This window comes from Atractosteus spatula, chromosome 7, assembly GCF_055471065.1.
Source record: "Atractosteus spatula isolate fAtrSpa1 chromosome 7, fAtrSpa1.hap1, whole genome shotgun sequence".
Taxonomy (NCBI): Eukaryota; Metazoa; Chordata; class Actinopteri; order Semionotiformes; family Lepisosteidae; genus Atractosteus; species Atractosteus spatula.
The window spans coordinates 34,056,662-34,180,515 of NC_142712.1; the positions used below are offsets into that span (position 1 = coordinate 34,056,662).

A 123,854-nucleotide genomic window follows, 5' to 3' on the forward strand; every position below is an offset into this window, starting at 1 on the left:
TAAGGGCTAAAGGGTATTCTAATTTCCATCCCAAATGATCCCTAAATTACTTAACAAATCACAATTTTTAAATTACCGTAATTAACTCCGCGTTTTTAGAAATTGATGATATAATGGTTACCAATAAAATGTCTTGGACTGGGATTTTCCAGGTCTGGTTAGGGCTGGAGTCCCCTCTTCTAAGAATGCTCTCTTCTTTTCCTTTCCGCCAGCGACCTCCAGTGGTAAACACCTATCGTCCAGTGAAAATGCTGTACCTGCACATGGGGCTAAACCAAGAAAGGATCGGAAATCATATTTTGATTTATGGTCATCGTGTATTTTCATTTCTCCTAATAATATTAGTTCATCCGAAACAGAAATTCCACAACCTCTGGTATCATAAACTTTCTTAAAACCAGCTTGTGCAAAAAATTCAGATGCTCTCCAATAACCGTATACGCAAAGACTTAATTTCCATAATGTTAGCCTATTTATCCCAACAGATAAACGATTTGTTTGCCGTTTTGCCGGCAAAAATTAAAATCTTCTTAAAAACCAAAAGATTGTGTTGAGAGATATACAGGGAGTCGCATCTTGATCTTAATTTTCTTTGACACAACAGTGATGCCTCTTATCTAAACACCACTGTCCAAAAACGAATTTGGCGTTTTTTAGGAAGAAAGTATTGGTAAAACTTCATCTTTTGATCGGATAGTTTGGAGATACGAAATAGGTGCAAACGCTTCAAAGGAATGCAAAAGAACTTTGTTAAAAAAAACTTTTACTTGTTAGTTTGGCATTATGAAAGTTGAAGCAAATGTTTCACTGGAGCAAAACGATGCCTTGTAATTGGGGGTAATTAAATGAAGATCAAATTAGAATAAAATGCATGATAAACTCACTACCACAGCGTAAAGGACGATAATCAAATGCGAGTACTGTAGCAGTTTCTCTTGCTAGGCTGTTAGCCAATCAGTTTGTCCACGGTTTGCGGTTAAATCCTTGGGGGATTGGCGTTTGTGGCGATCACTGATGCCCGAAGTTCAGAATCTCTTTGCAACATGCAGATTCATGTAGGCAATGTGTCGTAGGACTAGAATTTGTCATATCAGTGTCATTAGCTGCATTGACGGCACTCAAACCTGTTTGTTTTAATTTAGAAAATATGGCCCAGAGTTCCAACATCACGTCGACGAGACAGCACTGTAACGCGCTCGAAAGTTTCGTTTGTTTCTGGAAATGTTCATGGTGAAATAGCCCCTTTTACGCCACACTGTAAGTAAACTTCGGTTACAGGTAATCAAACATCTACAGCAAACACTGAACCCAATTTTAGCCCTAAAAAAACTACTCAGTTGCTTAACCGAAAACTCTGAGATCATCTTGTTTTTTTTGGTTGATTTATTAACCAAACGGTTTCAACGTTTTTTCTTTCCACTGAAAAAAAACAAATGTGGTATGTAGCCTTGTATATATTGTGATGTGATAAAGAAAGTACACCCCCCCCCCCCCCCCTTATGATTCTCTGGTTTTACATATTAAGTCATGTCTGACCTTCATCTAATGCTCACAAGTCCTAACTGTAGATATACAGTACTGTATCTAAAATGGTCTGACAAATTTTACTTTGACATTATGAAACAAAAGAAATCAACCAACATTCTTACTGTGATTCAGTAACGTGTGGAACCCCCTTCAGTAGCAATAACTTGAAGTAAACATTTCCTGTAAGAGTCTCTCACATCCCCTGGGAGGAATTCTGGCCCACTCCTCCCTACAAAACTGCTTCAGCTGTGTGATGTTTGAGGGCCTGCATTAATGCACAACTCTCTTCAGGTCCCACCACAGCATCAATGGGATTGGGGACAGGACTTGGACTTGTAAATTCCGAAATTCTGATTCTTTTCTCTTACTGCCATTCAGTTGTAGATTTACTGGGTTGTTTCGCTTCGTTGTCCTGTTCCATGATCCACTTTCAGTGATGCTTTAGCTCTTGGACAGATGGTCTCACAATTTCCTCTAGAGTGAACTGGTATAGAGGGGAATGTATGGTGTGCTTAATGGTCGTGTGGCATCCAGGTTCTGTGGCTGTAAAACAGGCCCAAGTCATCACCCTCCTCCATTCATTCAGGAGGTGTTTTGCAAACCTAAGCCATGCAGCAGTGTTCTTTTTGGAGAGAAAGAGTTTTCTCCTGGCCACCCTTCCACAAAAGCCATTCTCGTTCAGTCTTTTCCTAATAGAAGAAGCATGAACTCTAATGTTTACCGTATTAGCAAAGGCCTCTAGATCCCTGGATGTAGCTTTGGGGCTCTTTGCAATCTCTAGGAGCATCATCTTGAGGTGAATTTTCTGGAATGATCACTCTTGGGTAGGTTGGCAACTGCCTTGTACTTTCTCCATCTGAAAATTCTCTTTCTCACTGTGAAATTGTGGACTTTATATTGTTTGGAAATGGCTTTATAACCTTTCCCAGATTGAAGAGCAGCAACAATTCTTTCTCTGAGACCACCACAGATATCTTTCAACCTAGGCATGATATGTTACCACAAACCTGAATACTCTAGACCAAGCTGCCAAAGTTTCTGATTTTATACACAAGTGGAAGGACTTCCTAAAGATCAACTAATCATGTGCTCTTGTTTAGCAACAGCTGATTCTGATTACCTTCCTGATAAGGAAGCAGTAAGGGTACACTTACTTTTTCACACAAGGCTTCTGCTTGTTGGCTGATTTTATTTTGTTAAATAAAAAATGACAAAGTAAACGTGTGTGTTATTTGTCAAATGTGTTTAGATCTATCTATTGTTAGGACTTGGTGAGGATGAGGTGAGGGTCAGATATGTCTTAATATGCAACACCATAGAATCTTAAGAGGGTGCAATTTCTTTACACACCACTGTATCCATAATTCGCCTCTTTATTTTAAATAACTTGTGTAGGTGTGAGGGAGGGAGATAGACTGAAGTTTTTTGTTGTTTTCCACTAGCAGTCTATCTGTTCCTTTTCTTTTAAATAAGTCTCCATTCAATGGGAATATCAAAACCCAAGAATTTAGTGTATTGGGAATAAGAGTGTTTTAGTCACAGTAAACTGTGTCTTCACCCGTTTGACTGAGGGCCAATCTCCTGGCCAGAGGACGAGGAGGCTGGGACCCCCAAGCAGAGTGAGGAGAGACCAAGGAGCAGCTGCACAAGACAAAATGGGGGTGGAGGAGGAATTTGAAAGACAAATGTGAAAAAGAGAAGGGGCTGAGGCACTGTATTTAAATGTTATAAAGAGAGACGTCAAGAATGGTTATGATTTAGGGCAGCTGAGACTGACTGAACTTGGCTCTTGTCATCCCACCCGGACTTTTGTTGTCAGCTCCATTAGCCGAGACTCCTATACCGTCCCCTTCAAATCAAACCGGTGTTCACCTTAAGAACTGCAGTGGGGCTGCTAGTGCAGAATACCTCACTTCACCCAAGTGGCATTGCGCGTCAGCGAAAATAAAGTGGATCCCTACAACTTTCCATGTTCTAAAGTCAGTGTTTCTGCTGAACCAATAGTACAGAATTGGGTCTAAAATAGATTTTTTTAGAAAGTCTCCTACGTGACGAGTAAAGGCAGAGACATTTCCGGTGGGATGCACACAAGTCCACAGGACAGATAGAGTTGCATTCAGTCTGGGACTAAGAAATCAGAAGTACCGAAGCCTGATGGCAACGATGCTTCACAGACAGCACCCCTTCTCGATCTCTTCATGCATATCAATGAGTGCACTGGGCTTCTGTCTCGTATTCAAACCGTCTCTTATTGAACTGATACATCAAAAACAACAGCAACAATAAGAGCCCTGATTCCTTTGTCAGGAGGATTTCTCAAGTCCCGTAGTCTTGCTCAAACCCCGGTTTCTGTTAATTTGTCTGTATGGATTGCAGCAGCATGAATAATTCACGTATGGTTGACAGATAAGAGACAAATGCATTCTCTAAAGCAATAAACGTTCATAAATATTGATGTTACATATCCGCGAGCAAAACTTTACTTCTGAACGAACGCAGGTGTAAACACGACAGCCGAGCTCAACGCATAATAGGAACGGCGCGGGGCTCTCCAAACAGCCCTGTCAACTTCTAACAAAGCTGCGGAATAAAATTGCATTTTCCGAAAACACATCTGCAGTCCACTGATACCGATCCCCTCTCGTTTTAAAAAGACTCGTTTGGCCTATTATCTGCTGAGAGCTGTTAGGATGACGTATTTCTCTGGTTAATATGCTTTCTGTATCGGATCACGCCTGACGAGGTCTTGCTGAGAAATGACAAAAGGCTGCAGAATCTGCAGGTGTTTTCCGGCTTTGAAGATAGTGCAGCATGCCATAAGAAAGTTGGAAACAGTGCCGAATCGGTTTTAATCGACCAAAAACTTTACCAACAACGGTCGACATCCCCAACGCGCACTTAAAACGACCTTGACAGATTTGAAACCGATAGCCGATATGCATTTTTTGTTTAATGACCACACAGAGCAACGTCCGCTGGAGTTGTATTGGTACAGTACATACTGTAGGCACATTAATATAAGTTAACGGCTGGTTCACAATTAATTGGGTTTTCTCAGTTGTGTGCTCTGTCATCGTCTTCCATCGTCTTCCAGCTGAATCACAGCAAGTGTTCCCGAATGCTTTGGCTTTATTTAAAACTACTCCTTAGCACCGAATACGCAATTAAAAACGGAGCGAGTTGTCCTTCAACATTTCTGTTTACCTGCAAACTCGCATTAAAACTTTCCAAAGTCTTTGAAACACAGGAACCAACTCCGCCGGGTCCCATTACTGTATTTTTTTATGACGGTATTTTCTCTGCTTTTTCAAAAAGCAGTTTTACGGAGAAGGCGTTGCTTTTGTCGTGCAGCTTTGGGGATTTAGGTAACTGCAAATTTTGTAATCTTACAAGAGCAATAATAACATTGGTTCTAATTGTTCAATCGACGAGCTGTTGGATAGCTGGGCTCAGCAGCGTCTTGAACGGAAAGGAATACATGGACTTAATTCACGTATCAAAATCCTCAAAGACGACCCAATAAATAACTACAGAGATAAACGAACAAGACACAGCTGGAAAGTAGATCTAAGATTAGTAGGCAGGGGAGGCGCAGTGGTTAGCATTGCTACCTCGGATTCCTGGGGCCCCGGGTTCAATTTCAGAATTAGGGTGGTATATGCATGGACTTTCTTATGTTCTTCCAGTGCTTGCGTGGGTTTCCTCCTGGTGCTCTGGTTTCCCCCCGCAGTCCAAAGACATACTAGCAGCCACATCACCCTATAACGCACAACTGACAGCCCACTGAAGCTCAGCAGGTGTGAGCCTAGTCAATACCTGGATGTGAGACCTCCACAGGGTGAGTAGGGGGAGCTCATCCTGCGGTCTGTGTGGGTCCTAATGCCCCAGTATAGTGACAGGGACACCATACTGTAAAAAGGTGCCATCCTTTGGATTAGATGTGACTTTTGTGATTAGATAAAACTGTGGTCATTAAAAATCAAAGGGTGTTTCTCGAAAAGAGTAGGGGTTACCCTTCCCCACACGTCCTGGCCAAAATTCCCTTTGGCATTTACCAATCATGGCCTCCTAATAATCCCCCTCTATGAATTGGTTTCATCACTCTGTTCTTCTCCCCACTGATAGCTGCTGTGTGGTGAGTGTACTGGTTCACTATGGATGCCGTCGCATCATCCAGATGGGGCTGCACACTGGTGCATTATCTGTAAAGTGATTTGAATGGAGTGTCCATCAAAATGCTATATAAATTCGACCCACATGTGCAGCATACTGTCAAAATATATTTTTTTTACCTCAGAAATATCTCTATACTACGCCCTATGCTATCACTAACTGTGGCTGAAAAGCTGATCAACACATTTGTGTTCTCTCGAATTGACTAATGTAATGCTCTACTCGCTGGGGTATCTAAATCTACTCTGAACAAACTGCAGTATGTCCAAAACTCAGCAGCCAGAATCCTGACCAGGTCTAGTGCAAGTGTTCACATTACTCCTATCCTGGAGTCCTTGCACTGGCTTCCGGTCAAATTCCATGTAGACTTTAAAATCCTCATGCTCACCTATAAGGCTCTGCATGGCTTGGCACCTCAGTACCTGTCTGAACTATTATCGCCCTACTCCCCACCTCGCAACCTTCGCTCTTCTAATTCTGCTCTCCTTACTGTCCCCCAAGCCCGTCTACATTGTATGGGTGACAGGGCCTTCTCTTGTTATAACCCCAAGCTCTGGAACTGTCATGCCTGACATCCCTCCCTAGAGGGCGCTCCACTACTCTCTTCATTGTCCTTGTGATTAAGCTCTCCAGGTGCACCTTCTTAGGTGTATTATTTAAAGACTAGCTCCTCCAGTCCTCAGGGCTCATCATTATGGTAAGGATGTCGCAAGGCCCGCCTAGCACCAGGAAACCCTACGTCCGTCTCCTGAGAGCATAGGCCTCATCCCCGACACCTCCTGCTTCCTGAGCCCGGGGTCTGGAGGATCTCGCCCCGTCACCCTTGGACCTCCATGTTTTGTCTGTCCGTGTGTTCCCCCCTCCCGGGGATTTTAACCTTGTCGCGTCCCAGGATGGATTTCTCGCTGATGGACTCTCGGACTGTGCCCTGACCTGCCTTTGGACCCGTTTGGATTTGGATGCCGTTCTTCGTCTTCCCCGTTCACTGTCTCACGAAAAAATAAAATAAAATAAAGTTTTTTATTATTATTATTTATTATAAATGTAAGGAATTATTATTGTCATTGCAACAATGTTAAAAAACACATCTGTTATCCAGATCCATGGAATTCTCCGTTTTGCAACTATAGAATGAGTGTATTTACGTAATTAATAGTTTAAACCATGCCAAAAAAAGAAAGTGGACCGAAAGGTGGTATTATGGAAAACAAAATATTTTACGGCTCAGTTTTCCCTTGCTCCGACCGGTTGAGAGCAGCGACTTTCGAAACTTTAGATACTATTGTAGTATCGTTAATCTCCCACTAGAAGTCAGCACTAGCCTTCACAATCATACTCCTGATTAATTTATGTTGTATGTTTCTGGCGCATGCCGGTAGCTCATTTTTTCTCATCCCCCTCACTATTTCACTCATTAAAAATAAATCAGAATTCTGAGTGCATCCTGTTTCATCTCACTCAGAAACAAAACGTACTTCCTGTCATTAATGTTAAATAAAATTATCTTCCGAATCAGCTTTAATTTACAGTTTACAAGCGTTTAAATTTCCCTTTGATTTTTCTTTACCGAAAAGCCTGAAAAACACTTAAGCTTAATGCTCTGAAAAGCATTAAAATACAACAAATGCTATTGATTCCTATAGCCTGAAAACCGAATCCCACTCTTATTACACTAGAAAGATGAAATTGACCAGACTGTATTACAACAGTATTAGAACATGCACGTTTAAATTCAGCGTCAATTTCACTATTCTTGCTGTAATCGACGTGAACTAACAAAACTTCAGTCAGAAAAGATACCTATCAAAGTCTTTCCAAGTGAAGTGGTTGTTTATCAGCTGAAAGGGAAAGGAAAACCCAACAATGAAACAAGGTACTTTATCCAAAGTGAACAGCCGCGACCAAGGGCAAAGCAGTTTCATTGGACCGCACAAGTACTGTATTTACAGAGCCCCGACCGCAGTTCAGAGCGCGTATATGCCACCCAGACTGGTACAGGGCTCCACGTAGCACAGGTCTTAGGGGAGAGACGTTTACACGCCCTTTCACGGAATACCTAGGTGAAGAGGACATACTGTACTGTAGTTGGCATTTTGCGGGCTATCTCACCCACCCGAGCTAAGCGGACAACGTGCCTTTTTTTATAAATCGGTTTAATTTCTACAACCCTAGACCCTAATCCCTCATGGTTGAAACCAAAATTAAAAGCAATTAAATGACAACAGTGGACAGCTTGGCAGCGCTGTTCATTTATTTATTGTGATACGCTGACGTTAAACAGCCCTCTACTGACACTGAGCACCGTGCTTTAAAAAAAGAGGAAAGCCCTCGCTTGTCAAACGTCACATGGGGCCGGGAGCACTTTGCTTCCTGCATTGCTCTCCTGCTCGGGCGGATTATTCATTGTTTACTCCTGTATACATGTAGCCTCTGTGTTCGCTCGTTTTCTACCGGCGCAATGATCAGCAAAGTTAAAAACGCGATGTCTACCCTGGTCGGGGGTATTATGCCGCACGGCCACCAACACGGGTCTGCAAGCATTCAGCACAGCGGCTCGGAAGGGCTACCCGTCCGCTTTCCGTATTCAAGACCCGACTTTTTGGATCTGCCTGTCGATCAGCTACAGTACGCCAATGATCACGGGTCCAGACCTATCCTCACCCCACAACGGGACTGCAGACTGCCCTGGAGGACGGGATACGCTGAGTGAGTGATGGTCTGTGTGTCTTTCTCGATAAAGAGGAGAAATGAAAGGCTTGGACGACCTAGTGGTTAAATCTGTTTGCTTTGTTGTTTAAAATAACATATCTTTAATTACAGCTCCCTAGACGGACTTTGCACACGCAAAGGGTTCGTTTTGAAACTGACATTCCCTGGAAGATTATACTAAACGTTGGAGCCGGCGTTAGAAGCGCTATGGCCCTGTGCTCTTTAATTCTGATAAAGACCAGCAACGCCTGTATCATCTACCCACTGTCGTCTCGGCATCTGAGCTGAAATCCGTCTACATCTAAGAGCTTCGGTGCGGTGACGTCATTTCTCAAAAGTTTCAAATCTGGTTATATTTTAGATGCGCAGAGCACTTCGGCTGATAAAGCATCCACACATTTGAAGGTTAATAACGTCTGTTTTCAAAGTGAAATATAAAACCGACTGAAACACCCTGCTCTGCAGGTTTTAAAAAGTTGAAACGAGCACAGAATGCTCTTGTATAAAGTATTATGCAGTACATTTGTATTCTAATTTTTATGATATATTGCTCATGTGCATTTTTTGCAGTTGTTTCCACGAAAGCATATTTTTACTAACGGAAAATAACTTTTGCTGGAAACAGGAATAAGGTTTAGTAATGGAATCATTCTATACAGGTTGATTCTTGTAGCCTAGGGGTACTGTGAATTTTGACGAACAGCAAAAGTGGCATTTCTGTATTTGGTTTAACAGTTCCTACAGTAGGCCATGAAAAATTATTTCCTGCTAACTCATAAATAGGCATTTATTCTCTGCCGGCTATCGGTCTGAAAACAATACATGGCTTAGACAGAACTTGTCAATATGCCGGGGGAAAATGTTACACATCATTCTAGAGCTACATACTGTATGTTCAAAGGCAATTTTGTGGTGTATTGGGCATATATCATAAAGGGATTAAAATAGCTGTGAATTCAAAGAGACAGGATGGCTTTCCTGAATGAATGAGTCTGCAGAAACACCATGTAAGAAATGTGTGTCCTATCTGGATGACTGTTACTTTTTACAATTTTAATGGCATCGTTTTGGCCCTTTCCTCACTAGAAGCCTGCATATTGAAGTGGTTGAAGAGAAGACTCAGTACATTTTGTTTTGTGCAGACACAGTATGTACTGAAACACAAAACAAGCACAGCACGGCACTCAGCACTGGGATGGATTTAATCAAATATTTTACATGTTCATATTGAAATCACGGAACATGTGGATGTCAAAATTAAACATTGCAAAGTTAATATGATCACTAGCACAAGACTGGCAGTGTTGATGCACAGTCCCAAGCAGCCCCTGGACAGATGGCTGTGGGATGTGGACCCGATGCATTTTTAAAGGAAACACCTCATTTCAGCTCAGTGATTTGAATAATAAATCATAAGAACTTTGACAACAAGAGGAGGGCATTCTTGTTGCCATTTAGTTTGTTTGGGTTTTAGTAGATAATTGATCCAAGTGAAACTTTTGGGTTTGTGTGGTGGTTGAGCACTCAGCTTGCAAGGATGGGAACTTAACGGAGACAGATATTCTCTTCTACAGATTATTTTTAACAGTCACATTTGCACCTCATTCTTCCTAATATCTCTGTCACATTATCCAGGATGACCAATCGGAAAACAAGGAAACATATATTACAGTAAACCTATCTACTAACAAGCTGTATACAGTAATACAATAACAATAGAACTTTAACTGCATAACTGAATAAAACAACAGTAACAGAGGACATGCGCTTACACGGGGATCCTATATGGTGATTTATGGAAAGCAGTCAGGTATGGGTTTAAACAACATGGCTGGGTAGCTGGTTCCATACACCCACAACCATTTGTATGAAACAGTGCCTCCAGTTCTCAGTTTTAAAAGAACTTCCCCTGAGTTTCCACTTGTGTCTTCTGGTTCATGTTTCACTGTTGATTCAGACAATCAAGAAACATATCTACCTACTGTTATTGTGCTCAGTGAGCTATTAACCACTAAAACACAGACTGCTGAAACCGCACTGTGCATGTATACCCTATACTGTGTATAATGGAAAGACAGATGATAGAGAGATACTGTTTTCTGGTTTGGATTCTATAAAGTCTGTCATTCTTGAGAGATAGCAGTATCTCAGCCCACAGCTTTTTCTTAGTATTTTATTTGTTTTTTTTAATTAAAAAATAAAATGCTTCAATATCGTATTGGCTTGAGCTTTGTAAACAGCAACCATATCATAAAAGGGTTGCAGTTTGTATAGCTGAGATAAAATTTTCTCTGGAGAAATGAGTAATTTTATTTTGATTCTGTTCTCAGGATTTCAGCATTAAAAAGCTATGCAATTCTGAGCAAATCATCATCGCTTAAAACGTGGAAATGAAACATCTATAAAAAGCTGTTACATTGACATGATAAGTGCACTTTATACTGTAAATATTTGCAAAGCTATCAGCCCAAAGTAGGCTGCAGACAAATCACACTTACTTCATTTCCTTGTTGTATCAAATGGCCCTGTTTATGATTATAAGCAGAAATAGCTCAGCAGAAGATTTCTGATGGCAGATAAAAGGAAATAAAATGTATCTGTTTACCAGAGGATGACTTAGTGGCACAGTAGTTAGCACTGCAGTTTCTGCCCATTGTTTTTAGACTCAGTGAACTGCAAGCATTTTCTAATATGTGAACTCTCAAAATGTAAATGACAATCAACCCACACCCTTTAGCTCATACCATTATTCTGGTTTTAATTAGAGGTGTGTATGTGTTTTTGTGGTTTGCTTTTTAACATTAAAAAAGCCCTTAAAGTCTGAGGCACCCCACTCCCACTGATGTACACGGTAATCTGCTCTATTAAACTGTCTTACTGAAATACCCTCCTAATTATATGGTAGAATTATGGTTATTTAATCAATTGATGTGTCTAAAGACAATGTCAGAGAGCAGAAAATAATGGATATACCAGCTACAACAAAAAGAGTTCTAAGAATGAACGCACACAGTGCTATGCATGTGGTGTGCTGCTGATGAACATAGGGTTTTGCACAAAAAGAAAAGCCTCCAGTTGCTTTGCAATGACATTGTCCATCAAAAAGTCCTAAAAGTCAGTGTTTGTGATCTGGCAGAGGTGGCTTCCTCTGCTTCTGTTCCCCTGGAAAACGCAGACATGGTGAACTGGTGAAAAGACATGCTGAAATGGAAGAGGGGAGGGATTCCGTCAGCCCTAGAGATGAAATGTCCCCCCAAGACTGCTTCTCTGCACAAGCACAACAGTGCAACAGCTGATAAAGCATCACATTTCAATAGCACAGTCTTCCATGACCCATTTAGGGGTTGTAAAGATCAAATTGTTTTGCACATTTTATTTGCTAACAAAGATACAGTAATAATAATAATAATAATAAAAAAACAGGATTTTATATAGCACCTTTAAAAGCATATTCTCAACTGTTGTGAGAAACCCCTAATGTAGACTCTGTTGATTGGTCCACAGCTGCCCATAATATTCTAAAATGCTTTTAAACCTTTTTAAGAGTGTAATGACAATACAGTGTCATTTGAGTTTTGTCAGCAAATCCTGTCCATTTGAGTAGCAACACCCATATATTTGCTCCAACAAGTAATCTGTTTTCCACTACAGGGTCATGGGAGACACCATAGCCTAATCTAGCAAGCAATGGGTGCAAGGCACACACAAAAAAACACACTCATACCAGGACCATGTTCCCAGAAGCCAATTAATCTACCAGGTGAGAGGAAACTAAAATACCTGGAGGAAAACCACAGACACATAGGGGCAACATACAAACTCCACACAGATAGCACCCCAGGTCAGGAATTGAATCCAGAGCCCCAGTGCAGTGAGGCAGCATTGCTAAACACTGCAACATCATGACAACATCATGCTGTCCCTCACACAAGTAATATCTGAGCCATAATCTTTCCAGCTATAAAATAATTGTCACCATATAAAACCTTTTGAACAGCATAAGACAAGCAATCGCGATTGTTATTTTCAATGCTTAGAAGCTGAAAGATATTTGCTGCCAATCTTCCTGAGAGAAGTGTTTGGGTTTGATTACTATGGACAGATTATAACAGCTCAGCATCAATCCATGAAAGCAGGCCAGATGTTAGCTGTAAGAGCCAATACTTGTACAAGCAAGGGGGAGCTCAGAGCAGGACTAGGGCTCTGGACTCGTACCTGGAATGTCTTGAGTTTGAGTCCCTACTGTAGCTATTGCTTTTGCACCTTTGACCTATAACCTCTGCACTTTTGAGTTTGGAGACGCACTCCAGTGAACGCTTCCAGCTGTCATGCAGGTTGTGTTGAACGCCCCTGGGTCGCCCTTTGTAGCGACAACACCAGAGAGACTGCAGCAGGGGACATCGGGGTCTTGCTGAATTGTAGAACATTTACATCTTGGCCAAAAAATAGAGATACTCCTCCAGTATGGCAGGTTGCCCAGAATGACTCACTAAAGTGTACTGAGACCCTTTAATAAGAATAAATGAATAGCTACAGCATCTAATAAAGTTAATAACTGCTGACACTGGCTAGATTCCCCTTCCACCACACACGTACTGTACGTCTCAGTGTGCCTGTGGGGAGGGGCTGATGGGATTTTATCAGTCCCTTTAATACCGGTAATAGAACCTCTTCTTTTCAAAACGAGGAAATGTAACTGTGAACGATGCAAGACTACACTCGGCAACTGACTTTCCTGCTCCTCTATTCTGTGGTTTCGTGGTTAAACAAAGGTTTTTGTTTTCTGAATCTCTCTGTCATCATTGGGTTAATTGTGTGAGCATCTTGCATAACTCTTTTGAAAAGAGCAACTTTTGTAAATTGTTCCACTGGTTTGGTGGAACAGTTCGTGGGCCAGACAGCCACCAGTCATTTGCAAAGTTGTTTATATTTATATCTTCAGATCCTGACAGGATTGTAACAAATTTGCCATCTTTTGCTATCTTCTTCCTAGTTTTCCACACACCCTAAATGTTTTGCACTAATAATCCACACATTAATCTTTACTGCTTTGTCATGCAGTTTCTGGCCAATAAAAAGCAAAAATACCACAAGGCACTTTATTCTAAAAGAGTCCAGAGAAAATGGGACAATTTTTGTTTTTCTCCAGTAAAGATAACTGTAGCGCATCTACAGCGAAACCAGTAAACTACAAGTCATATCAACTAGACTAAAAATATATTGCAGGAAGTACTCTAAGTACTTCAATAAATGTTTTGTCGTATACTAAAAATGTGTACATTAGTATTTTCTGTATTGGAAACTGGAACTTCATTTTAAACTGTGGTTTTAGTAGGAAATATCATGGTGGTGAAACTGTAAGTTCATGCAGAAATATTGGGGTGAGCAGCTGAGGTGTTTTCGTCTTCTGTGAGATCACAGTGCTGTTTGGTGCTCAAGGGGAAATTCTGCTGAAGAGTTTCAGTGAGATACAGAAGCCTGAGGTCACTCAGTGAAACTGGCTTTGCACATTCATGAAGTTGGCCCGAGAGGACAAAGTGTAGTAAGAAATCGATAGCTGGAGCTGTGTGCAATGCCGACAAGAGCTGAAGACACCCCTATGCAGGACGTAAGCTGAAAATTCATTAACATCTGCTGAATCATGTCCAGTGGTTTCGATGTGAATTGCCTTAGGACTTGTACGGAAGGAGAGCAGAGACACTTGGATGTTTTTAGCTGGTCCAATAGGTGCTTTTTCAAAGCGACATGTAGGCTGCAGAGGCCCAGCTAATAACAAACATGCCTGTTAACAATTTATCTAGCCTCTGCCTCTTGTGGCTAGGTGATGGTGTAATGACAGATTTGTACTGATATAGTAGATGCAGATAGAGGTGGCACAGTAGAGCAGTGGTTAGCATTGCTGTCTCGCAGGGCTGGCCCCCTGGGTTCAATTCCAGACTTGCGGCACTATCTGTGTGGAGTTTGTATGTTCTCCCTGTGTTTGCGTGGGTTTCCTCCAGGTGCTTTGGTTTCCACAGTCCAAAGGCATACTGGTTGGTTAATTGGCTTCTGGGAAAATTGACCCTAGTGTGAGTGTGTCTCTGTGTGCCCTGTGATGGACTGGCATCCTACCCAGGGTTTATCCTTGCACCCTTTACTTCCTGGTATAGGCTCCAGCTCCCCTGTGACACTATGTTGTATAACGCAGTTAGATAAAAAAATAGATAAATGGATTAGATGCACATTTTTTAGTGAAGCAAAGCTACTGTATCTTCAGTCTTCCCACATTCAGTCATTTCAATGCCAGTTTATTTTTCTTGAAAACCCCTTAATTAAGCAAAGAATCTGATTAATCATTTGGTTCCCCTGCGGGGAGGTTAAATCAGTGAATTCACCCAGTCCGAAGGATAAACTACTTAATATGTCACCTACACCAGCACTTGGAACTCTTTCAGTTATTTTTGCAACTAGCAACGCTGCACAATGGAATTAGGAAGTAAAAATACAAACTGAAAATCTGGCTTGAAACTTTCCTCAGTCTTTGAAAGGAGCCTAAGGGCAGTGACACCTGTTTGGAGTCCTCAGAAGCAGAGGACGCGGCCTGTCTCCCATGTGGGACATGGGTGTGAGTGCTGCACACAGTTTGTTCTTCCTCTTTCCCTTCCCCTTTTCACTCAAGAAAGCAGATCTGCAGAGCAGAGGGACGTTCTCATTCCTGCTTTAACTGATTCACTACAGGGAAGCTTGTCAGTGGACACAGAACAGCTCTTTCGAATTTAACTCAGAGAACCTGGCTTTCAGTTCAAGGCTTTGCCACTCAGTGCCTGTGTCTGGTTTGATCGTTTATTTTTTAAAAAGGTCCTTTTTTCTCCAGTCTGGCCTGCATTATTCAGCAGTATTCATCACATTTGACACTTAGCACACATTTGAATCCAAAGTGACTTACCGAGGGCAGGAGGTGAGGTTTGTATCCATTCTTGCTGCAGAGCCACTGATAACAAGTCAGCAGTTTTGTGTCTCCTGCAGTGATGTGAAAAAGGCAGTACACCCTCTTAAGATCTGCCTTGTCCTCACCAAGTCCTGACAGTAGGTTACCTGCAGATCATGATTCAGTAATATGTGGAGCCCCCTTTAGCAGCAATAATTAAAAGTTTCCTGTAAGAGGTTATCACCTGACAAATTCTGGCCCACCCCTCCTTACAAAGCTGCTTCAGCTCCGTGATGTTTGAGGTCATCCGTGTATGCACAGCTTCCTTCAGGTCCCGTCTCAACAGACTTTGACCTGACCACTCCAAGATTCTGTGCTACACACGGACTACAGTACAGACTGTTTCTTCTCCATAGCACACTGGATTACTGTGGCGAACGGCTGGTTTACACACAACAGAACATACGAGGTGAAAGAACCACAGAAATGTAGGCCTAGAAGTCTGACAAACAAAAGGTAAAATAGCAGAAATATAAAAGATAGAGTTATGCATATATCACTTCTGTTGTTGAAGATACATGAATTACATTAAAACTAAGATACCATGACCCTTAAATGGAAGGTTAAATCGTTTAAGTATATGTAAAGTAGTTACATTTGAATGGAACGAGAAGAGATTTATCAAAGCTCTCCATATTTAGTTGGCCTGGTAGTGCCGGGAAAGAAACAGATGTGTGAGTATTTTTTCTCCATTTGAATTGCTCAATAGACATGTTCTATGGAACTCCAGGTGCAGTTCATTACATACAGATCTGATAAAAAGAGGCTGCCAGGATAATGGAACTGTAGTCAAGCACAGGCTGGATTACTCCCCAAGCCTTGGTGTGACAGGGGCTTTATGGTAAAGTGATTGCCTTCAAGGTGCTCTCTCATTCCAGCTCTTGCAGTTATTCACTGCAAGGTACCCCAAGAAAACTGCAGACCCTACTAGTACCTCCGTCTTCAAACAGTGATGTGAAAAAAAAGTACGTCCCCTTATGATTCTATGGTTTTATTATATCTACATGTTCCTTCCCCGCCTAATTTCCTGGCATTCAGGATAAAAATGTCATTATTAGATTTTTTTATTTGCTGCAATTTCTTGGCTGGATACCATGTATTTCTGTAAGCAAGACAAACCATGTTAACATCAAAAGTGAATGGGTCTTATCTAAATTCTTCATAACTATGTTTTAAATGCAAATATTGCTTCATTGGTAGTCATCCAGCAGTGTGTATGAAAATGTTTTGTTTCAGGATCTCTAAATGGACTGCTATAACCAAACAGTATTTGATAGTGTTATTAGATGACCTTTATTCTTCTAGCTACTATTATAACGGGTGAGGATTACTGGCGCACTGTTGCACTGACATGACGCTGTGAACTAGGTCAGAACTGACTTCTCCTTTAAGGCAAAGAGAAGCCCAGCTTTAACTGTAGGGACATGCAGGAAGAGCTAGCCTCTCAGTCTGTATTGTCAGCAAAGCAAAAACAAAATGACAGGGTTATGTAATGCATGGTCTTGTGAAAAAACCACACTGTAAAGCTTTTAGAATTGTTTTGCATTAACTCTGCTGCATAAACAATTAACCATAAATTTTGCACCACAAAAAAAAATAAATTCTCACCCCATTATAAAGGATTCCTGGACATGTAAGACAAGAGGAAGGGTAGTTTTACTCTAGACCAGAAAACTTGGTGGGCTCAGAGGTATATTTTCATATTGAGGAATTTCATTCATCCATCCATTTTCTAACCACTTCTTCCAAATTCAGCGACGCAGAGGAGCTGGAGCCTATCTCGGCAAGCAACAGCTGCTAGGCAGGATACTCCATGGACAGGACACCAGTCCATCATAGGGCACACACAAACACAACCCTCACACCAGAGTTAATTCTCCCAGAATGCAATTTACCTACCAGTATGGCATGACAATTACAGTACCTTTGGACTGTGGGAGGACACCCACACAAACACAGGTTGAACATAAAACTCTACACAGAGCTCCCCAGGAATTGAACCCAGGGCTCCAGTGCTGCAAGAAGTGCTACAAAATGGTTTGCTGCACAAGATCGATTATGTCTCTTCCTCAGGCCACTGCCTCCCTGTCTCACATGGATATTAATTACTGTTAGAATACGACTGGAGTCAGTCACAAAGCCTTCAAACTAGTTTCATTTTGTCTTCTTCTAGCACAGAGGTCCATGTAGCACTGCTGAGAAATCACGCCTGCAATTTGTTTTCTCTGATTTTTATATAAATTCATGCCCCGATGTACCAAGACCCATTTTCTCATTTCTCCATCTTCCCTTCCAGCACCAAATGACACAGTGCTGCCTCAAGATATGTTACATACTGTCCTTTCTTATCTTATTGTCCCAGATGGGACATTTACACAATATACAATTAACACAGCATGAAGCCATTAACAAATTAGAAGCACACATGCATAAGATGAGAAAAAAACACAGTCAGCAGTTTAAGTAATCTTCTCAATTTAGAAAAAGAAAACAAATAAAGAAAGTGGTGATCGATGTGTGAGAGAGATAGATAAGATATATGCATGAAGAACAAATAAAGTAAAATATTCAATCAATTGTCCAAATTAAGAAAGGTACTGTAAGATGTGGGAATAAGGGATAATTAAGTTTTAACGCTCTTAAATCTGGGTTTGTAAATCAAAGCCCAGATAGAAGGAGCTCAGATTCACTGTGCAAGGGGTGGACATGACAGTCAATGATTATATTGGCCTTCCACACTGTTTTTTTATGTAGATGTCTGCCAGTTGTGGGGTTTGTGCACCAATACTTTTGGTCGCTACCTGCTCTGTCCTGCTCAGTCTGTTATTATTGCATGTATTCAGGCAGTGCTGTGTTCCATGGTGGATTATTTAAAACCGAGAACAGGAAGCGTGTCTCTACGCAAAGGTTTGTGGGGGTGTGGAACAAGCTGCCTTCAGAAAACAGCTGGATGAGATCTGTGGATCAATTAGCTACTAACTCCCAAACGGAACAAATGGGCCTACTGTTCTCCTCTAGTTTATCATTTTTCTGTTGTTCTTCTGTTTCTGTTTCTTCCTTTCTGTAGTTCTTGTGCTTTATGCCAGCCTCTTACCTCTCTAGGAAAAACCAATGCTGGTAAACAAACAGACAACATCCTTGGGAGGATTATAAAATTAAAGAGCTTGTGAAAACATGGGACAGTACAGCATTCAAAAGCAGTCTTCAGAGAGGAAAAAAATGAACAATGTTTTTCAACACAGTTTCAATGTACTTCAATATATTGCACCATTTCTGTGATCTGTAGGCTTATGTGGCTTTTCTGCGGTCACACCAGCAGGTTTTTTTTTTACTCTACAGTGTCCAATATCTACACAGCACAGTAACATGTTGTGTGGAAAAGTGTATATTGTCACTTTAGAGAAATAATTTCAACCCCAGAATCAGAATGTTAAAATGTGCACAAAACTGCAGAATCTTAAATCTGCCACAGCTGATACAGCACAGGTATTTAAAGGTCCTTGTGAGCATTTCTAAAGGCCATTCATACAAAAAAAGTATGCAGTATACAGCTGAATGCTAGAGAATGCCAGAGAATGCCAGTGACTTAAATTTTTTGCTGTTCCTGCCTTTTCAATGCCAGCATCGACAATTAATAAGGCCTTCTGAGAGCCTTAAATACAAAGAGGGCATTGCATCACCTTAGACAGTAGAGAACTCTGTGGGCGATATTTCTGTATTCATTTCCATTCATAGGAATGGATCACATGACTGGATTCTCTGGAGAAATATTCCGCTGTAGGGTGCTGAAAGTGAGAAGCCTTCTGAGGCATGTTAGGATTTAGGCAATGGTGCTGGAAGGATAGCCTCAGAAAAAAGCTTTCTCCAAAAAACATCCACAAAATGCTCATCAACACACAGATTGCCTTAGGTGTCTAGACAAAACCCACTCCTCCACTCCTCCTTTTTCTTGCCAAATCTGGTAAAGGGATCATCTAGGGGAAAGTAGATGCACTTTTTGCCTCTCAGCCTCTGCTGTACCTTTTTGTTCCAATGGCTAAGGCCTGTAGTGGATTTGCAGGTTTCCGTGTTCTCCACGTGTTTTATCTAGCCATTTCTTGAAGGCTTTGGGAGTTTGGGACATGACTACTTGGCTGGGAAGCCTGTTCTAGACCTCCACCTCTCTTGGTGTAAAGACGAATTTCTGTCTCTCACATCCTAAATTACCCTTTTAGCTTCTGATTGTGACCCCATATTCCTGTTTCACTAGTGAAATATCATGGAGGATAACCCTGTCTGTAAGCCTTAGGACTTCTGTAAATTTTCTCATTTTTTTGTCTGGACCAGTGGTTCTTAATCATTACTGCAGCCTGCACCCTTTAAATTCTCAAAATATGTTCTTGTACCCCTTATCCAAAATCTTTGAAGAAGGTCAGTTCTTTGAATCTAAGATATATCATAATTGTAGAATGAAAAGGATAGAACTTCACAGTAAAAGTAATACATTTCCACTTTTTTAAGTTTACTTTAAAATATATAGGTTTGATAAAACAAGTTGTACTTGTGTTTCTGCTGATTTACATTCTAAAACAATCTGGCCTGTCTCACACCCCCAGAAAGGGCATCTCGCACCCCCAGGTTTGTGTACCCCAAGTTAAGACCCACTCGTCTAGACTGAAGAGATTTAGCTCTGTTCATATAAGACGATCCCCAGACCGGGATTTTTTTTCACTGCTCTTCTTTCAACTATTTCTAAGAACATCATGGCCTTTCTTCTGTTTGTGGTGGCCCAAATTAAACGCCCTGAAAGCCAATCCAAATCTAAAATAACCTGGTATTAAAAAAATAAACAAAGCACTACAGTTGAGGAGTGCTGATGATACGATGGCACTGTGACGACTGTTTCAGTGTGTTGAGTCAGCATGGCTGCGGTAGTCTGGAAAAACAAAGCGTTTTTCACATTTTTAAGGGAATAACTGGTTTCTATGAGGTCTCTGTACAGCTAATTTCATGTGAGAACATGATGATTCAAAATGCTGGTCTGATAAGCAAGTGGTTTTGTCAAGCATATATTTTTGACAATATTCCAATGTGCAGTGTGTATTTATCTAGGCTTATGTGTTTAGGAGACAGTAGTGTTTAAAGGCAGGTCGGAAGGCATATGTCAGGAACAATTAGTGTAGGTGGTTGTTAAGCTATTTTAGTGGTAGCTCACAGGCCTCTCTTGATAAGTGAGCTTGCTCGGGGCTCACAGCTTACAAAATACTCTGTGGCAGGAAATCTGAGGCCTCAAAAAACAGGAAGGGCTGTTTGTTTGCGACTATTTAGGAGAGCTGCTAAGCTTGTGCAATTGAAAGTCAATGGCTGTCACCTCAGCACAGCCAAAATGTCAATTGCAACCCCTGTACTGTACATCTGAACCATTGAAGTCGATGTAACATTTAATATTTCTCCAGTATACTCCTCTGTCAAAATCAGGATAGGCTTTGGTTGCAGTTCTATTGCACTCAGAAATAGTAGTGGTGAATTCAACCAAAGGAATAGCAACTCCCATGACACACACAAAAATGAAATAGAAAAAGAGTGGATGAAATCATGAAAATGATCAGTTTGTGGTTGTGTGCAACATGCTTTGCGTATGTCCGCTTAGGAATTATTAGAGCTTCGCTACACATAGACGGTAGCAGCTCTTATCTTGTCAAGATAAAATATCAACTCAGAGAGCTCACCTTGAGAAGTCAGGTTTTTTAACAGAACAGATGAAATGTCTTGGGGATGTGTCTACTTACTGCCTTCCTGTATTTTTTTTACTGGCGTTTTGCTCCAATATAGCCTTTAAACATCAGAATGTCAAAGCCCAGCTGTAGGAGCTGAATTGGTTATGAGGCTACTCCCGTGAGTTTCAGACCCGTACTGACAGCAGAGCTGTCTCCAGGACGACCTGCCCTCGCTGCGGCTGTCAGCCTGGTGCTGAAGACAAGGAACAGAGTACCATCTTGAGCCTGGAGAAGAGGAAGCAGGGAACGCGCCCCAGCGCCAGCACGAGTGGGAATCCCCTCATGACGGATTCCTGTTTGGTGGAACATTACTTTCTGTCACGTGGCGTGGAACAGGACCAAACGTAGGCCTTCTGGGAAACGAGAGTGTCGCAACTGCAAACCAGCTTCACTCGGTTTGGAACGGCTTACTGCAATAAAAGTGCCTTTTTGCAGTTTTCCCAGGCCTTTGTCATGATTCAGCTGCATTTATTTCACTTTGCCTTTGTTTCTTAAGATTTGCACTGTACTTCCTCACATGTTTCCTTACTATGCTGTACTGTGTTTTAATATTTCTGGATGAAGTGGTGCAATATTAAAGCAGAACAAGCGCACATGTAAAGTGCTATTTCACGAACACATCAAACACATTTCAGAATCGACCCAGCCATTTAATTCTTTCCTATGTCATGAGTTGGTTTCCGGAACTGTCTTTAGATCCTGCGTCACTTTTGCAACATGGGTCACAGCATTGAAGGACCTTTTAATATGTAGATGCCTTTGTATGGCACTGTGTGACTCTGCTGAGTCATGGCAGTGAAGTGTGCACTGTTGTTTTTGAACCTTTTGAAAGCCTGCTCCGTCCTCAAGAATGTCTAATTTCAGAAGTCCTTCCTAAGAGAAGAGAAACCAGAGCATAGGGGAAGCTAGATTTGATCCCGGCACAAAAGTCAGCAGCCATATCACCGTGCAACTGCACAACTGGCAGCCCACTGAAGCTCAGCAGGTGTGAGCTTGGTCAGTACCTGGATGGAAGACCTTCTGGGAAAAACTAAGGTTCCTGCTGGAAGAGGTATTATAGGGGCTAGTAGGGGACACTCAACCTGCAATTAGTGTTCGTCCGAAGGCCCCAGTATAATGACAGGGACATGTCCTTCAAATGAGATGTTAAACCGAGGTCCTGACTCTCTGTGGTCATTAAAAATCCCAGGGCATTTCCCTAAAAGAGTAGGCGTGTAATCCCTGTGTCCTGGCCAAATTTCCCATTGGCCCTTACCAATCATGGCCTCCTTATAATCAACATCTCTGAACTGGCTTCATCACTCTGTTCTCCTCCCCACTGATAGCTGGTGTGTGGTGAGAGTTGCATCATCCAAGTGGGGCTGCACATTGGAGGTGGTGGAGGGGAGTCCCCTTTATCTGTAGAGTACTTTGAGTGGAGTGTCCAGAAGAGCGCTATATATGTGTAAGGAATTATTATTGTAATTGCAACAATATTAAAAAACACAGTGTTAGTGTAAGGAATTCTTCTTCTTATTATTATTATTATTATTATTAAAGGCATCTGCAGAATTTGAAATTGCAAGCACAAGGTCAATATTTCTGGAGATAAGATAAGGGGATGTAATAATGCACAAGGAAATGGATCTGAAGGCAATTGCCCACAATCCATTGGGTCAAATGCCCTATGTGACCTTTAAAAACTGTGGCTGTAGTGAGTCTCGGAGTCAGCTGCAAGCGTGCTCTAACACCAGGTAGCTTGGCCTTGTGAGTCTGGCTCAGAGGCTTGAATTAACTGCTGATGTTAGTACCGTGTGTGCGGCCGACAAACTGGCCAGCTCCTCTTCCTGTTGGGGTGCTCATTTTAATATGGAAGGGCTCTGTACTTTCAGTTTTCCTGGTTTTACTGAAGTGTGACTTAAGGTTTTAGAAAATTGATTCACCTGCCAAAAAAAGGGACATACAAGCTACCATGATTACCCTGTACCCCTAGAAGGCTTCACACCAAGCCTCACAGCTACACAACTGATTCCTGTTATGCCAGTTTTGCAGATGACTTATTTATATTCTTCCATGTCATTAGCACTAATGCATCCCCATGCTGTTTGGCGCAAGCTCTTGCTTTTATCTGATTAGATGGCCTTTCATAATCCAGATTTGGGGAGCAGTGGCTTTTTCCTGCCTGGTGACTAAATTGAGCTTAAAATGGCTGCAGGGCTGCGTCGCTGAGAACAACATGAAGTATCGATAATGATTAAAAAATCTCTTCGTCCTGACGACAGGATCTCGGCGTAATAATGATTAAACTATATTATTTTTTCTTGCTAAAAAATACAGAAATAATTTGTCATATACAGTAGCTTCCTACAAGATGTGTTTGAGAAAGATACTTCTAAGAAGTGATATGTTAGTGAAAAATTACTTTTGTAAAGGATTTCATTTTAGAATTGACGAGACGTTGAAGGTAAATAATTTAAAAAATCACCACTTACAGTGATATATGTAGTGTATGTATAGATGCTATGTGAAGTTGTACATTATCTCTTAAGAACAACTTCTTAGTTAAAAATAATCTCTAACACAAGTGTAATAGAACATATTTTGAAAAAAATATCTTTCCCCAAAAGTGTTAATGAGTCAGATTGTGTTTATTGAAGATGTGAAGGAGTCTATCCTCAGGCCTACCCACAATGCCTTGCATGAGGCACGAGTATATCCCTAACAGTAATGAAAGTGGTTTATTTTTGACTCCATTGGGTATTTATTGAAGCGCAGCTAGGTCTGTTCACACTGTGTGCCTCATTTCCATAGCCAGACACCTCTCATTGGCATGCGATTTCCTATAATAAGTTGATGCTAAACACAAATGGCTGGAAAAATCGAACTTTATCTAAAAAGTTTAAGCCAAAGGTTATCAAATGATTGTCACCACAAAGATTTAATTAAGAACTAAAAAGGTCACTCAGCCCATTTGTCTTGTTTGGAAGTTGGTAGCTAACTGATATGAGGATCTCATACAGCAGTTTCTTCAAAGACATCAGGGTGTCAGCATCAACAGCATGGCTGGGTAGCTTGTTCCATACTCCCACAACTCTTTGTGTAAAACTGGTAGAGTTGTGGAGGGTCCAGAATGCCTTCAGGACTGTGCTGATCTAACTCTGGCCTTACTCTTTTTTTGTGTGTTTTTGCAGAGTGGTCAATGCTGGGAAGAGCCTTTTGAATGAGGACCAGGCCTGTTGTGAAGTGCTGTTTCTGAGGAGGAGCAATGCCAAGCAGCCAAGCTCCTCTTCAGTGGAGGAGGAGGCTCAGCAGGTGGTGAGAGGGGCTGGGGGATATGGGCTTCATCTCAGAACCTCAGAATCCTGGCACACTCTGAAGATGAAGGGCTTCTATAGTTTTCCCAAACTAGACATTAATAGTACCATAATAATACAGTGGACATTTCTGAACCTCAAATTTTGAAATTGACAAGCATATTGTATGCTTGATAAGTTTTCATTCATTTATCTTTCATTTCCTTTTCATCTTCCATTAACTAATGCATCACACCTGACACACAGATTTTCGTTGGTCGTCTGTTGTTGTGGTTCAATCAGTTACTGGAACAGTTGATGGGTATAACTTATTGTATTAAATGGAATCTGTGCAAATGACTGTGATACACATCATTAATATAAAACAAACATTAAATTCTGTAATGGAAAACTGAAAAAATAAGCCAGTATCCGTTGTTAGTAAGCCTTTCATTCCCAATGGGAGTGCATTTTTGGCATGAATTTCCCATGTTTACACCATACTGTACCTGTGCTTTTGTTCTTCTATGGTTTCTAACAGGCCTTATTACATCTCCCTGTTCTTTACCACACCCTGAACAAGATCCCACTGTGCTTTACTTTATTCTGTGCTCTCTTTATCATGTGTCATGTGAAGGATAGCAGGGCTCCCAAGGAAAATTTTAATTTTTCTGCATTTCTTGAGCTTTTTACTGCGGCAGATACAATATGTTGCCAAGTCCCATTTATGTGGCATCGGTTTCACTTGAGAACATGTTCTCCGCATGACATGTAATAATGGCTGTGGTCTCCTGGTTGTCCTTCAAGCTTGTGCTCGTTGTGAAGGCTGTGTTTACTCACATTACTGCTCTGATTCTGTATTTTGGCTTCCACATTAGGCTGTGCTGGGCACAGCGCAAGGGAAAATGATGCAGCTTTGATGCTCTAATCGGAACTGTGGCAGAAGGCAAACAATTTTCAATCCCCATCTCCCTCTCATCATGCACACGCCCACAGTACCCCCCTCCGAGATCAATTTACATGCATCATCCTTTACTGCCTAATTCCTCTGGAAAAAGAGGTTTTAAGGTTTTTTTTTAACCTTAAAGGTACATGTTCCATAATTCTAAAATATTCACGTCTTTGTTCGCTGGTGCTTTTAAAATATATATGACACTGGAGAAACCTTGCAAAAGACAATCACACCCACAACATCTTCCCTGCATGCTCTCCGTGATTTGTAATCAAAGATGAAATGATTGCACTTTCTCATTCAGCCGCTCTTTTTTTATGAAGTGCCTTCTGAACAGCAGGCAGTCTCTGTCTCAAAGCGCCCTCTGGTGGTAAATAACGTAGTTGCATAGGATGTGAAATCTCGACAATACCAGAGCTGGAATTCAGCTTGTTCGTACTTTAATAGACATCAAAATGACTGGAAACAATAAGGAGACTCATAGTATTTACAATTTTAATGTTTTAAGATTTTAATTTTTAAAATAACTAAATTGAACATTTTATATTTAAAGTTTGTAATGTTTTAATTCAACTGATGTAATAAAATCACCCTATTAGTGTGCTTTACAACACCCACAAAAAAGAGAGGAGACATTCGAAATGTCTTGATAATTTGGTGGCTTGTAGTTGAGAGAATCTCATTCTGTCATTTTTGACCCTAGAAGAGGTTCATCATTAAACATTCCCTGGCCAGAAGAGTTGCTAGATTTTGTTTCTGTTGGCAGCCCATGTCAGCCGAGCACATTTCTGACCATTGTGGTTGCTGCCCTGCTTGTGTTTTAAGAAGGGCATCCCACTGCATTTCTGGGCGCTGTATGATGGGCACGCCGGCTCCGGAGCCGCCATCATGGCTTCCAAGTTCCTTCACCACGTGATCAAGGACCAGCTGACGGACATCCTTCACCTCTTGGAGAACCCCGACACAGCGCCCCCTATCTGCCTGGGAAAGAACGGCAGCCCCCTACAACCAGAGCTGAAGACCGTGGCGTCGCAAGAGGAGGACCCCGAGACCCCGAGTGACCCCACCGCCCGGTTCCACCTGGAGAAGGCGGTTAGCCTGGAGAGTCTGATCATGGGGACGATTGAAACCGCCTTCAGACAGATGGTAACGACATCACCACAGGAAAAGGCAGAGGCCATTTTGCAGCCCTGCAATAAATTTAAGCCATGGGGTTCACTGTTAAAATGTGTAGTCGAATGTACTGTAGCAAAATGGGGGTAGAGTCTCATGGCACAATCTTAGCAAAGAATAATCCAGACTGTAAACCTCACTGCAAAAGCAGTGTGAAAGCCCATTACAAGTATAAGAGCAGTAGAAAGCTGTGCAGATTTGCTGTAAGAGAAGAGAAGGAGGCTACCAAAGGAAGCTGACATGAACTGGAAAAATATGGTTTCGAGAGATGACACACTTCGATCCTGGTGGCGTAGGGGCTGTGTGCTTCATTCTTCCCTGCCGCTGCTGTCTTTCAGCTGCAAATGCAGACAAGAAATAAGTGCAGCACATTAACGCGGTCAGACGATAAATACGGTACAGATTTAATGTGCCTGTTAGTCAAATCCGCAAAGGAATTGAAAAGTGAATTTGGAAGGGATCTCGTGAATTTTTTTTCCCACCCAGAGGGACTTTAAAGTTTGGAAAAGCAAACTCGCCCCAGTGTCTGGAGTGGAGCGGTGCTATTGCATTGATTATTCAACACCTCAGTATACAGACTTGCCATATGAAATTTAGCAGGGCTGGTTGTGCATTGAGGCGACACCTAGTCCGCACTGTGTTTTGTTTTAACCATAATTTTCCTGTGTTTTACTATGATTGTTTTTTCACACTGAGGAGTCACTAACCTTTTACCAAGGATCTACTGTATATCACAGAATATCCTTTCGCACGATTTAGACAATCAAACTGAACCTCAAGTGAGAATATCATCAACGGTGCTGAGTGTGTAAAAATGGAGCGACTCAGGCATTTGGTTCACAATTCATTGGAATGTGGACAGATGAGAACAAGACCTCTCTCCAGCTGTGCTAGGACCTGGGATATAAAGTTCTGACCGTCCAATCACTTCCGGGGTTCTCTTCCCTGTGCAGGATGAGCAAATCGCAAAGGAAAAAGCGTCGTTCAGCATCTCAGGGGGCTGCTGTGCGCTTGTCGTGATCCACTTAATGGGGAAGCTCTACGTCGCCAATGCAGGAGACAGCAGGTATGGAAGACTGCACACGCAAACACAGTCCCTTAGAAATTCTGTCACCCAGTGATTGCAGTTTGTCTTAGCTGCCAACTTCTCTCTTTAGAAATGTGATAAACCATTTTTGGGAATGTAGAATTCGAGGAGCGAAGACAAGGTACTCCCCCTGGACCCTGCTTTGCCTGTCAGTGGCCTTTGTGAAGTAAAGCAGTCATAGTACAGGACTTCACTGCTCCATTACTGACCAGTACAGCATTACTGGACATCACGGCATACTGGTCATTACAGGACTTTACTTCCTTACTGGATATTACTCTCCATTACTCCATTACTGGACATTAGTTTCCATTACTAGTCATAAATGAACATTACTCCATTACTGGACATACAGTAACTGTAAATCACGCCATGACTGGACATTAATCCAGTAGAGGTGTTAGCCCAGTGGCCAAATTTCCCCCTGGCCTTTGCCAGTCATGGCCTCCTAATAATCCCCATCTTAGCTGATACTGTATGTGGTGAGCTTACTGGCACACATTGGCTGCCGTTGCATCATCCTGGTGAGTGCTTCACATTGAAGGTGAGTCCCCATTACCTGTAAAGCACTTTGAGTGGAGTGTCCAGAAAAGCTTATTATTATTATTATTGGTCACACACTGGACATCACTCCACTACAGGCCCCATAATGATGACTGCAGTCTTATTTTGTGTGCATTCTCTAATGAGAATATCAAGAGTGCTACTATATACAGAAATTTAGAGTCTGTATCCATTTCTCAATTTGAAAGGTATTTGAAAAAAATAGGTGCCGTGGTTTGTGTTACGGATTGGCTCCGCGGTCCATCTCGGGTGTTGCGTTAGACCCTATGCAAAGTGGTAAGAGCTGGAGGAAACAGGAGATTTAGTTCGGGGAAAACACACAGGCATCAAAATAACAGTGACAGTTCGTGAACCGGTGAACAGGGGAACAAAGACAGGTATCCAAATCCAAACAGGTCCGAAAGAGGGTCAGGGCACAGCCCATGAGTTGGATACCGTGAGATCCATCCTGAGACGACACAAGGTGAAAATCCCCGGGAAGGGGAAAACAGGAACATACATATCCAAGGATAACGGGGCGAAGTCCTCCAGGCCCTGGGCTCAGAAGGTCAGGCGATGTCGGGGATGAGGCCTATGCCCTCAGGCATCCAGCAGCCTGGTAGTAGGCGGGCCTCGCGACATCCATACCCTAATGCTGAGTCCTGAGCACTGGAGGCGCTGGGATAAAATAGAGGGAGGCAAAACAAGGCACACCTGGAGAACATACCAGCAATCACAGAGAACAAATGATGGGAGTAGTGGAGCGCCCTCTAGGCGAGGGAGGTTGACCGTGGCAGTTTGGGCATATTTACTGTATGTAGTTTTAAATAGTTCTCTGGAAACACAGGGCTCTGCTATCATCTCATTCCATATATTGTCTAATAACTGTCCAATGATTTTAGGTGTCAGCGTGGCTGAAAGAGCACCCATTCCAGTTTTGCCACTCTGTAATTAACATTGTTTCGCGGTGTTGCCCATTTTGTTAACTTCTCACACAAAACAAGCCTGCCTGTTCCTCATGCTGTCCCTCTGTCTGTCCCCCCAGAGCCATAATAATCCACAACGATGAGGTCATCCCCATGTCCAACGAGTTCACCCCTGAGACTGAACGACAGCGGCTGCAGTATCTTGTAAGACAGCACTTGCTTAAGGGTCGTGCAGACACACTCCCGAAGAAACTTTCAATGACTTCCATACTGTATATGAGCTCAGCAGTGGACTGAAAGCTCTACATTCCATGCTGGTTTGATTATATACAGTAAGATGCAAACAGACATGCCTCCACAGGACTTTCAGTTTAAGGTCTTGGAGTGAAAGCCTCATTGTGGTACAGATTTCAGTTTCAAGCTGGAGACTGAAGAAGGAGGGGTGTTTGTTGGCAGGAGGGTTCATTTCAGAAAAAATAAATGGCCACCTGTGAAAATTAGTGATATGGAGATAGTGTCAGAAACTCGGAAAAATGTATCATATTTATGCGTCTTGCAAAAATAGAGTTAGAAATATGAAAAAACCCATGAGAGCAGAAAGTCTCACTTCTATTTCAAGGTAGCGTTGTAGATTAGCATTGACCTGCAGTTTCCTGGCCAGGTGAATTCCACCTCTCTCTGACTCTTCAGTCAGCTTCATACAGAGCAGGCCTGTGCCCAGGGGATGCCTGCAGGAAAGAGCCTCTCTCCCTGGCTGCAGTGCTGTAGGACAGCCTGCAGCTGAGCTCCCTGCAGTGGTGGGCAGTGACACGTGTCTTGCAACAGACGTAAGAGAACATCCTAAAAATAAATTCTAGGGATTTGATGGGTGAAAGTTCATAAAGCTGCGACAGCTGCTCTTAAAGGTGCATATTATATGCTGGATTATTTATGATTTTTGATTATTCTGTATTGCTCTGCTGGTAGTTCTAGGTGATAGTATTATGTGTTGAATCGGTCAGGTGCTTCATTAATAACCTGAAATATTAACGAATCTGGCCTTAGCAAGTAATAGTAAATCAGTTTATATAGTATTGTGATATAAAATAGTAAATAAAATGCTTTTTAGCCACTAAAGGAAAACACCTGTAGACCCACAATAGACAAGGGCTGGAAACCAGTCAGTAGGGACTTTCACAAGATTTATCTGGACTTATAATTAATTATAATTGGACCAATAATCATAGCAATAATATAATAATTGCAAAATGTCTAGCAGCTGATACCAGGTTTCCATGATGCTAGGCTGGCACTGCCACAAGGTTTCCCCAAATTTCTCAAATCATTTTTTTAAAAAGCAAACAAGCTAGGACCATCCTGCGCCAGTGTCCTTCCAGATCTGACATTGACATGGCTCAGTGGAGACCCGGGCAATGCTATGGGCGAGGCTGTTACCTCACAACAGACAAGATGAGGCTAACAAACGGCCCTGAGGCTTGATTACGACACTTGAGCACTGCTTAGAACAGGGAAGAACACAAGTCTTCAAAGCAGCCCATCACAGGTGTAGGAATCAAAGTATTTCAATCAACATCTCATACTTTAAGACATAGTGGAGTAGAAAGAAATGCTAACCATTTTTTCTGAGAAAAAATATAATGGGCTACAAATTTTCTGTGGCGGGCTTTTCATTTCTGTTTCTAATTTTTTTTTCTGGAACATCCTTACATAAAAAGGAAATGAAAATCAGCATTAAATAAGCTGATTTCAGACTGCCGCCTCAACGTTTATAAGACAGTTAGGTGTTACCATGGCTCCTGTTAAGTGTACTGAGTCATTTCTGTTGTCCTTGCGGTTATACTGTTTTTTTGGGAACATCCTGTCCTGTTTCATTCTTTCTGCAGCTTGTGTGCCTTGCAGGCACTGTATGGCAATGTACAGTAATTTGTAGAAATCCATTGCTCTTTCCACAGTCTCCTTTTCAACACTCTAAAACAACTCTCCAACCTGTGTTTTTTTTAACCGGCAATAAGCATTTTCTTTCTCTCTTTCTTTAGGGTTTCCTGAAACCAGAGCTCCTGGGGAATGAATTCACCCATGTTGAATTCCCTCGCAGGATGCAGCACAAGGAACTAGGAAAGAAGATGCTTTTCAGGGACCACACTATGACTGGCTGGTAATCCTCCCCATTCCCATCCAGAAATCCCCAGATGGGTCTGGGAAGTGTGATGCAAACTTCCCCATACAGCAGAGTACAGACAGTACCACTGTCTAAACAAGCTAAAAAGACCAGGCTTGTGATGGTGACTTAAACTGAATTACAGTGGCATGAGCAGAGTGAAGTGTTGTAAAGCGGAGTAAAATCACATTATATACTATGGGAAGTATTGAGCACGCTTACAAACTTTTAAAAGGGAAAGCATAAGATTTTCTGAAGAAACTGTGAAGCGGGTGTTTACTTTCCTGGCCTCTTGGAGGTTGGTATCCGGGAGATCAGAATTGCTGATCATTTCCCACTCTATACGAACCCAAATTGGAATTGCAGGTTGTGTAGTAGCTCCCATGCCCAGTGGGAGAGAAGGACATGGATGCATCCTCCTCCAATCCTAGCTATCAGTGCCAGTCGCCTATTGACACTCTGAGAGCTCACCAGTGCCAGACAAAAGAGAGAGGGCAGAGTCCCCCACTGAGGCAGACATGCATGTGTGTTTATAAATGGAACTATAAATGGAGTCTTGGAATAAGCTAAATGGCATTCCACATACCCCTCCCCATTCCGGTGAAAAACTGAATGGTGGTAAAAGCTAAATCAGAACTGATAAGGGATAAACATTTCATTCGATAAGAGCAATGAACACTTGCCAGAGTTTACCTGCACAGGTTGTTGAATCCAATAGCTGAGATCAATACAGAATCAAGAGAAAGTTTACAAATGAGGGGGAAGCAGTGTAGCCATCATGCTTTTTTGATTAACGTCTAATTCATCCCAAGCTCCGAGTTGCTTCATAAAGGGTTCCAGAAGGTCAAGGGTTCTGTTAGAATCACTTCCAATTTAGGACTTGCACAAAGCTCTGATCAACTGAAACACTGGTTCTGTTGCGAACTTCTGCTTTATTTAGATGTCTTCGCCTGCAGACGCCGAATGGCAGTCCTCTCCTCCAATGCCCCTTTTTTTCTTATTCCTTCATCATTTCAGGGCTTACAAGACGATCCATGAGGAAGACCTGAAGTTCCCACTGATATATGGAGAAGGCAAAAAAGTAATTTGATTTTATAAAGTTTAATGGGTTAGTAACACCTTGATTTACACTCCCTTGCAAGCACCAGATAGATGCAACTTGACCTCCCTTTGGCTAGAGAGGAGATTTGCAGTCCCTGCTCAGCAGTGAATGATGCCTCGGTTCTGTCTTCCTGATTAGATATCTGGAGCTGCGTCTCTTGAGTGTGGCTGCCGTAGCAACATGAGGCCACCACTTTGATTTGCTACGGCCACAGCGACATATTGTGGAATTCCTAGCGTGGGTCTCCTAATCAGAGATTTTTCTAATCTCCTTTATAGTCTATGTAACTATTGTTAGTACAATGGATGCCAAAGAGGCACTCACCGCCACCGGTAACAGCTTTAAGAAATTGTTTTGCATGGCTTAAACAGAAATGTTTGGCATGTCATGCCTACCCAGTGAATTGCATGATAGAGTGCCAGCCAACAGAAATGACTGCCAATTTGCATGGCTGTTGGGTTACCTCTGATACTAACTGGGTTCAGTGGTGCTGATTTGGGAGGGGTTATAGCTCTGAAGAATTTTTACTGAGAAATGTATAAGTAAACGATATCAATGTCAATTAGACTGAGAGCTACAGAAATAAAATTAGCAGTCCAATGGAGTTCCTAATCTTTTCTTAGAAAAAGCAGCTTCCTGAGTGAATGTTTCTGCTAGTAGTTATTACGTTGCTCTGCTTTTGATAGTTAGGGGGGTTCCTCCTCCGGCCTTTAACAGATTTTAAGATGATTCGCTTAAGTAAACCTAAATATTATACACATTTTACCCCATTCATACCAGTTTAAAACACGTGATTTGCATTGCGCAGAATCTCCTGATTTTCTCACTTAGATGCTGCACAGAGTGTAAAATCCATCTGTTTCAAACTGGGTAGCAGAAGGATTTCAGCAGCTTTTGTGATAAACAGGCATTTTTATGATAGATGGGAAAAAAAAGAATACTGATTGCAGCTTACAAGCAAGTATGTCAGATAAGGAACCATTATTGAAATCACAGCGCATGGCTGAACGCGGCTCTCCATTCTTGTTTTTCCTAAGAATCTCATTAGTCATTATAATGAGTTGTTTCAGCAGTGAGACAGCCACTGACCTCACCGTTCAATGGAGAGAGACAGGAAATAAATTAACGATGCCCGGGGGTGGACACTCTACTTATAAAGAGTCACAATCTCTCAGGTTTTTACAGGGTCCCTGTGTTTATACATGTGTTACTAAAACCTGAGAACCCATGTAAGTTATTGGAAGACACTGCACGGTCATTTGCTGGACAAAGCCAGGAATGGCCAGCTGTTTTTTCCGGGCTGTAGGCTGGCTGCCCAGGTGTTAATTTAAGGAGATCTCAAAATTATTTCACTAATGCAGTTTCCACTGGCCTTTGTAACATAGTGCGTGGTGCTCTAGGTGTTTAGTTCTCATGCTTCTTAAGCATTTAATGCTTCATAAGCATTAAAATACTCCAGTGATGTTCGGTTAGATAAAAATGATATATTCCTGTCAAAGAAGCATCGTGCTGCCGCAGTGTTAGATCCTGAGTGTTAGCAGTCACTCCCATTTTGTATTTTGGGATTTTTGCAGCTTTTGTTGTTTTTGCACACAAACCTCTAAGCTATAACCCCAGTGCCACCTCCCTGTGTCTGTCAGGCTCGGGTGATGGCCACCATCGGCGTGACGCGGGGGTTAGGAGACCACGATCTGAAGGTGTACAACTCCAACATCTATATCAAACCCTTCCTGTCCTGCTGTCCGGAGGTAAGGCACGAACTATTGCCGGTATTGTTTCCATCTGCGCAGGCTTCAGTCTTTCTCCAGGTTTGTCACTTCCCCCATCCCTCTTCAGGTGAAGGTGTTTGACATGACGCAGCATGAGTTCGGTCCTAATGATGTCATGGTCCTGGGCACCGATGGATTGTGGGATGTCACCACTAACAGGGAGGTGGCCGACGCTGTCACAGCCTTGCTGTCACACTACAAGCCCAACGATCCTATGAGGTCAGTGCACAGCTTCACACCTCCCATTCTAGTATATTCTCGCCACTGATGTCACACACCAGAGGCTTATTCTGATGATATATATCTGTGCGGACTGTCTGTTGAGGACAGTGTGATGGCGCTGTGATTAACATGGAGTGCTGGGCCCTGAATTCAGTCCTGGACCTAGGGAGCTGTCTGTGTGGAGTTTGTATGTTCTTCCTGTGTACTTTGGTTTTCCTCTGGGTGCTCCGGTTACCCCACAGTCCCCAAACATGCTGGTAGATTAAAATGCTTCTGGTAAAATTGGTCCTAGATGTGAGTGTGTTCGTGTCTGTGTTTGCGACTGTCTGCCCTGCAATGCATCGCAAAGGCAAAAGATAACTCTAAAATTGGTGGAAATTTTAAGACAAACATATAATACGATATACTATATACAGTGGTGTGAAAAAGTGTTTGCCCCCTTCCTGATTTCTTCTTTTTTTGCATGTTTGTCACACTGAAATGTTTCAGATCATCAAACAAATTGAAATATTAGACAAAGATAACACAAGTAAACACAAAATGCAGTTTTTAAATGAAGGTTTTTATTATTAAGGGAAAAAAAAAATCCAAACCTACATGGCCCTGTGTGAAAAAGTGATTGCCCCCCCTGTTAAAACATAAATCAACTGTGGTTTATCACATCTTTGGAAAGCTGAGTTCAATTTCTCTAGCCACACCAAGGCCTGATTACTGCCACACCTGTTCTCAATCAAGAAATCACTTAAATAGGACCTGCCTGACAAATTGAAGTAGACCAAAAGATCCTCAAAAGCTAGACATCATGCTGCGATCCAAAGAAATTCAGGAACAAATGAGAAACAGAGTAATTGAGACTTATCAGTCTGGAAAAGGTTATAAAGCCATTTCGGCTGTGGAGCCGACAACTGAAGAAGGCTCCACGGCCGAAACGTTGTGTTTTCTTTCTTCTTTTCTCAGCATGGAATAAACCTTTACTTGTTCCTATATATATATACTATACTATATACAATGTTAGTATCACTTCAGTAGTAATGGAATACAGATATATCATGCATAACACAGATGCTTTAATTGAAGTAGACAGATTTGTAAAAAACCGTCAGACTGAAGCAGTACCTCAGTTAGAATGAGATCAATAACCTGCTAACAAGCAAACAAGCAGGGCTGGTACAACAGCCTGCTCTTGTTTGTAAACCTTCATTCATTTCAATTTTGCAGAAGCTCTCAGAAACATAGGAAGCCCAACTCTAAAGAGAGATGGGACGCATGAATGTGTTTTTCTCCGAGGACAAGACATCCGTTGTCTTGGTGTAATTTGAAGGTAGACCAGATTACCTTCTGGCAGCAGAGCTTTTTATCTTTGAAAAGCTCTGCTGCTGCTATGGAGTCATGCTAGAACAATTATTGCCTCGAACAGGAGAAAGCTGATCATTAATGCTAGAATATAAAGAACTGTTAACAATTAGTCTGCATTGGACTATACATACACTCCATTTTGTAACTGACAGCTTCTTAGTTCTTCAGATAATAATTAGCAGGATCAGTGTACCAATTAAGGTGCTTGTTGTGCTTATGTACCGCTAATGCATTGGCAGGGCCACATTATGGGTTGCCACAGTCTGGCTGTTATACCAGAGTGCTTTTCTCATGTACAGGGAAAAAGCAGGTCTCAGTCTGGCAAATAAAATGTGGAAGTGTCATGACAGCATAACTACATTACTCAGTCTTTACAATGTAACTGTGAGAGGAATGGGTGGATTAATATCATTGCATCCTTTTATCTCATAATTAATACCTCCAGTTTGTTTTTGAGCTGTTAACCGACAACATCCTCGTATGAACGCATAATACGTTTCACAGCCCTACGCCAGACGTCTGATTCATCCAGCTGATACACGCGAGGGCTCTGTGGAATTTCGAAAGCTTTTGATCGGTTTCTGACGCAAGAAATGTTCACATTTGCTTTCGTTTCCCTTGATGTCCAGTAGAGGGCAGCCAGCATATACAAGAATACTGTACGTTCTGTACAAGTTCTTTTACTATATGTGATTTTTTGTGAATATTATTATTTTTTTCACCTCACTGGCAGGGAAAAGAAAAGTTACTTAGCGTGCTCCTCTTTCATGCTAGATTTACTGTCTGAAATTGTCTAAAAGTGAATTTGTTAAATATAAATATAATATACTGTATATATAAATATGTCGGTCACTCTGGAAACACAATTTATCAGGAGCAAGCTACTGTATACTACTTAAGAAGAAATATCAGGTGTACTTCAGTTGATTAATTTTAAAAGGTCATGAGTATTGTCTGTATTGCAATATATGCTATTGAACGGAGAGCCGCATCATTGTCTGAGCTACAATGGAAGAAGTACACGTTAGTTCCATACTGAAAAGTAGGAAGAAGGAGAAAAAGCTATTTGTGGAAATATGTTGTACATTGTCATATAATTCTGGTATTTACCGTGTGAGGACACCCTTTTCAGACAGGAAGCTGTCTCTTGTCTTTACCACATTCACCAGAAAGCTGAGGGGAATGAGCTGTTGACAAGAAGCAAGAAGCAAAGGCTTCCAAGTGTTGGTTGATCTGCTGTCTGAGGGACAGATAGCAGATCCTCTGTGTGCTCCATTTACCACAAGGAGAAGGAAGTGACCGAGCAACAGAACTGTCACGGATGTCGGAAGGGACAAACCGTGGAATGGCAGGAGAACGGAAAAAGACCCTATGTGTAGCGGCAGAACGAGGGATTAGCCCAGGCTCAGCAGTTCAGGAGTCGTATAGAAACCAGTGCCCTCAGGCAGCGGACGTGGGGCGACCTGGTGCTAGGCGGGTCTCGGGACATCCGAACGTCAATGCTGAGAGAGGAGCAGAGCAGAAGCAGGAAGTAAATAGGCTACACAACAAGACACACCAGAGAGACATGAATAATCACAGGGAACTAGGAACAGGAGAAAAGTAGAGCACCCTCTAGGTGTACTGGGCGTGACAAGAGCCAAGCTGTAGCAGACCTGAAGGTCCCGCAGGTGCATCTGTCACCAGTGAATGAAATGGTCAAGACACTGCAGGTGCAGTAAAGTTCGCCAACATTGAAAGGAAAGTACAGTTCTCGCATTCAACTGCAAGAAAGTGCAGTTGAAACTGAATGAATCAGAGGAACATATTTGGTTGCTGGATTTTAAACTTTGAGACTTCATAAACTTTCAAAATGTCAAAACCCACAGTTCCCTGGTCACACAGTCATTTTGTCAGTTGCTTCCTTCTCCCTCTGGTGAATGGAGCTGCCTTCTGCCTTTGCTTCCTGCCTTTTAAAAGGTCAATTGACCACTTGTCTTCTAGAATCTGATCAGATGGCTGAGGGCGACAGCTCATTCCCCACAGCTTCCTGGGGAGCGCGGTCCAGACAACAGCCACCATCTTGTCTGAACCTGCTGCCCTCTCACAATTCCCAACATTCCTGCTCATCAGATAGATGCTCATTGCTTGTCCTTTTCCCACCCTCCAGGTACACTCTGGCTGCGCAGGACCTGGTGATGAGGTCGCGGGGCGTGCTGAAAGAGAGAGGCTGGAGGCTGGCCAATGACAAGCTAGGCTCAGGCGATGACATCTCCGTATTCGTCATCCCTCTGAATGGACACGCCGTCGAGACATGACGCTCCACCACCCCACCGACGAACGCTTTTAATAACCAATCAGTAAAGAAATGATTAAAGAGCCTAATGGTCACTGATGACGGGATGACCACAGCCATTTTCTATAGTTGTCTCAGGTGTGCGCGCCTATACTGGCCAGTCCTTTCTTGCCTTCTTATAAGAACCAAATTTGAGCCCCTCATTGCGTTAGACCACAGGTGCACAACTCCAGTCCTGAGTTTCTAGGTCTCTGTAAATCATCAATAGATGAAGACCTTTCAAAAGTGTTAAACTGGCTGAGTTAAGATGATAGTGGGCACAATTAGGTCAATAAGAGCAGAGATGGAAAGTAAACCCACAGACACTGTGACCCTACAGGACTGGAGATGCACACCACTGTGTTAGACAATCATTACAGTTGTAGTCGATATTACCAGGCAAATGTCTTGTTACTGTATTCTCTAACTTGCTGCATAGTGTTCTGTACCATAATCTGTTGTTTTTAATTATTGTATTGTAAATGATATCTTATCTGAAATTGCACATTGCTGGATATCTGCACAATTCCAATGAAATTCTGATGAAATTGCTTCTGAAGTTGAAAGTGGTAAGGGGGACAATACATTTCTATGGATGGGATGATTGCACTGTGCACAAAGTCCTGTGCAACACTGTTTCATTTTCAGCCTATAGAGGTTGTTTCAGAAATGCAGATTTGCAGGTGTTACAGGACATGAAGGACATAAGAGAGAACTGCAAAGAGCAATTTTGATCAGGAAATGAAATGGGTGGACAATACAAAAGACATTATCAAGAGGTGGACTTCATGTTCTTAAATGGAACTGTAGCAACTGCAGCAACTGTAAAGCAATAATGTTTATACCAGTAGAAACATCTAAACCAAGAAGCAAAGGTTTCCCAAGAGTCTGGGCTTCTGTTGTTCTGTTCTTAAACATACAACACTGTTACTTCAAAATGATTGTGTTCAAAACCATTTGGGACACTGCTGTTCCCTGTGTGTGTGGCACTGCCAAGCAGATTGCCCTTTTTTGCAGTTGAATGCCAGAACTGTACTTTCCTCTCAATGTTGGTGAAATTTACAGGTTTAAGAGCAGGGTCACACTTTAACAGCCGGTAACATTTACGATCAGTACTGGTCAAGGTAGTGATGGCAGATTTGTCACTATTTTCATGATAATTCCAAATTTAGCTGAAAAAGAAGAAATGTAAGCGATACTGTATTTGCCACTTAGCTGTTGGTGATCGAACTGAAAGTACTTAAAACAATGGTTACACTACATACCTAAAAAATCTTGGTGGCACCTTTGACTATCTTGACAATGCTGCTAGTCATCTTTCTCATTATAGCTCACTAGAATGTTTTTATACTGGCAGTCATTCATAGCAAACATTTCTACCAGCTGACGGTCGAGTGTAAATCCACCGTTGTCTTCAAATGCAGTTGAGAGGTTATTTTCAAATGTGTTTAAGAGTGGAGTCCTCAGTGCATTCAGAAGCCTTCAGATCAAACCTAACGATCATATTTGAGACTCTTCACCTTGATGGTACTCAGAGAAGGGGAGAGCCACTTGTAATGTCTTTTTAACCATTCTTTCTGTGGGCTCATGTGGGCGGCGACTCACTATGTTACCTTGCATTTGTAAGGAATAGAATTCAGTTGTCTGATTCATTTTTTCTGTGCTTTTTCAAAGGGCATGTTAAACAGAAACAGAATAGAAAGAGTGAGTGCTGATCTTTGGACCTTCAATAACCATCAATAATTCATGGTTTTTAATTCGCAGGAGGAGCAGAGGATTTAACCAGAAAACCCTCAATGGCCAATTCCTCACAGAACCTTATTTGTTTACTCTCTCGATCAAACTGTACTTCTGATTTGATTTTTCTGATTATGAGTTGTGAACAGCATATGCTACCTTTTTAGAAGGAGATCTTTCTTTTCTAGCATTTGTGCCACAGGTCCAGAGAAGACCCACTGTGAATTGTGACATTTTTGAATATCTTTCCTTTGCGATGGAAGAACTTGTGTCTAAATCTTCCCAGCTGAATTAACAAAGTAAAAAAAGCTATCAGAGCAGGGTTAAGCCAGGGACACACGGGCACACTGTGGCACACTGCATTGTTTTGCTTTCCCTGGTGTCATTTTGTGATATACAGTAACAGTTATCTGTGAGCCCTGACATGTCTGTGTTCTTAAGAAGGCTGTAGTGAAACTTCAGAGTGACATCTCCCTGTCAGGTGTCCTCTCACTTGTTCCAGCCACACCTCTAAGCTAGTGATGTGACATCCTGGAATGTCTCTTGTGAGGTGCTTACTCTCGTCTCACGGCAAACACACTCCCTTCCCCATTCCTTAGAGTCTCTCGTCAAGCCACTGCCTCCTAGTTTTGACATAAGCTACAGCTGACCCACAACTCGAGGCCATACTCGAGGCCTATTGTGTGTTAATAGATTCGCACGAGGCGCATTGTTTATTTAATTTGTTAATTGGTGGAGGGCTAAGACCTGCATTTTCACATGGAGTTAATTCAGACTGTTTGGTATATTAAGGACCTCTCAGTGGAGCAGGTCTTGTTGGTGTTTGAAGATGATTTGGCAAATAAGACTCCTTTTGCGCAATATTTTCCTGTCCATTGTGTCTTTATGAGCTCAGGCCTCATGAGTCACCTAAATCTAGGGAGGCCTGTCACAGTGAACAAATAAGAATGAAACATTTTCTTCCTCGTCCTCCTCTGTCGATGGCACAGTTTCTGATTCTCCATACGACACTGCTATGATCTTTTACTAGAATAAAGACTGCCAACTGGGATGCCTTGCTTGTGGCATTTCCTAGCTTGACACTTGGGTGTGAAGCTGTCTAATGTGCGTCAAAAAAAGAAGGAAAATGACGCATCTTGTGCGTATGTCTGCGTGTGTACCTGGCCTCTTCCTCTGGACTTTTTTTTCCTGTAGAATATTTTGCTTGAATAACATCAATGGTACTCTTTTAGGAAGCCTGGGAAGCTGAGTTTTCAGAATGACTCCAAAGGGGTTGATGGTACTGGTAGCTTTGTTTGCTCACTGATGGTCACCAAGCCAGAGACATGGCTTTGAAGTTTGTACAAAATAGCAAGGCGATTTGTTAGGTTTCACTTCATCAGTTTTCTACAATAGCTTTCTCACTCCTGCAAAAATTAACTTTGAGACTAAGAAAAAATGACACATTTGTTGACAATCATACTTTCAGTGTTAATAACATTTACAACCGAAGTCTCTCTCATTCACTTGGAAGCCATTTCTGTGTATTTTAATGTTTTGTTTCTGGTCTCTTGCTGAGCCTTTACTGCAGGATATTTTGATATTTTTTTTTACGTTCAACTTTTTTTGAACGGCTTTATTGCTTTATTGTCTTTCAGAACTTTACACTTGAAAAAAAATACTTCATGCATATTTTGCTACTGTAGTTTACTGCTCATGTTTATGGGTGGTGGTCTTGTATGTTACTGTACAGTGTAAAGTTTCTGAAATTGTTCTTTGATATTTAATTTTCACATTGTGTAGCAGTGGTCTGTTCCAAGGTGTTAAAATAGCCTGTATCCCTAATAATAAATTAACCATTTTGAAAATACTGAATGGACATTTTTCAGCTTTGCAGTGAAGTACTGAAAAAAAGTTTAAGGGTTTTCATATCTTCTGTCTCTACAAGGCAGGAATGACATTGTTGTTTCTCTTAAAAGTCTAGGTATGTACAGTACATCAATAAAGCCTACTGACCATTCACAGCTAGTCTATCCTTAGCAGTCTATACTTCATTCAGTTCTGTTGACTTATTAATACCCCATCAATCCATCCTGCTCAGTCCCCACTACCCCTCTAGTCTGCCCTGACCCACCCCTTATATCCTCCTACTTTTCCATATACTTATTCATCTCATGTAACCATAACTCCACTTATAGGACTAATAATTGGTCATTAGGAAGATGCTTTTATATTTTTTTCCACGGATTTTGTTTTACTGTGTCACAATTAATCAAAACAGTACCAAACACTGCTTCAGAAAATTCCACAGGAGCAATGCTGGAGCAAAAACAAAGGAGAAACAAGATTCTAGGTAAGAAAGGGTCAAGGGCCCCCAGGTGATGCCATGACATGTTGTTAGATCATGTTGTTGCCCAACTACTGAAGTTTGTTCTGCTTGTTATATTGGTGGTGTTATAAGCTGTTCCCAGGCTCTGTAAATGGGGAATTTGGTGATGCTCGCTTTCCCCAGTTGTGTGTGATGCCTATAGAATCAGGAGGACACACTGTTGGGGAGTCTGGAATCATTAGTCCTTGAGGTGTACATTGGAGTAGCCACTCCTAGGTGGCACTGTGAAGCCATCAGTTTGGTTTTTTGTAATGAAAGCCATAGTTGAAGAGTTTTTCCCAAGTGGCTCATCCATATTTTTCTTGAAAGACACCTGAGTGTAGGCTTCAATAACGTGGCAGGGCAGCTTGTTCCAGACTCCCACAACCCTTTGTGTAAAGAGGTACCTGGAATTTTTATTTTGCAAATTAGGGTGGCATGGTGGTTAGCATTCCTGCCTCACACCACTGGGTTCAATACCCTGTGTTCAATACCAGACCTGGGGTGCTATCTGTGTGGAGTTTGTCTGTTCACCTATGTTTGTGTGGGTTTCATCCCACAATCCAAAAGCATATTGGTAGGTTAATTAGCCTCTGGGAAAATTTGTCCTGGTGTCAGTGTGTGCCCACATTATTATGATGATGTGGGGGTGGCATGGTGGAGCAGTGGTTAGCATTACTGCCTCACTGAGCTGTGGCCCTGGGTTCAATTCAGGTGCTATCTGCATGGAGTTTGTATGTTCTTCCCAGGTTGGTGTGGATTGTGACGAACTGGATACATTTGCCTTGTGCCTGTTGCTTGCCAGCATGGGCTCGGGATAAGATTATTTTTGCTACACCCAATAAGACTGTTACTTTTGGGGGGGACTTCATAACTGTATAACACTGTTAAGGCTTTGCCTTCCACAACACGGAGTGATTTTTATCTTTGTTCCATATAGTGTACATTTTCGAACAGGCTTGAAAGAGAGAATTAGAAATAGGAAATAACAGATTTTTTGTCACAGGTTAAATACGCAATCAGGGCATTTTGTTAAGACTTTCAGATATGTGAAAATGATTCTTCAAATACATTTAAAGAAAGTTGGAAAAGAAAAAAACAGTTGGGATATGGAAGAACTGCGTGTTACCATTCTGGAGGCATTTTCCTTCTTCATTTTTCACAGTCTAACTCTATTGCTCAGTTTTTTCAGACAGCGTTGGACTAAAATATCACTGTAATCCCTCCACCCATTTTCTAACCACCTTATCCAATACAGGGTCTTGGGGTCATTCGAACACTCTTCCGTTATAGACAACATAAACTACTTCTCTGAAATCTGGTAAGTTTGAAAGCAGATCCAAGCTACTCCATGGCAGCAGAAATCAACTGAAGAATGAGGTCATGGTGAGATTACTTCTTACTGTGGCTTTCTTTTCTTATTCAGCTTTTGCATTCTAAGGCAGTTAGCCATAGAGTTATGTAATTTCAAAATAGGTCATGAATGCCATTGTTAAAGTGTGGGCATGGTAGCACAGTGGTTAGCATTGCAGTGCCACAGGGCTGAGGCCCTGGGTTCAATTCCCTGGCTGTGATCTGTGTGGAGTTTGTAGGTTCTCCTGTGTTCACATACAGTAGGTTTCCTCCAGCTGCTCTGGTTTTCTTCCACCAGTCAAAGACATACTGTACTGGAGATTAACTGGCTCCAGGGGAAATTAGCCCTGCTCTAGCTCCCCCATGACCCTGAATGGAAAAAAGTAGTTAGAAAATAGAAGGGTGTAATAGTTTAAGCCATTTTCTTTCATATTGATGAATATTTGCATAGAAAAAGTGACAAAATTACTTTTTTTCAGATCATTTGTAAAACACCCGAGATTTGCCCCTTAATCAAAATGTTCAAAATCACCAGTAAATCCTCTAAAAAGAGTGTTATTTAGTAGGAGATGCTTAAACGGAAAAAGAAAACATTTTTTTAGCCTCGTGTTTCCCAGTCCTGGAGAACCCCCGGGACACTGTTTTCATTCTGTCTGAGCTCTTAATCAATGATGATTTTTAAAATCTTAATTGAACTAAAATCATTGATATTTAACTGTTTTCTGCACTCTTGCAAATCTCCTTTATGTGAGTCCTGTAAAAACTATATTCAAATGTAATGTATATATTATAATACAAAAAATACAGTTAAGTAGAAAATGATATCAATATCCCATTTCCCTATAGCAAGTCTTATCCGTTATCCATCCACTTTCTAACCACTTAATCCAATACAGGACTGGGGGGGGGGAGGGGCAATGCCTATCCCACCACACAACGGGGCTAGTCAGGGTACACCCTGGACGGGACACCAGTCCATCACAGGACTAAAACACAGACACACACTCACACCAGCGCCAGTTTTCCCTGAAGCCAGTTAACCTACCAGTATGTCTTTGGACTGTGGGAGGAAACTAGAGGACCCAGAGGAAACTCATGTGAATTTGAGGAGAACATGCCAACTCCACACAGATAGTACCCCAAGAATTGAACCTGGGGCCTTAGTGTTGTGAAGTAGCTAACCACTGCACACTGTGATGCCATTATAAGGCATTTATAGGTTACAAATGTGCAGATATAGGTGGGAATGACACTGTCAAACATACTGCATGTTCTTAGTGCTGAATGGATCCACAGGTTAAATTCAAACAATAATCCCGAGTTAGAAGATAACTGCCAACGTCTCTGGGTTTATAAAGGCGCTTTACATATATATATATACAGATTATTATTATGTGACAGGTTTCATGCTAATTTTTATTCTGTTATGCTAATTAAGAATAGAAACGGAATAGAAACGTTTTCAGAAATACAAACTTCAATTTAAGAGCAGCACGCGCTGAACCAGGAAGGTCCAGTTGGACTGAAAAGCAGAAGACGGAGAGGTGCGTCGTTACCAGGGTTGGGAAACACTGCTTTCGGCTATAATTACTATAAAGAGGTCTTGCACAACAGCAAAAATGGAAAACAAAAACCCAGCAACTTTCATTTTCTCGGATATCGGAGTCCACCGGGCGCCACCAGCAATCATGCAAAGCCAGTAACTCGCCCTCGATGTGCAAATCCCCTTGCCAATCGCAAAACATCTACCAGCCACGGCTTTAAAAAAACACACTAAACACCCACTTCACCCCCAACCCGCAGCCTCCCCACTGCTCTCTTCTCCCACAATCCTTGCTGTCCCAATGATGTCATTATTTTTAACCGTGGAAAAGGGCGGAGATCTCAATTATTCCAACGGCTGCGCTTCCTCCCTCCCCGACAGACAGTGGAGAGAAAACACCTAGAGCAGCCGTCCGTCTGGATCTGTGGGAGGCGTTTGCGTTTTAGTCAGTTTCGTTGCTTGGAAAAAAATCACAATTCATATTCACTTGAGCTCACTGCGGCGGTGAGGGCGACGGAAGCAGAAAACGGGGGAAAGCGATAGAGAGGGATTAAAAGAAGCGCAAAAGCCAATAGAGGTAAGAGTGTCCCCCCATTTCGAATGACGTGTACTGAAAAGACTTGGGGGGGAACCAGTGTTTTTTTCCCCTTTTGGAAGAAGTGCTGTTACTTTGCTCGAGGAAAAAAGTAGGTAGGTGGTGGCTGTGTTGGAGATGTTGTATTGCACTTCCCCAAGCAAGAACTTGGGACATAGCGAGCAAAAGATTTATTTATTTTTTTGTAAGGGGGCTCGCTTTGAGGGTTCACTTAAATGACCCTTTAGGGGAGGGCTGACTTATGTGCCCTGGAAACACTTGTTTTCCGTGGTTTTTAAAAAGTGATTAAATCGATAGTCTTACTCGGAGGTGTGTTAAATCCCAGAGGATTGTAGTCCTACAGCCCAAGACTAACCGCTGGGTTAACGACCAGAGCCCGTCTGCACAGAGTGGGGTAAGACGAGCGCCAGCCGGGCTAAACTGGACCTTCGTCTCAATTCGAAAAGTAGTGAAACGTTTATTCAGTGGCTGAAGTTCGCCTGTTTTCGCGTCGGTTTCTTGATGGTTAACGCTGTTGCTGTGCTGTGTTATTTGTAACACATTTAATAATTAGCCGGCTGGTGAACTAGTCATTACGGTTTGGGTCCCACTGTTTCCATTTGATCGCGGTACTGTGCAGTTGGATGTATTAGGAGTGTGATTTGGGAGGGGTGAGTGTCCCCGACTTAATGTAACAATGTTACCGAGTTTACGCCACTGTTGGCTTGTGTGTGTGTAGGGGGTGTAATTTATAGCCTACTAAAAAGCTATTTCCGTCTTGCAATTAATATACCTCGCTGACTTATTTTGCAGTTGCAGGGTCGCATAGCAGGCAAGCAAAAAAAACAAACTACTAAACGACCTTCTGTGTTGTATATAACGTGCCAAAAGTTATTTTTTTTACAGTAACGCAGGTTTTACAAAAAATAACATGTTTTACTGGGACGTTAATTAGTGCGTGCGTCTGTTTTTATTTATTTTTTTATCTTTTACCGTCTGCACCGTGCCCTTCTTGGAATGCGCAGCCGTCTGATCTGAAACTTTATCAGAGTTGATCTTTGTTAACCCAGGCAAAATCTGGGAGTGTGCGTGTGAGGGCGGGGGCCGTTCTTACAGATTTCTATGTAAAACAGGTTATTTATGAAAACAACCTCGAGTGGTCCCAGTCCTAAGGGAATTCCTTGTTTAAAAATCACCACACCCTTTTCCCTGCGAGACTTTGCTGTGGACTACAGGCCCCAAGGCTTGACGGGATGGTTTGGTGTCCATATCCAAACGGGTTACTTTTAAAACAACACCTCTTAAAATAGCTCTTCAGCAGGAATACCATTTGTCACGTTAAGACATAAGGCATTACGTCTTTCGTGGGTGCTTGTCTTCGAATATCTTTTCCAAACTGTTCGGACGGGACTGGGAGAATTTCGCATTCATTTTTTAACCAATAGCGTCGACATTTAAATAACTGCAGCAGTTGTTGCTTAAGTTGAAACTGCGTCCAAGAGATTCGTCCCTTCCATTTGAAGCCTTAATATTGTGTAAACTTTTGAAATTCAACCACAGTGACCGCTAAACAAACCACAGCTGCAGACCTGAATGTTTCCTGCTTGTGCGTCTTCAAATTCTGATTTGGTCAGAATTCCTTTAAAAAAAAGTTGGATTGATATGTAATACATGTTACGGTTAGATCTAGGTTAAATATAAAAGCCTTTGAAACGCACGCTTACAAAGTGAACTTCCTCCAGACATTTTGATAGTAAATGTCTTCTGTGGTGATCATGTTGCTTATCATACTTTCAAACTATGCTTCTTAGGATGTCGTGCTTTTAAAGACACGTAGCTCTTCACATTCGATAGACTGCTGTCTGAATTGCACGCTGATGTACAACTAGAGTTGGTATATTAAGCAAAAAGGGTCCCTTAGCCAGTGTGTAGGCCCCCGGGAGGAAGATATATTTTTTTAAATTCTTGAGGTCCCTTACAGATTTGAGCCAGCTACCCTAATAGGATTAATTTAAACACTTCACTTGTTTTTAGTTTCTCATCTTGTCAGAGGTAGCTGCTTTAACCATTCTGTTTCAGAAGCTGAGATACCTAACCCTGAATAGAAAAAAAAATCTCTTGCAAAGGTCTGAGTCTAGCAACTTGTTCTTTTAAGGATTCAGTCATTTAATTATTTGCGTTCCAGCTGAGCTCTTATAAGTCATCGCAGCAGGTGTGGGGCTCACCAGCACCAGGAAAGGGAACCCCCTGAGTAAGCATATCAAGGAGGTGGGGAAGGTGGGATTCCTGAGTTCTTCTGACACGCAGGTACCACAGTGTGGATTTGTTGTACTTAACCACCCCCCACCCCCACTCTGAAGCCTGAACTGTTTTGCATTTAAGTAATGCTGTACAAATACCCTACTTTAGTCCAAAGTTAAATGCAAAGATTTAGTCTAGAGCAAAGCTCTCCCTTAGGACAAGTGCAGTGTATTTCAAAGCCTTGTAGAATGGGACAAAAAAAACACTTGGGAGGTAACTTCACACAGTAAATGTAAATTCTGTCTTGACTGGTGCTTTTGAAGCTGGTTATCGCATTTGTGTAAGTCAAGGCTATATAATATAAATTGAAACTCATCTTTCTGTGAGGTAGTGTATGATGGGCTATTTCTTCCCTTGATTACAAACAATTACAAATGAAGTAAGGCCTGCTGCCACATCTTTGTTTTTGGAGGAAAGATGACTGTTTAATCTGATTTTTTTTCTGTTGTCAGTTTATCATTTCTTTTAAGAGAGGTACTTTGGTGGATGTGTTGTGAGAAATAGCACTTACATACACTCCAAGGAAAGGGTATGTTTTTACATATCAAGCAACTGTGTGGTTACTCTGGTATCTGGGTTCAAACCCTCTGTTTTTTCATCACATCAAGTAAACAAAATTTAGGATATTCTGTTCTGATCAGTTTTAAAGCAGGTCATCAAAGGTAAATTATCTTAAAGACCTTTAAGCAGATTGATAAAAAATTGTTTTAGTCATTTTAGGACAGAAACCATGACCTGTACTGAAGGTGTTGGCACATGAGTGATTTAGCCATTAATTTTTCTTGGATAGCATTTACTGTCAGGACGGACAGTATAAGAGTTTGTATCGGTTGGTCACCATTTGTAGAGCGGGAGATCACAAGCTCAACTTTGGTTTAAAATGATTTTCATGATGTTCATAGCTAAATTGCAGTAGTTGACGGGTTATTCCAATGCAAGGATGGGGGTAATCTCTTAACTTTCTTGGGAGACGAATCTGAATAAGTGGAATAGGTGTGGTGAGTGCATATTTCGTGTCTCAAATAACAGAAGAAAGTAGCCTCTATTGTTTCAGTAGTAACTTAGACTGCTTTGCCTTCTGCTTTCTTACAACAGCACCATCATGAAAGTGCTGTAGTCTTTCCCATCCCTCGTTCTGTCGGCTCAAACTTGCGTTCTCAGCTGGGAGCTCCACTGGTAGCTATCTTGTGTGCGCTGGTGCCATGTCCGCAGTTGAGATATTCCCAGGCAGACTTGATTGTTGCAAACGAGTGTTTTCATCTCAGCCCTCCTGGCCTGAATGAACTGTTTTTGTGTTTCTCCCACAAAAGGAATCTTAATAGGAAGTGTAGAAATTAGTTGAGTTTTTCCAATGTGGTTAAACTTGGAAGATTGCTCCTCCTGTCTGGCCTGTTAAGAATATAAGAGTGGTTACAATAGAAAAGAGGCCATTTGGCACATCTTGCACATTTGGTAGTTACTTGGATCAATAAATTACCATGTCATCCTTCCTCCGTTGAGGTGGGTAAAGAACTGTTGAGTTATGCTTTACTGCTGAGTGCAGAATTGTGTGTGTGAAGTGTTTATTATAAAGAGCCCCTCCTGTAGAAGAGCAGCATCAGGTATACCTCATGGAAGTGTTGTTTGTATTGTACTGTATAATTACCTATAGTGCATACATCTTAATTTACCACGCAGAAGTTTCTGGGTATCCTTATCTCTTCTCAAAGTCTCTGCTGAATTAAAACAAGCCTACGCATTTTGCATAGCCATAAGCATTTCTCTTTTTTTAATTGCGCCTGAGTACTGTACTAACTTGTCCAATCAGATTTTTGAAGGAGACAGGGAGCTGTGTTTATGCTACAATGCTGCCAGTCGAAGGGAAATTGAGTTTTCTTCAGTAAGGAAAAATATTAACAGTGGCAATTGTAATTATAATGCATTTAGCACTTTTCGTCCCAAAGGATCTCTTGTTGGTTTATAGTAGAGGACAGTTTTCATTTCCCACTGAATTGTAGAGGGTAGCTAACCTTAGCAGGAAGGGATTAAATGTACAAAATGGTGTATTTAGCTAATTCTTTTAACATATAAATCTAAGGAATGGGATCCTAAATTACGTTTTGTGTGTGAAAGAGCACATACAAAAAACAGATCTCTATTCTTCTGTTTTACTGTACCAGTATTGAATTTTCTCAAAAAGTACTTTTCTGTTGGAAGTGCCTTTGCCTATTTCTGATATTGTGCCTTTCCCGTTTCCATTGTATTCACCTCTTAATAGATGCCAGTGAGTGGCAGGCAACTGCCAGGGAGAGAAGCTATTGCATCCCCCTCCTAATTCCTCTGTGGAGTTAGAAAGTTTGAACAGAGACCCTGTACTGTCATCTGTTCCTGAGTGGTACAGCAGACCTCCTTGACACATCATCTGGGTGAACACTGTGTGATTTCCCATTGCCTTACTATTTTTTTTTTCACCTATGACTCATACACTTCGAGTGGTCATTTAGAGATTTTGGAATACGAAGCAAAAGCCTGTCTTATTTCATTGTGAACAATTCTCTCCAGATACAAATTTGCAATTTGGCTCTTATTGCTTGGTTCTAATTTGAGTTTTCATTAACAACCTAAACTGAAATCTGGCATGCTACACAGCCAGCCTACCTACTGCAGCTGGAGACTTTTCCCAGTGTTGTATAATGCCTAAATGTTTGGAAACACTCGTTTTGGTGTTCTGACAGTCCGTCCTCTGTCTGGTTATAAATATTTGTGCAGAGCTTTTCCTTTTAAACTAGTTTAAAAAAAAAATTGAGAAGTTGAGAAATTAAAAAAAACAAGAGGCTTTTAAAAAGTTAAAAAGCATTAGTCTGGATATCTGACAGATCCCTCCTCCTTTCAGTTGAGCTCCCCTGGCAGAGCAGAAATTCTCACAGAAAGGAAAAATTAATCTTCTTAAATTGGGCTGCAGTTTGATTTCATTTCTTGAGAGACGATTAAAATTCTTACATAAGCATTCTGGGGCCTAATGTCTAAATATCAGGTCATTGAAACACCCACAAGGGAGTGGGTCCAGCAGATGTAATACTGTAGGTCTTTTTCCAAAAACCTACCCGTCGCTCAAGTGTTTTCTTACTCAGGACCTGGTCACTTATTAAAGTCTGCAAAGCGGATGTGTAAAACATGAGGCATATAAAAACCATCTAGACATTGTGGACATTGCCGTACATGATCAGATGCTGGCGGGATCAATAACCTGTGCTGGTAAGTTTCCAGAGGAACAGTTTCAGAAACTGCTGGGGATTGATACTGTTGTTATTCCAGCGATCGTAACAGGAGTTCCATTCAGGAGGAAAGCTTCTTGTGCTCACTGTGTGAAGATCTTATCACCACAAAATGTAAGAATGGGAACAAGCTCTTGTGTGTAGCCTGGGTTGTAATGTTCTTTTTCTGAGCTCCAGCTGGAGTGGCATTTCTGAAACAGCTATTGTCTGGACAGTGTGGAACAGGGATAGTAGCAGTTCTAATGCATTTTCACAACTAATGCTGTCAGGATGGATGTTTGTACTGGAAAAATTCAAAATGGACCCCCAGGTTTTTTTAAAAATCCATTTACATCAATATTGTGAGGCATACCTGCAGTATTCTTTCTTGCCATGTTGGTGTTCTCATTGTGGCTCCAAGGGGAGTATTTGGCAAAGAAAGAGGTTAGTGTTGTACAATGGTGCTTCCAAGCACTGCAATAGTGGGAGCCATAGGCTATGCATTGAGAAGCTCCCCTCCCAGATCAATATTTGCAGATCTAGCCAGCTGGAAAAGCAAATGATGCAAACAGAAGACCCTTGTAAGAGTGCTGAACAAATGCCTCCTGGCTGTTCTCTCAAACCGGCAAGAGTTGCCATTCCAGGACAGTGCAGTTGTCTGACTTTCTAGCTTGTAGATGCAATTTTCAGCTTGTGATTCTTAATTGGGTGAACCGTCGGTGCGTTAGGAAATTTGTCCTGGGATGAAGGCCACAATAATGATGTCTGTGCCTGATTGAGTTATACAGGTCAAGAAGCTGAGACCACTTTCCCCAGTCGAATCCAACCTGAGTTTCAGCTAGTTACACCTATATGCAAACCTCTTGAATGGTGGATCAAAAATATGCAAAGAAAAACAAATTTCTATGGACTGTGGTACTAACAGTAACAGGAGTCCTATTGAAGCTTTTCTGAAGCGGATTGCCTCTGCCTTTTTTTTTTTAGAAGATTAACGAGCATGAGGAATGCTGCCCTTGTAAGAGAGCAGGATCTGGCAGGGGGGCAGAGGAATGGTCTTAATCCCGAGTGCACTCGCTCCCCATTCTCCCAGGAAAAACGGGGTGGGCTGACCTGCGAGCTGCTACTTTTTCAATAGAGTTTATTTTAACCTGCAATGTCAATTGCTTCATTCTTTTTTTTCCATGATCCTGAATTGTAACTCGGAAATCTAGCTGAATGGTGATGGAGTGACAGAACAATCCCAGATTGCCATGGTGCCATTGTGTGGGGAGAGCCCTGGGATTATATCCTTGTTTTCCTGTTCTGTTTTTCCCGCTGCATCCCCCACTGGGTGTGTGCTTGAGAATTCCGCCGTTTCTTCTCAGGGTTCCAGGGCTGCTGTCTCCTGTGAAAGTAGTGTCCCCAAGGCAGCCAGCAGGAGGACAGCATGGGCGGGGGTATGCTTTCCACAGCGGTCTGAAGCTCAGCAGTGAAGTGTTATTCACAGTGGCTTGTGTGACATAAACATAAAGACCTCTGCCTTTTCGGGACAAACAACTTTAATGTTGAAATGGACAGTACTAAAGCACAAAAAAGGAAGTTTAAATATGGCAGCATCTGGTAGCTTCGTCTTATACATCATGCAGGGCCTGATGTAGATGCTTTTAGGTGATGTAGTTTTAGACCAGGGGTGTCGGACTCAGTTCCTTGACAGCTCGGGGTTTTCTGGGTTTTCTTACACCCAAGCTTTCTTACATAGCTGGTCTATTTATGTTCTAACCAGGCTCTGAGGTGTTTTATAGTTCACTTCCTCGATTGAGTAATCCACTATAACTTTGATGTCCTCTACACGTCAAAGAAAATTCAGTAGTTAACTATTTATATTGGAACAAACTCCATGATTTAAGTTTGACCTGCTCCTCACCATTCTGTTAGTCTGGTTTTTCCTCTCTTCAGCTGAGGGAAGTCTTTTCAGAGGCAAGAGCCTGTTGATGGAGAAAGTGTGTGTGTGTGTGATAAAGGAAATAAGAAACCCAAGCTTGGGTTGAAATGAAAAGCTATTTGTCTTTCTAGTCCTTTACAAATGCTCATCTTGATTCTGCTTTTCCAAAACCACTTGTGCAATTCTAGTGCTACCCTGTCAGTGGTGTCTGAACATAGCCCTAAATGGCAACAGTGTGTTGGAAACTGCCCAAGAGTACCAGGCCTCGAGCTCAGACGACCAGAAGGACTTCTCATTCCTCCAGTTGAGCTTGTTGGCGATCTTGGGAAGCTTCCGCAGTTGAAGCCGAGCACTCCTTAGTAGCAGATGAAGGCCAGCAAGGTGCGTGTGTGTCTGAGGGGCTTTTTTTTTTTTAAACCGTTCTGAAATTGCAGCTTTGCGCTGTGAGAGACTGCACTTCCTCCAGGGCTGGGCCATCTGTTTGATTTTGGAAAGGACACCAGTATGATCTAAGTCCTTGGAGGTGACTAATGTAAACCAAAGGAGCTGGATCATGCTTCACATTCACATTTGCAGCTTGATTTCCTCCGATCATAGCTGATTGGCTCAGTGCTGCTCTTTTTCTGTGTGGTGTGGGAGTCACCTGGAGTGACTGAGGTTGTCCCTTGTTTGTTGTGAACACAAACCCTTGAGACGGAAATACCTGACGCCCAAGAATCCAGCTTCTTCAGTCTTAAAAGCCTGATGACTGTTACGTGAAGCATGACTCTAGAGCATGAGGTTGTGAAACCTTTCAAGCACCATAAAGGTCAGTAAAAGAGACCTTGGCATTGTTTTTACCTTACTAAATTCAGAAAAGCAGGATGTGACTCTGGTGTGAGTGCAGTAGCTGGTGATCTCATGTTTAAACCCTTGTCACAGTGAATAGTATGACAAGGCTTTAAGATTACCAGTCTCCTAAATTCCACATTTGATCTGGTTTTAAATTCCGGGCTTTGAATTTGGAAATTAAAAAGCTGTAAATTAAACCATCTCAATTGTAGTGCATAAAGTAAAAACACAAACTTGCATCCCTGTACTGCTTGTGAAATAACTTAACCCTTTGATTCAGGAAATAGTTCTGATTTATTAGAGCAGGGCCTCCTGACCTGGATATCCCCGGTGTCTTAATTGCACCCCAGCTTGGCATTCCGATACTTAATAAAGCATGAGATACTTAGGATATAAATGTAATTAATTTGAACTTATTTACGGTCTTAGTTTCACATTTCAGATAAACAACACAATGGGCCAAACAACCGCCTGTTGTTTGTAATGTTTAGTCTTAAGTTATGATTTCATCTAAGGTTTGTAAAGACTAACGTTTGTAGCAGATACATTTGCATCACATTGTCATCAATGAGAAAACAGAGCTGATAACCTGTACATCTCTAATGTGGTTTGCCAGCATTGTTTACCTTAAAGGAAAGGTTACATTTTTATTTTGGGGACACTGCAGGAATGAGTACCTTAGCTCAAAAAGTAAATCTTTTGCTAATGTTTCAATATCAGCGCCCAAGTATGTCGACAACCCTCTTCCCGTGGAATATTTACCAAGGCTAACGAAGGATTTTTGCCGAACTTGAGCATGATTAAGAGGTGACACAGTTTGAGAAGTTGGAGCGCGAGTGTCAAGTGCTGAATTAGGCCACCCCTCCCCACTCCCTCCCAGTTCTTTCCTGCTGCCAGAAAATGAACTAGGTCAGGGAGATCTGGGGTGTGGAATTGATCAGAATGCTTCGGTCCCCTTGTGGCTGCGACAGCAGTAAGTGAGAGGTGTTAGTTTGACAACCAGAGATGAAGAGAGGAGCAGGCTGTACTGCTGTTAATAAATAATGAGCTTTGCTCAGCAGCTCACATGTGTGGAACTGGGAAGTAGTTGAAATAGAATTTGCCCAGAAAGCATTTTTGGCATTAAGGCGCAGTTCTGCAAGTTAACGACATTAATGGTATTAACTGCAAGTAATGATATTTTCACAGATATGGTGTTAAGGGGCTGGGGGGGGAGTTTTTTTCAATGTCCTTAGGGGCTGCTGTGGAGGATGGCTGTTGAAAAGTCCCCCAACAATATTGATGTAGAGATTGAAACCTGTCTTCTCTTCGGAGCACAGAAAAATCGTTGTAAAAGAGCCTGCTTTTTGAAGTTTTTTTTTTAATTTGATGAAAGTTTGGTCCTAATGAGTCCAAAGCTGTTTTTGTCCGACTCCCATCAGGAAAGTTAATATTTAAGTATTTAGCCAATTTTTAGGTGGCTTGGTTTGTGAACATTCCATAGTCTGTGTAGATTCTGTACATGGAGTTGCAAACTGTAGCACTTTTATACTGAAGATAAGTGCCTTATCACCTAGGGAACCTTTTCCTTCTCTGCAATGGAAAGTTCAGAGCTGCCTTTTGTGTATTTGTAGTGGAGGTTTTGTCCCAGGACAAGAAACTGAACACTGCTTAAAGAATGACTTGGCAAAATGTTGCAGACTGCTCTAAGCATGATTTTAAACCTTGTAAAGTGCCTTAACTATTAGCCCTGATTCACTTTCGAAGAAAGCCATACCATTTCTTATGTGGTAATGGGCTGCCTGCCTTATCTACAGCCTGACCCAGCACTTCAAACTGTCTTACGAATCCATAGTTCCCTCTGACATCACAGTTTTTAGGCAGATGTTATTTTATAACAAAATCCCCTGTCATCGTCTGAAAGTTTGTTCAGTTTAACCAGGAGTATATATAATCAAGCACATGTTTAGATCCAAAAACGTTCTTTAATTTTTTCATAGCCTCTTGGTTGTGTACAATTGTCTGTTAACGTTGAACTGTCACTGTACAGCTCAGAAGCAACAGGGAGGGATAAGTAGTTAAAACTGAAATTGTGGATAAAAAATAGTGGATAAGCATCTTGTGCCCAATTATCTGCATAAAAACATGTCCACAGCTTGAACAGTCTTTGTGCTTTACACAAAATGCAACTTAGAGGTATTTGCTAAGGGTTTTTGGACCATGACAATATCATCGCGGTAAGAAGCACTATGCAAAACTATTCAGAATCTAATCTGAATCGTGGGAGGCCCTTCTTTACAGAAAGGGTTCCGGGAGCCTGGAGTTTCTGAAGCTAATGCTCGTTTCATGGAAAAGCTGTATGAGATTCTTGGATCCATTAGCTGCCAGTAACAAAATAGGTCCTTGTAGCCTATTAACCTTTTTGTAATTGGAACCTTTGTTTTAATATAGGTTGTTGCATCTCTCTATGAGGAATGCATTGGGATAGAACTATATAAGGTGTTGTGTGTAGCCTATATCTAAATGTCTTTTTTAAAATTATTTTGGTTGCACTTCACATAACTTGTATTTTACTTAAGGTAGCTTAATATTTGTGTCCATACATTTCATTATGAATGTCTGGTACTTATTTAGACTATAAAGTCTATTTCATAATACTTTGTATAGACGAAGTAGAGTGAAGAAAACCAGCACTTCAGCAGGTTCCAGTGTTGAGGTAATTGGTACCTCAGCTTTGCTTGCAAGTTAATTTGATCTATTTTAGCTAGAATAATCAGAAACATTTCAAATGTTGGTTGAACAAGTAGACTTAGAATAGTTATATACTGCAGAGTTGAGATTTGAACAGAAAACAATACCTTTACAATTCGAAGTTTCTTGGAGATATCCTCATCATCCTTGACGAAACACATGATTTTTTGTTTCCTTGAAGTTACAACACGGAGCAGTTCAAAAGGGCAGTGCTGAGAGTTTGACTGGGGCACTCCCCGTGAGTCCCTCAAGCTGAGCAGAAAGGAATGATCTTAATCAGAATCGATTTGGAGCCTGGATCAGCCTCCTTAGGAAGGGGGGGGGGGGATGATGCACAGGTGTTATCAAGGGAGTCACTTCTGTTCTGAACAGTGAGCTGATAATGATAATGTAATGATACCATTGTACGGCGCCCCTGGAGCAGTTGGGGTTAAGGGCCTTGCTCAGGGGCCCAACGGAGTAGGATTCCTCTGCTGGCTGCGGGATTTGAACCGGCAACCTTCCAGTCACAGGCGCAGATCCTTAGCCACAGAGCCACCGCTCCGCCCTGCTGCTGAACACTGAGCTTTCTAATTGATTGAAATGTTTTAGGGTGTTAAAATGCATTTTGCTTTGAACAGTGTTGTATAAAGACTGCAGATGTCTTACCAAAAGGTTACTGCCACTTTTTTAGCAGGTAAGTTGATAGACAAAGCAGAGGAGACCGAGCTCTATGTAGGAGGCACTGGGGAGCCTCTAGAATCAGAGTCTGAAGGTGTATTTGTGAAGTGACGCTTGTTCCAAAATCCAGCCTCTGCAGCTTGTCAGTGCAGCTGTTGCCGCCTCTCGCCACAAGACCAGGAGAACTGTCTCTGGGTCTGACGGGCTTCTTCACAAACTCACTTCTATCCCTCCTGTGAGTTTGCATGATTTATTCATGTCGTTTACTTATTGAAAATCATCGAAAATTTATCAAAGCATTCCACTTTAATGTACAACTTTTTTTTTTACTGCTTCATTTCTGAAAATCTGCTTTCTTAAATGCAAGGCTCGGTTTAGATGCAGTCCCTGTTGTCGACTTCTCATAAAAAAAATTGGAACCGGCGGAGAGTCTCTGTGGCCCTGTCCTATTTTGGCGCTGTAACAGTGTTGGCTGAATGGCCCCGCTTATCGGAGATGTACAGTAAGTTCTCGCACACGCCTGTTTCTTGGAAATCATTTAGCCCTTTTTCTTCCTCTAGCTTATCTTGCAGTGTAAAAACTTACTTGCAATAAAGCTAACTGTAAACCCTACCATGAGGCCATTTCACTTTATTTCCCCTGTTTTATACATTGATAAAGGTTATGTCATTAGTTCTTGCTTAAGTTAAAAACAGAATTGTGGAAAACAAATGCAGTAAGTTAAAATGCTTGCCACAATTTTAATTTGCTGTCAGTTGTAATGTGCCAACAGTCCTTGACCTGCATAAGAGTTCAGTACTTGTGTACCTTTTGAACTTTTGAGCTCTGCATAATTACTGCTTATTACTTTGGTAGTAGATTATACCATGCGCTGTTGAACACATCTAATTTTAGAAATGTATAATGTAATAAGTATTATTTTGGGGCTACTGTACAAATTTTGTAGTAGCATGCGGAATTGCACGCAAGTTTATCAGTTACAATTGCAACAGCTGAAGTTAATGAAAAAGAGCATAAATTTACAGATGCAGCAGACTGGGTATACTAAAGGGAGTTGTCTTGAGAACAATTTTCTCTTTACAGTTTGACTGGAAGTCATTTCTAGTTGTCTCTCTGAAAATTGACAAGTCAGAATTTATTAATTTTTGGACATTTTGAGTAACATTGACTGGTATTGCGTAACAAGGGAAGTACCTGATTTAGTATACAAAGTACACAAGTGACTTGCACATAAGGCGATAGACCTATTATTGTTTGGGCAACAGCTCAAAATCCAAATTATATTAAACTGTTTCAATGCTTCTCATAATAGTGTAGCATCAGTGCTCTACTTTTCATTCTGGTTTAGAAGCAACTTGTAGACCGAAGTGCTTCCTTACCTTGGTCCTGGAGAAACTGTCTCACAGCTTTCTTTCTAACTGAATTCTACATCTCTAGTTCTAATTGTTGATTTTAGATTTTTGAACTTGTTTCTTTGGTTATTCTTGAATTCCAGAAATACCCAACTTCAAGGATACTGTTTCCAGTTCACTAAATAGTTTTTATTAATTGATCAATTAATAAGAGCACTGTATGAGACTTCCTGAGTGTTTTTACCTTCTGCAGACACTTGAATGAAGGCAGTTCTGGGATTCACAAATGGATCTTTGTAACCTTGCTTTCAGCTCTTAAAATATGCCCCAAATAGAAAACTGACCAGTTAGTCACTGATAAGAACTCAGGTGGAACAAAAAAAAGACGTGGTGTTCCTCTAGGACAGGGGTCTATTATTAAGGTACTCGCCACTTGATTCTCAAATGGACCTGTTAATCTTTGACCATCTGGCCTTCCTGCTCTGGTTCCTTCTGGTGTGCAAAAGAAATCCGGTTTGGAGACACAGAAGCAGGCAGACACCAGTTACTGTGGTAATCCTGCCCATCCTGGCATAAATAGTCTGTTTTCCCTTCTAGTTGAGCTCTGAGCTGCTTTTGTTGCTCACGTATGGTGCTTATGACATTTGGTAGCTTCATTTTTCAGTGTTGTAGAGCTGAAACTGTTAAGAGTTAAGTGATAAAATTGAGTTAAATTAAGGGTATTGTATAGCATCTTGGCCCTTGTGAATTGAAAGAATGGGGATTGAGATGAGGTAGACTTGACATGGATAAGAGATGGGCATTCCCATGTCCTAAAGTGCTTGATTCCTGCAGACAACCTTCTGATTGCTAGTAGCACAGAGAGATGCTAAGCAAATACCTGAGAGCTCAAGCAGAGCACAAACCAGAGGGCTGGATCTCAAGTATCTGAAAGGGTCTGAAATCTAACTACCGGCCTCCCCATGTTGAGCAGCTGCCCACCTTTTCTCTAGAGCACCTTTAATTTGTCATCTTCTGCACAGTAGGGCCATACACTTGCCAACAAGCTTAGTGGCCCTCTCCACTTGATCATCCCTGGTGCAGTGCAGTGGTCCTTGTGCTCTTTGCTCTGGTACTCTCTCACAGTGCTACAGTTGATTTATAACCTGCTTGGTGACATGGGTCCATTATACAGAGATTAAGAGTTATGTGAAAACTAACGGCCTCGTACTCTACATCTGCCTTTGGGGCTGATGAGGTATGCTAATGATGCTTGATTGAAAATGGGAAAGGATTTCTGAGAAGACCGGGTGAACCTTCTGAGCTGATTAACTGTGCCAAACTTGCTTAAATCTATTGGATGTGTTTTGGCAACAGTCCAGTGGAAGATAAGAGGTAGACTTCAGCCTCCTGGTGTAGCAGGTCAAAGGTGATTCCATTCTTTTCATGTAATTTGATTTGCTGCCCATGAGAAAGTTTCACGATTTACACTGGCAAGCACATAAGTTTAGCATGCTTCCACTTAATAAGAGTTCTGTTAATGGGCTCAGCTGTGTTCTTGAGATGTTGCAATACCATAAATGCTGATTCAGCTGTCATCTTTCTGAACTGTCAAACGGTTGACATTTAAGAAATGGACAGTGTGGAGGTCCCAGGTTCTTTTCAGAACTGTGTTGGTCCCCAGAAAGAGTGGTTCTTTTCCAGCCTTCACCCTGTTGATGGTCAACAGACATAATCCCAGAAACCCAGACCTTCGCAGTCTTGATTTTAACTGCAGTTCAGTGTTTCTTTGTACAGCAATAGTCTGTACCCCAGGTCCTGGATGGCCCCAGTCCAGCAGGATTGCAGCAATTGTAAAAGACAATTAACTGCAGCTATATCACTCTGCAACTTGCAATTGGTAACCCAGTTGTGAAGCTAAGCAGGTGTGAGCCTGGCTGGGAGACCCCCTGGGAAAGCTAAGGTTGCTCTTGAAGAGGTGTTAATGGGACCAGTAGGGGGTGCTCACCACTGCTGTCTGTGTGGGTCCTAATGCCCCAGTATAAAGATTGAGGCATTATACTGTAAAAAAAAAGTGATGTCCTTCGGCTAAGATGTAAAATCAAGGTCCTGACTCTTTGTGGTCATTAAAAATCCCAGGGTGTGTCTTGAAAAGAGTAGGGGTGTTAAAATGTATGGCTTGGTCAAATTTTCCCACTGGCCTTAACTAGTCACGGTCTCATAATCTTCATCCATCAGTTGGCTTCATTACACTGTTGTCCTCATAACTGTTCATGTATGGTGAGTGTGCTGGCGCACTTTGGCTGCTTTTGCATCATCCAAGCGGGTACTACAAAGCGCTTTGAGTGGAGTGTCCGAAAAAAGCACTATGTATATGTAAGGAATTATTTATTAACTGAGGATTATACATCGGTTTCCTCAATGTGTATTACTTTGATAAGTCCAGTTGTAATGATTGAGGTGCAGTTTAGCTAGAGTATTAACCTGTGATGGCAGCTCATATCCGGAGTCTCAAAGATTCTTGTAAAGCTATAGAAAATGGACTGAGCTCCCAACCTGTACTGCATGGGGCACTTCAAGTTTTGAATGGCTTTCATTTAGATTGCAGAGTCTTAGTCACCTGGCTTCACATGAGTCTTAACTAAAACGACTCCTTACTTTCTGTGAATCATGGTGTTCTATAAGCTCTCATTGCTTGCTGAGGTCACTTTTACAGCTCAGACTTTCTGGTACTATTTCTAGGGAGGCCCCTAATTTTAGACATTTTATACCTTCCAAGTTTTTTCTGTTCCAATACTGAAGATGCACGTCTCTCTCCAGCTGATTCCGATGTAGGACATGTCCTGAATTGACCTGCAGCTCCACTGAACTGGCAGGCAATCTTTTTTTGTGAGTCATGAATGATCATTTTTCCCCAACAGATCAGAAAAAAAAATCAAAACTGTGTGGGAAGGAGGTTTGGGGTGCTTCCTGTTTAGTGAATTCATGGATGGTTTTTAATATTACAAGTTTAATTTTGACAGTATAAATAGGCCTGTTTTGGCTAGTGAGAAGTGTTACCCTGGCACAGAAGACTGTAATAAGTCTTTTTTTATATGGTCTGAGATTAACTGAATGGCACAGAGACATAGCAATTCTTGATTTCCATAAAATCAGGAGGAAATAACCTTCAATTTCGTAACTCCAGTTTCTGTGGCGATTAAGTAAATACTCCAAGTATGGATTAAGCAACAGTGGATAAGGTTTCTGTAAACTGGTGAGGTAATCTCTTCTCCAGTCTGGGAAAGGAGACCAGCTTTCAGTCTTGAGTCTGCAACTTTAGGAATAGCATTGGGATTGCCTCTTTTCTTTTTTTTTTCTGCAGGCAAACTGGAAGCACATTGCTTCTGCAGTCCTTTAGTTTGGAGAAGACCGTTTGACCGCAGTAGAAAATAAATCCTGCACTCTTCCTTTGCATCCCTAGGCTTTTCTAAATATTGTGCAGGGTGTAGCTCCAGGTTGGGCATGTGTGGTTAACAGCAGTATTAAAACTAGAGGTCCAACTCGCTTTCAGAATAGTTTACTTTCCAATCGGTAAGGTCAAATTGGTGGTAGAAATCCACCCAAGAAGAACGCAGTTTCAATGCATGCATTTAATGTCAAAGGAGAGGATGTGAAACTAGCACAACAATCACACTACTTCCTCTGTGATCTCTGCTGGTAGAAAAAGTTGTACCTGGGGGTTTTCCATAGTGTTGGAACTGCAGTTTTCTAGAGTTTTTAGCTTAAAAAAACGTTTACAATGTAAATATTGGAACCTTTATGTGAATTAAGTTGATTATGGGTGGTGGGATGGCATGGTAGCACAGTAGTTAGTATTCCCTCAGTTCAATTCCTGGGGTGCTGTCTGCCTGAAGTTTGTAATATTTCCTCCCATAATCCAAAGGACATATTGGTAGGTTAATTGGCCTCTGGGAAAATTGGTCCTGGGTTGGGTGCATGCATATGTCTATGTGCCCTGTGATGGAGTAGCGTCCCATCCAGGATGTACCGTCTTGCACCTGGTACTTGCAGGGATAGGCTCCAGCTCCCCCACTACCCTGTATTGGTTAAACTGGTTAGAAAATGATGGGTGGATTGTGTGTGGTGTTAACATTCAGTCCTGCGGATGTTTGTCAAGTTTAAATATCCACTTCCTTGGCAAACAGGTGTGATCTTACTGCTGATCCGCATGCACCAACATTGTTAATTACTAAAGGTAGTGTCGCTTTGTCAGAGGTGTTGGGGAAAACTACTGCCAAGACTCAATATTTCCACCACTCAGGCTTCATCCTTAACTGCCTGCTCGAGGCAAGCAAATGAGTTTCTTAGACTGTTATGCAGGGGTGTAGTAATATGCAGGAATCCCATCTATTTTAATATCTTTGGGGGCGGAGCGGTGGCTCTGTGGCTAAGGATCTGCGCCTGTGGCTGGAAGGTTGCCGGTTCAAATCCCGCAGCCGGCAGAGGAATCCTACTCCGCTGGGCCCCTGAGCAAGGCCCTTAACCCCAACTGCTCCAGGGGCGCCGTACAATGGCAGACCCTGCGCTCTGACCCCAGGCTTTCTTCCTATCTGTGTGTCTGTGTGTCTCATGGAGAGCAAGCTGGGGTATGCGAAAAGATCATTCCTAATGCAAGAAATTGTAAAGGGTTAATAAAGGGATGTTGTTATTATTATTATTATTATTATTATCATCTTAATTTTTTGTCAGGCCCATCCAATCTAAGGAGCCAGCCCAGTGCTTAAAAATGTACCCCTTACAGGACCTGAGAAGAATGTCTGTTCCCATGGTGGGAAATGTGCTGTTCCGTCTGTAATTGACGAGAAGTGGGGGTGGGATAAGGAAGTGTTTGGAAGTGCCGTGCTCCAACTTGGGGATTTAGCAGCGGAGTGACTCATGGCAAGCCCTAGTTCTCCCAGCAACTCGGTCTGCTTGTGAACTTTGTCCCACTTCTACAAATACACTCCTGCAGCTATAAAAAGTTTCTTACCTTGTGCTTTTTTTCTGCTCTTGTTCTTCAAGTAGGCTGGTAGTCGGTCTAGCTCAAGGGCAGTTTCATTGCAGTTTATTTCAGTGTCGTGTATGTAATGTTAGTACACAATATATGATTCCATTTATCCTTGGGTGGCATTTTTGTTCAGTTTCTCAGTCTATAACAATTGCTGTAAAAAGACGTTCGTAACAGTCACCTGTGTATTGGACGGAGAGGGGTTCGTCATTGGAAATTCCCAGATTTCCTGTTGCCCAGCGCTTTTCCTGCCCTTTCTTTCTAAGAGTCCCTTGGGAAGTCCACTATCTTATTTGTTGTCTTTTAGTATCCTAACTAAAAGGGGTGGTCTCAGTCCCCTTTTTGTCAGAAAATAGGGACCGTGTTATATTGGACATGGTTTTATAGCTAAAATGAGCATAAACCAAGTTAGCTGAATTATTTTGCTTTTGATTACTAAAGCAGTGGTCTGCTGGTTGAACACGGAAACGCTTTTCTTGAGCAGCTTAAGCAATTGTCTGAAAAGGCAGGTTTAACCTCTTGCACAGGCTTTGATGAGTCATGTATTTATACAATGGAGAAAAACTCCACCTTGCTCTGTCTTCTTACACTTGCACGGTAATGCTTACGTAATCCCTCCTGGCTTAAACTGCAGGAAAATGTGGGGCATTGTGTACACACACACTTGCGTGCGTGTTCACACTCATAAACGCAGAGCTCTGCCTTCCATTGGCCTCAGCGTTGCTGTCGGTTTCTGGCGGGGGGGAACAGCTTTATCAAGAGGATAGGGAAGCTGTTTCATTTGAGCTTGCACAACTCTTAAATATGAACCTCCCTCTGCCCAGAATAGGAAATGCTCCCAAACTGGATAAATCTTTTAGACTTTAAAAGCAAAATCCTACCAGTGTCTTTTGTAGTCTCAATCAGGAGTTTTTCATTCTCTACTGCACAAAAAGTTACTTGAAGGTGTGTAAGCGTTTGCAGGAGATAGTGACCCAAAACTGTTATACTGAAAGTGCAGAAATGAAAAACAATGAAACAAAATGCACCTCAGTTGGTTAGGGTCATTCCTTAGCTCAGTGGTGGCTCACTGTACTGTGATACTGTGAATTTAATTTTCCTCAAGTGTTGGCCTTCTGTGGGCTTGGGAAGGGGTTAACATCCTGTCATTTGTTAGGTAAAACATTAGAAACCGTGATGCTTTTTTCCTAAAATGTGCTACGAGACCTAAGTGTTCAGTTGCTTTTGTCCAGCAGCACACAGGGCAGTGATCAGGACCCGAGGTGAAGGAGAATCACCGCTTGTGCAGGGCACGTAGTACACCTCAAATCCATAAATGGCAACATTCTTGGAAGCTGTTGTAATTAAGGCCAATTAAGTCAGAAAAAGATTTATTTAAGTCATTAAGAGCTGAAAACCCAAGAGTGTATGTAGGTTTAGAGAAAATGTCACTACATTTTAAAGCCAGACTGCTCCTAGTACAGTACACTTGTAGCCCACCCCCCGCACCTTGTTCTGGGATCCCAGTGTCATTGTGTGGTATTCCAGCTGAGCTGTGTACCATAATTGAGCCTTTAATTGCATAGATCATTATCTTAATTATACCTTTTTAATTGTTTTTTTTAAAGGTGCCACATTTTTGGTTACTTACAATCTTAAACTTACAGTACTGCTATTCTAACATTTCCAAATTATCCGATTGGAGGATGAAAAAAGGTCCAACAGTATAATCTCGTTTTTAATTAACTGAGCTAAAATCGTATTTTGAATTGTTTGTGATTTACCCGTTTTATAGTAAACAGACTTTATGCTTGAAGGAGCTCCTAAAGAATTTTCAAAGTTGTGTTGCTTGTTTACGTAAACTGCAGGGGTCTCGGAAACAAATACCACCTATACTTGGCTTTTGGCATTTCACCAGTAACATCTGTCATCTTACTGTGTTGTGTTGCAATGCATGGCCTTGCTATAAAGAACATCTTGACAAGAATCCCTGCGGCAGTCCATTCCTGGCCAGGGCCGATCCACTTCACCGCAGGACTCGGTTCTACTGACGGTATCCATCAGTGAAGGATCTGCTGGTCTTGTTGTTGGACTAGGAAAGGTAGAGGTAACCGTGCTATAGGACTACTTGAGAGCTAGAGTAAAGCTGGTTTCAGAAGCGGTTTGCACTTTCTCAGTGCTGAAAATATAAGCCCTTAGGTTTACAGGCCTCGTCTTCAGCAGGCAGGTTTTGAGAGGCTAGCCTGTCCCTCCCCCCCCCTTGTCCTCCACTCTTCTCCAATGTGATGGATGGGGTGGGAATGCACGGTCGCAGGCTTTTATAGCCTGTTCTGCGTGGCATGCACGCTGATGACATTAAGATGGAGATGAATCAAATGGGATTCAATGAATAACTTTTCAGCCCTAATTAAAAGGTTTTCGGGATGACTGCGGATAGTAAATGGGAACCATCACCTTTTGTGTGAGATTTAAAAAGGCTTTGAATCCCAGACAGAAGCTTGCACACCTCCTTATCGTATTACTGCACGTGCTTTGATTCACTCTTATTTAGATGTTTGGGTGAATATTTATATTAAACAAGTTGTGATTTGAATAGTGTCAATTTTGGAATAGGTTTTACGTACTGTAGGACAAGTGTGCTTGTTTTATCCGATTTAAATCACAATGAGCAGCACTATTCTGTAATTATTCAGAAATGCTTCCTCATGTGACTCTGAGGTGGTTTGATGCAGACGGACCTAAAAATAGCTGACACGAGTGCATCTGAGCTTTATTTGTAGTGAGTAATGAGTGTTTTGTTGCTGACTAGCTTTTTGTATGTAGGCTAGCTGGTAGTCCGTCAGTGTAATTCAGTTTCTTCTCAGACTGGTTTGATGTACTTGTATGGACATCAGAACGTTGGGCATAATGTTGAGTTGACCGTTTCTTGTAGTTGAAGGTGTGTTCACCTCTGTACAGTTTCATGCAGTTTCGTTACTGCAATGCTTTACAGAGCAGTTCTGTTTCTTCATGCAATTGTAGGTCTTGAAAGTTAACATGCAATCATGAAGAAGCCACAGCTATGTTAATGAGTGTTGATATAACTTAAAAAGCACATTAAAAGGTCTGTCAATCGATGTCAAGTAAGGGTTTGTGATTTGTGTAGAGAAGGTGCTTTTGCTCTGCATTTGACCATAAAATTAGGTTTCACAGAGATGCTTTATTTATATGCAAAAGTGATTGCTGTTTTGCAGTTTAAGCAAATGTTAGAAAAGCCACATCAAACACGACTATTTTAACTTTTTAAGCTTAACTAGCCAAACTTGTTTACTGTAGATTCACAGATGCAAGTTTAAAAACATGTTTAAACATTAAAACACCGGGGGAAGTACTACATCTGCTCCACAAAATTAGTTTTACTGGCGTATACCAGTAACGGGAATATGTAACTATTGCCTTTGTCAAACGTAAACTATTTAAATATGAGAGTATAATTGGGCAATAAATTGGCAGGCATTCTCACATTGCTCACCGTGACATTAAGAGCACATGTATTACACGAATGCAGATTAATGGGAATATTCAGATAAGAAAGATTGTTAAAATTGAGGTCCTGTAACTCAATCCCAAATCTATTAATGTTTAATAGGTGGCAAAAGTGGGAGAAGTGCAGTATATGCTCTGGCTAACAAATTTTTGTTTAGTGGAATCATTACGCGATTCCTTGATCACTTTAGTCAAAGTACTAGCAGTATTATACAAGAAACGTGGATTTGATGGAACATGGTTTTTGAGCACACCTGGAATGATGTCCACCAGCATACAGAAGTATTGGCACTAGCTTTAACACTTCATTCACTAAAGCATCTGAACTACCACTTGCTATGATGAATGGGTATTCAGTAAAATTTGTGGTCATCACTCATCTGTACAATTCAGTGAACAATATTGATCACATCTCATAAAGGAGTATCTCTACCAGGGTTACAAGGTGCCACTATTAATGTCGGTAGCTGTATTGAAGTTCTCTCTAGGACCTGTGCTTGTCAGGATAACCAGGGTAGTCACAAATGTAAATCATGCTCCATTGTGGCAGCTCTCTGAAAGGGTTGTGGGCTGCCATCTAAATGTTTTGCGGTCCTGGATTTTTTCAGACAGTGCAGAAAGTATACGTGTATCACTCAGCCTTCCCAAAACAAATTGCTTGTGCTGAATATCCATCCTTTTTCTTACCACTTCAGTCAATCATGGTAAGCTACCGGCACAAGGCTGAATACGCCCTGGACAGGACACCTCTCCCACAGAGCACAGAGGTGCACACGCTCGCACCAGGGCCAATTTCCCCACAAACCAGTTGACCTACCATTATGTTTTTGGACTGTGGAAGGAAACCCACATACAAGAGCATACAAACTCCACACAGAGCTTGCCAGGTCTGGCATTGAACCCAGGGCCTCAGAGCTGTGAGGCAGCAATACTTGTGGTAAACATGCAGAACTTTTTCTTTCTCACAGCTAGCAGGACAGTCAGTGATGCACCAACACCAAACACAACCACATTCCCTTAATGTCTTTGTGCAACAGTTTAAAGCCTTTTCACAATTTCTCAATGGATATGCTATAAGTAGAAACCCAAAAGGGAGCAGCAATTACTTTTCTTCAGCCCCCTACTCACAAAAAGGTGAGATTTATTTTTCAGTAGCTCCGTGTGAACTGCTTTAACTTGTGCTATGTATTGTTGTTTTAAATGGGTATGAAGACTGAAATACGTGGAGTTTTTTCAGTTGTGTGTGTTTTAACAGAAGTGTCCCAGAGTTCACTGCTTCAGAGGTGTACTTGTGTTCAAACTTCACAGAAATGGCCATGTGGAAACCACCCAGTTCATTCAAATTTTGATGCACTACTGCAAGGGTTTAACTGCTGATTTAAAGAAAATGCCAGATTTAGGAATGGTTTCAGTGCAAAAAAATTAAAATTATGCCACTTAATGTGCCTCCAGTGAAAATGACCCCTGTTTCCAGCTTGATTTTCCTTTTATGTCTTTGAGGGGGGAAAAGGAGAAAAGGCTTTGAGTTTGGCTATCAATGTTGGAATTCAAATCAGGAGGTAGCTGGCCTTATCTTTGTATGCCAGCTGTATCGATATCGGTTTTTAGGAATGGTTTCTTATCGGAGTTTGAACAGCAGCATCACTGCCCTCCTGTTGAATTCACATTAACCTTGATGACCAGGGCATCTGGTCAGATATCGTTGTTCCTATAAACATACGCTTTTTGTAAAATTCATTTTTAACTGAGTTGTAAAATGCTTTGGTGGGGGGAGATTAGAGCCCTTTTCCTGTGAATGATATTTATAATATGGAAAATCCAAATTCATTGTGCTAGTAAATGAATCTATTTGGTTTGTAACCCTATCGTCATTACTCTGGCTAATTCAATTGGAGCACACTTTCTTCCTTCATCAATACAGTTTGAAACACAAGTAGATCAAGCAGCTGTGCATGGGATTGCTCTTTAAATCAAGAGCCCCATTTTGAAAGGCACGGCTGATTTTTGCCATAAATGGGAATTGATGCAATACGCATGCTGGGCACAAACTTCCTCCACTCTTCAGATTGATTTTTTTTTTCGTCCCGCCACACCATCCGACCACAAAAGGGCTGGCGTGAGAGGGAGTTCCTGCTTTAACAGCGGCCTTTGTCCCTGCTTGAGAAAGGCAAATGCAAATTGAGTGCGGCAGTCAGCAGACTCTTGCTGTCAAACTGGAACTGGCAGCCTGCAGGCTTGGATGGGCTTCGGAGGAGAGACTCTCCCCGGGTTGTCCCGCAGCGCTGCCTAGCGCTCGCCTCTTAAATGGCAATCGTTTAAGCCGATAGACCCCAGGGAAGCACGCGTTTCCCTGGGGACCAGTTTCAGGGAGGGGAATATATTAGTTAGGGGTCCCATTATGAAACGCATCTTTAAACTTCCAGAAAAAGCAGTTTAACCCTGTGACGGTCATGAAGTATTAATAGCATGTCGTTAATGTGTGAATCCAGAATTTGGTGTTTTGCGGAGATGGAGAAGATTTTATCCTCTGTACAGCTGTATTTTGCTGGAGGAAGTCACAATGCTAAAAGCAGTTTCCTCCATTAAAAGATTATTTTTCTATAGGGGCATTGAACAGTTCTTGGAAAAAGTCATGGGTCGTGGGAGGGCTGGTCTCGCACTGTTCTGAGAGCACTGAGCTGCTCTTCTGCTCCTGTGAAGCAGGAAATCTTATGAGTCTTATTTTGTAGTTCTTAGAACAGCCATTTGTTTTTGTGTGTAAAAATACAGGCTGAGGTGAGTTTGAAAACTGAACCAAACAAAGAAGAAAAGTAAAGATTTTACGTTTGTATTTGGCTTTGAAGTGGAGCAAGGAATCCATTTGTAAATTGAAGATTTGTGTTCTACTGAGAAGACCCATTGTTGGGAGAATAGGTTTGTTGGAAAAGCTCTTTTTCGATCTACAACTACTTCTAATCAACTTTATCTTCCTTTCGTACCTCCAGCCTTATGCAGGTGGGAACTGGTGTTGATTTGAAGGGATTGAAAGAAAATGGCTTGTCAGGTTCTCTTGTTTATTTCCATAAAACAAGCTTAAGAAGGGATTTTATCCACTGCTTTTGCTACCATTTTTTAAACTTCTGAAAGAATTTTGAGAACTCAATTTTAAGACAAAAGGAGGATGTTACATGTGGCTTGAAAGATTTATCATTCGTGTTGGGCTTTCCTTGTGGGGGAAAAAGTACAATTTGCCTACTACTTTGGCACTGCAATCCATTGCTCTTAATATGTCGTATTGTTTCACAGTTGGTTTTGGGGCTGGGGGTATCCAGTGCAGGCCTGTGTTTTTGTTGCCGCGTTGTGGCCTGCACAAACACAGCTGTTGCTAGGAGCTTCTTCACACTACAGGAAGTGGATAGCTGCCACGGGAGTGTGTTTTGGAGCCATGGTGCTCGCTACATCGCTCAACATCAGCCATCCGGCACCATCTTCGCCATGACTTGCCTATACATCAGCACAGAAGATTTTTTTTAACTTAATGCTTCTCGATTAATACGTTAATTGCCCTGATGTTTTTGACAGCTTAATTTTTTTGGCCAATTCTGTTTTTTACAATGGTTTCCTTTTCAGCAAAAAGCCCTTTAATGTTATGGAGAAACTGCCGGTTCGCAAATCTGGTTGTGCAGTTGCTCAGTCTGAAATATTTTAATAAAATGGCTAGTAGATGTTTAGTTTTTAAATGTTATAAAATAAGACGCTGTTCTTCACCCTTTCCAGGGAGATGATGGAATTTGTCACTTTGAAGTCTTGGAAAGGTTTTGAAGAGGCCGTACTACACCTAGAATGAAAACTTTCTTAGACGGCTTAACTTGCGCACAAAAATTAAGATTGAGTACAGTCTAGAAGTTAATTTGGCCAGTGTTCCTTTTGGTTTTCTGTACTCTTACGTGGTTGTAGAATGTGTAACACCCCTCCAGATGGAAAGAGTCCATCACAGGGCACCTGCAGCAATGGGACACATTTGTGCAGCTGGCTGGACAGGAGCAGTTGGGTTCAAGTACCCTGAGCTCAAGGGAACAGAAGCTGTCTGTAACCAAGACCTTGAATCCTCTTTTTTCAGTTAAAGGGGAACTGCTGTCCCAATTGCTCTGACTGGTTTTTAAATCTTAGTAACAAAATAAATTCATTCTCATTATAAAAAAATGTACAAATTTTGCATTAAGCACAAAATCGTGAAACTTGCATTCGAGTTCCCATGAATTGTGGCGTGTTGCGGCCCGTCCTGCTCAGTAGTCACTTAAATGATTAATGTAATTTGATGGACGAGTGAATAAGTACAGGCTGTGCAGCAGTAGTATTTGTCGGCGAAATTGTCTCATTTGAAAGCAATATTTCTATTGGATTGAAAGAGATGTATTCACAAGCCTGCTTGTTTACAATTCATATGGCTGCACATGGCACCGCAAGTTTTGTTGTCTTGTTTTGCATTGCAGAATATGGTTCTGTGCGTTCCTGGAAATGTAGTCTATTTTGTGATGTAAACTTGAGGTTTTACAAGTTACTGTGTACCTTTTGCTTATATTGTGGTTTGCGATGCACTCATCACTACTAATTCTTTCTAACCCCGAAATATGAAAATAGCGTTGCAGTTCCTCTTTAAGAAAGCAGAGCTCTGATCGCTATCATGAGCTGCCAACCCTTGTACAGCGGTCCAGTCCGAAATGGCCAATGAAACCAGAAACGGGTTCCTGACTGGACCTTAAAAGAAATGAAAATGTAGCAACAGAACATCTGGGGGAGATTTGGGTATTGATTTCTAACCAAATGTACAAAATAGGACACAACCTCCTCTTGGATGTGTGATTTTTTTTACATCTAAGAGGAGGGCCTGGCTGCACAGGTGAACATGTGGGAGATTTACACATGCTGTACTGTGACGTTTGTAACAGACGGGCACAATTATGCACATACAAAACATTTCTAGAACTTGTAGAAAACCTTTATTCTTACTTCCTGTTCCTGTTAATTTAGATATCGCCCTTATGGTACAAGATGCACAACCTGTTATTAACTGTCAAGGGACTGTTTATACAGTCTGGTGAATTACTGTCCTAATTAGGAACAGCTTTGCACTTAATAGCACTAATTAATAAAACGGGGTACATGAGAGATGCTTTCCTTCACCATTAGGCAAATATTTTCCTGCAGTGTTCCGATTAATCAATACAGGTTCTTGGCTCTGGTATTCAGTTTCAAGTGCTCATCACTTCAGCTGGCATCATTCCAGCCGCAGTATTGTCAACTTCTGCATCAGGATTCCACACCATGGCAAACCTTTGGTCCAGCTGATCCTTCATTATAAGAGTGAAAGTGATTTGTCATACACTACACTAATTAAGCAATTAATGATCAGTTTGCTACTATTGGAAGATTTACCATACTGCATCAAGGTTTCAAAGTTGACCACTCCGGCACTAACTCCTCAACCCAAGGGAGCAGACTTAATTTTCCTGTTGCACTGAAGTCCTCTGGCCCACCATTAGGTATACCCTTAACTGTTCCTTGAGCTTGCAAGTTGATTCACCTGAAGATACGTTTTTGTTTTATGCACGTTGCCTTAGGGTGAGGTATTATTTAACGGGGTGAAAAACAAATCGGACATGGGTGAGTGCACGAGAATGCTCAATAGTGGCTTCAGTATTTATTCCATTGAAGTCTTTTTTTTTCCCATGCTTCTTGGAGAATTAACTATTGCTCAGCTTCTCCATTAGTCTTAAAGGAAGCAGATTTCTTGCCTGACCCAGATTGTCGAGGTGTTTTTTTTGGGGGGGGGGGCATTTGGCAACCCCACTGAAAGGAGAGATGGTCTGGCTATTCTCTAGGATCCCTCTCTGCTAAGTGTGCCGTTTGCCATCTTTTTCAACAGCCTTGGATCTGACTGATGGAAAGTTGTGGATAGGAGAGAGTGGCACTACTGGCTGAGATAAGGGAAACCCCATTAAGTCACTTTCAGCATTGGAGGAGAGATCACCTGCAGGTGGCAAATGGTAGAAAAGGCAGCCTTGCTTTCCTGGCAGTTAAGGGATGGTGTGCAGATGTCTTCTGTAACTTGGGTAAAGATCTCTCTCGTGCATTTTAAGGAGGCTGATCAGGTAGTTGCATCTGCAGTTTAGTTGCTGTTCAAGCGGTCTATGCCTGTCATGGAACTCGCACCCTTTTTTCCTGGCTGTTGGATACTGTGACTTGTCAGTGTAATATCTTCGTGCACTTATGGACTATCCAGTGCAGTTTAATTTTACTTTCCTTTTCTACAGATATAATGGGGGTTGTTAAAATTTTAGCATACAAAACTGTCATCCCAGGGGTACTTTGGGATTGAGGATTTGTTACTGGGTTGACATTCTTGTTTCATTTGGGTACCAAGTGTCATTTTTATAATGTCATTTCTAAACTGTTCCTTAGAAATTACAGAGAAGTAGAGCAAGCCAGATTGAACAGTAAGTAAAACCTTCTCATTCACACTGGTGATACTTGAATGATGGGGGGGGGCTTTCTTTTTATTATTGCGAAGAATTTCTGCTGCCTCTAGGGACATAACTGATGTCTGAAAGTAACCAGACTTTCCCTCTTGATTGTGGTGCCAGGTCAGATTCTCCAGTGGGCCTTGACCTGAAACAGCCTGTCTTGGTGTGGTATCTGCCCTAAGGTGTTTCACACTGTTGTGGGAGGTACACGCAGAAAAACATGGCTGTGCTCTTGAAGACATCTGGTCTAACCGGCTTCAAGTACATAACAAGGGCAAGGTTAGAATGCATTGAGGAAGCTAAAGTATTGCTTTAGCCAATTGTCAGTGCACTGTGCACCTGGCAGAGGTGCTAGAAGATCCACACAATGGTGGAAACAGGATAAGAAAGCTATACTGAAAAGCTGGTCTTTCTTGGTTGAGAAGATGAGCTGTTTTTTTGTGTCGCAGAGTGGCCTAAATAATATACAGGGCAACTTATTTTCTGTGATCCAAAGTTTTTCTGTAGTATTTATATTCTGCAAATAAACTTTTTTCACCTGCATTTATTCAACATTTGTACCTGTGGGACTGTGATGGATTTCATGAAAGAACAGTTTTCACAAGGCAATTAAGAACTGAAGTCCAAGGTGTCTGCAGCACTTTAGATCTCAAGGACTATCAGTCTCTCTTTGTGCTCTTCTATCAGCTGCTTTTCAGAACAGACAACATTTTTTTTAAAAGGGGACTGCAGACCAGGCAAAAATAGTTTCCAGAAATGAGGCTGATGTCCCTGATCTTCAGCTCAGGTTCAGTGAATGTGCTGCAGAAGTTTTAGTATTCAATAAAATGACCAGACAAGTTGCCATGTATCTGAACCCCTCAAAATGTGAGTATTTTGCTCTTTTTGAGGCACATCTTTGAAGCAACTGTCACACTGGGACAACTATTTGACAGGAAATAATTTGAGGAATTAGCCTGCTCATTTAGCAGATGAGTATCACAGTGACCAAAGGCTAAAGCATGAAACATGGCAACAGCTTCTTCAAATTCCCTGCCAGGAAGGCCTCAGTATGTCAGGACTTGGAGTGGGAGCCTCCCGATAAGGAGCCCTTTATCTTAAACATGGGCGTGCCTAGTCCATCAAGTAACTAAATGTGGAAGATGTCATCTTAAACCAAGTCTAATGTCCAAGCTGGAAAAGCAGTCCGTCAGTTAATGAACTGGTTTGCCCATAACTGGAGGAAGTGAAAGTTTCCCTTACTAGCCCATGTTCACACAGAACAGCCCATCTTGGCTCTGTTTAAATGAACCCTGGAGTTGAGCAAATTCAAGTGGGCCCTGTAGAGGTACTATGGTAGGATAACAGCACCTAGTCTGTCTAGACTCCATTTAGCCTCAGATTTTTCCATTTATAGTCTTGACAGGACTGTTATTGTCGATTCTTGTTTCAAATAATGAGGGAAGTGCTGCCTGTATCTCTGGCTGCTGAAGGAGCAAAGGGTTAGATTATGACAAATCAAGAGTCTATGAAGCATCTTTTAATATAGAACTAATCATCCTAGCACCTGCCCACCCCTGTGTTCTGGCTACGATCCTGCTACGTTGTCAGTGACTCTGATCAATCGTGCCGTTATCAATACGAGGGTGGGGAGGACGGGGTAAGTGTGAGTAAGTAGGATCTCATGGTCATAGATCTTCTGTGTAGGCTGGCAGCTATCCAGCAGCTGTCTTTATCACCTCCACTTCATTAATGGCCGCTCGTGGGAGGTCAGCATTGATCAGCACGTATGTCTCCTTGATCGCAGGAAGATGGAGCTCTTCTGTAAATATGGCTGGACAGTACATGAGTAAAGAGCAACACTGAAGTAGCGAACAAACTGCACCTGTCCTGGTGCATCTGAAGCAGTAATCGTTTTGAAATGCTGCTGTAGATGAATCTGAGTGGGGGCATAAACCATCCAGCTCCCTCCCCGACTTTGCACTTCTGCAGCGATGGGGTCTTGTCTGCTCACATTTGCTTGTCTGCTGTTGCTGAATACAAATGTCTGTGTAGCAGCTGAAAGGCAGTAATGACCTACCCCCCATTTTATTTTTTGCCTCAGTAACAGACCATTAATTTTTAGTTCTCCACAGCCACTCGACAGCCTTCTTCAGTTTCCTTTAAAGAGTGGGTGAGACATCTCAGTATGGTGATAACCGCCGCTTGTTCGAGTCCGATTTCCATGTTTCAAGGTCAATGTAAGAAACTCTTTTCAAGTTTGCTCAGAGGAAGATCTTGCAATAGTCCTTGTTGTGCTCCACCAAAATAGAAATTGACCCTGCAGAAACCGAACACTGAGACCAAGCTCTCTATGGGGTTTGGCATCTGTCCTGCTTCTTGCTTACTATTTTGTCACAGTTGAGTCTCAGTTCTTTTAAGGCTGTTTATTGTAATATCCTTAAGCGTTTGTTAGGAATTGATGTTGGACATAAGCAAGCCAGTGCAGTGTTCAGCACCAAGTCCTCCCTCTGCATTTTAGCAAGGCAGCTAGTGAAAAAGGTTTTAGTGTTGGGATGGGTAGTCCAGTTCCTGGAGGGCCAGTGTGTATCTTTTTGGGGAACTGGCACTTGGAGAGCTGGGTGAGGGGGGAACATGCATACTTATGTTGGTCCCATTATACCAAGAATAAGAATTTTTAACCTTGGTTGCTTAATTGGGGTAAATTTTCAAAGCGACAATTTAAGAACTTTTTTCCACCCAAAAAAAGCTAAATGGTGCCATGGAACTAGCATCTTCAGGTCTCCTGGTTTGTCGGATCCCACAGGAGCTGCACCCTAACACGTCTGTCCTTCCTCCGTCTCTCTCAGACATGACAACGATCCGGAAGAAGCTGGTGATCGTGGGCGATGGTGCCTGTGGGAAGACGTGTCTACTGATCGTCTTCAGCAAGGACCAGTTCCCCGAGGTGTATGTGCCCACCGTCTTCGAGAACTACATCGCCGACATCGAAGTCGACGGCAAGCAGGTGGGTGGCCCAGGACAGGGGGATCCACGACCCACCTGGGCGAGCTGTAGGAGAGAAAAGCGAGTCTGAGTCCAGCTGCTTCTAGCAAACTGGGCAAGAGCTGTGCCCTCATCAGAGATGTCCTACAATGTAGTTTAATGTCCCGATTTGTCATACAGCTACAGATAGGTAGGTATAGATAGATCAAAGAACAACTAGTGTTTTATTTTAGTGTTCTGTACTTAACATCCTTACAAGCTTAACGCAAATGCATACACCTCCTTATCTGTTTTTTGAACTTCAACTTTTTTGGAAAAATGAGAATTTATTGTAGCTTTTACTATGGACATTTAATTAGAAGTAGAGAAAACAAGGTCTAACAAAAGTTGTCAATGTTGCAGTACCTGTAGTTTTATGTAGACAGCCAGAACAGCATTTCAGGTTTTGCAAACTTTGCTGACAGCAGACGGGAAGATGGAGAATGTTTTGCTGTCTCTGCAAATTTTTGGTTGCTCTTTGCAGAGGCGTATTGTATTATCTTTACCTTTGGCTTGCCCACAAGTTGACACATTGGAGTCTTTGCAGAGAAACGAAGCGCTGTGATGTTGGCCGCTGGTGACTGAGCAGTAGCCCATTAGAGTGCCCACACAGCTGGGCTTTGACAGGTTGTGAGAACTGTCAGTATCAGCAGCGATGATTATTGGTTGTGTCCTGTGGAGGGGGAGCAGGTCCCGCCCACGCAGCATTGACAGGTCGCATGCACTGTGAAGAACGGCTTGGCGAGATTAATTTCTCAAAGAGCATATGGTGCACAGCAAGTGGGTTTTGGAAAATTGACATTAAACAGGGTAATGATAGTAAGCAGGATGATGGGTAATACGGTCACCTCTAACTTCACTGAAACTCAAAGGCTCTGGGATTGGAGAACCCCTGGAGGAGGGAATGGTGACAATTCTGCCACTTTCAGCGCTTGAGTTGCTTTGGCAGAGAAAGGTGAAGCCAAGCAGTAAACTGGGCAGACAAACTGCAGATAGTGTACTGTTTTCAGTGTTTGTTATACAGCAACACTTCGATCTTTTAAAAGACAATTAGCAGGCATCTTGTCTTCAGTGGACTCCAGTTTAGAAAAGCTTAATCATTGCCTTCTAGGTTTAATTAATCATTAATAAGTATTTTAAATATTGTAACTACTGCTTATTGCAAGCCTAAAATTGAAAGCAGCTCAGTGTCTTGAATAAATACCAGATTTTAATGTTTTAACTGGGAGCCAGTTGGCTAAAGGCCAGTTTAAAGGGTTGTTGTACTCAAAATAAAAAAACAGAAATACAAAACAGTACAGATCTAGCTGCTCGGGGAGAAAGCCAGTCTCTGTCCTGTGGGTGCAGGACAGCTATATTGGATAATAAAGGTATTACTGCTTAAACTTTCATTGCAAGTGGACTCATTCAATTCCTTAGAAGCTGGTACTGAAAAAATGGAAAAAATGAAGTCAGCTTGGGTGTGAAGCATGAACAGTGCATTCTAACAAGCAACTGCTGAATAGAGGCTGCAGAACCAGCTAGAGAAGAAACAAGTTTGTCAAGGTGAATTACTGAATTCCTGTCTAAATAGTGATGTCAAGACAGGCTTGTCCATGTGTCAGCAGTTCTGAGCCTTTCTTCCCCCCCTTTTGTGGAAAAGATGGATTTTCAAGCTTTGTTTTTAGGCGTCTGCAGTTGTGGACAATAAGGAGCTCTGCATTTATGATTCAGTGCTAATGATTAGACCCAGAGATATGCTGGCTGTGCAACCAGCCAGATGGCAAAGTCTCCATTATTCAATGGGTTATCGGGGGGCGAAGTAGGAGATCAGAATTAAGCGAGTCATGTGCAAACGTACCCAGTATGTCCTGGGAAAAATAGGAACACCATTAACATTATCAAGGAAACAAAAACTGGTATTTTTGCCACAGATGTTCCAGCTTAGACATTTCAGCACTGTTAAAGAAAATGTTCACTTGTAGCTCTGTCGATACGATGGAAGACCTTTTGATATAAAAATGACGGCTCCAGAAATTTTACAACAGGGTTACATGTACCTCTGGTAGAAGTTTAGGGTTACCAAGGCAATAATTGTCAGAAGGGCTATAGCGACAGAGCTCGTCCTGCTGTATGGAGAATCCTATCGAGAGCTTCATGAGCTTTTCCTCACGAAGGTGCCCATGGTCCACAATGCAGTTTCACCCCCAGCAGTTGTAGCAGTTGTTCTGGTGTAAGCCGAGACTGGTACCCTGGACTCCTACAGCACATTTTGGCCATCCTTTTAGAAGGCTCATCTGCAGCTGTTGGGAAGTGCCAGAGGCCACAGATTAAGCCTTGGGTCGAACTAAACAGAATACAGTAGGATCTCTGACACTGGGCTCCATGCAGTCTTCATAATATGGCCTTCTAGTAGGTGTTAAGCACTGACTCAGCTGCACTTGTAGAAATTCCTAATGCTCACTGTGCAGTGGAACATTCAAATTTGAGTCTAAAAAGAACGTTCTTGTCTTGCTTTGAAAGAAATCTGTTCAGACTTGGAGACCACTGTGGTGCAGTGTTGCACTGCTGTGGGTGGAGGGGAGTTTCCACTGGGCTGTGTGCCGCTGGTGTTTTTTTTTTAAGAGGCTGAGTCCTGAGCGAGACTGGAAACGACATCATTCACTGGCTTCCTGTGTTGACAGCAGACCTGACTTGCCTTCGTCAGGCTGCACTGGTCCGACTCGCCCCGATTGAAGGGGCTTATTTCCTGTCCTGGCTGGGAAGGTTGGGGGGTTGACCGTGCCACAGGAAATGCATGGAGAAAGATCTAGATGCTCACAGAGTCAAAGAAGGATTGCTGTGGCTCCTCCTGTTATTCCCAGAAACCCCTTGGTGTAGGAACACCGATAGGATCAGTGAAATGTTTTTTTATTCCCCCTCAGGGACAGAAGTATTTTTCCTGGGCAGGGCTGTCTTTTTTTTCTCCTTTCCTGAGCATATTTTTGCTTTTGTTCTGTTCATTCTACTGTTATTTAATTAGGAGTTGCAGGATTTTTTAAAGCTTTTAATTTGAAAAATGTTCAATTTCAATTTTAAGGGCACCAAGTTTTGAACCAAATTAAGAGAATCAAATTAACAAAATCCTCAAAGGCACGGACAAAGTCCAACCAGCAGATTGCTTCAGAATGAAGGGGTGAAACACAAACTAGTAAATGTGGAAATGCATTTGTAACTGAGAATGGGAGGCACTTGCTTGCCCAAAGGGTCATGGGAATGTGGAACAAATTATCCAGCCATGTTGTTGAAGCTGATATCCTGGCTTATTTCAAGAAAGAGCTGGATGAGATCCCAAAATCAATGAATTACTGACTACCAAAAAGGTTAGAAGGGTCAAATGGCCTCCTCATTGATATGCGTTTTAATTTTAGCTTTAAAAAATGTTGTTTTGAGTGCTGTTAGCCATTAAGAGCTGCATAGACTATGGTGGAGGTGTACAGGAACTCGAGTTTCTGGCATTTCCTTTAGTGAACATCAACATTATCAATTTTACACCCGGTAACCTCAGACCTGTTCATTGAGAAATACTGCGAGTTCCCTCAAGCAATGGCATGTGATGTACTGAAACAGTCCTGAACAATAGCCCGACATTAGTACACATAATGCCACATAAACCTCACTTGAATCACTGTGCACAGAACAAAATGTACCCTGTAATTTTCCCTTTTCCTCCACAACCTCAAAAAGTCAAAACACTGAAGTGGAGAAATTTAATTGAAAAAAAGTTAGAAATTTCTGGAAGGCTAAAGGACCACATCTGTTATGAACTATTTTTAGCTTTCCAGCACACATGACTTTCTAGTTTTGGAATGCATACCTCTTCCCGTAGCTGTTTTTTTCCCCAGTTTTCAAAGTTTGATTCTTTTTTTTTCTAGAGTTGTTGAAGGGTGGGGGGGGGAGAGTACATTTCTTTTTTTTAAGATTCCTTTGTTGTTATCGTTAGCTTTGCTTTCAAAATATGAGTTTCAAATCAAAAACAGGCACATGTATCCTAGGAGCAGAGTAGCTTTTGAAAAAGTCCCTCGTTTGGCAGTTCCTGCTCTGCTTGGTTGACAGTAGTACTCACTGCTCCTGTTTCTGCTGCAGGTGGAGCTCGCCCTCTGGGACACAGCAGGCCAGGAAGACTATGATCGGCTCAGGCCGCTGTCTTATCCCGACACCGATGTCATCCTCATGTGCTTCTCCATCGACAGCCCTGACAGCTTAGGTAAGGGAGCAATCGACAACGGTGGACATGACCTCGCATGGGCACGGAGTCATCCAGTGAACAGGAATCCAGGGCAATTGATACATCTGCTTTCCTTTGACGTTATCTTGTCTTGCTTCCTGTGTCGTGCGCTCTTTTCTCCGTTACTTCATCTGTTCTGGTTGTGACCTGGTAATGACCCGTATCTTAAAACCACATCTGGGAAACGGAGATCTCGGCCCTGTCTTACGACAAAATGTGAAATAAGGCAGCAAAATGACAGAACCCAACCCAGGAGGATCCTACAGCCCAATTGCGTTGGCCGCTTTTGTAAATACTAGGCTCTGTAAATAGAGGTTTTTAAAATACATTCAAAATTGAATATTGTACGCTCACCTGATTTGGCTCCTAGGAGCAGCTGGCTTCACATCTCAGCTCACAACTGCAGTCCCTGGACCCACACAGGGAGAGTGAAGCTTCTCTGAATTGGAGGAAAGGTGCCACAGGATGTTGCGATGTCACCCTCGTAGCTCTCATCCCCAGCCCTGCCCCTGCTAGTGCCCACTGGGGCACAGTGCAAGTCCTGGACACAGTGTGCTTGGAGCACGTGGCTGTATCGGTCAAGCCACTCAGGATCCCTGCAGTGCTTTTATAATGGGTTAGGCAATGGGGGATATATAGAGAAATTGTGTAGGCTTATTTTTTTTGTAGTACTTGCATTAATGGGGAGAAGCAGATTATGAACTGCTTTAACATTATTCATGAGGGCATCTTCAGTCCTGACCTTCAGCTGCTGAGATGGTAAACAGCTTCTTTTGTGAAAGGTGCTTGGCTACAGTATTTTGGCTGGGGGCAGTGATTCATCACATTTCAAGCCCAATGTTTAGGCAGCTGCTGTAGTGCCGCACACTCGGGTCTAAAACGGGCACTGCTGACTTTCTGAATCCCACCCAGTGAATGAACAGTCACGTTAATTCAAATACTTCCATCCCTTTGGGAGGAACCCACATTGCTTTTTCATCAAAGCAATTGGATCAAAAAACCCTTTATTTTTTTCCAGTCACTTACTTTCACTGCAGGTATTATAAACGTATGGTATCTTTTGGGATGCACAAACCCTAACTTTTTTTAATGCAGAAAATATCCCTGAGAAGTGGACACCTGAGGTGAAGCATTTCTGTCCCAATGTCCCAATTATTCTGGTGGGAAACAAGAAGGACCTGAGGAATGATGAGCACACCAGGAGAGAGCTGGCCAAAATGAAGCAGGTAATAACGTTAATCAACAGTGTTCATTTCCCAGGATCCTGGAGTGTTTCCCCCGTGATCCCGTCCTCCTTGGATCCTCTCTGAAGTTAGTGTGATGCACTATATGCCACTATAGAAAGAGGATTGAAGAGACCCACTTCACCTAGAAAACCATTTTCCTCACAGCAGACACAGCAGTCTCTCCAAGGCTTTTTTGGCATCATTGCATTTACTTCACTTTTATGTTGAGGAAAGTGCCAGAGATCATGAAGCAATTCCTGCTTCCTGCAAGAGGACTGCTTCATACTCATGTAAGGAATTGGATGATGTGAAAATGTTTTAAATGCAACTTTGACTTGAAAATGTGACGTCTTTTAACAGGTGTCCTTCCTCTTTGCCCATTTTAAATTGATATTCCCTGTTCTTGCCTCTGTATGGATCTGTGGTACCCATGTGTGTGGGCAAGGTTAGAGGCACAGTAAAGCCCTTGTTGCAGTGGGCTTCTGCTGTGACCGATTTATATTTTGTCCTCTGGGGATGAACGATACGCTATGGTGGGCAATCTAAAATTGTTGTATTTGTGCTGGTTTTGGAAAAATTAAAAAAAAAATGGTGTTAAGGTTGACCTGACAGCGCATTAGAATAAGAGCGGCATAGCAAAGTTGGTCAACGCCATAGAAAGAACCCAGGTTCCCTGCCCCCTGTCTAATCTCAGTATACCAGAGAAGGACAGGGTGATGGTTTCTCCGCAGGAGGCAGTCCTAAGTGACGCACAGAACCCTGCTATTGGAGCACGGGCCCTTTGTAGAATTGTCTTGATCTTCAGCAGCCCCTCAGCACACTAAGGTCTGCATTAGTCTGCACAAGCACCAGCCTTGCTATGCCCAGTCAAACCCCTCCTGTTCCCAAGCTCCCCATTTTAATTACAGAAGTGATCTTCTCCTGCATTCTCCTTCACTAATGAATTAGTACAACTTAAAATTCTTGGGAGCCTGCTTCTGATGTACTAACAGGGCGAGAGGACAGTTTTCTCTGTGTACTGGTTTTTAATTAATGTTACAAGGCTCAAGTTTTTGGTACTGCTTTTTGTCCCTAACATGGGCACAGTAAAGAACTTTTCAGTCGGCCTGTTCTTTTATCCAATTCAGAGGTGAATGATATGCCAGTTTTTTGTTTCAAATGATCTCTAAATTAGTTTGACGTCCTGGCCAAATTTCCCATTGGCCTTTACCAATCATGGCCTCCTAATAATCCCCATCTATGAACTGGTTTCATCACTCTGTTCTCCTTCCCACTGATAGCTGGTGTGTGGTGAGTGTACTGGTGCACTTTGGCTGCTGTTACATCATCCAGGTGGGGCTGCACATTGGTGGTGGAGGGGAGTCCCCATTACCTGTAAAGGACTTTGAGTGGAGTGTCCAGAAAAGTGCTATATAAGTGTGAGCAATTATTAATTATTACATCATTTACAGTGTAGTTTGACATCTCATCAATTAAACACCACTTGTTAAATTGATCAGTTAAAGTGTTTCCAGGGCATTGGAAACTGATTTAGAGACCACTTAAAAATCCTGCTGGACTGAGATTTTCCTGGATCTGGAAGGAAGACTCCTGTTCTAAGGTGTACTCCAAGGCCTGATCCATAATAATCCATTGCAAAACACATGCATTCCTTTCATCTTCTTCAACTTCTCCCAGTTCGGGGTCGTGGGGGAGCTGGAGACTATCCCGACAAGCAACAGGTGCAACCCTGGACAGGATTCCAGTCCCTTTCAGGGCCTACCCAGTCGTGAGGTTTATATATGGGTTTATTTACTCTGTACTCTGTGATTTTCTGCTCTTGCAGGAGCCTGTGAAACCTGAGGAAGGCCGGGACATGGCGAATAGAATCAGTGCCTTCGGATACCTGGAGTGCTCAGCCAAAACTAAGGATGGAGTGCGAGAGGTGTTCGAGATGGCCACCAGGGCGGCGCTGCAGGTCCGGAAACGCAAGAAGAGGAGCGCCTGCCTGCTTTTGTGAGCGGAAGAGGAGGAAGAGACCCACCTTGAGAGCGAGCAAACTGAGGACCGAGAGGAAAAACCTTTACCAAACGCCATCTTGTACTGTATTCTCACATTTCACAAAAGCTGGAGGAGAAACTACAAAAATAAGACTGGGCTGGAACACGGGTTAGAAACAGATTTTTTAACTTGCCTTTATTTTTTTTGGCACTAAAGGGTCTTTGTTTTTGTTATTTTCACCAGCATATTTGTAAGATGAGGAAAAATAAATTCACATGTATATGTATATGCATATACATACTTCAGTCTCTCCTTCTGTCTCCCCCCCCCCCCCCCCCCCCCAAACTGTTTGGGCTTTTTGTATTGTATGGTGTTTTGCCTTCAAGTAATTGTATTTATTGTTTTGGGGGGGAGTGTGGTTGTGGATCAGGCTTTTAGAATGAGCCACTCAAAGTCAAGTTTCCCTTTAAAAAAATAAGTTCTACAGATTTCCCAACATTAGCAGGAAAACTGGTCTCATCATTTTTCAGAGAAATTGCCCTTGTATTCAATTGTACATCCAGGTTTCTGTGCCTCTGTGTAAACTTAGTGCCATGTAAAAGTTTTCTAAGTCTTTGAATTAGCATGGAGTCGGTAGTTTTTTTAATTCTTAAAAGGCCAACAAGATCCTAGCTAGATTGCACTCCCTTCTGTCTACCGATGTCTTTAGTTTCAGCTGCTGTCATTTGTGCAGCATGGTCTTTGCTGCTGAAGAGGAAGTGAGATTATTGAGGACACGTGGGATTTTGTTCTTTTCACTTAGAGAAGTGAACATTGAAGAGAGTCTGCGGACTCGCATGTTCCTTAAAAAAAATTACATGTTCAGAGTGTTACTGTGAAATTGGTAAACCTTCTGTTTTGTTAAACCCTCACCTCCTGGTTTGAGGTCTGTCTTACAGCTGTGACCCTGTGAGTGAGCTCCACAAAGCCCACAGGAGAGGTGCTGTCAGTTAGAGGAGAGGCACAGGTCTCACTGACAGCACTGCTAGCTCACAGTGGAGCAGATGTACGCTATGTCGAACCAGCTCCAGTGGTTGAAGGCCAGCTGTACGTCTGGGACAGAGCACAAGTCAACAAATGAAAGGGCTTAGTCTCAAACTTGTGATTTTGGGACTATACTTTGTGTACACTGAAGCAGTTCAAAAACATTTGAAGCAAGCCAGATAGCTGCAAAATGAGCCCTATCATCTGTTTATGTAACTAAATCAAATTCAACATGAATCATGTGCCTTTGTGACAGCCTGACGTTCGTTTTCCCCATGACAGGACCGAGAGCTCGCCAACTTTAAAAAGGTTAGCAGTGCGGTAATCTTCACACTCTTCTTTCCCAGAGGTGAGCTGTACTAGAACTGGTTGTCAGCTTGGACTGGGAGACATGACCCCCAAGGTCTTTTCAATTTCCTTGCAACTTTCAGGTCCAAAATGCACACTTAAGTGATGCTGTGTGCAGAACACGGAGACTTTGATCAGTTCACGAAAGGCAGGCATGCAGCAGTGAAGTACTTGACTAAACACTGATTTGCAATGACGTGCCAAACAGAGGTTTGATAGGTAGGTCCAGTTGAGGTTTTTTTTTTAAATCAAGCTTGGATAAGAGAAGCCTTTACTTCACTAGTCCCTTACTGCATTCCTGGTTGATCAGTGGTTTGCTAGATTGCAGTAGATGACCAGTTAACCACGATCACTACACCTGCCCTCTTTTGCTTCCAGTTTAGCTGCGTGTACTGTGGCAACGCCTGCCAGTTATGAGTGCCTTTTTTTGAACACAGCTCGCCATGCGTTTGGTTGTACTCTATGGCATTTTTCTTTAGTCCTTTGTGCCTTCATTTTTCCTGTTGAGTGTTTGCACAGAGATGGATACAAAGGAAAGTGTATCAATGAGCAGAGAGCTGAACCACGAATTTCAATATTGAGGTCATGTGCTCATTCTAAAATGAAAGCTAATTTTGCAGCGATAAATTAGAGGTAAATTTCTCAAGCAGACTGAAAGTTTTTGGAGAGTTTTTATTGACATTGCCCCAAAAAAAGGCTGAGTTGTCTACTGCCAGCCCCTCATCAGATGACACCTGTTGCTCTTTCCAAGAACATGGAATGGATTTCATTAACAAAACATGTTTTTACTGCAGACAAACCTTTCCCCTGTAATTGACTGTCCTCCAGTTTTAGAAAATCATGAAGTTTGTGTTTGAAGGAATCAAGACAGTAGCCAGTTTGCATTTTTAATACTGTACCATGTAGAGATGCTCTTTTATTCTTCAATCAGAAATTGCTGGGTTACAACCAATTTCTGCAGCAGGAGCAGAGCCATATGAGACTGAGGAAAGATGAAGAAAGCTCTGATGTGGACCCCAGCTGTCCTGTTTTGGTGAGAGTTGGCAAACGCTCGCAGTCTTCATACATGCACATTGCTGCTGTCAAGGCCCAAGAATCCCCAGGCTTTATTTTGTGATTAAGCAGACTTGTGCAGCTTCTAGCTGGGCAGTGAACACTTCTGACTACCCTTAGTGAACTTCAAGCTCCCCTAGCCCAACTATTGAGTCTGGACAGATTTTCTATGTTTGCTAAATTTCTCCAGGAATTGAGGCCAGAGATAATTTGTTTTGAATTGTATACTTTATTTTAAATGTAAAAAAGCATGCAATCAATATTTTCCCCTTGCCTTCTTTGTAGTGTTATTGCTGTTTAGTGTTTAAGACTTGCTTAAGACCTCTAACCCAATATGGCCAATGGCAAGAAAATCTGAGATGGAAATACCATTTTAGGTGTGAATGATGGAAACCGTACTCGCAGGCAAAGCTCTTGTTAGAGTAGAAAGCCAGCCTTTGCCAAGCCTTTCGAAATGTCAATGTAAATCAATTCATCCGAGAAGCACGGGAAGATTTTAAACCCTCTTCAGTTTAAGAATTATGGATCTATATGATCTCTCTATTGTAAGATGCCCTTGTCTTACAAATTTTATAATTGCCTTGTTTTCTGTGTGCTTTGCTCTTGTGGATTTTTGTTTTTACTGTATCTCTCCACAATCAGGGCCAGTTTCTCTTTTGAATGTATACATGCTCAGAGCAGCATGCTTTGCTGGTTTGGGGCTGATATTCAAGGGTAACCATACATTATAAAAAATGTTAAATTGCTGTACAAGGATAAAGATTTTTTCTAGGTAGTTCTTTAATCTTAAGTATTCAATTGGAAGACCACACACATTAAGGAGCTCACCTGGAATATGAGCTGAACTCCGCGGCTCAGCTTGTCGAGTCCTGCTGTTTTGACCAGCCAGCTAGTTCTGTCTTGGCTACCAGTGGTTGCATCTTGGGGATTTAGTTGCCATGCTGTTAACGAGGGGTGCAGAACGCCCGAGCAAGGCATCCTGGAGCGTGCAGAGGTCAGGCAGAGGGTGTGTTGGCAGTCTTGACTCTCTCAGTACAGTCCGGGAGTCACTAACTCAAAAGCCTAGTCTTGAAATCGCTAACATAGCCAAATCAGCTGGATGTATAACAAAGGCAGGTTTTACCTGTGAAATGTTGCTTGGGGGGGTGGTATAGCTTCCTAGGAGTTCTTCAGGATTCTTCATTTCTGCTCCCAATACTGGGTTTCTATCCAACATGGTTTACAGGCGTCTTTTCCTATTCCCAATTCCTTAAAAGCTCAGGTGGGATGGAGTACATAAGTTGCCATGTAAAAGTTGCACAACAGAATCTGTGTACACGTATTAATTCCTAAAATGCCAGATATCTGATGCTTTGTTCAATTAGTGTAGAAGTGGTTTTCTTTAAAAGATTAATACTAGAAAGCACTATTTTGTTATGCCAGTAGACCTTCCTTGTGTAATTTCCATTGCATTTCTCTTTCCATTCCTTATGTGGAAGTGGAGGTGGAGAGTGGGTGATACTTCATGCTTCCAGAAGACACAAAAACGGCAGTGGTGGGATTAATGCTGCTAGAGGCTTTCTATTGGTCTGCCTACAGATAGTGCTGCTCTCTGCTTTGCTCTGAACTCTGCCTTGAGCTTGTTAAATGTGTGATAATGCGCTGCTTAGTCTAATGATTTAGTGGAATATGTAGACTATAGATTTTTTTGTATGTACATGTACTTATATATGGTTTTATGAAAGGGTGCTGTCTGAAGTACTGGTAACACTTTAAAATGTCCACGCAGTTATTTTGACTATTGCTCAACTCTCACCAGTTTCTTAAATTCTAGAAATAACCAGCAATAGACCTCGATTCATCATGAATACTAATAGCAGAGGGATATGCCGGCTAAGAAAACATTAGTGCTGCGAATTGTGAGTGAGGAAGGGGCCAAATTCATTTTCTGCATTGATACAGTTTAAGTATTAAGAGGCTGTTTCAGATTTTAACACCTGCTTCTTAATATGAGTAGAGAAGTTTGATTGCACTTCTTTGGAGTTGATGAAACTGTCTTGGTTTGTGCATTTCTTTATGGAGCCGACTACAGGACATGGTCTGATGTGAAGACCTCTATTCTTAAATATTCTAATAGAAAAAACGAGAGTTATGGAATATTTATCTGAGGGAGGATACTAAGTCGACTGGAGATGCAAAACAAGATTTAAATTTGGATATAAATAAAACGTTGAGATGAACGTTTTTTTTCTGCACCCTTTTTTTTTAATCAATGTAGTGATGTTGATCTTGCTGATAAAGTTAAACCCAAGGAAAATTTAAGTATTGTAGGGTGGTAATTCAGGTCCCAGATATGAACCCAAAAGGTATTTCAGTTATCTGAGAAACATTCGACTTCAAGCTTAGTGACTTCAGCAACACCAGTTAACTAGGTGAGACTTTGGGGGAAATAAACACTGATCCCATAGTTAAGCAAATTGCTGTACTGACTCATGTCACTTGAGTGAGTTATAGTACTTTTTCTGTTTTTTCCAGTCAAACCCTCACTTCTGTGCTTCTAGGCCAATTAATGAGGGACTCTAACATCTGTACTTTGAATCAAGCACATCTTAAAATGGACTACTTCTGTCACAGCCACGGCCATATGGCTGTGGAGCATGTATACATTTAAAACTGTTCGCTGTGTGATTTCTATACTCCAGATCTTTATAGAAATTGTTTTGTATATGTCATTGTCTGCATGAGCAAAACCAATTTGTTCATTCCCATTGCAGATGGGCATACTCTGGGAACAACTTTTTTTTCTGTTCTGGAAAATGAATAATGCTGATTTCTATAAGAGCTGATTTGTCATTATGCTTTGTAAACAGGATATAAATGTTGTAGTAAATGTTCCAATAAAGTGAACACAACCCATGTTAATAAACTTATTTTTGAAATTGGAATGGTGTGCCCACACCCCCCCTGCCTTTTCTGCCTGGTGGAAAAAGAAGTGCTTTTATCAAACTACTCTTTAAACAGAATGGTGAGAACACAGTTTTGTGATTGAAACAGGTAAGTCAAGTATTCAGCTTCTGATTTTTTTTTTTAAGTGCAGCTAAATCTTGATGAACTTACATGGTTGACTTTAACGTGAAGACCTGGTTTAGGACTTCCATGCCAAGGAGAGGCACCAGCTGGCTGGAGAGGGCTTGAAACAAGCTGGAGCCTTCCTGCAGACTGGTAAAAAGGGTGTAGGCCAGTGGTGACTTGAGTAAGAGATGCACAGCTCCTCCACTCAACGCTGCCTCGCTGAGAAGGTATGAGTATGGGGGAAGTGTGTTGTGCAGTAGATTGGATTACATTTCTTGCAGAAGTGAGGTTACAGGACCCCTTCCCCTGAAGTAAAAATACAGCTTTATTAAAACATTGTTTTCCTTCTGCTGTGTGTACATTTTCCTTGGATAAGTGTCCAACTGCCATTCCTTTACATGTTCCAATCTAAGAATTTATGTAGAGAGCACAAGTTGCTAGACTTCCTCTCCACAGCAGGGTAGGAGAGTGTTATAATGTACTTATTCTGTGTCCTGACTCTGCATGTCCAACATGGAACTGATAAAATAATCCAAAACCTTTATGCCAAACAAACTGTAGCTGTAGTTCTGTACAAGGGCCAAATGTCATTTTATTCATCTAACAAAAGGGAATATTTAAAACCAGCTTTCTGCTGTTCAACCTTTCCACCAAACTGAGGCAACATGCATTGTAGGCAGTTTCAAACCCATTATACATAAACCATTTGACTGCCATACTGGACTGTGTGATTTGTCCTTTTTCAAAATGTTGTCTAAAGGATTGTTTGCTTTACTTCAGAGTGAACAGTACTTGAGATGGAAGGTAGGTTGTGGAGTAAAAGAACCTCAAATAAAATCCTACTGTACATCCATGAGAGAGATTATAAACGAGAGGAGCCCATTCAGCCCATCCTGCTCGTTTGGATAATCATAGCTAATTGATCCAGCATATCAGCTTCAATGCTAAAGCTGGGCTGTACTAGACCTACTGTGTAAAAAAGGGGTCTGTTGCTTTCACTTTTAAATGGACCTTGCATGATTTAGTATGAGGGATAATTAAATACTTACCTCTATTTAAACAGATAAGTAAGTTCAAGTAAGCCACTCGCATCCAAAACATGTAATATGACTGCAATGGACTACTGTCCTGTTAGCTTAGATTTTCATTTTTTGTAATCTGTAAAGAAGTAGTTTTCAACAATGACACTCCTGGTTATATTAAGTATTTTAAGAATTGTGCTGGCATAAGTGGGAATGTAAAAAAGTTTTAACTTGAGCCACTAAGAAATACAGTATCAATTAAAACCAGTAACATCATAAATTGAATCACATTTTCTTATAAAACCTGGTCAGTGGCAGTCTTCAACTGACCATTTGAAGGTAGCAACATATTACTATAAATTAATCCTCCTTAAAATTAGATTGTTATTAAGTGAGACATCCTGAAATGCTGTAGCTGCTGCTGAGAACTCTTACTAAATTTCATTCTCCAGTAACACATCAGAGGATATAACCTTTATCATTAGAAGATGCAGGCAATGGCCAGTATTACAATAAAACTCACTACAAATTTTCTTTATTTCCTAAAATCTATGTTCTAATCCTTCACTGATTTTACCCAGTTTCAGTAGAGTGTAAATTAATACCTTTTAAGTTTGCTATTAAGATGAGGGCCATGCTGAACATCAGGGTAAACCAGCTTTCTTAAATGCTGCATTTTAATTCAAACATTTAGACTGCATCTTTAAATTAGTCAGTTTCCTGACCACTTTTAATTCAAAGTTCTTTCCATTTCAACATTCTGTATTAAATCAATACTAGATTCAGCTGCATAAGGCACTAAATGTGACAAAAGCTTCAAATGCAATGGTAACTTTTCAGTCTCACTTCAACATGATTTTTAGTTATTAAAACTCACTTTGTGTCAGAAGTTGCAACGGACAAGGCGGACATGAATTTTCCTTTTTAAAGGGTGAATCGCACTACAAGGTTTATTCTTAGCTTTTCTTGTGCCAAAAAAGGGAAATCCTTGTGACCTGATGACAACTTCCATACTTGAGTGTAATCAATAAATCGGGATGATAGTCCAGTGGAAAAATATAGATTGTCACTCTTGAGGGCTGAGTATTGAGGGGATGCAACAATATACTACTCTTAGTGATAATTATTAGAGTAAAAACCTCTGGTTTGGAAAAACGATGCTTCTAACTCGTATTCTGCCATAGTTCCAGGCAGTACATGTATCTTTATATTTCCTGTGCTACTTATTGTAAAGGGCGGGAAACAGCTGCTCTGGCAGAACAAGAGGCTCCTGCACTGAGGATGCGGCTGCCTGTGAAACTACCCAATAATGTTTTACAGCAAACACTGCAGTTACGTCCGAAAATAAATGCAGGTTAAGGCACTTTCACGTGGGGTATACAGCTGGTAAGATAGGGAATTTAGAAATGGTACAGTTGATCGTATAGGGTTGGAAAAAAAAAACATTACCTGTGAATTAAGTGGCCTTCCACTGTGTGGAACAGATGGGATTCCTTCATTGTCATCAATTACATTAATAAATTGATTGCCATGGATAATGTCCTCTGTTGTTAACGGATGCCTGCGTCTGTTCTTGTTGAACAGTTGCATTGTACAGCTGTTTGTAGATGTTTCTCCATCTACATTAATGCTAATGCCTCATGGATCACAGAGGAGGAAAAATAAATTACGTTCAATTCTTTCTGGTGCAGTTCACTGTTCTGGGCGTTGGCGAATCTCTCCGTCACATGTCGTTTCTCCACTCGGGCTCCAGCTGCTGCTGCACTACGCTCTCCTCCGAGACCACTGGGGAAGAGCGGAGACGCAGAAGCACACAGGGACACAGGGAATGGCGGTTAGTCTGCAGCAGGCCCCGGTATTCAGAATAACACTGAGAAACATTTCTGATAGAAGCTTCTAAAAAAATCGAACCTGCTTCTTTTGACTGAAATTTGGCCCTGCCTTCATTTCTATCCAAGTGGGGGGGAAAACCCACGCCCAGACTTTAATTTCAGGAGGCTTGATGGGTGAGGAGTGACAGGTGGGTGGAAGAAGAGTGGAGGGTGAGAGGGTGAGTATGTTCATCTTGGATGAAAATAAAATGAGGATTTCAGTCGTATGTCACATCCAATCTGCTCTGCATGTGCTTATACCAGCAAGTTCACATCACAGTTAATTTCTACATTTTAAGAAATTATTGGCAGTATTTTCACCCAGATTCATGGCCATATTTGTAACATTTACAGATTTACAGGCAATTTGGACTTTTAACTACAGTCTGTAGAATTAATGAGTTGTCAATCCTGGTGTTAATTAACACCACCTGCCTGTTCTAGAGGGCTTTCATAACCTCTTCACACCACAGATCACAGCTCAATGTACTATCCTGCGAATAAAATCCGATTTACCTCCTTCCTAATTTTTGGCATTTTTATTTAGTGCTTTAAGGTCAGTCAGTGTCTTTTTACTGTATTCTGGAGTCTCCAGATGGCTGACTTTGACCTAGGTGTATTTATAAATGTGTTTATGCTTTATGAGGCAACTTCATAATGTAAAGGAACAAAGTATTGATGAAAGAAATTCAGAAATCAGTGAACATTTAAATAATTTTGTATGTTGATTCGATGCATTCAAATCATCTTCACACAAGTATTAAAATAAAGGCATATTTGTAAACAGCTTCTTTTGAGATAGTCAACTAAAAGAACTTCTGGCATCACTCATAACAACACTGTAATCGGAATCTTAATGTTTTCATTTTAGCCGTAAGAATGCCAATCTGATAAACAAAATAAGCGAGATTACACCCCACTGCTGGACGATTACCTTGAGACTCAGCGCTAAGATCCAGAGAAGCCAGCCGTGTCACAAGTTCATCCTCCCCCTCATCATTGGAGAAGTCGTAGCCCGTGTACCCTCGTTCACTTGTGCAGTACCTGAGAAACCTAGAGTGATACAATACTGTACATGAACACACGTGATCTTCTCTGACACCTCCTGCAGCCTCTGTGCTTTACCAGAGCAAAACAGGACAGTCACAGGGAATGTTAAAAACCTCACACATCTTAAAAAGATTTCTAGTACTGCTTTTTGAAAATGAAATGGTGCAAGAGCCGTGGTTGGACCGTACCCTATAAACGGACCGAAAAACAAGCACATCTCAGAAGAGATTAAGTTAAGGCCTAGTATGTTTTTGGCTCTGGACTGCACTAATGTACGAAGGGATAATCTGGATAGTCCACTGACGGCCTTTCACTGTCTATGTAGGCCAGAGCAGAAGGTTGCATGTGCAGAATTGATCACCATTGGTCCTCAATATCCACTGACCAGCAGTTCTTATAAGTCAGCCTTAAATCATGAGTTATAATATAACTGAAGTTATCGTATAAAGACTATAGTCAATGTATACAAAGAGAGGAACAGTGACTCAGTGTAAAGTACTGCACCATGTCTTACAAATAGCCATAGCCATAGAAATGGATCCAGCCAACTGCAAGCAAATTATAATCAGGTCCTTAATGAATGGGTTCAATATCACAGTGAATGTGTTGTACAGTAAGTACCATGGAGTGAATTGGAAATGCACACTGAAAGACCACAGGATTAAGTGAATGAGAAAACACAAACCCTGCAGCCCTATATATGATCATGAAACTCATGTAGTTGCCCCACAGTCAGGCCTCAGCAAGACAAATACAGGCCTGTGTTTGACAACATATGCCCATAGCGGCCTTACCGTCCCCAGGTGGGGTCCTTGCTGAGGATGACGGGGTTCCCCACCACAATGAGCAGAGCCTTGGCTCGGGTCATCGCCACATTGAACCTCTGGAGAGACACAACCAGCCACAGTCAACACTGGCCAATGGGAACACACTGTTTTACTGTCATACTGGGAGCCTCCGACAGGCGTATGTGTGTGATTGAACAGAAAGGTGTCCTGACTGAAATTTGCAGCGATTATTTGTAAGATCCCCCATCCCTGCTTCATAAGCAATATCTACAATGCTTTTATGGAAATTTGTGAATCGCCAACAAGACCGCTCACAAACAGCTGTGTAAGAATGTATTACGTTCAGGACAGACTGCCTTCTTTCAGCTCCTGCTCTCTGAACCTATAAACTTTAAGCATTAAATTTCTGAAGCTAAGGATTGAGTGAAGAAAATATTTTAAAAAGTTCAATTAAAGAAAAGTTAAAACATTAAAGTGAGAAAATCTTGGGTTAAGATTGAGCCAAGGAAGAGCCACTCGTTACCTTCTCGTTCTTAAGGAATCCCAAGCTAAAGTCCTCGTCCATTTTGACATAGGTTAGGCTACTGCGTACAGTGGACACAATGATCACTCGCCGTTCCTGGCCCTGGAATTCCTCGACGGAGCCCACCTGCCAACATGTCACAGGACACACTCAAGATCATGAAAGCACAAACTTTTGTCTGCCTCTGCGTGCTACAGCCCAGACCAGCAGACTGGGGAAATCTACAAAGACCAGTTACAGATCACGTCAGGGGATTCTGGAAACCGAAGCATTACACATCACCAGGTGTTGCACAGTTGACAGTTGTGGAGGGGTGGTAGTTTCAGACAAGATGGAGGTCAGAATGCTTTGGGGGAAAGGAGCTGCTGCCCTCAGTCACCTGACCTCTTCTGAGAGTTAAAGACAGAGTTTAAAAAGTGGTTAGTGTTTCAGAGAATCTCTAAGAGTGACAGAGAAATAGACCTATATTTGAGAACTGTTTTGTGAAGCCGGGAGGCACCTTAGTTGCCAGTTATGTTAGTTAGGGACTTAGAAGAAGTCTTGATACCAGTTCAAAGAGAAGCTTAGGCTTTTGTTTTGGTGCATTTTAGATTGTGTTTCCCTGTATTGGTAATAAATTGCACTGTTTTGTACCTTACGGCTGCATTTTTGTCAGTTTTCTCGGCCCACCCATGTAAAAGTCAGCTAGGGCACATTAACCTTGGTGTGTCACACATATTACAAAATTGTGCAAATTAATGAATTTCATCTACAGATGAACTCTTTCCACGTTTACCAGCCTGCGTCACTGATGACTAGGTCACGTGCCCGAGGTCGTTGTCTGTTTGACATCACTCGCTGTTCGTGAGTGGTTCCCGGTCCTGTCCTCTTGACCCCCACACCCGTTGGTTATTGTCCCACCCGAGCCCCCACTGACACCATCAAACCCTTCACTGATTTAATCATCTAAAATTAATCTGAACTGTTTGTTCCCAGCTCTTAAACATAGTGGAGCTTTAACCCTTGCACTTTGTAAGTGAAATAAAATCCCACACTTGTGACTAAAAACAAAATGCAAATATTCAACTGAAGCAACTTTTTAGTAAGGCTTCCATTATCTAACGAAGGAGGGATGGAGTGAACACCAGCAGGTGTATGGGTCACCACCACCACGATTAGGAACCACTTGTTTAGAGGTAATGATTTCTTTGGCAGCATGTGGTGTAGTAAACACGGAGAATTCATTAACTTCTTAAGGTGTAATGCACACATTTTCAGTGTACAGCTTCAGATAAATTCCTTGAACAAGCCCTAGCTGAGCTACACACTACAGACAGGTGCAGGGACCTAAAACCAAGGCAGCAAAAAGCACCAGTAGTGAGGAGCAGCAGGATCCAGAAACCCTTAAGAAACAGCTACACACGAGCTAAACAGCGAGCACGTTGTTCTTACTCAGCAGTGATTCAAAGCTCTTTAGATGGGCGTGTACTGCATGTGTCCCACACCTGAGCTTTATCCTGCACTTTAATCCTGTTTATCTGCAACATTCAAAATAAACATCCTATTTTCAAAGAACACTTAAATGAAAGATTGACCACTGCTTCTCTGACCATACCTTCAGTTCCTTGATGTCATTCAGATTCTTAAGATCTTGGTCAACAGAGTAAATGGCTTTCTTGATCTTTTCCACCTATGAGCAAAGAAAAAGAGAAAAATCTGAGTTAGTCTTTATAAAGAAGAGGAGGTTAGCTTACACTGTAATGGGCTTTAGAAGATGCCGTCAAGATACTGAGTGCCTTACACAAAAACTACAGATATCTACACAGAACAGTTCCAGAGCATAAGGAAGGAAGATCTGAAGAAAAAGTCACAGAACTTAATTTATTCAAAATCTGTAAATTCATATCTCCATGAATTATATATACAAATGTATACATAATTTATAACTATATATAAATGTTAAGTAGTTAATCTAAACTAAATTCAATGTAAGTGGATAGAACGTCAGGAGATAGAAGGTGATATATTTCTGAAAGTAAATGCCACAAAAAAGCATGTAAAACATGTCTTAGACCATTACCAACAGAAGAGCTTAACACTAAGTCATTAAAAGCAAGCATGAGGGTGTGAGAACATATTAGGTCATGATTATTATGCTTCCTGTTGGTTAATTTCTGTAAGTTATGCAATTTATCTCCTGGGTCACAAAAACATTAATCCTGTTCGCAGACATGTTTACAAAAGATTAGTGGTATGTAGAATGAAACTAGGTCAAATGCTTAATAATTGAATTTGTATAACTTTGAAACACAAACTCCCGGTTTCTCTGGCCTCTGAAAATATACTGATGGAAAAAAGAAACGCAACACCTCCTCGTCCACACCCTGGCCCTCCCATGTGCGTGCAACAGGCTGAAGAGTGACTCATCCGTGAAGAGGACCTGATGCCACTGCTGACGAGTCCATCGCAGCCTCTGTCTGGCCGAAGCCAGTCCGGTGTGATGTCTAGGAGGTGTGAGCAGAGGGCCTCTGACAGGTCACCTTGCTCTAAAGCCAGCGGCATGGAGCCTCACTGTCCTGTCACTGATGCGGGCATTGTGTCTGCCGGCAGTTTTAGCAGCAATACGGGTGGCAGATCTGAAACAATCTCTCAGATGGACCAGTCTGATGTGTCGGTCCTGCCCTGGTGTGGTCACTCCAGGGCGACCGGATCTTGGACGGTCATCTGTCCTGTTGGTCTGCTGAAACCTTCTCTGCAGTCAGGACACAGTGGAGTGGCTCACTCCATAGTGTCTGGCAACGCTGGCACATGACATGCCTGCCTCTCCCTTGCTTCTGCTGACATTCGAGGCATTACGGAGAAAAAGTGTGGCCTTTTTCTTGCAATGACCTAAATTTTGAATTAAGGTCTTTTTAAAGGTGACATAAGGTATTGTTCCACCTGGACCTCGTTGGGAAAAAGTGCACCTAACAAGCTTTCCTGTGAATGGCAAGTTGCAATGACTCACTGCAACAGCTGTATTGCTAGTCAGAGGGCTTAAAACAAATTGACAACTTTTTGTGAAAGTACATAATCTATAACTATAGTATTCTCATTCCAGAAAATGTTGCGTTTCTTTTTTCCATCAGTATATATAGCCTAGACTGTCTGTTCCACTCTTGGCAATTCAGATTCCTCTTTTATGATTGTCAAAAGACCCTTATGAGGAGACCACATACACATACACAGAGTTCTTACTCCATCCAGTAATCTGCATTTGAGCCTGGGATTCTGCACGTCCCATCCTAAATCCTTACAAACGTTTCCAAGAAACCTTAATATTATTTACAATATGATCAGTATATTTAAGAGTTTGTAATGATAATTAGGAGAGCACATGATTAGTACAGTATAGTATAGACTGCAGGTGGGGACCTACTTTATATACCACTGAAGTGTAGTGCCCACCTGGGTGATGTGTGATGCGTGACACAGCAGATCAAGGGTAGAAGAGAGACACCGCTCACCAATTGAATTCAGGGAGAAAGTTACAGAGGGCAGATCATGAACTCCCAGAATGGAATTTAACCAGGATGACAGGGTAAACACCCTGGCTTTTACTAACAGCCAAAAGAACTTCAAAGACCAAAAGTCAGCATCTTGGTTTAGGTCATCTGAAAGATAACACCTCCTGCTGCACAGTGTCCATAATCACCGTACTGGGGCGCTGGTTTGGATTATACAACCAGAGGATAGTACACCACATACTGGTCAATCAGCATAGGTTACACAAGAAAACCTATTTATCTTTAACCCATTCAAGGCATTTTCCATTCTAGTACCGACCAAGCCCAGTCTTGCTTAGATCCTGATATCTTAGGTATTTGTTCAGCCACAAACAAAAGATGCAGAGAAACTGAATTTGCATTCAGTGTTAAAGAAGTGAAAATGACTTTCCTACTAACTACCCTGACAGGAAGTAGGTATTGTTGCTAATAGTGCAACATGAGGTTTCTTACATTTGTTGTATGCAGTGATCACTTGTTTACATCTGTAAAGCAATACAATGCTTTTAAAATGTGCATTGTAGTTACAAAAACAAACTAATGTATATTTATTAGAAGAGTATGCAACGGTGACTATTGTACTTGTTCAGGAGAGAACGAGGTACATGTATGTGTTCCTCTAACATACGGACCTTAGGAGTCATTCTACATTTAATCCATAACAAGCTTCACAGTGCCTGACAAGAAGTAGTGATCACTTCACTGACTTCACTGAAAGGCTAGTTACCCAGCATGCTCCAGGAACCACTCTTGGCCAGAAGCATCCGTGTCACAGTCAGAGACATGACCCAGGAACACATGTACATTGTCTGAGCCAAAAAGTTCAACAAGAGCTCCAATCAAATGCTTTAGTAGCTGAGTCACTTGGAAACTTACATCTTTAATATCTTTAATACTGTTCCAAACAACAGCAATCCTAGGACTCTTGGAAACATCACATTTTATAATAAACTTTGAATCAAAGAGGAGTTGGAAAAAAACCTTTCCTAATGGGTCAAAAAGTTTGGGCTAAATCAATATACCAACAAAAGTTTCAATGCAGCACTGTTCGCAGTTACAGAGCTGTGTAGCATGTCCACCACAGGCCTCGCACTTACTGTACCTGCTTTCTGTAGGGGGCGATGATGCCAATGTCCTTGGTAGAGATGATGCCCGTACCCTTCTTGCCCTGAGTCTGCAGCAGCTTCTTGAGGTAGAAGATGACAATGTCCATCTCTGCCACATTGAAGAATGATGGGCTGTTCCCCTCCCGGTCATCTTTGCCCAGTACACCATGAAATATAATGGGAAAGCCCTGAAATGAAGAAAGACTTAACTTACCGAGACTCAACACTTCAGTGAATGCATTTATCTCCAATACTGACTCTGGGAATTCCAGCTTTTCTTCTTTTAACCAATTTTCCATTCTTACTGTTCCAAAGATCTGGCTTACTAGTATTCTAGAATTCATCACCATGGCTTAACATTAAAAACCCTTGAGATGTGTTCTTTATCTACATCTCCCAACCTGCTCCTCCTTGGCAGGAACCTAAATTCCAACTCAGGACGGAAAACTGTGACCCAAAGTATAGCCCAGGGTGCATGTATTGGGTTTCGGTTCGATATCTGTACAGCTCTGCCATCTAGAGGACTCAAATAAAAATGCACTATGCCTACAAGTTCTAATTGGCCACACAGCCTGATGTAGTAGTGTTCGCAACGGTTAGTGTTCGAAATGTTGCATTTGTTCAAAGATAAATTCTAAAAGGTAAGAAGAGAGATGGGGTATTGTGGCCTGGAATATGGTGTTGGACTTTTCTTGCAAGACTAAAAATCTTGCATTTGTTAGTCACAGCATAATAAGAGTAATAAAAACACTCAGCTGCACAACTGTAAAGAGTGGTTTACAGTAACTGCAGTTATTGCTTCAATTTTAATACAAACTACCAAATCTTTTCTCCTACCAAACCTTGGAAAAAACCATTGACAACACTAGTCTTCCATTATTCGGTGATTAGAATTGTGTAAGATCTTCCCCAATTTGATTTGCAGCCTGGCTTCCAAACTTGGGCTTCTATGCTGTCAGAGTGCCAACAGTACGTTTTCATTACATTTATTTTTTGAATAAATGTACTACTTATTGGGATTGTAGCTATGGAAACTGTTACTGTGATATAAAGCACAAATAAAATGACAAGGTCAGTGGGGCAGAATGCCTTCATTATAACAATTTCATAATTATTTATACAATATACAGTTTAACTTGAAAGAGCAGTATCTATATGCAACAGTCCTCTTAGCCTCTTATACACGAATCGCCAAACTGTCACATCAGAACAATTCACACAATTTGCCTACGCTGATTAAGCGTGCACTGAATTATAACTTATGACTTGGGTTCTGAACAGATCTAGGGGTAACGTAGGTTTCGCTTCTGAATTGTATAATTATATCAAGTATTTTGCAGTTTATCGATCTTAAGGCACAGCTGAATTTTCCCTCCCAGCAAGAAACCTTGTACCACATCCTAGTTATCTAATCTGCCAGTAACGGTGCCTTTAATTGCTGATTCTTTACGTTGCGTTCATGTCCTTGGAGAGATAAGTGAATTAGAAAATTCAAGTCTCCCAAATTTATGAGAAAAAAATGACTGTGTATTTGTGGATAAAACAGGAAAAAAATGGAAACTTCATTTCACAGCAAATGGGAATGATGTTTTTTTCTGTTTGGGCTGAGCTGATCTCTGCCGCAGAGCTCAGCGAGTTCAACAGCAGGCTTCCTTGACCCAGAATGTAGGTGATAATTACAGAATTCAATTACACACCTCGAGAAGAACAGAGAGGCTAATCCCTGGGGCTCAAATGAACAAGACTACCCCACAGCCATGAGAACAGCTCTTTTTTTTTTTTTGGAGAGACAAGAGCACCTTCTGCTATACTGCACGAGTCGTAGAAATGCATTTAGAACTAAGAAAAGGAGGTATTATTTTACCTAAGTATGATGGGAGACTCATAAAGGTACTCGGTTGTTAAAGCTGATATCCAGGGTTCTTTCAAGAAATGGCTAAATGAGATCCCCAAAATCCCAAAGATGCCTAATCAACAAATCCCAATCCTGCAATTGGCAATGCCCAGCCAATTGTACCCCATTACTTTGTGAATCCCGGGTCACACAGACTCAAATTGCAGTCCTGCCTTGGGCCCCACTGAAGCTCAATCTGCACACCTTCACCAGCCGAGCCACGCAGAGTAGGTTTGGTGCGGTGGTTTTAAAAGAGACGCCTGCTTTACTGGGCAGAGTGACCTCGGAGCTCCCCGTCTCTCTGTGCTGCAACACCCCTCCCTGCTCTCACCTGCTCTGGGAGGTGCTCCCAGTTGCAGTAGGTGCTGCGCAGGATTTCGTCTGCAAACACCTGCAGCTCTCCATCATAGAAGAGTTCATTCGGGATCTTCAGAATGGCTGGATGAGACCTGGGGCGGGGGGGGAGACAAACCGGTTTTAGGAAGGGGTAGAGTTTTAACAAGAAGCGTCAGTGAAAAGGCTTGCCTGAAAACATCATACAGTTAAAGCTTCAGTTGTACTTTGCATGAGGGAGATGGCAATAACTATGCTGTGGCCAGAGTTACCATGATCTGTAACTATGCTAAAGTACCTAACCATGTTCCGAGAACAGAATCTGTCTGCAGCCATTATAAAATGTGTATTGAACGATAAAGCACAAGCTGCACTGGACGTGTAAAATCTGGAGGGTGAAAGGAAAACATAGGACACCACAGAGGAAATAAAATGTGCTGAGTCCTTTCAAATGGATGGGCTTGCTTCCTGTTGCAAAAAGAAGAAACTTCAGTGCCTGAGGTTTAACAGAATTGTTCCAAAGACAGTTTGAAATACATCACAATACATGTAGTTCAGTTAGAAATTTCAAATGTACCAGCAAAACAGCAGTAAAATATAAGTCTTCCTCAGTTCCACCAACTAATGTATACAGTCATCTACTTTTCATCTTAATTAGGTCATTGGATTAATTGTTCTCTTCATAGGACATCTATCCAAAGACTAAAGCAGGTGCTGAACAGGAGAAACAAAGATCCAAAGAAGTGGAGCTGAAAAGCGCAGACTGGGGTGCGCAGAGGTATCATACCTGTAGTTGCGTAGTAACTTGGTGACAAAGATGCCGTTGTACTGACCCGTGTTCACATCCTTCTGGTACAGGGGATTAGTGGTCATCAGCCTCTCCAGCAGGGACACCCCTATGGAAACAAGTAATCTCCTGTTGAGCAAGGCCAGTGCATATTTAAATTCATGTAATTATTCATTTATCTGGCTGACACTTTATACAGATGAGTATTTTACCAGAGCAATTTATTGAGCAAAGTACCTTGCTCAAGGGTAAAACAGCAGTGTCTCACCTGGGATTTGAACCCACAGCCTTCTGGTTACAGGTCCAGAGTGGTAACCACTGTACTACACAGTTGTGCCTTATGTCTTAGTATGTTTCTTAAACTGCTTCGTCATTAAAACCAGTAAACTAATTCAAAGGTAGAAAACCTATTAGTATTTTGTCCCAGACAAACCGCTCTCACAGTTTTTGTATTGTTAAGTAGGCTGGTGCAGTTGTTCTATTCTTCTCTGTACAAAATACTGAAGGCGGCACCAGGTCTCACCCAGCCCATGTGTAATCGCCAGGGGGGATCGGAGAATGGGTCCAAGCTGCTTGGGGTCTCCCGCTAAAACCAGCTGCCCTCTGTGTCCATCCAGGAGCCCTGGAAAATTCCAAAGAGCTTCAGTTTCAGCTTCCTGTGAGGGAACATATCTCCTGCAGTTTTCAATACTCCCATACTCCCTAGCACGTTGGTTTTTTGTTTATACTAGTTTATGGGATTTGATTTCTGCTCGATCATTGACACCACCCTCAATCACATCACATCACTTTCAATTACCGCTTATCCAATTTAGGGTCACGTAGCGCTAACCAGGGTCAACAGAATATTTCTCTTTCAGATGAACAGTAAGGTGCCTGGATATGAACTGCCTCATTTCAGTTGCCAGACTCCACAACAAAAAACATCTACACATACGTTAGTGTTCTGAGACCAGTGCACCTGCCTTAAGAAGGACAGCTAAACGGGGCTCGGTATGCTCTCGAGTGTATGTTCACAGGCTGTTTTTAAATCAAACCCCACGCCACAGGGTTTTGCTTGAAACGCAACACAGGATATGAGAGCAGGGGAGGGGAGGAAGGGGTAACAGCAGCAGCAGTAGGACCTGTACAGCTGCTGTCCGTGGGTATGAGAGAGCTCACCCGCCATTCCGATGATGCACTCGGGCTCCACAGCGTGCCCTGCCTCGTCGACAAAGAGGTGAGTGAAATGGCCTGATGGGATCCCTCCTGACACCAGCCTGCGGACAGCAGCCAGCGGGACAGAGCCACAGAGGTTAACATGGGGCCCGGCAGCAGCTTCCATTAGGAGAGTTTATCACAGCAGATTTGCACTCCTTTTCCTATTTTTGTTTCACGGAAATCTCAAGATTACCCGAGTCTTTTCTATGCTTAACCAACGTTCGAATCTCTGCCACACGTATTAGTGTTTGTCTTGTTTTTATAGTCATTTATAGGTGTTCTGCTACAGTGTACTCTGCTTTTAATATGGTCTATCATAAAAATATTTTAATGCATTAAAACCATAAGAGTAACAATAAGAGATATTATATACGCCTAAAAAAATATAATCACGTTCAATGGTTGTATGCAGGGAATAAGAGGTAATAAGTGCACATATAAATTATAAATTAAATTCCAACTCTATTGCCAAAAATATTTTAAAAATCTGGGAGAACCTTTATATTGAGAAGGGCTTATTCTAGCTCATTCAACTTCATTATGACCGTTTAAACATTTCTGTTTAAATCCTACACTTCCTTAATGTGTTGTATCCTGCACATTCTATGGATACTGTGAGATCTGTGCAAATCCCTAGGAGAGTACATGCCACTAATATTGTTAAATGTGAGCCGTTTTTTTAAGGAAACATCAGCCAAACATATTAACAGATAAAATTCATTTTCATTGTTGATTTGCATTTAAATTCCTAAGAAGAAGTGCATTTAAAAAACGAGAACAGGAGGCGCTTCTTTACCCAAAGCTTTGTCAGGGTGTGGAACAAGCTTCCCAACCATGTTATTTGAAGCCAATACCCTTTTTTAAAAAAAAGGCTGGATAAGACCCTTGGATCAATGAGCTACTACTACCAAACAGGCTGGATGGGAAGAATGCTCTATTCTCATTTGTCACTTTGCTTAAATTCTTAATTTGGAAAAGAGCTTTTGAAGCACTGATTCCCCAGTCTTGAATATTCCAACATAAAATCATGCCTCTGAAGTAATTTTGATTCCCTCACCAGTATGTCTCATGCTGTAGGTGATTTGCACCCACAAACTGCTGTAAGGGTTCAGATCCCTGACAGCTGAGAGCACCACTTCAATGACTGTGGGTCTGTAAGAAAACCAGGGACATGCTAATAGCCTACCATCCTGCAGTGACCACAGTGGTGACAATGATCCGGAACTTCATCAGCTCTTCTTTTGAAGGATTCACGTAGCAATCATGTGTGGGTTTCCAGTTACAACAGCCCTGCCACAGAACACACAAAGGTTACAAACAACAAATGGCCATGTGTTTCACTTTGCCTGGGCAGATGCAAGTTATTACTGTTCCCCCGTTACAGCTGTTATATTCCAGATGTATGATCAAATAAGCAATACACCTGATCGAAGGGTATTCTGAAACTCGTACTTGATACAGGGTGAAAGCTGATTTTTGAGGGTACTCACAAGCAGGTCCATGGGCAGGGTGTTGGGGTCTCTGCTGCTGGCGTACATGCGGTACACCTGGTGATGATCAATGTGCCTGATGAGGCGCTGGCATATCAAGTCAGAGGCACTGTTAGAGGGGGCGCAGGCCAAGACGTGGGAGGAAGGATCCGATCTGTGCACCTGAAACACAAAGAGTCTTACCTGAGTCTGGTAGAGACGAAAAGCACTAATGTAAAACATGGTGCCCAAGAATATACCCAGTCAGTGACCCAGCAGCGTTGGCTTGAGCCAAATGTGCAGTGAAAATGATTAGGCAGCTTATCAGCACATTAATGTCTGTGATGTTCAGACACCTCATGATGAATTTGGATCCACAACATGAAACAACATCAAGATTAATCAATATGGTCAAACCTGTTTGATGGCTTCAACTATGGTGACTGTTTTACCGGTTCCTGGGGGCCCAAACACCAGGAAGGGAGCAGGCTTGGACACTCCAGCCACGATGCACTGGACCGCCCTGTACTGCTCTGGATTGCTCTCCAGGTTCCGGTCAAACAGCCTGCTCAGAAACAAGCACCACGGAAATTAACCTGTCAGACTACGCAAGGAAATGGGTGTTCAAGAAAGTCACTGGGTAGCACGATATCACCTCATTCAACCAGGTTGGATATTGGTGTTAGGTTGAACGTACAGATACAACCTTGTGGACCTGGGATATTCACAACAACTAGTATGTCTGGACACAAAGTAAAAGTCCCCGAATCTTACTCTCCTTGGTTTCAGGAAAGCAGGTCCACATACTTTCATACAATACAATTGGAAGTCCCCCTGACACTGACCTGAGTTCTGGAAGGTTCTGGTCAGGCGCTTCGGAAGCAGTGGGGAACAACACTTTGCCCAGCCCATTTTTGTTTGCCATCTCCACAGCCCTGTGCTGCAGCTTCAGGGGCATCCGGTTGAAGGTGAAGGTCACATCAAACTTCATGTTGGGAATGAACATATGCAGTAGCCTAGGAAGGAAGCAATAAAACACATTACAGGTTATCTTTCACGACCTGGGTTTGCGTTTCAACCCAAAAAGTCAAAATACAGTATTCAATAACTGATCCTTTAGAATATATACCCACATTAGACTGAGCAGACGTCACCTATATTATACAAATGCAATATAAAAACAATAACAAAACAGAGCTGCCTAAAGTCAAGATATACAACAGTTCACAAGAACTGGCGACCAGACAGGATGTGAACAACATAAAAGAAATTTCCAACAAGCTACACAAAACTGTTGCAACATTTATTTATTTGTCAGGAAGTTACTACCTTAAACCTGAAAGTGATTGGACTCTGTGTCTGTACCTGAAGAGATCAAGGATAATCAATAATGGGGACACAGGAACAAAACTTACTTCTTGCAAAAACCCAGTTTGACCCTCTCCAGCTCCACCCTGTAGACGTAGCCCTTGTACTTGGTGATGGGCTCAACATGGTCATCACTCTTCGACACGAGCAGGTGGTCTCCCCTCAGAACAGAGGGTCTGTTCTCTGCCACACCAGGAACCTGGGAGTACAGACACAGCAGACACAAACCAAGGAAGATTAAACCCCTTATCAAAGCCTTTCCACTGATGACAGAGTACCCCTCTCATTGTCATGTGGGTTTTCAAGTGTAACTGTGTGTTCTTTTAAGAAACAGCTGAATCAGGAGACCCACTGAATCGGCATAGGAAGCCACAAACTAAAAAATAATTCTCAGACTTTGTATTTTTCCTACAGTTATTCTAAAAAAGGGAAGTGTCTTGCAGTGTCTCTACGCACATGAAGAATGAGGAGTTTCTTGTTTTGAGGGTCTTTTGTCATGGTCTGCCCTTCCATGTCATACTTCTTAATGTCCACCTCCATCTGAATCTCCTCCAAGTGTAGCAGCAGCTGGAACCTCTTGCTGTAGTTCTCGAAATTCAGAGAAGGTTCCAGGAGAGCCCTGAACACAGAGAAGAACTTATCCATTTCTGTACACAACAATCTTCAACATCCTTTCCAGTTATACATTCCCTGTGATGGAAAAAATTGATCCTCTGGCACACAGTGTGTCTGGCCACCTGATTCATTTACACCGCAGGCCCGCAGGGGAAACAGGAAGACTGGAGCATTAGATGGAGAACTACCACAGCTCTCACTGACAACACAGCAAGCATCTGCCATCAAGAAGTGCTGATATGTTAGGTGAAGGAGACTTCAGCCGTGACCTAGGGCTTCCCCGTCACAATACAACCCGGCTCAACCTGCACTCCAGTCTAATGGTAAAATGGTCTTTTGATATTACAGGTTATAAGAGGAAGTGCTTCAGTTCTCTTACCTCACAGAAAGTAGCTGGTTTCTGTCTGTGGGGAACAGCCTATCCGAGTCTTCCAGTCTCTCTCTCGCAAGGTTCTTCAAGTAATTGGGGTAATTGTACGGCGCACAAAAAACCACTTGTTTCAGTTCCTGTACTGTATTGCTGTGAAAAACCAGCAGCGTGAGATTAGACCTTACTATGACAACTACACAACATGTGAAAAGAGGCAGAGCGATGGGCTTTGATGCAAGTCAACTCTTCTTGGGTGAAGCTCTATGGGTTTTCATTCCTGACGAATTCAATGATTCAGGTTTTACTAAACACCTCAGCTGGGCTTCTTACTTAATTACACCCCTGAGGTTCTCCTACCTTTCTGGTGGGACTCCCTCCTCCACCTGGATGGTGACAGGCCTGCGGATAGCCCTCTGGTAAGGCCTGTATGGAGAGCTGGGGCCCAGCTGATCTGCTAGGCTGCTGTTGGCCACAGCTGCCAGGTAGCGGATGATGTAAAACGGCTTGGGGTTGGCCACGCCGTGGGGTCTGAACTCAAAGGCCACCGTGACAGGAAAGAACCCAAAGTGAGAAACTTGGCACTGAACCTGGATTTCATAGCGGTTGCCTAGGCAGCACAAATACAAAATAAAAGGAACAGTGTTAATAAAGCCCACCTAACAAGATCTGAAAATTAGGCATTTTCAATACCAGTAATGCCAGTAAGGGAAACGCAAACAAGATACCACATTGATATGTGCAGTTGACAACCAAGGGTCAGGGCAGGGATTCTCAAGGAAGTAAACCGATAACGCCAAGGTTGGGAGAGCAGACTTGTTTGCCATAATCAAGAGGTCACTAGATTTGATCTGGGTTTCACCACTGCCATTAGCCATCTCTGACTGGGATTCCCAAAAGTGAGGTACACAATTAGCTAAGCCTAGGGTTGCCTGACCTTGAGAACACTCCCTTAGTTCCCTTAGTTTTCTGCTCAGCAGCGCCATCTGTCGCCTGCAGCAACAGCAGTTCAACAGCAGTTCAACAGCAGTTCAACAGCAGTTCTGCATATGATGCCTCAGCTCTGGCATAAAGTGTGGAAAGAAGCTGGATGACCAGGCAGTGTAGTTTTAAGGCTCTCTTGCACTAGAGATTTTGAATTTTGGGTTCTGAATATTGATATTTTGGCTAATAAATGAATCAAAATTCTAAGAGCGCTCTCCCCTGGCTGCTATTATCTATATTGCCTTAGGAAACTAATACACACATTTCAGGAAACAACCTTCCAAGTAATTTCTTTTATACCAAGCGTCTGAATAAAGAGATACCGTATTAGTTGTTATCAATGATATATTATGTCCAACTGTGAGTCAGTTAAGCCTACTGTAAAACGGAGGTTTTGGATTTTTTAATATGCATTTCTTTTAATTCACAAACCCAGAACTGTCTACCATTTCAGCTTTATTAATAAAAAAAATCGTCTTTCAAATCAAAGCCGTAATAGTAAAGAAAGTAACTTTATTCCTATTTAGCAAAGCAAAGAGGGCAACTGGTGTCTCAGATACGTTTTTGATTAAATATACTAAATATGTTTTTTCTTCCTTAGAATTCATAGAAATAACTACCCCCCACTAGATTTTAAAAGCCAGTCTTCTGTGTTAGAAGACGGTTTCTTGCAGCTCTTCGTGAAACTGTTGTGTCCTTTACCTGGATTGAGAAGGAGAGGACGGGCCCTGGTGACACGCTGTTCATCCACAAAACTGAAAAACCGCATCCTGTGCAGAGGGGTGTAGAGGGTAAACTTCACAGGGTCCTCCCCTTTGTTTTCAATGTAAAAGTGAAGGTGGTAGGGCTCATCATTAGGGGAGACTTTGAACGTGATCTTGTTGTCTGTGGACTCATGATCTGATGTGATCACAATGCCTGCCTTGTCAGCAACGAAGGCAGATCTGTGGATGAATGAAAAAAAAACAGGTAAACAGACATCGAGTGAACTCTTGCTGACATTCAATAAGCCTGATGAAACCATCTCTGCAAAACAAGACCATTTGGGTACTGACAATAAACAGCACACAGGTAGCTTGTTAGCTACATCGCTGTTAAGCCAGACCTCAGAACATACAGTATGTAAGGCTGGGCCTGGTCAGTACTTCAGATGAAGACAATCCTAAGGTAAAACCAGGTTTCTATTATAATAATCAGCTTTTAATTTAATCAACATTTGCTTTGTACTTTTCCCTTCTGCTCTAAGTGCAGCAGCATTTTTGTAATTAAATAACTGTGGGAATGCGCTGTGTTTCACCTTGGTTCACTTAGGCTCTCAAGGTGCAGTGGAGATAACTTAGAACTGTTTAGTCCCATGTAACTGTTTAAGTATAGTTGGAATGCAGACAATGTGCTTCATACAAGGCTGGTCTGCACAGCAACACTGATTAATCCTTGAGGGGCCTGTACAGCTTGGTTCTAGTGAGGTGTCCTCAGTCAGAAATTAGAGTCAAGAGAAAGCATCTTTGAGAACTGTTGTGATGCATGCCCTGGTACCACAGCCTGAATACAATTGCTTAATTAATTAGCTGTGGTTTCCAGTATTCCATGCCAGCAGCCATATTACCCTGCAGCTCACACCTGGCAGCCCACTGTAGCTAAGGAGGTGTGAGCCCAGTCAGTACCTGGAGAGACCTCCTGGGGAAAACTAAGGTTGCTGCTGAAGAGGTGTTAGTGGGGCCAGCAGAGGGTGCAGTCTGTGTGGGTCCTAATCCTAGTGATGGGACACTATACTGTTGCAACACTCCGTGGAAAGCGATGGGCATGACAAGGTACAGAAAGGCCTCATCGCCATCCACTGCAACCAAGGAAGTCTCCAGTCGCGACGACTACTCGTACCACTGGACCCAGGCTTCTGAGGTCGAGAGAGTGGGACTGCCCCAGTGCAACGGCTTTCCCACTTCAAAAAGCTCTCCCGCACAGGTTTCTTCATGTAGTTCACCTTCCAAACAGATGAGCCGCACGAAGTACAACCGTCACCGTCGGACACGACGGACAGCCATCACTGTATTCCGGATTATTCTGTGCCTAATAACTTGCTCCTCACAACTTTAACTCCACCTTGTTTCAGGAGGTGACTGCACACAAAATTCTGATTCTGTGGTTCAGCTCACTTGTCATTAAAAATAACAAGGGAGAATGATAGAGTAGTGGATGGTGTCTCCCGTGACCTGGCTAAACTCCGGTTTGGTTTCACTCATTTTGGCCTGTCAAAATTCAGATTTAGTTCCCCGGGTAATTCTTCATTTCTCCATGCCTAGGCCGTCAGGAGTAAACAATTACAGGCTAGGTGAGACCCCATCTACACGTACTTTGGAAACACCTGGGAAGGAAAGTGCTGTGTAAGCTACTCGCTGAAAAACACCTTAACCATGGAGCAGGTACCTGTTCTGCTTCAGAAGCTGGAGGAGGGCTCTGGCCAGCTTCTTTCTCCCTGGCACCTGTCCGAGGCCAGAGGCAGGGGAAGATCCGAGAGGAGCTCCATTCGGGATGGGCATGGGGGCAGCTCCAGGCTGCTGCGGGGGCCGACTCCACTGGTCACCATAGGACACTCGCACCTGCGGCGCCAGAGAGGCAAAACTACAGCTCAGAAGAGAGCCGACAGAGCAAGGAAACCCAGAAGTACTAGAAAAACCAGCCAACTAACACCCGATCAATCGGGAAGAATACAGTAATTGTTTTTGTGCAGTTCTAGTGCTAAATAACAGGAATTTCAACATTGAACCATATGATAATTACTCACACCAAGTGCTAATGTCAAAGAGCGTTACTGCAGTGACTGTCTTACTACCTACTGTACGGTGAATTCCAACACCAAGTGTGACTATCCACACTCAGTGCACTGGGGAGGGTGGTGTGTGTGTGTGTGTGTGTGTGTGTGTGTGTGTGTGTGGAGAGGGACGTTACTGAATGGGGGGTTACTGAGGGGACAGGGATGTGAAAACTCCTGTCACTTTGTTTTACCTTGGCTGCACTACAGTCACTGGTGTTCCCCGCTACCAACACCAACACTGGCACAAGGGAATACTGGGGAGTGAAAAGCAGTTAAGCAGGGACCTAGCATTGAAAGAAAAGGGCTGAGGACCAGGTGGCTGCCAGCCTGTTCTCTGGATTGCTGTGCTCCATTATGAAAATAATAATAATTGCTTGTATAGTGTTTTTATGGAGACTCTCCTACTCCACCACCAGTGTGCAGCCCCACCTGGATGATACGACAGCTCACTACACACCAGCTATCAGTGGGGAGGAGAACAGAGTGATGAAGCCAGTTCATAGAGGGGGATTATTAGAAGGCCATGACCGGTAAAGGCCAATGGGAAATTTGGCCAGGACACCGGGGTAACACCTCTACTCTCTTCGTGAATCGCCCTGGGATTTTTAATGACCACAGAGAGTCAGGACCTTGGGTTTACGTCTAATCCGAAGGACGGCACCTTTTTACATTATAGTGCCCCCGTTACTATACTGGGGCATTAGGACCCACATAGACCCAAGGGTGAGCGCCCCCTGCTGGCCCCACTAACACCTCTTCCAGCAGCAACCTTAGTTTTTCCCAGGAGGTCTCCCATCCAGGTACTGACCAGGCTCACACCTGCTTAGCTTAGGTGGGCTGCCAGATGTTAACTGCAGGGTGACTAGGGTGAAAATGGTGCATGGTGCTTTTGTCATGCTTATAACCACTAATTTTTATATGCCTTGGTTTATCTTTAGTGCACTTTTACAAGAAGTCAACTCTGCTTTACTGTGGTTTTAGTGCAGTAGCTTTTTAGAAACAGTATGATTCAGGAAGTTCTAACTTTTCTTGTGCACCTTCAACAGCAGGCCTGCAGGACCTGTGTCCACTGGCAGGTGTAACTGCAGCTGTTCTTAATGTACGGCTCGCTCCCCTTTCTTCCAAGAGCCTCTACCCCACCACGCCTGTCTGGGTGTACACACTACGTCCGAGCCGAGAAGGTAAGATAGTGCACTATACTGTGTTTTCACACACGTACTCAGCCCCGCAAGCGCTGGCATGTTTAGTGAGAGCAGGGAGAAAAAACTTGCAAAAGCCACAAGGTGAATTTCTCTCTGTGCCTTTGGACCTCTGAACAGACAGTTTCGTAAGTACAGCACCAGCAAGACACTTTCTATTCTACGAACATAGAGTTACAAATAACAGGAGGCCATTCAACCCGTCTAGGTCAGTGGGTTTGTAGCAGCTAACTGGTCCAAGGATCTCCTCCATTTTGTTAAAGGAAGCCAGAGCATCTCTTTTAACAACATGGCTGGGCAGCTTGTTCCAGACTCCCACACCCTTTGTGTAAAGTTTTCAAATGCAACAGCCCATTCTCATCATTCTGTGTCCTTGGGTTTGTGTTTCACTTTTGATCCTTGCTTAATTTGCTGCAGTTTTGAAGGAAGTACCTCAGTTTCACATTTAAGATCTCAGAAACTTAGCATTCTTTTTTAAAAAACAAGGTTACATTAATAAGGCTAATAATAATAATAATAATAATAATAATAATAATATGAGTTTCAATGAGATGGATAATGAGTTTTTTTAATACGACAACAAATAGAGTTGCTTTACATTTACAGCTTCTCTCAAGGCAATCATTACAAAGTATGATAAGAAGGTAATTAGAAGAAGAGAGCGAACTCAGCTGACTGCAAGTTTAAAAATAGACACTGGCAGGACAGCAAAAATGAGGAGCTGCTTGCCTTTGAGGACAATTCAGCACACATGAGATACAAAAAGACAGGAGCGTACCTGCCTGTTCGTTAGGGTGTGGTGAAACGTAGTCGTGAGTCACCACACATAGCTCCACTGAGAAAATAAAATTACAGCTGTAACATCTGGACACGTCATGATTCTCTGGGGTTGCTAACAAAACACAGAAAAGCGGAAATCAAATCGTTCAGTAACCAGGGGAAATAAACTTAATTCCCAGGAACACCCTATATATTAATAGCATCTGATGGGACATCTTTTTTCCCCCCATAGAGAAGGTGCTAATCTATAAGGGTTGTTTAAGTTTTCACACCACCTATTTAGGATGTTCAATATTTACTGAAGTTTTAGTGATGTTTAATAGGCTCTCCTGAACTCACAATCCTAATGTCAGGCGCATGTTGCATGCAAGTCAGACGCAGTTTTTTTTTGCCACGTGGCATAAATAATTTAACCACTGCTAAAAGGGACATAACACATTGATCCTTTGTGACCCATCTCTGAGCTATGGCACAGAAACATAACAGAAATTTGAACAGGACTCCATTCGTCCCAGAATCCACATACTGCCTTGAGTAGGGAACCAGTAATTATAATCGTATGACAAAACTCTGCTCATGGAAAACAACTCAACACCTTGTGATTCCACATTGTTGCTCAGGGCACCGATACTCTCAGGAAGACACAGTGCTGCACTACCTGATAACACTGCAGACAAGCTTAACTGGAGTCACCGCTGGTCAGCAAGCTGTAGAAAATCAGACTAGAAGCACGCAGCTGTGCCGACTTTCGCCAGAGCTGCTGCCATCTCCAGGCCAAGTGTGCCTTTACTTTATTCAATTGCAGTACAAAGTGGTAAAGTTGTTATGTAACGGATCAAGCAGGTGGGCTCTCCTGGCACTGCAGCGCTACAAACGACAGAGGTCGACAACGTGGTTAATCCGTGGAGCCACCACCACAGTTATCGTTTGTGCTACAGTTCCAGAGGGACCCACAAGCAGGCCGATCCCAGAGACAAAACTGCACTTCATCAAAAGGCCACATTTTGGAAGCTGATAAATGGACACCAGGGAAGCAAATTATCAACATCCAGCAAATCGTCAACAATCAGTTTGTTCTTTAGTGGAGCTCATACTGGAGAAATTACATCTCATATATATATATATGCGTATGAGCTCAACATGCAGAAGTTACATAGTTATATTGTCACAGTCACGTGCCTCAGCCAGTGGCGGCTGGCATCATCCAAATGAGTGAAGTTGCCGGGGCACCTGAAGCGAGGGCAGGAGTATAGAATGTGGTCGGCCGTCTGCACCTTGCATTCGCAAATTGGGTCATCAATGAGACCCCACTTGTGTAGGGTGGGCCGGAAACGGCCACGTCCGGTTCTTAGTTGGTTCAGCTTGACCCAGGCTTTTCTGGGTAGGTCATTTCCAGCGGGTTTGTTAGATACTTTGTCGATAAACTGTTTCAGTCTGTGGTTGTTATTATTCCACGCATCTTGCCACTTTTTGTTAGCCCAATTGGTGCCATTGTCGTTGTTTGCTTCTACATCTCGTAGAAGGTAATGGAAAACATGGACATTTAAGTTTTCACAGTGTTGTTGACATGACAGGAATGACACTGTTAATATAACGGTCGCTGTCAAAAAGATTATTTAAGAGTAGACAGGCTTTTGAACTAGAAGTTTTCAAAACAGAAGGCTCTTTTAGAGATTGTACCAACAAACCAGAAAAGTAATTTTTTTCAATCAAAAATGTGTTCAAAATTAGACAGACTTAGTTCAATAACACAAATTCAAGATATCCGACTGGAGGATTTTATGAGTGACACCCACTAAGAGCATTTGCTTCTCGACAGACACACTGCAGAAGACAAAACTGAAAGATCATGACAACTCAGGACTGTCTTGTTGTTTTTTCTTGGAGTGAGGGTGTGGGATTCACCTCTCACCTCTCACCAGCAGGACAAACACAACACCCTGCCTTTCATAAGATGAGCTGGTGTTGGTGAATTATTCAGCAAGAATCAAAATAGTAGCAGCGTCTGAAAGCCTGTTCTGAGATAATGCAATTCCCCCACTTACACCAGTAGAGAAAATTCAAGTGACCCAAGTGCACTGTAACTTTCTCAAAGCCGAGGGCATGCTCCAAAAATAGACCAATGAACAAAAAAAAAGTAATTTATCAACATCTAGATTTACATTTATAAAGCATCAGCTTCAAAAGCAGACGCGTAGAAAGTCCCAGTTCCAAATGTGATGTGTATTTTAACATGTTACTCTCAGTCAAACTCCTACAGTAACTCTTAGTCAAAATGCAATGAATACTTGCAGCTGTGAGATAAGGGAAAGCACACATTTAGCATTGCAGACATGCATGGTTAGTGTTTGTACTGTATCAGCATTTCCTGCAGACAGCAAAAACTTTACTGCCTGCAGCTCTTTCTACACCATGCCCTCCATAGAAGGTGATATTAAATGAATGACAATGGAAAAAAAAACTGTCTCTTAGTCTAGGCTTGTGTGCAAGCAAGATGTAAACGAAAGACAGAATACGCCTATAACATGCTCAGATTTTCCTACAGCGGAAACAAGCCTCTTCCTCTTTCAGACACTAATAATAATAATAATAATAATAATAATAATAATTATTGTTTACACTTATATAGCGCTTTTCTGGACACTCCACTCAAAGCGCTTTACAGGTAATGGGGACTCCCCTCCACCACCACCAATGTGCAGTCTCACCTGGATGATGTGACGGCAGCCATAGTGCGCCAGAACGCTCACCACACACCAGCTATCAGTGGGGAGGAGAGCAGAGTAATGAAGCCAGTTCATAGATGAATTCACTATTCATCTATACAATTCACTAACCAGAAGAAGCTTGCCAGAGATCGTTTCGAGACAACTACCGTAAACAAAAATTACAGTTTCCTACAGAACACAACTGAGGACAATTATTAGATGACAGGAAATGTAAATGTTTCTACATTACTCTGCTCTCCTCCCCACTGATAACGGATGTGTGGTGAGCGTTCTGGTGCACTATGGCTGCCGTCGCATCATCCAGGTGGGGCTGCACATTGGTGGTGGTGGAGGGGAGTCCCCATTACCTGTAAAGTGCTTTGAGTGGAGTGTCCAGAAAAGCGCTATATAAGTGTAAGCACTTATTATTATTAATTAAGTTTTGATTTTTTCTCATGACTACTTACATTTTGCAGACCATTACGCTTGGTGTTATTTTATTATTTTTGTGATTATTTACAAGAACAGTTTTGCACCACAGAAGCCTGGCAAAAGGGCCACACATACAGTAATTAAGGTATGAAGCTTTCCTAGAATCCAGCACTCAGCTTTTGCTGCTCAACTTTCTGGATTAATTTCCACAGAAGACTCTAATGCTCCTGGGAGTTATTCTGATCATTTTTTTCCCCCAATGAGCAGTGAAAACAGAATTACTATCAACACTTCACATTCACTGTCACACTAAAACATGACCCTGCTTTCACAGGTTTGTTTGCTATGAAACAAATCTATTCCTGTTGCCTCACCAAGATGTGATTTTCACATGTTTATGGTCTGAGATTACATAATCACCAACCAAATGGCGACAGGATAGCAGCAAGTGACATGTATCTTGTATCAACATCACTTCCTATTAAATCCAATGTGCACCGAAATTTGGCATTTTTGCCAGTCTAAGCAATAGAAAAATTTAAAGTATTTTTCCTAACCAAGCTGATATACTGTACATATTGCATCCAATGCTTTCAATCCGAACGAATTTAAATCTACGTTACAAAAAATGTAGGTACGTTTAACGTGCGTGAAAAAAACATAGCACTAACAGTAATTATTTATGTTCTGCCGTCCCATGAAAGTAGAATACAGTTCAGTATTGACACCATCTTCCTGAACTAAAGCTCAAATGAGGTCGGAGGATCTTTAGTGCAATTTCTCTAATTTGTAAAATGAACTTGACCTCGTTCACTCTACGACTTGTTTTTAATCTGAATCAATTTCTGTAGAGTTAAAGATCTCTGGGCTTAAGGAACCATCTCCGCGAGCAGAACTTGAGAACATCCAACGAGAAGCGGCGCTCCGCACTTACCTGCGTATTGGAGCACAGCTGTCCTCTGATCAGTTTCGCCTTGCGGTGTTTAACCAAGGCATAAACGATACTGGAAAAAGAGGGCTGCCTTTCTCCGTTTCTGTGAGAAGAAAAACAGCAGTTCAGGTGAGGGCAGAGTGGACAAGCACAACTTGGGCGCGACTGCGTTACAGAAGCATCAGCATCTTCTACCTGTTTCTGAACTCTGAGTTGTAGATGCCCTTAAGTTCCTCCCTGTCTGTTTTCGAACTTCTGTTTGTCTCCTCCAAGAAATCCATGAAGTCCAGCCCCGTTATCATATTTTCTCTGACGGTCGGCATCGCAGCTAGACGAGCGGAAACGGTAAACAAACTAAAACCCGTTTAAGAGCACCAGAACCGCGTATGTAAAGCGGACTCGGCGACAGCAGGAACTCGCCTGTGAATCCGATGTGTAGGGAGGGACGTCACTGATGACGTTTCGAAAACACTCAGGAACACGGGCCCAATGAGCGGCTGTGGCGGCGCCCGTTCTTGGTAAAGTGTTGCCGCTGGCTTGAGGAAACGAAAGTTAAGAGAATGGACTATCAGGGATCGTAAAAAAATAAAAAATTCAAAGTAGTCGTGTTGAACTGCACACCTCAAAGTGAAAAACGAGGCACAACCCTGGGGTTGCTTTTCGTAAACGGAGGATCGGGAGATTATTTGAGCTGTATTTGTTCGTTAATGGGTTTTGCGTTTGGCATCAACTCAAGATTAAGAAATGATCCCTAACCAAGCTGGGATATCAGTCCATGCTGGCACAGTTTAGTGCCCAGGGCTATATTAACAGGGATATTTCGTTATATTTGGTGTGCCAAGTGTTCCTTGGACTTGAAAAGAGTCTCTAAATACGGTTTCTATCAACCTTTACCCTTCTGCCACATGCAAAAACAGTAGGTGTCTCGGGTAAATTACGAAAAAAGTAATAATAAAGGCAATTTCGACATAATTTAGCCGTGCATTCCTACGAAAACGCAAAAAGCTCTGCCATCAACAAAGAATATATAGAATCTAGCAAGCACACTTTGAGCTTTTGAACAGATGTAAGTAAGCGAATTACATTTTTTTTCTATCACTTCTCAAAAAACAGTAGCCGACATTTCAGTTATCTACTGTATCTGCCTCCCCAAATGGCTTCAATAACATGGCTGGTTTGAGTCTTCAGGACTCCCACAATCCCGCATTGAGCACTCAACCACAACCCAAAAAAAAAACCCTAACATTAACAACAGTGGTGTAATAACTCGAAAAAATCATAAAGTTTATAATGGGCCAACAGTAAATTAAGTAAGAAGCTTGTTGTTGTGTGGTAACCAAAACTGCACTCTGTATTCTAAGTGAGGTTTGCAAGTGAACTGTAAAGTTTAAGAAAAACTTGGCTGGATCTAAATTTTACACCTATTGGTCTATACCCCAGAATCCAGCTTGCTTTTTATTGTATCTCCACCATGTTTTGATGAGAACACAAAGAGACGTAGCAATCTGCTCTCTGCACAAAGATTGTTTGGAAAGAGCACCGGTACACACTGTGTTCTGAATTAATGAAAATGATCCAAACAGGATCAATGGACCCCACAAACACTCCTGACTACAACTCCCCTCCCCTCAAGCCCACCCAAAGAAAATAACTTTGCAGTGCAGTGGGACAGTTTCATATAACATCTTCAAAACACTGCAGATTTCATTATGTGGATTAACACATATTCATGGGCATAGAGTTTCGATTTAACAGAACAGAAACTGAAAGTGTTTCTCTTAGTGGAAAGCCTAAAACACACTACTAAATGGTATACCTCAGTATGCTATATTGTTTGCTATAAATATTTGAGATGGTGTAATTGTGTACATGTTCTTAGAGTTGTCAGGTTAACCTGACTTTCGTAGAAGCAAGAAAGCTAACATTAGGTTTGTAGTATTATGTAAACAATATGTTTATTTCCTTTGCCCTTGTTTTTAAGAGCCAGGATAACAAATAAACATTAGGTATTCAGAACAGTAAAAATGTTGACACAATGCATCCAAAATAACTAAAAAGGCTTCCAAAATCAAAGAAAATAGAAAGTACTTGAACGTGTTTATTTATTTGGCTGTCTACTTCAAGAGGTGAATCTGATTTACAAATATGAAGGATGTGATTGTGAATCAGCCTTTTTGGGCTTTAGTCTGTGGGTAACTGGGTTTTATTCCAGACCTGGGGTGCTGTTTGCATGGAGTTTGTTTGTTCTCCTGTGTTTGTGTGGGTTTCCTCCCACACTTACTGGTAGGTTAATTGGTTTCTGGGAAAATTACCCCTGGTGTGAGTGTGTGCGTATCTGTGACAGTGTGTGCCCTGCGATGGACTGGTGTCGACGAACAGGGTGTACAGTATCTTGCTTTGTGCCTGTTGCCTGCTGAAATTGGCTCCAGTTCCTTTGCAACTCTGAATTGGAAGGACCAGTTAGAAAATGGTTGGATGAATCAAAATTCATGAATTAGAAAACAGTTTGTGTTAACAAAATTGGAGACACTTTGGCCTGGCTATAGACTTTATTATAGCAGACAGAGGAAAATTGAAGAGAAGCTGCAGGTCTGGTTTGGCCAGATTATGACTCACCCATTGCCTAATCACTGAGACGTTTGTCCCGAGTTCAACATGTGCTAATCATTAATGAGACATGGTTGTCTCGTCTGTGTAATTTTAGATTTCATTTCCCTGAAAATATTAGTATGGCACTGTTTGCTTTGCTTGTTCCACAATTGTCCACCTCTAGGACTTGATAAAACACATATCAAGCTCTGTTTGCATATTAAGCCAATGACATGACTCAGCAGCTTTGTTCTTTTACAGTTATACAGCTGCTAATTTCTTTGCTGGAAGACTGTAACACAGTGGTGTTGTTCAATATACAATTCTTTATAATTTTCCTCTGATTAACTTCTTATTAAAGGCCTCACACCTGTCTTCAGACACAATAGCTTTTAAATAGCATCAAGGTTGATTTCCCTTGAGCACAAGATGTTCTCTGTGACTAAAAGCACAATTTCTAGCTGAAATTGAATTAACTGAAGGTGGAACACTGAAACGCTAACCCAAGGAGACTTTCTTTCTGTCACTTCATTTGAATTTGTATAGACAATTGTTCATCCTCAGGATGCCCCTTTTTCCACCTCCAAATGTTATGTCACTAATGGCTTATTTTTACCCCTCACATTTTTCTCTCTCATCTTTTACAGACCACAACCCCTTTTTATATTTAGAACTTAACCAAAGTGACATATCCATCCATTTTCTAACTGTTTTTTTCAATTCAGGTCATGGGGGAGCTGGAGCCTTTCCTGGCAAGCAGCGTACATCCTGGACGGGATGCTAGTCCATTGCAGAGGATAATCAGGGACAAACACGCAGACACTCACACCAGGGCCCACCTGGATGATGCGACAGCAGCTGCAGTGCACCCATATTCTCATCACACACCAGCTATCAGTGTGGAGGAGAACAGAGTGATGAAGCCAATTCATAGAAGGGGATTAGTAGGAGGCCATGGGCCTGGGGGAAATTTGTCCAGGATGTCAGGGTAACACCCTGGGGTGAGAAACACCCTGAGATTTTTAAAGACCACAGAGAGTCAGGACCTCGGTTTTACGTCTCATCCGAAGGACAGTGCCTTTTTACACTATAGTGTCCCCATCACTATACTGGGGCATTAGGACCCACACAGACCGCAGGGTGAGTGCCCCCTTAGTTTTTACCCAGGAGGTCTCCCATCCAGGTACTGACCAGGCTCACACCTGCATAGCTTCAGTGGGTTGCCAGTTGTGAGTTGCAGGATGATATGGCTGCTGGCCATGTATGGCCTACCATGATTAACCTACCAGTATGTCTTTAAACTGTGGAAGGAAATCAGAGCACCCAGGAGAAACTCACACGAACATGGGGAGAACATAAAACTCCACACATATAGCACCAGAGGCCCAGACTTGAAACCAAACCCCCAGCACTGCGAGGCAGCAATGCTAACTGATCTATAAAGTGCCACCCCAAAGTGACAAATACTCTTTGCAATTGATTTGTTCAGGACAGCAGTGCGGAATGACTAAATGAAACTGAAGAAAGAAACTGACCAACCTGTCTGCATTCACTTTTGATTCCTTGTTGTGCAATGGAGCGTCAGTGCAGTAGAGCTCATCCTGCGCAGCCCACAGGTGTAGCTCCAGGCTGGTCTAGTGCTGCCATCGTGTGGCAGACAGAGAACACTGCGTGTTTCTCTTTCACACAGAGGCCGTGAGCCTAAAGTGGCTAGCTTTAACCAGACCACACCTTACACCTCTGAAACCTGGAAGCTACATTAAAGTCATGAATTTGCTGCCAGTGCATTGCAGGGCAGACAGATACAAACAAACACCCACTCGCACCAGGACCAATTTTCCCAGAAACCAATTAACCCATCAGTATGTTGTTGGATCATGGGAGGATACCAGAGCACCCAAAGGAAACATAACTTTACCACAGTAAAGTGCTATTTCATTTCCAATTACAGCCTTGAAGCCATAGTATATACTCTGGGTAACAGGACTCATTTGGTGCCCTTTATCATGATGCAAACCCATAGTAGGCTGACTAGCATGCTGGCATTGTAGGTCTCTACAAGTACCAGTACCCGAGGATTGTGAATGTTCTAAAATCTTTCCTATTAACCCAATGTGTGTGTGTTTGTGTTTGTCTGCATTGGACTGGCATCCCACCCAGCGTACACCCTGTCTTGAGCCCAGTTCCCCTGCGAACTGGGAGAAGTGGTCAGAAAGTGGAAAGATGAAAGGAATGTGGGCGTTTTGCGATGGATTGTTATGCATCAGGCCTTGGAGTACACCCTAGAGCAGGAATCTCCATTCTGGATCCAGGAAAACCTCAGTCCAGCACGATTTATAAGTGGTCTGTAAGTCATCAATTTCCAAAGCCCTGGAACACTGTAACTGATCAATTAAACAGGTGGTGTGTATTCAATAAACTAATTTAAAGAACATTTGGAATAAAAAATGGAACACCATTCATCCCTGAAGGAGCTGTGATCCCTTCATTAAAACACCACTTGCTTAGTAATTGCTTAAACAAGTGTTCCTAATCTTTAACGTGATTTCGAGTGACCTATAAGAATAAGAAATTAATAAAATAAAAATTCTAAAAAATTCCTCATCACACTTATCTCCGAAGCTAAGCAGGTGTGAGCTTGGTCAGTACCTGGATGGGAGACCTCCTGGGAAAAACTAAGGTTGCTGCTGGAAGAGGTGTTAGTGGGGCCAGTAGGGGGCGCTCACCTTGTGGTCTGTGTGGGTCCTAATGCCCCAGTATAGTGAGGGGGACACTATAGTGTAAAAAGGCACCTTCCTTTGGATGAGATGTAAAACCGAGGTCCTGACTCTCTGTGGTCATTAAAAATCCCAGAGCATTTCTTGAAAACAGTAGGTGCGTTACCACAGCATCCTGGCCAAATTTCCCATTGGCCTTTACCAATCATGTCCTCCTAGTAATCCCCTGCTCTGAAATGGCTTCATCACTCTGTTCTCCTCCCCGCTGATAGCTGGTGTGTGGTGAGAGTACTGGCAGACTATGGCTGCTGTCGCATCATCCAGGTGGGGCTGCATATTGGTAGTGGTGGAGGAGAGTCCCCATTATCTGTAAAGCGCTTTGAGTGGAGTGTCAGAAAAACATTATATAAGTGTAAGGAATTATTAAAAGTCTCCAGCTAAAATGCATTTCCCCCCCCCCCCAATATGTTACAAATACAATCTTGTTACTGATTTTGCAATAGCATGACATTTAGATGGCAGAACTCTCAACTGCTTTATCCAATTCAGAGTGGTGGGGAAGCTGGAGCCTATCCTAGCAAGCAACCGACACAGGGCAGGATACACCCTGGATGGGATGCCAGGCCATTCCAGGGCTGACACAAACACACTCAGACTGGGTCCAATTTTCCCAGGAGCCTGTCAACTCCCCACAATCCAGAAACCTATGTTTTTGGACTGTAGAAGGAAACTGAAGCACCTGGAGCAAACCAGGAGAGAACATACAAACTCCACACAGTTAGCACCTCATGTCCAGAATGGAACCCAGGATGTGCTCAGCAGCAATGCTAACTACTGCGCCACCCCATAACCTTAATCACTATATAACAAATGAACATTTGCTTCATTTACTGAAGATGTTACTGACATCCCTGCTTGCTCCTTGAAATATGCAGCAGTGAGCTTTTATTCATAAGCCTAAGACAGAAGTGGGACAATTCAGGAGTTGTGTTTTAGTATCAGCACAGCATACGTCTAACCCAGCTGGCAAAAATAGTAAGGAGATCCTGACATTTCAGTAGCCTTAAGCTGCATTGTTTCCTAAAGATCATCTGCATACCTCCTGTACTGTAGGGTGGAAACATTACGAATCATTACACACAGAATGAAGAAAACCTAAGAATATAGATGTTTCCTTGCAAGATAGAGAATCCAACAAAGGAAGACTTCTCTATAACAATCCTTTTTTTTGTAAGTGGCTCAGTGTTTCGTG

The 123,854-nt window shown here is 42.1% G+C and overlaps 3 protein-coding genes across 6 annotated transcripts; 2 read left to right on the forward strand and 1 right to left on the reverse strand.

Moving 5' to 3' along the window:
- Positions 1 to 8,087: 8,087 nt before the first annotated feature.
- ppm1j (protein phosphatase, Mg2+/Mn2+ dependent, 1J) lies at positions 8,088 to 41,590 on the forward strand. Of its 4 annotated transcripts, none has more exons than XM_088922260.1 (10): positions 8,088 to 8,406; positions 24,303 to 24,426; positions 26,182 to 26,502; positions 27,483 to 27,595; positions 29,205 to 29,289; positions 31,122 to 31,240; positions 32,261 to 32,324; positions 33,986 to 34,093; positions 34,182 to 34,333; positions 37,842 to 41,590. In XM_088922260.1, exons 1-10 carry the CDS (start codon positions 8,159 to 8,161, stop codon positions 37,987 to 37,989), a joined length of 1,482 nt encoding a protein of 493 aa, XP_088778386.1. In that variant the 5' UTR covers positions 8,088 to 8,158; the 3' UTR covers positions 37,990 to 41,590. The 4 variants fall into 4 exon arrangements, with proteins under 4 accessions (XP_088778386.1, XP_088778388.1, XP_088778389.1 ...); XM_088922262.1 differs by having other exon boundaries at positions 26,185 to 26,502; positions 37,842 to 38,889; XM_088922263.1 differs by having other exon boundaries at positions 8,116 to 8,406; positions 24,303 to 24,423.
- A 3,772-nt stretch (positions 41,591 to 45,362) lies between these two features.
- Positions 45,363 to 89,406, forward strand: rhocb (ras homolog family member Cb). The gene is made up of 5 exons (XM_088920133.1): positions 45,363 to 45,563; positions 76,432 to 76,589; positions 80,711 to 80,831; positions 81,948 to 82,078; positions 83,904 to 89,406. Exons 2-5 carry the CDS (start codon positions 76,434 to 76,436, stop codon positions 84,075 to 84,077), a joined length of 582 nt encoding a protein of 193 aa, XP_088776259.1. The 5' UTR covers positions 45,363 to 45,563; positions 76,432 to 76,433; the 3' UTR covers positions 84,078 to 89,406.
- Positions 89,407 to 89,838: 432 nt separating this feature from the next.
- On the reverse strand, positions 89,839 to 117,733 carry LOC148830830 (putative RNA helicase mov-10-B.1). Its single transcript, XM_088920132.1, has 22 exons — positions 117,492 to 117,733; positions 117,300 to 117,399; positions 110,859 to 111,031; positions 109,137 to 109,378; positions 107,811 to 108,060; positions 107,463 to 107,603; positions 106,925 to 107,087; positions 106,516 to 106,667; positions 105,946 to 106,116; positions 105,518 to 105,665; positions 105,122 to 105,283; positions 104,818 to 104,921; positions 103,593 to 103,690; positions 102,955 to 103,053; positions 102,432 to 102,540; positions 101,643 to 101,760; positions 99,414 to 99,605; positions 96,382 to 96,456; positions 94,788 to 94,913; positions 94,271 to 94,359; positions 93,361 to 93,479; positions 89,839 to 92,340 (listed from the first exon to the last, which is right to left on the reverse strand). The coding sequence occupies exons 1-22, from the start codon at positions 117,617 to 117,619 to the stop codon at positions 92,279 to 92,281; spliced, it is 3,021 nt and encodes a 1,006-aa protein (XP_088776258.1). The 5' UTR covers positions 117,620 to 117,733; the 3' UTR covers positions 89,839 to 92,278.
- Positions 117,734 to 123,854: the final 6,121 nt, after the last annotated feature.

Coding starts and splice junctions, on each gene's coding strand:
- ppm1j (XM_088922260.1), top strand. CDS start 8,159: ATGATCAGCAAAGTTAAAAACGCGATGTCTACCCTGGTCGGGGGTATT. Junction 24,427..26,181: donor AGGAGGAGGCTCAGCAGGTG/GTGAGAGGGGCT, acceptor TTGTGTTTTAAG/AAGGGCATCCCACTGCATTT. Junction 34,094..34,181: donor TCCTGTCCTGCTGTCCGGAG/GTAAGGCACGAA, acceptor ATCCCTCTTCAG/GTGAAGGTGTTTGACATGAC.
- rhocb (XM_088920133.1), top strand. CDS start 76,434: ATGACAACGATCCGGAAGAAGCTGGTGATCGTGGGCGATGGTGCCTGT. Junction 80,832..81,947: donor CGACAGCCCTGACAGCTTAG/GTAAGGGAGCAA, acceptor TTTTTAATGCAG/AAAATATCCCTGAGAAGTGG. Junction 82,079..83,903: donor AGCTGGCCAAAATGAAGCAG/GTAATAACGTTA, acceptor CTGCTCTTGCAG/GAGCCTGTGAAACCTGAGGA.
- LOC148830830 (XM_088920132.1), bottom strand. CDS start 117,619: ATGCCGACCGTCAGAGAAAATATGATAACGGGGCTGGACTTCATGGAT. Junction 105,666..105,945: donor CAGAACCTTCCAGAACTCAG/GTCAGTGTCAGG, acceptor GTTTCTGAGCAG/GCTGTTTGACCGGAACCTGG. Junction 94,914..96,381: donor ATGACATCAAGGAACTGAAG/GTATGGTCAGAG, acceptor ACATGTTGGCAG/GTGGGCTCCGTCGAGGAATT.